This window comes from Topomyia yanbarensis, chromosome 3, assembly GCF_030247195.1.
Source record: "Topomyia yanbarensis strain Yona2022 chromosome 3, ASM3024719v1, whole genome shotgun sequence".
Lineage (NCBI taxonomy): Eukaryota > Metazoa > Arthropoda > Insecta > Diptera > Culicidae > Topomyia > Topomyia yanbarensis.
In genome coordinates this window covers 172,319,028-172,439,024 of record NC_080672.1, presented here as the reverse complement: position 1 = coordinate 172,439,024, position 119,997 = coordinate 172,319,028, and the positions used below count along the sequence as shown (strand labels likewise).

The window sequence follows — 119,997 nt, the reverse complement described above, 5'->3', positions numbered from 1 at the left end:
TGGTTTTTTTCGATTGCTGACTGGAGCTACCTCCGTCTTGTGGTGAGCCAACTGCAACTTGTCATAAGTCATTTTGGTTTCCACGATGCCCATTGTCTCTGTTGCCAATATCTTACCTTGTCATCTGCAAAACCGACGATCTCGACTTCCCTGGCCTGTTGCAGTGCTAACTCTCCGTTGTGTATTATATTCCAGAGCATTTGGCCGAGTATGTAGCCCCGAGGTACGCCTTGACCCAAATCGACCTCTGTTCCATGTTAGACCAGTACCCGGTTCTGAAAGTAACTTTTCACAGCCTTGCACAAATCGTCCGGGATCCGCATTCTGTGCAGCACTACGGCAATAGCCAGCCAGCTGGAGCTGTTGAATGCATTCTTCACGTTGACTGCAACCACGGCGCAGTAGCGATTACTCGTTTTCTCTTGCTTCAATGCTTTCTCCGCGCTCGCGATGACTGTGTGGATGGATTCTACCGCAGAGATCCCCTTCCGGAATCCGAACTACCTCTGCGATAGTCCGCTCTCATTTTCAGAGTAGTTTGCCACCCTATTAAGGATGAACCTTTCCACAAGTTTACCAAGAGTATCCAGCAGGCATATATGCCGATACGATGCTGGATCTCCTGGTGCCTTTTCTGGTTTTGGTAGCAACACTACCCAAGTAACAATTGAAGTTTTATAGCATGCTACAAGTACAATTTAAGTTTTATGAGTGGCTATAAAACTACCATAAAACCTCGATTGTTACTAGGGTAGCTTCTGTATCTTCCATCTACCTGGGAAGTAGCCTTCGTCCAGGAGTTTCGGTGAACCTATCATAAACATGTCCGGAGACGCCAGGATCACGGTATTCAGTGCCACGTTCGGGATAACGTCCTGATCGGGAGCTTTCTTCATTTTCAGTCATTGCGCCACTATAAGGAGCTCGTCGTTGGAGACTCGATAGTCACCAGCATTTCCACCGTCTGCATCAACGTACGGTGTACGCCATGCAGTTGGGTCGTACTTTAGAAAAGACCCTCCACGATAATGTTCAATTTGTCAGCATATATTTCAGCTAGCGTCGTTGAACCTTTAGTCATGGCCATCATGACACAGTAAGCGTTGCCTCAGGGGTTAACGTCCATTTCTCCACACAGCTCCTTATAGCAGGTGGGCTTACTATGCATTATCTCGTGTTTAAATGCCGCCTGGAATGGCACCTTATATTCTTTTCTGACTACCTCAGATCATGCTCTCTGAACGCGTTTTCTGGCTTTTAGGCAGGTATCACGGTGGATGCTGAGCCTTTCGTCACACCAAAACGCGGGACGCCCGCTCCATTTTCCTCAGCATTGTTATGTCACACGCATTCGCTATTGTTTCTGACAGCTCATCGGTATTCGGAAGTGGAGCGAGGCTGTCAGTACGAAGTACTTCCACTAAAAGGTTCTCGAAATCCTTTATTTTCCAATTCTGCTCGGCAGTTCTCACTCTTTGCGTTACGGTGCAATTCCGATGTCCAATGGTGTAGTGGATCGCCTATTGGTCGCTATATGTGAACTGCTCACTAACTCGCCAATTAATTTTTCCATCAGCGACCGACTGCAGAATATTACGTCGATGATGGATTCCCGGCCCTCTTTATGGAATATGCTTGCAGAACCTTCGTTGCACAGTCTAATATCCAGCTTTACCGGGGCTTCCAACAAGCTGTAACCTCTTGCGTTGGTCAGCCTGTTACTCTACTCCACGGCCTAAGCGTTTAAATCTCCTCCTATAACAACTACCGTTCATCCGAGTTAGTGCGTCCAGATTATATTGCTCTGGTGTCAATCGTGGGAGAGCATAACAGTTACAGACTAATACACCATTGATCCTGGCGATCTCGAAGCCTTCGTGTGTGCTATCCACCTCTTGGACAAGGAATCCACCCATCACTTGGATTACCGGCATCCCTGCACTATCCACCAACCAACTACCGTTATCGGGAGGAACACGATACGGCTCTGCAATAATTGCAACGTCGCACTACGTTTCTGTTGTTGACTGCCACAACAGTTGCTGTGCAACATCGCACTGATTGAATTTAGAAAAAGATTTAAAATATCTAGGTTATCTCCATCATCATTGGGCTGCCTGTGCCATTTTGTTCCCTGAGAATAGGAAGCCCCCCGTCATATGGTCCTCTCCGCCTTCTTTTGTGCCGAGCAAACACTTCGGTTGCTTTGGGAAATCTCTAGTAATGTTTCCCTTCTCCCCACATTTTCTACGCAGATGAGATCTGTCTGGGCCTCTAGAGTTTCTTGCCTGATGGCCGAAACCCAGGCACCTGAAGCACTTTTACCTCCGTTTGTATAGTGGCTCTAGGGATCAATCGTAACGAGCCGGCGAGTTTGATCTTACCGGTCGACATAAGCGTATCGCTGCTGTCTGTGTTCCACTATTCGTTTCTCAACCTGATTGACATCTGCTCCTACTCCAGGTTACACCTTCACTCGTATTCATGTGCATGCGTAAGTGACTCGTGTTCTAAAAATTGTGCTCGTGGAACTTATTCCAATTTGCTTCATATTACAGCGAGCATCTAATGTAAAAATTGTATCGTTGGGTGATATTTATATTAAAAACCGGGCATTGCCTCAAACTTAAATGTAACAGCGGTTCGTAGGTTGTTAAGAGAGAATTATCATATAAACCATCAGAATCATATTGAATCTTTGAGCGTGGTTAATAAAAAAGTTTCCTTGAAAAATGTTCAAAAAATTATTAATTCTCAAGATATAATAGAAGTGCTTTTCAATGTATCGATTACAAATCGAAAAGGAATATTTTATTTTTTACCCCTCCTAAAACCCTTTCAGAAAAACTAAACAGAATTAGAATCAAGTTAAAACAGAGTTAGAAAGTTTTAAATATTCCAACCTATTTGTTCAGACCAATTTTAATGCCCATTTCACACCACTTTCCGTCAAATTAGGAATCTTATATTTGACCGAAGTCAATTTCACATATACACAAACAAGCGCGCAAATTTTCATAAAAATCGGAGAACATCAATACGACCAGTAACAAACATTTTTGAAAAACTGGCTCTTAAATATGTTTATTTCTGGAATTCATTCTAAAGAAAGAGAATCTCTTTCGTGAGTATCTCGTCAATACAAGGGACCAGGCCTGTGTGCAAGGGGAGGGTTTTGGGGATTCAAGCCCTTCCCATATGGAATAAACCAATCCGACACTACCACGTGACAGCAGGCAGCAATGTGTGTTGTAAATTCCTTCTCGATAACAGACATTCACTCAATTTGTTGAGCCGAGTCGATTGGTATACAAGACTCGGACCTTCAGGCCTCGCCAAAGATCTTGAAAGTTTGATCGTTTCTATAGCTTTCTTTTATGAGAACGCAACGTAAACAAATCAAAACCCTCCCCTTTGAGAATTATTTGCGCACGGGGCTGCAAGGGGTATTTATTTTGATCAATCCCCTGAAAATTTTCGAAAATTTGCTTGTCAAAGTCAAAATGCCTGTGTTTTGAAACTGAAATATAATGACAAGTGTAGATTAATATACAGTTTTATTGAAAATACATTCAGCACGCTCCATAAGGACTGCTGAAGTAATTAAATTTTCTTGACTAGATCCCATCATTGTAGTTCAAAGGTGGATCACAATGCATTAATCAAATATACTAGAAAGTTACGTAGTTTTATCTAAACATAAATTTCGTTAACACGAAAAAAAGAAATTTGACATGTGTAACCGAATTTTTACGGATTTAAAAAAAATCTCAGAAGAAGTGAAGATTTATTTTCAAAATTTTCAAACTTTCATACAATTGATATAATCACCCACTGCATACTATATTTTTGTATGCGGAATTACAGGAGAATGTCAATTGTATGAATATGTCATGATTGAGCTGATTTTTTTGTTCAACTATATGTTGACTAAAGTTTTCTGAAATAGATGATATGGGTCCACTTGATCTCTTCAAATTCGTGGAGATTTGATCACCTTCGCCATGCTTCACACCACACCACACCACTGAAAATAACCAAATTCACGCCAGAAGATTTGAATTCATTGTTGCCATAAAATAACAAAAAAATGTCAAAAATGAACGCTTCATCGTACAGATACTTAACTGTAATTGTTTACTACAGTATACGTAGCAACCATGCATCCCACATTTGACGTTCCTCAGCCATAATAAAGACAGCCTTCAAATAATTGCACGGAGATTTGGGGAATTCACAACATTTTGATCAATGACGAATTTCGCTCCAAATCGTATTCAGAGTTGGCAGCACCCTCTCAATGAAACTTTCTGTACATGATGACTTTGTCACAAAAGCCACTTTTCATATTTTGTTTTCCCAAAAAGGATCTAGACTGTCTTTTGAAAAGGGCCAAACTATTTTACCAAATTTTTTCAAATGACTTTAGTCTAAAAATGACAAATCATACAAAAAAATGTTTTTGGAGTGGTTTTTACAAAATTAGTCATATTTTCTAAAAAAATATTGAAAAAATTCTTCATTGACTCCTACACTGCAAAAATCGATTTTAAAAATTTAAAGTCGATTTACAAAAAAAACCATTTTTGATTTGGATAAATTTTTGTTTCAAGATTGATAATTATGTGCCCTACCTACCGTCAAAAATTCAAGTTGGGCACTTTTAAGGAAAAAAAGTTATTTGAAAAAAACTTTTCCTTGTCCAAACTGAATTTTTTTCTTCAGTGTATTTTTATCGAAAACTAAACCAATGAAAGTCATAATCATCTCAAAATCCAATAAAACGCAGTTTGTGAGAAGATATTGTCTTATTTGCAACTAAACATATTTTTATTAAGGGGTTAACTACTTTTTCATTTTCCATGAAATTGAATTTTTTTTATTACTTTATCTGAAGGTACAACTCCTTAAGAATGATTTCCCAAATTTATATAAGGATCCGAGAAATAGATCTAAAGTTACAGCGCTTCCAATCGCGATTCGTCTAGCAAGAGCAGTAGTAACTTGAAATTTTAAACTCGATTATCTCGAAATGTCGTTTTACTAAAAATGGTTTTTCCGTGATCACGATTGCCGAAAAACTACTCAATAGATTTATTAATTTTTTCAATTGATCATAATTATTTTTCTCGTACTTTAACGCTTATTTGTTTATTCATAAATTTTTGTTCATTGATAAGATTTTTTAATACAATTTTTAGAGTTTAAAACAGCGATTTTTTACTAAAAACGTTCTCGAATGCAGGAAAAATTATTATTTATTCAACTCGTTAAGGTATGAGGAATACTCATAGACCAATTGAATTTTTTGAGTTTTGGGATTTTGGATGTCTTAGACCCGATTTAGATGACCAATAGATGTCTCCAATCGTGATCACCGCAAACCTCTTAAATAACAAAGGGTTTCGGGGAAAAAGCCATAACTCCGCCAATTATCAATTTATTTTTATAAGCTTATGCTTGTTTATTTTACTGAAAAATGTATTATAAAACTGATGTAATGAAATCATTGCTTTAATCTTTTACGTAATTCAAACTTTCTTGGCATTTTTATCACTAAAAGGTACGTAACCCCTTAATCAAGAATCCTATTGAAAAGAGTTGATGTCGTTAAACAAATATTCCATTATTACTTTTTTATTTTCTTGCTTAGTGCTGAGGAAGAATCAGAGAAAGAAATAACCACCACAACATTATGTATTGAATTCTACATAATTATTTATTTATTTTTACATTTCTTACAAAAGAAATGTATAGGATTCGCTCAAACTTTGAAAACTTTGTCCGAGGCCCGGAGGGCCGAGTCTCATATACCAATCGACTCAGCTCGACAAATTGAGACAATGTCTGTATGTGTGTGTGTGTGTATGTGTGTATGTATGTATGTACAAAATGTCATGTAATTATCTCAGCAATGGCTGAACCGATCTTAATGAAACTAGTTTCAAATGAAAGGCCTAACGTTGCCATTTGACACTATTATTTTTGATTTTCGATATGTTGTTTACTTTCTGAGATATGGACGATTTTGTCAAAACACAGCAGTTTTTTCGCAAATAATTTCCGAACAACATAATATTGTCCCACAAACTGCACATAAACAGAAAGCTTGTAAAAATACCTTTCTAACAAGCTACAGATTGTCAAAATCCGTGCTCGAGCGGCGGAGATATTAAATATTTTGTATTTTTAGTCCTCGCTTACCAATTTCCACTAACTAAAAATGAGATTGTTTCATACAGAGTATTGCTTTACTGGTGTTTTAGGGGCAAATCTAAACCGATTTTGAATATCGGGGTATGAAAACACATCTACGTGATTCAAGAAATTCGATGTTGGGAACATTTTGTGAATTACCTTTATAATAAATTAACTATTTCTTAAAAATCAATATATAAGTTCATTTCAATGACAAAATAATGTGTTGATAAAGAAACAGTGAGTTCTAGTATTTATTCCTTGGATTAGGCATTGCGTTCAATCATGAGGTAAATGTTGGATGGTATATCAATACACAGATCAACAAGTAATTCACCTAATAGTGAGATAAAAGATTTCTCATATAATTATACTCGTGGCGTCACCGAAAGTAAAGTAGTAAGTGTGTTTGAAGCCCAAAAATCTAGCAAAAATTTAGCTCTTTTGCAAGACTTAGGTTATACTGGTTATGGCGCAAAAATTACTACTTACATTATTTATGACAAGAATATAAGAAATCAATATATCATAATAATATACCTATAAAAATAATGTCACTGCATTAACCAACATTTGCCATTCCTCACACGCCCCCCCCCCCATCTCTCTCTCTCTCTCTCTCTCTCTGTTTCTCTTCTATCGCATCTACCTAGCTATTTCTGTATCCATTTCTAAGTTGTGTGATAAGATCTTCTGCCAATCTGAAATATTTATTAATTGTAATTGCGAAGGTTTGAGAAAACAAAACTATTTTTTGACTGCTGCTACATAAACTCAACTTTAATTCAATTGTATTCAAAGCCTTTATCTACACTATAATTAAGGAAATTCATGGCTATATCAGAAAAATATTTGGCTTAACTGGGTAATATGAAAGTTTGACATGAAAATTTTCAAAAGAGACATTCCACGTGCGATATTTAAACTATTCGTATCTCTATTGAATTTTGAATGAAATATATGCTCAAAGACTGAAAGCTGAAACCAGGAGGATTGGACTTGCTATCAACGTTTCGAAGGCAAAATACATGAGAGGAAGAGGTTCTAGAGACGACAATGTGAACCTCCCACCCGAGTGCGGATTGACGGTGACGAAATCGAGATGGTCGACGAATTCATGTATTTGGGCTCACTGATAACCGACGACAATGATAACAGCAGAGAAATTCAGAGACGGATCTTGGCGGGAAATCGTGCCTACTTTGGACTTCGGAGGACGCTCCGGTCGAACAAAATTCGCCGCCGCACTAAGTTGATTATCTACAAGACGCTGATTAGATCGGTGGTCCTCTGCGGCCACGAGACCTGGACTATGTTCGTTGAGGAACAACGCGCCCTTGGAGTTTTCGAACGAAAGGTGTTGCGTACCATCTATGGTGGAGTTGAGATGGAAGACGGAACGTGGCACAGGCGAATAAACCATGCATTGTATCAGCTGCACATTCGTTATATTGGTACGAACTTTCATGAGAAATAACGGATCAAAGACCAAAAATATCCACAAATTAGATACATTTGTTTCATTTGAATCAATTGATTCATTTGACATATTTGATTCATTTGATTCATTTGATTCATTTGATTCATTTGATTCATTTGATTCATTTGATTCATTTGATTCATTTGATTCATTTGATTCATTTGATTCATTTGATTCATTTGATTCATTTGATATATTTGATTCATTTGATTCATTTGATTCATTTGATTCATCTGATTCATTTGATTCATTTGATTCATTTGATTCATTTGATTCATTTGATTCATTTGACTCATTTGATTCATTTGATTCCTTTGATTCATTTGATTCATTTGATTCATTTGATTCATTTGATTCATTTGATTCATTTGATTCATTTGATTCATTTGATTCATTTGATTCATTTGATTCATTTGATTCATTTGATTCATTTGATTCATTTGATTCATTTGATTTATTTGATTTATTTGATTTATTTGATTCATTTGATTCATTTGATTCATTTGATTCATTTGATTCATTTGATTCATTTGATTCATTTGATTCATTTGATTCATTTGATTCATTTGATTCATTTGATTCATTTGATTCATTTGATTCATTTGATTCATTTGATTCATTTGATTCATTTGATTCATTTGATTCATTTGATTCATTTGATTCATTTGATTCATTTGATTCATTTGATTCATTTGATTCATTTGATTCATTTGATTCATTTGATTCATTTGATTCATTTGATTCATTTGATTCATTTGATTCATTTGATTCATTTGATTCATTTGATTCATTTGATTCATTTGATTCATTTGATTCATTTGATTCATTTGATTCATTTGATTCATTTGATTCATTTGAATCATTTGATTCATTTGATTCATTTGATTCATTTGATTCATTTGATTCATTTGATTCATTTGATTCATTTGATTCATTTGATTCATTTGATTCATTTGATTCATTTGATTCATTTGATTCATTTGATTCATTTGATTCATTTGATTCATTTGATTCATTTGATTCATTTGATTCATTTGATTCATTTGATTCATTTGATTCATTTGATTCATTTGATTCATTTGATTCATTTGATTCATTTGATTCATTTGATTCATTTGATTCATTTGATTCATTTGATTCATTTGATTCATTTGATTCATTTGATTCATTTGATTCATTTGATTCATTTGATTCATTTGATTCATTTGATTCATTTGATTCATTTGATTCATTTGATTCATTTGATTCATTTGATTCATTTGATTCATTTGATTCATTTGATTCATTTGATTCATTTGATTCATTTGATTCATTTGATTCATTTGATTCATTTGATTCATTTGATTCATTTGATTCATTTGATTCATTTGATTCATTTGATTCATTTGATTCATTTGATTCATTTGATTCATTTGATTCATTTGATTCATTTGATTCATTTGATTCATTTGATTCATTTGATTCATTTGATTCATTTGATTCATTTGATTCATTTGATTCATTTGATTCATTTGATTCATTTGATTCATTTGATTCATTTGATTCATTTGATTCATTTGATTCATTTGATTCATTTGATTCATTTGATTCATTTGATTCATTTGATTCATTTGATTCATTTGATTCATTTGATTCATTTGATTCATTTGATTCATTTGATTCATTTGATTCATTTGATTCATTTGATTCATTTGATTCATTTGATTCATTTGATTCATTTGATTCATTTGATTCATTTGATTCATTTGATTCATTTAATTCATTTGATTCATTTGATTCATTTGATTCATTTGATTCATTTGATTCATTTGATTCATTTGATTCATTTGATTCATTTGATTCATTTGATTCATTTGATTCATTTGATTCATTTGATTCATTTGATTCATTTGATTCATTTTATTCATTTTATTCATTTTATTCATTTTATTCATTTTATTCATTTTATTCATTTTATTCATTTTATTCATTTTATTCATTTGATTCATTTGATTCATTTGATTCATTTGATTCATTTGATTCATTTGATTCATTTGATTCATTTGATTCATTTGATTCATTTGATTCATTTGATTCATTTGATTCATTTGATTCATTTGATTCATTTGATTCATTTGATTCATTTGATTCATTTGATTCATTTGATTCATTTGATTCATTTGATTCATTTGATTCATTTGATTCATTTGATTCATTTGATTCATTTGATTCATTTGATTCGTTTGATTCGTTTGATTCATTTGATTCATTTGATTCATTTGATTCATTTAATTCATTTAATTCATTTGATTCATTTGATTCATTTGATTCATTTGATTCATTTGATTCATTTGATTCATTTGATTCATTTGATTCATTTGATTCATTTGATTCATTTGATTCATTTGATTCATTTGATTCATTTGATTCATTTGATTCATTTGATTCATTTGATTCATTTGATTCATTTGATTCATTTGATTCATTTGATTCATTTGATTCATTTGATTCATTTGATTCATTTGATTCATTTGATTCATTTGATTCATTTGATTCATTTGATTCATTTGATTCATTTGATTCATTTGATTCATTTGATTCATTTGATTCATTTGATTCATTTGATTCATTTGATTCATTTGATTCCTTTGATTCATTTGATTCATTTGATTCATTTGATTCATTTGATTCATTTGATTCATTTGATTCATTTGATTCATTTGATTCATTTGATTCATTTGATTCATTTGATTCATTTGATTCATTTGATTCATTTGATTCATTTGATTCATTTGATTCATTTGATTCATTTGATTCATTTGATTCATTTGATTCATTTGATTCATTTGATTCATTTGATTCATTTGATTCATTTGATTCATTTGATTCATTTGATTCATTTGATTCATTTGATTCATTTGATTCATTTGATTCATTTGATTCATTTGATTCATTTGATTCATTTGATTCATTTGATTCATTTGATTCATTTGATTCATTTGATTCATTTGATTCATTTGATTCATTTGATTCATTTGATTCATTTGATTCATTTGATTCTTTTGATTCATTTTATTCATATCTTTAATTTTATGCATTTCATGTTCAGTCATTCGTTATATTTCATTCAATTTGTTAGTGTGAGTCAATTTATTTTATTAATCTTATAACTATTTCTAAATATAATCTTAATTTTTATTTAGTAACCTAATCTAATTTGATTCGTGTATTTTATAATTTTGATTTATATTAACTTTTCTACTTATTTTATGAATTTAAAAACCTATTATTTCATTTTTTGCTCTACTTTTTTATTTCGGTCGTTTTGTTGATTTCTATAATTTATTCAGTTTATTCGAAATTTTATTCGTGCAAGACTAGAAACTGTTTTCATCCCATCTCTAGTTGGGTGCCTACTTCTCGTGAGTTCTGCAAACTAATCCAATAGTGAAATGTGTAAGAAATGTCTAATCTCACTGCTAGGGGGATTAAATCGGTTTTATATATTACATTTGTCTTAAAACTATCTTCGTGAATGCTATTTTGTATTACTTCTATACAAGGAAAATATTTTTGGGTAAGCTTCTGAATTAGAATACCTTTTCTTCTCTACTTTGCCACCAGGAATAAGCACAAAACTGTGAAATTTTTGAGTTCCAGATATTGTTTTGGCGTTATTATACAGCTCTTTGAGTTCTTCTGACATTTTGTTGTACTGTTCAGTGAATATGTAGCAGTAAATTAATTTTGTTAAATTTTTAATCAGTTTGTTCAACTGCGCAGTTATATAACTCGGGGAGTTATTATGGTATTTCCATAGTTGCGAGTTTTTGCCATTCACTTGAGAGTGCCACCAATGGCGTCACAGGGTCCTTTTCCATGGCATGCTGCGAGAAAATGCAACTTTGCGCTTAACTCATACTTTGACTGGAATCTACACAAGCTTGCATTTTTTTCCTTATTTTTTTATTGTACTGCTGCTCCATCAGACATAAAATAAATTTTAGAAAAGTTTGTCAATTGTTTCATAAATTTTTAACAGTTTTGAGAGAAACAAATGAACTGCAGTCTTCAAGTCTTCCAGTCTTCTTGTCTTCCAGTCTTCCAGTCTTCCAATCTTCCAGTCTTCCGATCTTCCAGTCTTCCAGTCTTCATTTCAGTTATGAATATATACCAAATTCGTTACTTATATTTGCATGTATCAGGCAACTAGCAGCTGGGAAAATGGATTCTAAGATGATAATGACATTCATTGGTTCAGTTTACGATAAAAATACACTGAAGAAAAAAAATCAGGTTGGACAAGGAAAAGTATTTTTCAAATAACTTTTTTTCCTTGAAAGTGCCCAACTTTAATTTTTGACGGTAGGTAGGGAACATAATTACCTATCTTGGAACAAAATTTCATCCCAATCAAAAATGTCATTTTTAGACTATAGCTACTTGAAAAAACAAAGTATACAAAGTGGCTTTTTGTGACAAACTTCTCATGCACAGAAAGTTTCATTAGAATCAGAGAGGGTGCTGCCAACATTTGTTCGAGTTGGCGCGAAATTCGTCTTATAACATTAAATGGGATAAGGTACCAATTTTTGCCCTATTAGGGAGGGTACCACATTATTTCATTATTAATTTTATTATTTCGGCTTCTTTGCTTTGTTATTAAGAATCAATTATTTTTTCTTCCGATTATAGAGGATTTAACCTTAAGGTCATTCGCCTCTTATTAAGAGCCAATATAATAACAAAATTGTCTTGAGAATGGTGAAAATCTTCTGTTTGAGCGCAGCAAAAACTTTAATCGAGCACCCCAATTATCGCAATACAATTTGAGCCAATGCGTTGAGCAAAGATGGCAGACGCTGCTCTAACCAAAGGTTTCAGATGGGTAGCGTGGAAATAAAACGGTAAAATAGGCTTATTACCCTACATGCTCTTTTAAACACGTATTGAAAAAGAAATCAAGTATCCCCAAATTAGGGATCGACTCTCCACTAATCTAAGAATTTTCCATTTTTTTGTTGTTGTCCAGAAATGCTCATAGCTCATGTCCAGTATAATGTTTCCAAGTAATTTTTTATGATTACACTAGTTTACAGCACTTCTGAACTAAATAAGCTGGTGGTCATTTTCAATGCAAAATCGTGTGATGTATCCGAAAATGAAGTCCAAAAAATTCACAGTAGAACAGTTTTCGAATTACAGTAAAAAACTGAATTTCACCTATAAAATTAAAAATGCATTCAGTAAAATGCAAATATTTCCGGTTGTAGTGCATCGACATGAAATATTATAATGTTGAATTAAAGGTAATTGAAGTCACTTTCGATCGTTAGAACATTTTGTTTTAGTACGACTACTGGTTCTGGCGTTATTTACGAATCTATTGAACTTTTTCTTGATTTTTCGTCATTTTTTTGAAGAAAAATGAGCAGAGGTTAAAAAATTCACTCATTCTCACCACAAGCTGTTTATCGCACAGCGTTTTCATCCTTAGTAGGCACATACCCAACTTTTCACCTTTCAAGAAATTGCGAGAATTTGCTGACAATGCAGCATGGAAGCGTGATAATTTCGCAGCTTCGAACCTCGTGATAAATTAAGTTCAAGAAAAACCATTAATATATTACCCTATAGGATTTATTTCCCCACATTATGGCAGTATTTTCATTCTAAGGATCTGTATCTACTCATTTTTGTGATTTTTTGCGAAACCATTAGTTGTTCGGCAGTTTTACATTAGGCGCGAAAATATCATCTCATATTATACCGCGCAAAGATGAGATCCAATGCTGTCTTGTCCAGAAAAGTTGGAGAGCAAACAATGTTACATCGTATGTTTGCTTCTTTATTGCTGGTCGAAGTAGGTGAAATATCGCCTCATTCTGTTCACGAAGGCGAAAATTGTAAACTCTGAAAATGAGCGTTTGGTCAATATTTTGGAAAAGATAATGCAATCTTAAAAAATATATTTTTATGGGAAATTAAAGCCTACTAATAACCAATGAAAATAAGCACTTATTAGTTTAAATCGGATGGAAATTGTGAAAGTTATTCAATTTTTGTAGAATCTCCATTTTTGAATTTTTCTGGGTCAACTTATTGAACCGTCTCGATTCCAATTTTTTCTAGGCTTTGTTTCATAATATATGAGAGACTCTCTGTCAGAATTCTGTTAAACAAGTAATTGGAAGAATATTGAATGATTTTAATGTGGGGTAATATTCGAACTCGTTTATCCAAATGATTCAAGACTTCTTAAAACAATAAGTTCAGGCTCAGTGGAGTAATGTCATAAAAAATTTGGCATTAAAAAATACGCATAATGTGCAAAATGTTAAATTCGGACACTAGCTTCACGAATGATGACTTATCCACCTATTTCGTCACGTTTTGTTCTACTAACATTTTATTTTACGTTATTGAAACGTCTTGAAGTTTATAATTTGAAATTATATGGGATTCACATTGGCTTCTACGATATACCGATTTTACTGTGCTGGTTCACAAAATTTCAATATACTACAATATATTACGTAAAACATCCATGTGCAATTACAAAATATTCTACGTTCTTCAAATCATTCTGAAGTTCAGATTTTGAGATTTTTAACCTAAAATAAGTCTTATTCGATGTCCTACATAATTTCAAAACACGAACTGCTAGATGTTCTACGAAGGATAACAAATTAAAAGCTTTACAAATTATTAATTTTATAATACTTGACGTATGTAGTATCACATATTTCTACGGATTCGTATAGTTTGTATTAACATTGTACAAAGTCCAGTTGAGCAGCTAGCATTTCAAAAAACGAATTTTATGACGTGTGAGGATTTAGTTTATAACGAGTTTTGTATCATAAGAGTGTTATTTTATGTAATACACTTGTAAATATTACACGCAGTATTGCATACCAATCATTCGATGACATAATTTCATTGAGCATGAAGTTATTGTTATCAGAAGTCTTGAATCATTTAGATAAACGAGCTCGAATATTACCCCACATTGAAATCACTCAATATTCTTCCGCTTACTTGTTTGGCAGAATTCTGACAGAGAGTCTCTCATATATTATGAAACAAAGCCTAGAAAAAATTGGAATCGAGACGGTTCAATAAGTTGACCCAGAGAAACTCAAAAATCTCCATTCTACAAACATTGAAAAACTTTCACAATTTCCATCCGATTTAAACTAATAAGTGCTTATTTTCATTGGTTATTAGTAATTTAATTTCCCATAAAATATATTTTTTAGGATTGCATTATCTTTCCCAAAATATTGACCAAACGCTCATTTTTCTTCAAAAAATGATGAAAAATCAAGAAAAAGTTCAATAGATTCGTAAATAACGCCAGAACCAGCAGTCGCACTAAAACAAAATGTTCTAACGATCGAAAGTGCATTCAATTACCTTTAATTCAACATTATAATATTTCATATCGATGCACTACAACCGAAGGTATTTGGATTTTTCGGAACGCACTTTTAATTTTAAAGGCGAAATTCAGTGTTTTACTGTAACTCGAAAACTGTTCTACTGTAGATTTTTTGCACCTCATTTTCGGATTCAGCACGAAATTTTACATCAGAAATGATGTTCGATAAATAAAGTTCAAATTTTTATTTTTATTTTGTAAACTAGTGTTATCAATCATCCCTAGAAACAATATAAATCTTCAAAAAATACATAGTTTTTGTATCATTCCACGGAGTTGGCTTGAAAAATAAAAAAGGGGTCAAGTCTCCAACAAAAAACAAGTCTCCTCAGTCTCCCCTACCGCTAATTCACCCCGAGGCCAGGCTAAGTTGGCGGGATTTCCGCGTCACATATTTATGTCTATAAAAATTAAGCATCAAACATTTTTATAAAATTCAGAGATGTTACCAAGAGTCTATTGTAAATCCAACAACTGTCAAGAGTGATTAACCTGATGCTAAAGGATGATGAGGAAATGAAGTGCTCGAAAGAAAGGTGAAATCTCTCGATAAGCAGCATAGATAAGTCGAGAAACTCGTAAAAATATAAGAAAATTCAACTACATTTATTAAATTTTAAACAACCGCTATAAGGGGTTTTCCTAATCCAACGCTTCATTGAGACTAAATGAAATGTTTCTCATATAAAGATATCAACCGGTCAAAACTGAGAGGATTTTTTGTTACATGTACAGTCGAGTCTCCTACTGCGCGGATTCCTACAACGCGGCTTCCTACTGCGCGGATTCCTACTGCGCGGTACCCGCGTTGTAGGATACCCATAGCTTATGGGATTTCGACTAATTGGGGCTGTGGCCGATTATTTCGTCCGCGTCAACATGTAGCGCCATACTTTCTTTAACAAAGTTGTTGTACTCACTTGGGCCTACAACTTAGAGTAATTGGGTATCAAATTAGTTGAGAACTGTGCCGCCAGGGGTGTTATGAAGAAAGAGTAAATAAATCGAACTTCTCGTCGTAAATTCGACTATCATCAAATGGATTCAATGTCAAATATATCAAGACCCTGATTATTTTGAAAGGTTGTGTCTTCGGAGGATTTGTAAAAGAAGTTCAGACCTTCTAGATGGCAGAAAAAATAACTCGCAATTGCCCCACCAGGCGGCGCTAGTGAAAATGCAAATATTCAACACATGTTAAAATAATTCTATATCTCAACATCGTGATTAGATGGAGTAGTACTGTCTTCAGCAAAGTTGCTTGAGAGGGCGAGGACCACCCAACGGTAACAGATTAGTTAGGATTACTCTCACTATGTGGCGCTAGTGAGCGTTGAAGCTTTCAGCACATTGTAGATTATGATATATCTCAAAAGTCTAATAACTTGGAACAATGGTGTTTTCGGCAAAGTGCTTGAGGAGGTCAAAGGCTACTCGATTATGGATAGATTAAATGAATGGACCCGCCAGGCGGCGCTAGTGAGCATTTTTTTACACAGCATGTATCTCGAGATCATGATCATTTGGAATGGTGGTGTCTTTGGCAATATTCATAGGCAGGTTGAGCTCTGTCCTACGGTGAACAAATTAGTTCAGAACTCGCCCACTAGATGGCGCTAATGAGAATGAAACTTTCTCTACATTATAGATATATTTCTAAAGTCTGATAATTTAGGTAAACGCTGGTTTTGGTAAAGTTCTTCAGGGGAACAAGTGCTGTTTGCAAATGTATAGAAAAATTTCGATTTTACTCGCTAGGTGACGCTAGTGAGCACGAATTTTTCCTTTCAATTTCTGCATCTCGATATAAAGGCATTTTAGAAGGATGATGTCTTCAACAAAGTTGCTCGAGAGGTCGAGGACTACCCAACGGTAACAGATTAGTTTATAATAATCTCACTATGCGGCGCTAGTGAGCGTAGATGCTTTCAGCATGTAGTAGATAATGATATATCTCAAAAGTCGAATACCTTGGAAAGATGATGTTTTCGGCAAAGTTCTTGAGGAGGTCAAAGGCTACTCGATTATGGATAGATTAAAGTTGAATGATCCCGCTAGTTGGCGCTAGTGCGCATTATTTTTCATATCCAGTATCTCGAGATTATGATCATTTGGGAGGGTGGTGTATTTGGCAATATTCATAGACAGGTCGAGCTCTGTCTTAAGGCGAACAAATTAGTTCAGTACTCGCCAACTAGATGGCGCTAATGCGAATGAGACTTTCTCAACATTATAGATATATTTCTAAAGTCTGGTAATTTAGGAAAACGCTGGTTTTGGTAAAGTTCTCCAGGGGGACAAGTGCTGTTTGATATGTATGGGAAAATTTTTATTTTTTCCGTTAAGTGACACTAGTGAGCACGCATTTTTCTTTTCAATTTCTGCATCTCAACATAAAGGCAGTTTATAATGGTAGTATCTTCAACAAAGTTGCTTGAGAGGTCGAGGACTATCCAACGGTAACAGATTAATTTAGAATACTGTCACTATGCTGCGCTAGTGAGCGCAGAAACTTTTGGGACCTGGTAAATTATGATACATCTCTAACTTAGAAAGATTGTATTTTCGGCAAAGTTCTTGAGGAAATCAAGGGCTGTTCGATTATAGGCAGACTGAATTGGAGTGGCGGCGCTAGTGAGCAAGCATTTTTTTTCCAATTCTTATTTCTCGGGATCAGGATAATTTGGATGAGTAGTATCTTTGGCAAAATTCATCGACAGGTTGAGTTTTATCTTACGGTGATCAGATTTGTTCAGAACTCACTCATTGCAATGGAGAATACAACTTCTACTGTAGATTAAGTCAAATTAAGTCAAAAGTTTGATAATTCATGAAAATGGTTGTTGTTGTTGTTTATTTATGACACTTTACACTGAAGAGCGGTGCATTCGTGTCGATGAAAATGGTGTTATCAGATTAACGTGAAAAAAAGAAGAAAGGGGAGGAGAAAGTGGTGTTATCAGATTAACGTGGATTTTAGTTTACAAATTTCACTACCTCAAAATCATGACAGTTTAGAAGAAGACTTTCTTAGGTGAAATTCATCGGTAGATCTAGAGCTGTCTGATGATGGCAGATTGGTTTTGAATACTCTCATTATGTGCCAGAGAATGGGTTGATGAATTTATCCTCTTATCCGTTTCGAGACTACTTCAGAAATTTAGATGAAATTAACAAGAATCAGAGCAGTAAATAATCTATTCATAATCGAGTAGCCCTTATTCTTCCTCAAAAACTTTTCCGACAACACCACCTGTCTAATTTATTTGTCTTCTGAGATAAATCATAATCTACCATGTGCTGAAAGCTTCCACACCCACTAACGCCGCATAGTGAGAGTATACCAAACTAATCGGTCACCATTGGGTAGTCCTTGACCTATCAAACAATTTTGTTGAAGATACCGCCTTTCAAAACTGCCCTAATATTGAAATGCTGAAATTGAAAAAATGCGTGCTCACGCAGAAAACGTGCTTACTAGCGTCACCTACAGTCACCTGAATTACCAGACTTTAAAAATGGATCTACAATATTCTGAAAGTTTTATCCTCCTTTGCGCCGCCTAATGGGTGAGTTCTAAACTAATCTGTTCACCATACCAAAGACATCACCGTTGCAAACTATCATGATCTCGAGATACAGAATTTAAAATATATACTTGCTCACTACCGTAACCTTGCGAGTCCATTTCAATTTCTTCTATCCATAATCAAGTAGTCTTTGAGCCATTTTAAAACTTTGCTGAAAGCGCCCTCATTGGACGTTTGAAATATATCACAATCTACCACATGCTGAAAGCATGTACGCTCACTATCGCAGCATAGTGAGAGTATTCTAAACTAATCTGTTACCGTTGGGTAATCCTCAACCACTCGAGCAACTTTGTTGAAGACACAACCCTTCTAAGCTGCCTTAATGTTGTGATACAGAAATTGAAAAGAAAAATGCGTGCTCACTAGTGTCACCTAGGGGGTAAAATAAAAAATTTTGCTATACATTGTCAAACAGCAACTTGTCATTCTTATAAGCGACGCCTAGTAGACAAGTTCCATAATCGAGTAGCCTTTGACCTCTTCAAAAACTTTACCGAAAACATCATCTATCCAAGTTATTAGACTTTTGAGATATATCATTATCTACTACATGCTGAAATCCTCTACGCTCACTAGCGCCGCATAGTGAGAGTATTCTAAACTAATCTGTTACCGTTGGGTAGTCTTCGACCTCTCGAGCAACTTTGTTGAAGACACCATCCTTCAAAATTGTCTTTATATCGAGATGCAGAAATTTAAGGGAAAAATTCGTGCTCACTAGCGTCACCTAGCGGGTAAAATCGAAATTTTTCTATACATTGTCAAACAGCACTTGTCCCCCTGAAGAACTTTACCAAAAACAGCGTTTACCTACATTATCAGACTTTAGAAATATATCTATAATCTTTTTTCCCCTTTTTTTATTTCGACTATGTTAGTCACATTTTCTTTTTTACGTTTTAACGACATTCAATTAGCTAGAGATTACTGGGTAGGGAAAGTTATGAAACTTAGAGCCATAGTACTCAAGTGAGAGCAAGGATGTGAAGTAAACAGATCGGAAAACTAGAAGTGGCAGGGTCATTAGAACAGGCTTAATATCGTGCGGGCTTAATTTTTGCCTTCTGATAATGAGGGTCGAGCTTAGGCAGAATAACTACGAATCACTCGAGTTCACTATCATGTGTCCTTGGTAAAGGTAGACGTATCTATCTTTACCGTGACAACCGGCAAAAATTAAGCCACGCAAGATCACCACTGAAAACCTGTCGACGATTAGCATCAATCTGAATGATGATTGCTGCTGTTCATCTCTGTATGCCTTTTGAATGCCGGGATAGATTTTTATTAGACTATTGTCACTGTTCTCACAGTCGTGGCGGGTTTGCTACATTGTGTAAGGCAGTGGCTGTGTCTACAGCGGCTACCCACCGCTGCCGATGGAATCCCATCAGTTTCTTTTTCTTTTTTCCCCTTTTTTTTATTTCGACTATGTTAGTCACATTTTCTTTTTTACGTTTTAACGACATTCAATTAGCTAGAGATTACTGGGTAGGGAAAGTTATGAAACTTAGAGCCATAGTACTCAAGTGAGAGCAAGGATGTGAAGTAAACAGATCGGAAAACTAGAAGTGGCAGGGTCATTAGAACAGGCTTAATATCGTGCGGGCTTAATTTTTGCCTTCTGATAATGAGGGTCGAGCTTAGGCAGAATAACTACGAATCACTCGAGTTCACTATCATGTGTCCTTGGTAAAGGTAGACGTATCTATCTTTACCGTGACAACCGGCAAAAATTAAGCCACGACTGTGAGAACAGTGACAATAGTCTAATAAAAATCTATCCCGGCATTCAAAAGGCATACAGAGATGAACAGCAGCAATCATCATTCAGATTGATACTAATCGTCGACAGGTTTTCAGTGGTGATCTTGCGTGGCTTAATTTTTGCCGGTTGTCACGGTAAAGATAGATACGTCTACCTTTACCAAGGACACATGATAGTGAACTCGAGTGATTCGTAGTTATTCTGCCTAAGCTCGACCCTCATTATCAGAAGGCAAAAATTAAGCCCGCACGATATTAAGCCTGTTCTAATGACCCTGCCACTTCTAGTTTTCCGATCTGTTTACTTCACATCCTTGCTCTCACTTGAGTACTATGGCTCTAAGTTTCATAACTTTCCCTACCCAGTAATCTCTAGCTAATTGAATGTCGTTAAAACGTAAAAAAGAAAATGTGACTAACATAGTCGAAATAAAAAAAGGGGAAAAAAGAAAAAGAAACTGATGGGATTCCATCGGCAGCGGTGGGTAGCCGCTGTAGACACAGCCACTGCCTTACACAATGTAGCAAACCCGCCACGACTGTGAGAACAGTGACAATAGTCTAATAAAAATCTATCCCGGCATTCAAAAGGCATACAGAGATGAACAGCAGCAATCATCATTCAGATTGATGCTAATCGTCGACAGGTTTTCAGTGGTGATCTTGCGTGGCTTAATTTTTGCCGGTTGTCACGGTAAAGATAGATACGTCTACCTTTACCAAGGACACATGATAGTGAACTCGAGTGATTCGTAGTTATTCTGCCTAAGCTCGACCCTCATTATCAGAAGGCAAAAATTAAGCCCGCACGATATTAAGCCTGTTCTAATGACCCTGCCACTTCTAGTTTTCCGATCTGTTTACTTCACATCCTTGCTCTCACTTGAGTACTATGGCTCTAAGTTTCATAACTTTCCCTACCCAGTAATCTCTAGCTAATTGAATGTCGTTAAAACGTATATCTATAATGTTAAGAAAATTTCATTCGCATTCATGGCGCTCCATCTTGTGAGCGAGTTCTGAACTAATTTGTTCGCTGTAGGACAGAGCTCGACCTGCCTATGAATATTGCCAAAGACACCACCCTTCCAAATGATCAAGATCTCGAGATATATGCTTTGAAAAATAATGCTCACTAGCGCCGCCTGGCGGGTCCATTCCAGTTTAATCTATCCATAATCGAGTAGCCCTTGACCTCCTTGAGAACTTTGCCGAAAGCACAATTTCTCCAAGTTGTTGGACTTTTGAGATATATCATAATCTACCATGTGCTGAAAGCTTCTACGCTCACTAGCGCCGCATAGTGAGAGTATTCCAAACTAATCTGTTACCGTTGGGTAGTCCTCGACCTCTCGAGCAACTTTGCTGAAGACAGTACTACTCTATCTAATCACGATGTTGAGATATAGAATTATTTTAACATGTGTTGAATATTTGCATTTTCACTAGCGCCGCCTGGTGGGACAATTGCGAGTTATACTTTCTGCCATCTAGAAGGTCTGGACTTCTTTTACAAATTTCCCGAAGTTACCACCTTTCAAAATAATCGGGGTCTTGATATATTTGAGATTGAATCCATTTGATGATAGTCGAATTTACGACGAGAAGTTCGATTTATTTACTCTTTCTTCATAACACCCCTGGCGGCACAGTTCTCAACTAATTTGATACCCAATTACTCTAAGTTGTAGGCCCAAGTGAGTACAACAACTTTGTTAAAGAAAGTATGGCGCTACATGTTGACGCGGACGAAATAATCGGCCACAGCCCCAATTAGTCGAAATCCCATAAGCTTTGGGTATCCTACAACGCGGATTCCTTTTTCACGCCCCCAGTTAACCGCGTAGTAGGAGACTCGACTGTATAACAAGGCCAAATAATGCACAAAATGTTTGTCAAGCACATGTTTTTGAAGATGCCAATGGGCAGATCGCCAAATATGCCAACTATGCAAAACATAGATGTTTTCATACGATAAATAGCATGTCACTACTCATTGAACAAACACGGGTCAATCAACTTACTAGCAAGAACTCACAATTAGGGAAGGGGGTGCAGTGAAATCGCTACGTCTTCTTCGTACGCGTTGCATTAGGTCTCATTAACCTCGGTAGCGATTTGATGGTCTATTTGCAGTGATTTATCTGGCTGACTATTAAATATCTGACTATTATGTAGGCTGCGTCTGCTGCTCGGTCATTTGGTTTTATTTTTTGAACAAAGAGGCTAGGAGACTATAACGATTAAGCTAGTGTTCAACATAAAAAATGATATTTGTCTTTTCTACTATGTGGTTGGATTCGCCATCTTCAGAAAACGCGTATTTTCATCGTTTCGTACTCATTTTTCTTACTACATCAAATCTGCTGCCGCAGCTGTTCTGTCTCCATATGGAGGTGAACTAACGCTTACAGTTTTAACCGCATAAAAATAAATTTCCGGAGTTAAAAGCAAACAGGTGCAATTATCGCCATTTTTCTGTAAATATACATCATACTGTTATTGATTCAAGACAAGGCCATCTACGCCTACAGCCGGAAAGACATTAAATATTTTCATCTTTGCCTTCCGATATTCAATGAAGCAGTGAAAACCTGGCTGTCATAAATTACGTTTTGCATGACATGTTAATTGGATTTTAGTCACACTCTATGCTCGATAATCGTATACGTACGTAACATAAAACTAATGTATATTAGGGTGGGGCATTGTTATATGGAAAAACGTAATCATAACCGAATCAACCGAGCACAGCACTTTTTTGATTCCATTTGGGGTCCCAAACATCTGTGCAAAATTTGGGGTCGATTGGATTTGACCCGGCGTAGCGCATTGCGTTTGAAATTTGTATGGAAATTAGCATGGGAAAACCGACTTTTTTGCATTTTCAATTTTACAGAATACAATTCTACCTGCAGTATACCAACAATTAGATAGAAGTGTAGTCCAGGATATACTGAACAACTTTGCCGAAGGATGCATGGTGCTAGAATGTCTCCACAACAAGTTATAGCTGTTCAAAGTTCGATAGATCGAATTAATTGCCAAAAATCATTTTTTTGCCAACACTGCAGGTGTACCAATGATATTTCATATAGCATACCAAAAGAACATCATATACTTTAGATTTCCACATTGGTATGTTTGGATGAATTATTTAAAAGCCTTAGCTCAATTTCATGGGTGTAGGTAATTTTGCAATAGGGCGTAGTGAGGTAAGAGGGAGGGGGGGGGTGTAGGCTCCAACATATAGAAATTCTAACTGAAATAACAAATCTTGTCGAGTTGAAATGTTCAGATGAATTATTTTAAAACATTTGCCCAATATCCTATGCATAATAGTAACGATGAAACCAAACATACTGCATCCCTCTGCATTGACTTTATATCAATGTAAGTAAAGTTGCAGATTGAATCAACTGATGCCGAGTTGATATGTCAGAGGAATGCATTGATCATATTTCAATTTAATACACACTAAGATTTGATAGGATGCTCTTTTCGATGTTGTTCTATCACCTGCAGTAATAATTGCTGTTGAACTGGGGCTCTTGTGGATTGTGTAAATGTTGTAAAATAATTCATCTGAATATTCCAACTCGATAAGATTTCAGTTATTTCAGTTCGAATTTCCATATTTAAAAGTCTCCCCCCCCCCCTCTCCCCTCACTACGCCCTATTGATAAACTACTTATGCCCATGAAATTGAGCTAAGGCTTTTGAATAATTCATGAAAACATACCAATGTGGTAAATCTAAAGTATATGATGTTATTTTGGTATTCTTTATGAAATATTATTGGTACACCTGCAGTGTTGGCAAAAAAAATGATTGTTGGCAATTAATTCGATCTATCGAACTTTGAACAGCTATAACTTGTTGTAGAGACATTCTAGCACCATGCATCCTTCGGCAAAGTTGTTCAGTATATCCTGGACTACACTTCTATCTAATTGTTGGTATACTGCAGGAAGAATTGTAGTCTGTAAAATTGAAAATACAAAAAAGTAGGCTTCCCCATACTAATTTCCATACAAATTTCAAACGCAATGCGCTACGCCGGGTCAAATCCAATCCACCCCAAATTTTGCACAGTTATTTGGAACCCCAAATGGAACCAAAAAAGTGCTGTGCTGAAAAAGCGATCATTTTGCCCCACCCTAATGTATATGTATGTATTATAAGGGGTATTTACAGAAATTTTTAATCGAAAAATTCTCACAATCAACGGAGATATGAACTTTGTCTCAAAACCCTGCTTTTTGTCCGTTGGTCCTTGTAGCTAATTGATTCCCTGACCGTAATGTATCTTCTAAAAACAAAAATATCACTGTAGGAAAAATGACAAATTCATACGATTATGATGCGCAAAAACAAATCAAATGTATTACATTTCTTTTCGGAAAGTTGTATAATGTTTTTGAGTTTAAAATTCATTTAAAAGACCTCTACACAATTTTGAAACGGTTGTGAGAACTCATCGAAATGATTGTGTATGAATATTTACAACTACAATAACTTCATAAGGGCTCCTTCCCGGGAAAAAAATTTTTTCGAATGAAAAAATTTTTTTTTTTAAATTTTGCTTACCTCATACAATAGTGATCTATGATCTCTGTAACATTGATTCTTCTTGATCTTCATTATTTTCTATCGTACACACTTTCGAAATGTATATGAATAGAAAAAGATCACTTCTTGTAAGGTCTGACACTATTCGTTGATTACAAATGTTTAGTTCGTGAACGAATTGTGATATAAGTTTTTGAATATGGGATAGGGGAGACCAGGGCTGGTTGGCCAAGTTTTGCTTTCGGAATTTCTGCACTCATTCTGGTTAGGCTTTTTCAAAAACGGTTTGCGCTATCATGAAGGTACAACCCTTGAGTACAAAAGCATTTTTTTCATTCATAAAAAAATCAGAGAAAAAGTAATTAGCAAACAAATGCGTAAAGAAAAATCGGCTAACCAACCCCAGGGCTGGGGTAGGTTGGCCGAGTTTGCTAAAATAAGTGAAACACCTCAAATGTATCAGTGGAAAACCTTTATTAATAAAAAAACATTTTTCGAATAAACGTAAAGAAAATAAAATCCACTCTTCACTTTTTAGTCTTTTTAACCTTTGTAGACTTAGTTTCGGCAACTTTAGTTAACTTTTTAGGAGCTGTCGCTGCTTTTTTTTCCTCCGCCAGCGAACGCTTACGTTTGCTTTCATTTTTCTCCTCCTCCAACGCTGCTTTGATTGGAGAATCGGTCAAAATTTGAGTCGATCGGCGTTTACGACCTTGCCGCTTCTTCGAATCAGATAGTGCACTTGCCTTGTCTTCTGGGAGGCTTACATATACAGCAGATTCTGTGCTAATGGACGAGTTTTGTTAGGGTTTGGGTCGACCTGTGACGAATCCTGCCAGAAACTCCTCAGGAGGAAAATTTTCAGAATTGAAGGGGCAGACGTTAATTGGGACGAGGTCGTAACAAATGAAATACAAAAAGTTTTTATGGCTTTTAATTCATAAAATATTAGGATCATCTTTTTGTTAAACAATTTCCAACTTTTAATAATTATAATCTATTATTTCTATTTCATAATAACTTTAAACTATTTTTATTAATTATTTCTCGTGTATATTTTTCCTTATTGCCATTAATATTAGCAAAATATCAAATTTCGCTCTGAGAAAGGTTGGCATTTCACAAATATCAAAGTGCATATTGCTCTACGCTAAATTTACAACTCGGCCAACCAGCCCGCACATAACTCGGCCAACCTACCCCAATGCATATTTTTGAAAACAATCACGATTTACACAAACAAATATAAGGTTACACTGGTACTAAGTTTTTGGAAATCGGATGTAAATTGATTCGCATTACACATATTACTTTACAGAAACAGAAATTTACTCATCAGCGTCAGAAAAAGAACAAACGTGCTCCTGTACAAACGACACCACCAAAACACCTGAAATTACGTCGGAACATGGGTGACCTAATACCCCACCAAAATCACTATAGATGTCGCTACTGCGCATTACAGCCTTATCATAAAGGATACTCGGCCAACCTGCCCCTTCGGCCAACCAGCCCCTGTCACCCCTAAGTCAGCCAAACGACATTCGTAAATAACTGTCTTGACTTTCTGCTGTGGCTGTTTGTTATGTCTCGTACATAGTTTATTTAGTTAATTTGTCTGGATAGGTTATTAGCTGAACTTTCGCATCTATTGTGTTACATTTACCCATGTACCATAAAGTTAAAATAAAAAATTTGAATTCCAAATTTGTGTATAGGAGATAGGGAGAGAGAAAATCAATTACGGTAAGCAACCGCCGTTTCAAATATCGAGTGTCGCTACCAAAGGCAAAAAAACGCATTTTGCCAGTGATTCCCTTACATATACGTTTTGAGTTTAGCTCCATCTGCTCCAATTGGTAGCGACCAAGCCGTGTGGTGTCCGGCGGGCTGAAATCTTTTTGCACTATTTCAGCCAAGAATAGAACCTCTGGGGACTGCTCCCATGTCGAAAGAGGCGACTAACAACGTGCTAGGAGTTCCTAGGTCGAGGTATTGCTCCGTACCGAAGACTTAACATGGACGGACCTTAAGGTTTTACATCATAACCATTATCCATTCTGTATTTAGTAAATCACTGATATATAGTCAGCTTTTCTGATTCGCTATTCTCGATTGTGTACCAACGTTTTAAGTTTCTTCTGGCGGTTGTATAATAGCCGTAAAGGGCAAAATCTAATTCTACACTAAGTAATAGCATATATTAATATACCGGCTCTTCCACGCCAAGGTTTAACTTCCAGCTTTGGTTTAAAAACCGTTTTTTAACAAAAGTAAACTTTCATGTAGGAAATTTATTGAATTGGTCTTAGATGGAGCTGTTAAATTGCACAAAAAGTTTTTTATGTTGCAAGCGATCTGTAGATGTGTTAAATTAGTTTTTTTTAATTAAATCTGGAACCGTCTACCGACAAATCTACATTAACGAATATCTCCAAAAGTGACTTCTTAAGGTCTCATGAAGGCCTGACACTAGCCTTATGATACTTTTGCTTTCCTAAACAGTGATAAAAATCTCAACATTCCTGAACTTCACTTTGTCAGAAAATGTAGGGCCATCGGAAGCTAAAAACACCGGCTACCCGGTGTAGTGCACTGTCAGGGGCGAAAGCGACATGGGAGAGGTGCGAGTCGAGATTTTTGATGGCTTGCAAGTCATCTGGTCTGGTGTTGTGTTGGGTGTTCCGCGGGTGAAAGTAGACATAAACGTTGTACGAAATTCTTGGATTTAGTGATGTCCGATTTTGACAAATTGTTATCTGCTGGTCGAGTGATTTTCGAGAGCCCGATTGGTGTATTCGATTAGTAGACCGTAACAACCGATTACTGCGTACAGGTATGAGTGGCTTGGTGTTTTTGGAGAGTCTTCCCGTTTTGTTCCGCGATTTTCAAACTTGGATGGTGGCCTCTTTGTGGTATTTTGTGGTGCTTAACGGATATTAGTTGGTTGAGTTGGATATTCGGAAAACTGACAGCCGATTATTGTTTTTTTTATTGTTATAATGATTAATCGATTATCTGCGTGAATCGTGTAAAAATCCATTACTACATGTATTACCTATGTATTTTCTTGTTAACGGTTTTCTGCGGATATGATTTTCTTTAGACTCTTTGCGCCCGGTCTTGCGAAGTGTCGGGGATTACGTCCAGAAGGACTGTCAAAACGTTTTTTTCCTTTTTGGTTGCGTTTTTTACGATTCGCGGGTCTGTATAAAGAGTCCAAAATTTTGTAAGTCGATGGGATGTAGTTTGCTTCCATTGAGAGTAACGTTGGGAATATTGGATTGAGAAGGGATTCTCTGCATCGGTCTATATCAGCGGTTCTGAAGCATTTTCGTGCCTCGGGCCCCTTAGAAATCACCCTGCGATGTTGTGGACCCCCACGGTTAAACATTGCTGTCAATATATAATTTTCAGTCTGTTGGGAAGCAAGACTTGATTTTTTATATCCACTCGGAGGGGATATTTTGCTTCGCGGACCCCCAGCGGCGACTTCTCGGCCCCCTTTCAAGGTACCTTTCAATACTTAAAATTAGGGTTTTTCATTTGGGATGAACCATGAAAAATAAAAACAAACATTACCATACCCCAGCGCGAATTCATCGTGAGATAGCATAACATCGCGCGTGAATAATAGTTACAAAAGCCGGCTTGTTCCTCATGACTGTATAAAGAAAGTATATATGCTTATATCGCGATTTAACCTCGATAATTATACTAAGATAGTAAGATAGTAATATTCAGTCAAGTAACAACTTTTCCATTACGACGGGTATCTCCGGAGAGTTAAGACAATCGTATCATATTCTATGTTATTGTTCTAAGATTTTCGATCTTCGTCGGAGTAAAGAAACTTGAAAGTTCCCTTGTCTTATAAAAATATTTGTTCAATCAAAGAAAAGCAATACTCCCGATGGCCGGCTGTCCGGAGTTTAAGTTGCATATCTTTAAGCCTAGAATTCCCAAAATTATACAACAAACGATAAATCTTCTTGAAATTCTCGGCAGCCGGCTGCCCAGAGCAATTATTAACTTATAACGCTTCTGAGAGTCGCATAGATTGTATCACATACCAAGGTGAATCCAGATTTATGTAACTATGTATCCCATCCCACTAACAAAACCTCCTTTCCGTGGTAACCGTGGAGATGCAGAGGTATACACGGTCTCCATAACAACGGTTATCACACTAACATTCCCTTCCTTCCCCGATGACTGTAAGGACGTGGCCGGCGCCGTTATTGACACTTCAAAATTTGAAACTCTCGAAACGTGCACACTGAGGATGGGAAGCTACTCCCAGGCTCCATTCGTTGGTTCTTTGTGCAATTTCGCTTGTTCTGGTCAATCACGGAGTAGCAACTACGAATTGTACGGTCATCATGCTCATGCTCATGCTCATGCTCATGCTCATGCTCATGCTCATGCTCATGCTCATCTGCTCCAATTGGTAGCGACCAGGTCTAGAAAGGGCTCATCGTAGGCCGAAAAGGGGAACTCGCTCTCTTACATTTTGGCTGCTGTGCAGTTCAGACGATTTTTGGTCGAGGAAGAACAATAAAAGGTCGCGTATGTAGCAGAAGGGCTAATGCTAAAAAGTTTTCAAAATGAAGTCAAACATAAATTTATGGCACCTACTCGTAAAGTCCATTCCACAAATACACATATTGTTGAGGTGCGGGCCGTAAGGAGTCTTCCAGATCAGTCTCTTCTATCTTTCCGAAAATCTTCTAAGTCTTTTGCATTCAAAAGGACCAAAAATATTCTTCTTTCTCAGTCTTTTGCTGAGGTTTTTTACGCGGATTTTCGAATTAACGCGGTTTTTACGCGGATTCGAATTAACGCTGTTTTTTCACGCGGAATTTTCAATTAACGCGTTTAAAAACTGCGCAAAAAAACGCGTACAATACCTGAGTGTATTCTGATATTACTTTATATGAAAAGTCTCTTCTGTTGTCGATAAACTATAAAATTTACATTTTTTTCAATAAATGAGATTCTGAAGTTTAAAGTAATTAGTTAATTTCAAGCAAACTTGATTTAAGAAAATAAAAAAATATCGTTCTATAGGATGATATGCTGCATACTTCAACCTTCAACAAGACTGTTTGTTGATAGTCACAAAAACTTTGCCAAAGACTCGAAGTCTCTAACTGTGTTTTCTATATAATCCTTCCTAGGAGAATTAATTACTAAAATTATTATATCAGAATACACGCTGTTTTATGTTGGGAAACTCCTTCAACGTTTTTAAATCTCCAAGGATGACGGCTTGAAATTATGTCATTTTATCCGCTAAAATAAAGTTTTCGAGCATTTATTGCACTTTAAAAGTGTATACCAATTCTTTAATTTTTAAAACTTGTCATAAAATAAAGCTATCTATGGAGGTGTGAAAGCGGTTCTATACTATTTTTTTATATTTATGAACTATTTTATCAAAGTTACATAAAATTCTAACATTTTCGAAAAATCATCGGTTTTCACCAAAGCCCCCACAAAACCAAATTTTTGGCTACGCCACTGATTGGAGACGATGTTTGATGTACGAATCCAATCGAAAAATGGTAATGTCGATTGGCCGCCGCGCTCTTATAATTTAACGCCCTTGAACTTTTTTATATGGGGTTACGACAAAGCCTCTCGTCTATGCCAACAAACCACAAACAACTGATAAGCTGGAAGCCAACATTGAACGCGTTATTGACAATATTTCTCCAGCAATTCTTGAAAAAGTGACCAAAAATTGGACCCACCGAATGCGATATGTAAGTCAGTGGCGGTGGATATTTGTCAGAAATAATTTTAAACATTAAATGGCATGCCATATGCTACCAAAATAAACAAACAGCAATTATTATTACTTTGTGTTTTATTTCAATTTAAAAAACACCCTTTATAATGTATACAAAAGTACAACTTTTCAAACGAAATCAAAATAATCCGTATATGAGATATACATATAATAAATGGGCGTATTTTTCCTTTTGAGATATCCATATAAGAAATGGGCGCATTTTTCAGTGAAAACCAAGTATAGATTTTGAGCAAGACAAGATACAAACTAAATTGAAGTCCGCCAAAGTTGCCCCTAATTACGCTCTTGCAGTACTCAGAATAAGAAAATTTTTATGAAAAAATCACATTAAAAATTGTGCTGAAAAACTGACCCTAAACCCACTCACTTTAAAATGAACGGTTAAAAAATCAGAATCTTCTTTATGTTATTAATAAAGTATAGTTTTTTATGTTATTAATAAGTATAGTTTTTTAATAACGTATAGTTTTTTTTGAATATTTAAACCTTTTATTACATCGTTAGCAGATGTGTATTCTGCAGAGCCACGCTAATAGAATGCAAAATGTTTATAAAAATCCTTGTGGAACCGAGTTTCCCTCTGTCGCAGGAAATGTTTCAAACTTGGTTTTTGGCGGAAAAAATACTGTTCGCCTCGCGTGAATTGTACAGGACTGTTTATGTCGGCGTAGAGAGCAAATGTGTCGATAATTCTTTGAAGAATGACAATAATTGCTTCGGGCACGGGATGTTGTTAGCAAATTTGCAAACATTCGAAAGATGCAAGTTGGTGCACATCGTAGTCAGACTCGACTGCCGGAATTATTTAATGTTACGTAAATGATTCGGCCAAAACATTCAATGATTTAGTATAAAAATACTGTTCACCGACTCAACAAACTGCCACACTGCTGTGTTGAATGTCGTCAGTGGGTTGAATTATAAAATATAGCCTGAGAGGTCTAGTGTCGAGAACATGTTACCACATGAATGTTATATGAATTTATATTATTCTACAATGAAAACCTTGCGATAAATTTGAAACTTTTTCTGCTGATGAACGGAAGGGCAATGACACTGCTTAGTATGCTAACGGTAAACAGTACTGGGAACTGTGAAGTCCAAAAAAACGTATATCACCGAGCTCACTGACTTATGGGTTGTATTAATTTATTGCGAGCATGGTGTGGGGAGAAATGCTGCAAAATAATTAAAGATACAAGCTTCCGCTAACGCGAAGCCGAAATTATGGCATATTATGGAAACAAATTGGATAGCTAGAATGGATAAGAATTGTTCAGTTATTTTTACTTTTGAATGGTACATTCACTTATTGATATTAGTCGCCACATAACGTTGATAAAAATACGTCAAAGTATTAATAAAGTCACGATTCCATAAGAAAAAGAGTACAATGGTTCAATATGCATATGCTGTATATCTTATTGCGATAGTATAGCTTTAGATATTAATTGAAGCTACATTCCAACGATTGGCAGGTCTTTTATCTAATGTTTCGCGTCGGTTACATAAGCCACACTCGTACAGTACGATTTCGGCCGTTACCCAACGAATAAATTCCGTATATTTATACAACACAATCCTTTCCTGCAGCCGCTGTAAACGTCTCGTTGAAAGATTTTCCCGTCACTTTGGGTTTAGTGGCCACGGTCAAAATGAGATGTGGCCATTTCGGAGCGGTTTGCTAACTAGATCGATGGTCGGTGTTGAAAACTAGCCGTCCTATTAAATTAAACACTCAGAAGAAAGTGTAAGCTCTCAATAAAAATGTAAATAAAATACAAAATTACTCGCGTAGATCGGCGATAGTCAACAAGATGAGCGAAGACACGGTTTGCGGACAAGTAACATCCCTTTGATTATATTCACACCGCCCAGTTTGTGCTTCCAAGAGTGTGCGATGCGAAAATGGGCGGACAATCAGACTGACTGAGGGTGAGCAGGTGAAACAAAGTGCTCTTCCGTAGAATTTATAACGTTTCATTGCGTGTTTTGCCTGCTTTCATCAATAAACGGTCTGCGAAAACTGGTACTGTCTCTCAGCATCCTGCGCAACAAGTGTGGATTGTACATTAAGGTCACGTTTATGTATTGTTAACAGTAGTACACGGATTTTGAATGTTGTCAACTACGATATCGTATGTGTATCATACCATTAATTAATTATGTGGGAAATAATACACAGCTTATTGTTTTTGGGTTATTTTTTATTCAGTCTGATTATTTGAACAGGATCGGTACTATTACAGCTTGAAGAAGCCAATTTTTTAATTTAACATATTAAATTTCTTAAAACTAGGGGATTACAATATGAGATTATATTTAGAAAATTAAGAAGCAATTGTTAGAATAGATATCTTAAAATAAGGGACACTTTTAGACTACCTTGAGCTAGGAATACAGTTCAATGTACATGGGGATCAATTATTAAGACTATAGGGGAGACCGGGGTTAGTTGGCGGTGTTTTCAGTTTTCATTTGTTACCGCTTTGATTTTGGTAGATCTTGCAAAATAGAACACGTTGCATGAAAGGGCAGACTGTTGGGAACATCTCTTAATTTTCTGAAAATATTTGATACATTGTCTTCATTTCTAGAGATAAAAATATGTGACGCGGAAAAGCCGCCAACTTACTCCAGCCCCGGGGTAAGATGGTGGTATGTATGGGGTAAGTTGGCGGAATTCAAGAAAATAAGCAATCAAAGGGAAATTCGATTACATCAGTGCTCCGTATGAAATGTGCCGATTGTCTTTTCAATAAAATTGTATATTATTCGACACTTTTCATTATATTTTAGTCTCAATACCCCGTTATTTTGACTGCGACGTGTACTATATATTCGAAAGCAAATTTTCGAAATTCTTCAGACAATTGGTCGAAATAATCGTCCCCTGCATTGACGAGAGACACAAGAAAAAATTTCTCTTACTTTGGAGAGAATTCCAGAAATAAAAAGATTTGGTGACTATTTTTGCACTGTAAATAGTATCGCCAACTTACCCCGTGTGCGTCACCGCCAACTTACCTATTTTATAAAAACGGATTTAAAAAATTACTTTGTGTATGGATAGGTGTAATATCTATACGAATACTGAAAGCTCTTTGCACGCACTATCGAAAAATAAAATAAAATAAATTGCACAAAATGTTTAAAATTAAGAAAATTACAAAGTATGCTCAAAAACATAATATCGCCCACAACTGCAACAAAAACACATTGGATAATGCGTTTCATATTACTTGAGGTTCACAACGAGAAACAGCGCTTTATGTCTAATAGAAATGGAGAAAATGGAATTCCGCCAACTTACCCCAACCGCCAACTAGCCCCGGGCTCCCCTAGTTTGGGTAATTGAGTATAAATACTATAAATATATGTTGTTTTTGAGAGATTGCAATTTAAAGAAAGGGAAACAGATTCAAATTCGCTTTTTTATGACAAAGGCCTATTTGCTTGAGGTAGACATTTTCAGGGGAAGGGGAGTTGATTTCAGCATTGGAGTAACTGCAATATCAGATACAGGGGAAAGAGAGAGTGGGCATCGATGGCAGAGAAGAGAATACCATCAAGCTTGTACTTTGTTGAAAATCGTCGACGGTTATGACAGTCTTAGGCCCATAACACGCAGCGGGACTTCGAGTGATCCTCGTCGGACCCACAGGAAATCTTCCAATATGGGTCAGACCTTGGGTCGTCTTCAGCTTCAATTTTGGTTTATGCAAACACAGTGATGAGAATGATGATGATCACGTAATAGCGTTCTGGTGCGAGTCGGCACCATATCAGGGGACTTCTGTGAACGAGAGACAGGAAACGAGAGGGGCAAAATTCTTATGTTGATTGATTTTTGGAAGAGATAGATGAGAGACATATAAAGGAGATTGCGGCTCGCCATTACATCTCGAATCGGGACTTTGAGGGGTCTGCCTTAGATCAATAGATGAGACCTGGCGAGACTATAGCCATCCGCGAGCGTAGATATACTACCTACGAGTCCAATACATCGGAGGTTTGCGTCCAACGTGTAATGGTTTGATATAAAACGGGACATAACATGAATGAAGTCCGACCCACATCTATCCCCTTGAACCAAGGTTTTGTCGTTACCATCGGGACTGTCGAATGTAGTCACCTTCCTAGTTCCTCTTTGCTCCACGAACTTTCAGGAGTTCTCTTCTAAGTAATACTGAAAAATTCTTTGAAGCAAATTGATGTCACCTTCTAAAGCACCTAGCTTAGCTAAAGTGTCCACCTAGCTTAGCTAAAGTCCCTTGTCAGATATACCACTCAGTTGCTCTGGTATTTCCCCAAAAAATACAAGGAGTGTTTTCCAGGTGTCATTGAGCGAATAATCTCAATGGAACTGAAACTGAAACAGCGAATTTTGCGGTATAAACTGAACCAGGGTCACTGAGTTTTGTAGAAAGCGGTGGATTTTTAATTGAAGATGCCGAAGCAAGTGGACTGTTTAGGTTTGATCCAGTAGTATAAACCATCTTACAGCAGTTGACTTCTTGGGTTTTATTATAAGAAATATTAGGGACCACATGCGGGAATATATGTTCGGTTATTGCATGCATCTCATCTTTAATGCATGTGTCGAATAAAACAGTAGATACAGAAGAATCAATGAAATGAGACCGGTTGGGATTGTATGAAGAGGGGTAATATTCTGCACCTTGCAGTAAGTACAAGGACATAAAATGGGTCTGAATTGAGCTCGACAAGCCTCTCGAAATTTTCAATTTCCATTGGGTTCTAGATAACGCAACGAATGAATCTTTGAGATTCATCGTATGGGTCTAGTGCTGGCACCCTAAGGCAATACGCAAACAATGATACTGAACTCTGTCGGGTTTGGTTAAGGGGAGCGTCTGTCAATTTATCTTTTGTGTAATGTTAAGATCTATTTATACATTCATTGTATTTTCAGTCACGACGAGCCACACATACGAGCGTTCCAAGAGTAGACGTCCAACCATTTCCACGTCTAGGAGCGTCTAGGAGGGGCGAACACGATAACTCTGATAAAATTGCCTGACACAGGAAATTCAATAGGATTTGTAACGCATAGACTAGTAGTTCCTCGATAAACCAAAAAAAATAGAAAAAAGTTCGAGTTTCGGAAAAAGGCGTCATAAAAACTGAAAAATTTCATATTTTACTGTAAAATTCGCTCACTTTTCTTCAATATAATGGGGGGAAAAATTGTTCTTCAGTTTTCTGTAGTTCACCGACAGGCTACACATATCGTGCATTCTCATAAAAAATCAAGTCAATTCATTGATTAGTTTTTTAGTTATCCTGTTCGCCAATTTGAAAAACGCATTTTCGAGAAAAACCCTATTAAAGGGTGTCCGACACCAAATTGCATCACGGAAAAAACTGAAAATAAACCATTGGGTATTTTCTCTTGGAAATTTGGGTAGAAGTAGCTTAGATTATATTGTTTACACTGTATTTTTATCGCGGTCAGCTTTTGAAGATTGTTGCCAATAGATTGAAATCTGCGTGTGTTATAGCAAATACGCGCCAAGAATGCATAATTGTTTAAAACAAAAGAAGTTCAGGACACCGAGATTGCGAGAGACTTTCCTAGCGGCACAATACTAAAAATTAAGCGGATAAAAAAGAAGACGATTTTTTGAACACTACACCATACGCCCACTTAAATGTATATTCGCAGCGGAGTGAAAGCAGAAGCATTCGTATTCCATTACAGATAGTATCGTTGTTTGATACATCCTAATCATCATCCGAGATATTTTACTATGAAGACCTGAGGGATAGTTTGTCCCACTAATAGAAACTGTAATTGTGATGGTTCACGCTTCCTAGAAAATACAACTAGCTTAGTTTTCTCCGGGGGAATTCGATACCCAGCCGAACAGCCCAAACAGACAAATTGTCCAAGGTATTCTGTAATGGTTCTTGTAGGTCGACAGCTATGGGTTCCATAACATAAACCACACCATCATCTGCAAGTTGCCTTAACATACAGAAATTGTCAATGTAGTTGATATACAAATTGACATGAACCCTGGGAGAGACCTATATAGATAAATCGGTGAAAAACCATACTGGTGCAGCTTCTCAGAAAAAAACATTGACAGGAGCTGAGTCAAAAGCTCCCTTAACCTCCAGAAAAACTGATGCCATCTGCTCTTTGATAGCATAAGCCATTTGAATTTCCGTTGAGAGCAACGCAATGCATTGTTCGTTCCTTTGTCTTTAAGGAAGCCAATTTGTGTATCTGACAGTAAGTCGTTTGTTGTGACCCAATTGTCGAGGTAGAACATGATCATTTACTCGAACAGCTTCCGGATACATGAGAACATTTCAATCGGACGATACGAGTTGTGATCGGAGGCTGGTTTTAGAAAGGCGATGAAATCTTTCAAACAAACTCAACAAGAGTCTTTGGGTGGGGTCTGTCAGGTTTTTCAAGAAGCTGAATGTGATTTTGTCAATCCCAGGAGCTTTATTGTTGCATGACAAGAGAGCAAGTGAGAACTACACCATCGGAAATAGTGTTTCGCTCGCGATATCGCGAGTGGAGGCAGCGCGATAGGTCTTCTGTGCCGGGTGGAATCCGGACAAACCTTCTTGGCGAAATCGAATACGGTTTGAATATTCCACGCTCTCGTAATTGCGGCTTCGGTTTTGTATGCATCGGATAAGGCCCCAAAGGGTGCTCATCGATGTTTCTCTTGTTAATCCGTCAACGAACCACGTTTCTTGGCGTAGATCAGACTCTTCATTCGTGTTTCTAACATCGCGTAGTTACTGTCGATAGCTAGCAGGTAACGCGTCGCCCGGAAAAATGTTGTCATTTTTCAAAAAATAAAAATTTATGTTAAAAATTTAAATCGCAAAAAAAAATTTTTTTTATATTATGTCAACAAAAACCTAAAGAGAAAAGAAACATTTTGAGTGTAATTGCATGATGAAGAACATATCGATAAAAAAAATTTCTAACAATAGCTTTAACCCTCAAAAAGGCAACCGGGTCTAAGAGGCCCGGCACATAACAATTTTTTAGTTACAAAAAAATGTGTATGCAGTATAAGCTTGGGCATGGAAATTTTGATAAGTAGCTTTGAAATCTATAACAAAAATAAAGAATTGTGAAATTTTCATCTATGGAGTGATGCGCAGCTATGTTTGAATTTTTTACATGCACAAAAAGGCAAGCCGGGTCTGGCAGGCCCGGTGTGCATGCAATACTAGGCTACTACTACTACTAGGAATACCACGGGTTTTATACATTAATATTTATCTGAAAAAAACATTTGGATGAGTTCATCGTCATATTAGCAGGAATTTTTTCATGTTTTGATTGATTTTATCTTTTTACCTTTTCTTTTAAGAAAAAAATCTTGAAAGTTTGAGCGAATTCTATACATTTCTTTTATAAGAAATGTAGAAATAGCATACGATAATGACGTGTGTCATATTTTTTTGGGTAAATACTTTTATTTCACTCACTGTGGTCTACTTGACAATTATTTGGATACAACATAACCTAACTCTGTCGTTATTGTCTATTTGTTGTCTATTCTTTCTGTTATAGTTTTCGTAATAATTCAAATTGTAGGATCTAAAAACAACAAAAAATTGAAATGGCTATAAGACGATATGCCCATGTTTTCAATCGTCTCAAAGAATCTGAAGTAATGGAAGAAATTCGAGCAAATTCAACAGCAGACGATTCCGAAACTGATTTGCAAAGCGAGGAAGAAGATGTGAATGATATTGCTTCCGATGATGAATCTGATGTAGAAAAATATGAATATGTACTCCGGTTATGCATCAGAAGAAATTGATAGCAACCCAGAAACATTTATTGGTCGTGTTCAAACGAAATGGAGCTTAGAACCAATCGACAGTCGACGTGATCTTCCGAGTACTACCCTTTTGGAAAAAAAATTGAGCTTTTTACATTCATCGCCTTATACGCTGAAATCGGGATTTACTGCGTGTTCGTACTCATCATCCTGTAATTCCGGAACCGGAAGTCGGATCAATTAGAAATTCAACAGCAGCCAATGGGAATGCTGTACCTTTCATTTGAAACCAAGTTTGTAAAAATCGGAAAAGAATTCGCTGAGAGATAGGTATGACTTTATCTTAGGAACTTGGTAAGTTCCCCCGGGGCATCAAAAACCGCCATAGCTGGCCAATGTGGTCGAAGTACCCTCGGTGGGTCATTAATGATCTAGACATGCAAAGCCAAGTAATGTTGCACATATTTTAATATATATTGCATCATTTGGACATCATGGTGGTATCAGTTTCTATGGAAATTTGCTGTGTGATTGTACTCTTCAACACCTAACTCCAGAACCAAAAGTCGGATCAATAAAAAAAAATCAATAGCGACCGATGGGAAGGCTGCACCTTTCATTTGAGACTAAATTTGTACAAATCGGTCCAGCTACCTCAGAGAAAAATCGGTGAGATTGTTTGCCACATACATACATCCATACATACATACATACATACACACACATACAGACATTTTACGATCTCGATGAACTGAGTCGAATGGTATAAGAGATTTGGCCCTGCGGGTCTCGGTTAAAAAGTCGAAATTTCGACCGATTGCATAACCTTTCTATATGAGAACGGCAAAAAAGGAGCTTGAATTTAGACGGGCCTTAGAGGCCCGGCTTGCCCTTTAATGTTAGGATTTTAGCTTGCCTTCACAAGGGTTAAACATGTTTTTAAATGTCATACTAATTGACATACAAAACTGTAATTTTATTACAGAATATAAATCTAAGTACCATTTCAAATAAAAATAATGCAGTTAATAAAAATCTTCCAGAATGCAACAGTTATCGAGATATTTGGAATTTTTCTCCAACAAAAACATTTAATTCGAGGAATTATGCCCTTTTTAAAAGCTATTCGCGTTACCTCATCACAAAAAGTTAACAATCTAATGGTTATCGTTTTAAAGACGCAAAGGAAACTTTTTCAGTGTATTTGGATCATAAAGAAGCTTTCAATAAAAAATTATTCATGTCAACAACTTTTGACATAATTTTATAATTCATACTATTTGCAGTCAAAAATACAATTTTCTTTTTGAATATGATTTCTAAATTTCATTTTAAATCAAAATAATCATAACAATTTTTTTAAATATTGTAGTTTTCGAGATATTTTGAATTTTGTTCTAACAACACAATTATTTTATCATATTACGACCTTTTCATAAATTATTCGCGTTTCTTCAACAACAGGTTTTTTAAAAGGCCCATAAAATGTCCTGTAACTTTCCCTTTGACATCAAGGCGATATTGTAAAAATATTGTGTAATTGTAAGTTTTGATCAATTCGCTTTACCTACATTGCAACAACAAAAATCGCAAGAAAGTGAACCTTTTTTCACGCTGAAGCCCTGACACCCCCTAAGCTTACGCATATTGATAAGCACAAAACTGATTTTCGGTTCGTTCGTTGGAATCGCCTCATGGATCTTAAACGCTCTTGAAAAAAAAACTTGTCATAATTTATTCGTAATTTATGAGCCTTATTATCAAAGTCACGTAACCTAATGACTAGAAGAAAAATTCATTCTAGTCACTAAGTGACGTGACTGTGAGAATATGACCCTATTTCTGCCTTAACTACGTCAAAATACACCTTATTCGAATCATCAGAAATAACCTTTGGATTTTTTTCCATCTCCAGGTTTGATAAGAGTTTTTTAAACTTTTCCAGAGCCTCTTGGAGTATCCTATCCCTTACATCCCCGAGGTACCAACCGGGGTACGAGTCACTTTTGCTTGGACCCGGGCTTGGGTTGGGTCCTGACCCCAACCGCTGTCAGTTCGTACATTTTAACAGCGGTTGGGGTTGGAGCCTGGCTCAGTTTTGCTTCGGGCAGGAGATGCATTAGTGAAGATCTGTGGGTCGTATGCTGACAGGGAAGGGAAACAAACGGCGCGCGTTGACCTGTTAATGTATCTGTCATACAAAGAAAGTAATGCTTTCGGTATAGTTATCGCTCATTTTAGACCGCTCAAATCACAAATAAAATCGAGCTTACTGTTGTAGCGGTTTGTCTACTACTTTTAATAAATGTTTTCCAAACTACACACTTTCCTACAACATGATTACTTGTCACGTGCAAATGTCTATCAACCGGAAAATGAAGCACGCGTTATCATTAATAAGTCTAGATAGCCAGCTGTTTGCATGTATTATTTTTTCCGCAAAATAGATTAATAAATACTTCAATTATATTTTCTGATGGTCCGGTGCCATGCGTATATCAGAATCTGTGTCCCACGCGTACATTTTACAAAATCTATAGCTTTATTGTTTTATGTAACGCTCCATGGAAGATTTTTTTTTAAATGCCTATTCGAATCGAACGGCATTCATATTTCTACTGAGAGTCGCACACTTGAAAACTTTTATTTTACATGAAAGGATTAAGTTTGCAAGTACTTAGCTAAATCACAATATCTTCCGTAAAACGGGGTATCTTTGATCACCGGGGAACTTTGATCTAATAAGATTTTTTTCAGTAAGTTTGGATAAGATGATTCCCTCTAACAAAATCATTAAAACAAAAAGCAAACCATATTCTTAACATGTTCAGCATCCATCGGAGACGATTATTTCGTCATTTAATGTATCATTTATTAATAGACATTTAAATTGAAAATATCACCACTCTGCTGCGTCATTTCAATCTGTTCAAGCAATCCCTTGTATATCAATTAAGTCAATCAGCTTCAACTGAACTGATCAGTTCTTTAGAAACCGAAACAATCTTTGTCAAATAGTTCATTTAAAAATCGGTGGTTTTTGTTGTTAACTATTTAAATTCGACTATTTTCCTGAAAAAGTTCGATAAAAGACAGTTGTATCCTTCTAGGCAATTTCGTTTTCTTCGAGATGTCACAATATCGGGCCTTGAAACTGCCTACAGATATGCTATTTACACAACATTTAGAGCATTATTTCTCTTTTCGATACACATTATACATATTTTGCTGATCAAAGTTACCCCGAATACAACGAATGAAAATTTACACCAAAATAATTTTATTTTTATAGTAAAACAGAATAACATACCCAACAATTTGCACGGTTTCAATCCATGGGAGCCAGTACTTTTTTTAAAAATGCAATCAGTTACATATACTTGATTTGAAGAAAGTAGTTCGAACAACTTTAGAAAAAGTAATCAATTAATCAAGATACCGTGCAGGCACATAATTCCGCGCATCTAAGGCATAAGTGAACCTAAATTCGCAATGAAAAATCAATCAAAATTGATAAAGTTATGCAATTTGTCCCACTGGCTAGTAATTTTATCATATTTCTGTTCAACATAATAAGAGGATTTAAACTAAATTATACAAAAATTGCAAGAATGAAAGATGTATTGTAGGAATCCAACAAATGTGTAAACTCATCTACATCTATTGGATTTTTTTCTGAGCGTATCGTTCAAGAATACGAAAAACTACCTGAAATTGAATTTTTACTCAATTTTAGGGTAACGTCTGAATAAGGTAAATTTAGGAGCCGCGGGGAAGATCATTTCCATTGAACTACGGGAACAAAACCTATTCTTTTGATTATTTTTTTGCTATAAGTACGCATTGTGGATTAATTCATTACATTTACATCAGCTTTAGATTGGGTTGGTTTTTGCAAAAACAACCCAATCTAAAGCTGATGCAAATGATTTAGATTGGGTTGGTTTTTACATAGCAGTTCCATTTCTTTCTATTCTTCGTCAATTTTTTTCACTAGCTTTTTTATCTGTTCTTCTTTAACTCGCTTTTCATTCAATCCCACTTCTCTTTTTTTTATAAATTTTTCAAGAATTTTTTCTTCATTGTAACCTTTTCGAAATATAGCTGATAGGCTACTCGCAATAAACGATAATTATCCGTTTGTATTGCCTTGGGATTTACGTTTGCTAGTTTGTGAACTTTTATCAAAAAGGATTTTGGTATGTTGTCGATTCAGCAGGTTCTGTAATTGAATCATATTAAGTTGACATCAACTCACAATTAAATTGTTCCATTTGTAACCTTTTGTTTATCTGACCACGAATTGAAATGTTGCTTTTAAATCGCAGATTACCGATGAGAGAAGAACCACGTCTTTTCTTGGATACTGGGAGGATTATTGTCTCATCTATATTGTTAATTCCAGGAGGCTCAGAAATGGCTTCCAATAACCGTTGGAAGCAGGAGTTTTGGAAGATTCGAACTAAACCAAGAAGATAAAAGAGTACATGGCTCGATGTTTGAAGACAGGCTTGATATTCTTCCAGATTTTTTTGGATGGCGCTGAGAGAAAGGTTTTATCCATTACCTTCATGGAATTTAGGTGGAATAGTAATGCTTTTTGACGTTTTATAGAGTGTATTATATGTTTTTCTTATTAGCCGTGACTACAATATATATATATATATATATATATATATATATATATATATATATATATATATATATATATATATATATATATATATATATATATATATATATATATATATATATATATATATATATATATATATATATATATATATATATATTAGCGGAATTAGGTTCGCCTAAATTTAGTGCAACTTTTTCCTATTCTGTAATTTCTGCGATAATACGTAATATGTAATAATACACGTGCGCGGACCGTTTTGGTCTTATGAATTGTTATTCAATACACTCTTTTTATTTTGGTGTTTACAAGTTTGAAAATGAAAATCAATCGTATGATTTAAAATTATACTGTCTATACTGCATTATCATCTACATTATGGTCTTAACGCAATCGTTAAGAAAATATACAAACATGCCGGATACAAGGGCGAGCGTTCTATTTTATTATTTTGCAGGTATATGAGCCACCAGAAAAAAAGCTATTTTTTTCTCAGTTGGTGTGGATAAACATAAGCAGCATATGTGTATTATATGTGCAATTATTTTATCAAGTCTGCTTCTTCAATTTGACAAATAAGTCAGAGTGTGCGGAATTATGTGTTTTCACGGTATATCCTGATTAATTTGCCTACCTACTAACACCAAACCTTTCCTGCGACACTTGTGGATGATGCAGAGAATTCCTTGATCATAATAGTCACAAGTAGTCATTCCCATCCCGAAATTGACCTGTATGAACGTGGCCATCTACGTCATTGAGCATACTATAATCTTAGTCTCTTTAGGTTGCACGTTGAGTATGATATACTACTCCCAAGTATCATACAATTGGGCCAATATACAATTTCAACAAGTTTTGATCAATCACGGGAAATTCACGGGCGGTGAACTAAGCTAAGCTAAGCTTTTCCAGAGTCTCTAGAAGTCACCAGCACATTCATTTATTTCTAGCTGAACTGATAGGTTTTTTTTGCTAAACGAAGTTCATGCACATAGTTGTTTACACATTCGCATTTACGCAATTTATAGACATTCCATTGATTGTACACCGTGTAATTAATGAAATTATGCGGCACCTTTCCTAATGGGACCAAACTAGGATCTCTATCTACTCTGCTGCCTATGATTGCATATTTGTCCCGTCTTCTATGGAATTTCCTATCTTTAAGGGGTGATGATGATTTGCGATCATGGGCAGTCTATCCATTTAAAATCACGCGCATAAAAATGACATTTTAAAAACGCTACGGGTATGGCCAACATCCCAAAGGGGCAAGAGCCTTTTAACTTTCTTTTTATCCAATTTTTTTCATTAAAAATGTGTTGTGTATAGGGTGTGGAGACTATTTTCGCTCTATTTCTATTATCGCCCTACCCATTTGAAGCCGTTAGTTAGAGCAGTGTCTGCCATCGTTGTTCAACGCATTGGCCCATATGGTAGTGCGAAAATAGGAGCATTCGATTCGAGTTTTCGTGGCGCTCAAACAGAAGTATTTCCCCATTCTCAGGACATTTTTGGTATTAAATTGGTTCTTGGGAACGAAGCAAGGATACTGATGCCAATTTATGTGCATTTCATCGACTGTAGACTGCGTAATTAATAGAATAGTGTGGCACCCTCCCTAATGGGGCGAAAATTAAGTCTTTACCCTATGTGATATAGTGTAATTATGTGTATACACTCAGGTTTTTTTACGCGGGGGATACAGGCCGCGTAAATGAAAACCGCGTAAATTTCAAAATCCGCGTAAATGAAAACCGCGTTAATTTCAAAATCCGCGTAAATGAAAACCGCGTAAATTTCGAAATCCGCGTAAATGAAAACCGCGTAGATTTCAGAATCCGCGTAAATGAAGACCACTTAAATTTAAGAATCCGCGTTAAAGGGAACCTCGTTGATGGATACCGCGTAAATTCCAAAATTCGCGTAAATGAAAACCGCGTACATTTCGAAAACCGCGTAAATGAAAACCGCGTAAATTTAAAAATCCGCGTAAATGAAAACCGCGTAACTTTCAAAATCCGCGTAAATGAAAACCGCGTAAATTTCAAAATCCGCGTAAAAAAAACCGCGTAAAAAAATCCTGCGCAAAAAAACGCGTAAAAAAACTTGAGTGTATAAGCATGTGTGGTTCAAATGCTTGCTTTCTGGAGTTTCATCGCGTAGCAAGAGGAAAAGCAGTCAAATGAGTTATGTTATAAATAAATACTGTTTAACGTTTGGTTTATAAAAAGTTATGGATTTTCTCAAGCAATCTTTTCGAGATTTATAACCACTTGTAAAGATATTCTAAGGTGTAAGACCAGTTCTGCAAGTATAATATATCCCCTGTTACTAGGATTCAATCACTTAGCAGTAATATACGCTTCGTAGTTATGATTTTCGGAACTTTGTTTATCAAAAATCCGACGGTCGATGAAAATTGTGCTTGAATATCTTTTCAGAATCTTACATTAGATTTTACTTCTTAATTTCGTTTTATAATATAACTATGAATCACACACTATTTGGTCGGCTTGAGACAATACTGACAAAAAATAAATGCGAAAAACAGAGTTTCAGTGTATTTCAATTATTACCATGACGCAATTATGGTATAATTGAACACAACAAACATTCCCAGTCGTTGGTATCAAATAGAAAATGAACTCAACCATCTAAACACCGCGGTGCACCGTGTCGGTCTTACCCCACCCAAAAACGGTTGGTTTCACATTTTTTTTAAATGATCAGTTAGCAGTATTGAAATACTCAAACTTATCTTCAACGTACACAAATAATGATATAGAGAGTAGATTAGAATATGCGACAAAAAAGTGGTGCTTTTATTGCTTTTGTGCTGTTAGAACCTTAGAATGAATCAAAAAAAAATAACATCCATGTGCGCATCACCTTTACTTTCATATGTTTTGATTATTTTGTTGACGTTTAAAGAACTTATGCTATATCCATGGGTCTCGAAATGCTCAAAATAATCGTACTACCAATACCCTGTCATTATTGTAGGATTTAAAATTTGATATCATTGAAAAGTCGTGGAGTATCAGGTTTACCCACAGTGTCGGGCTTACCACCAGTTCCCCTTTAGAATTCGCTCAAATTATGTAGAACTTTTTTCAATTTCCGACCACATTTGTGGACCCTTAACAAAAAATTTGCCGGCGAGAAAATGCAACATAGTCGGTCGGTATCGTTGGATAAACTTTCTTTAAAAAAACCTTTGTGCATTTTAGATCCCACTCTACAGGATCTCGATTAATCTCTTCATTGCGTCAAGAAAAATTCCTATGACCAAATGCAAAGCCGTAACTAATTAAATGAGCTTCAATTACCACTCTATTGGAAATGCTTGGTATTACCCGCCTAAAACTTTGAGAATCGATTATTAAGGTTTGCATCGCTATGCCGCAGATAATAACACTAACGAAATTAGATTTTTTTTCCCCGAGCACTTGATAGTGCTGTACCAAATAAAACTATCCCTAACCTTGTTGGCTCTTCGAGTGGAATTTTGATTGAAGCATGAAGGAATTTCCTAATGGCTCTTGCTGAATCTTAGATCGCGCATGTGAACAAAAAACATATTAGTGTATCGTTGTCATGTTTATGTGTCTCAAGGGTACTGCGACTATGATGTCTACACATAATTATTGAGAGTAGACAAAAACAAACAACGCTCTCAAAAGATGTTGCACTTTATACAACATGATTAAACTTTTTGTGGAAAATGTTCCCTAATCTCATAATAGCTTTTTCTCACTCTCGAAAAGCTGCCTGGGATTTTCTCTTTACTGCTATCTATGTAGCCTACGTGATTGCAGCATCGCGCTACCAAGGCAGAACAAACTTATAAACACGCGGTTTGCGTGTGAATGTTGAGATCGCCACTGAAACTCCTCAGTTTGCTACAACAGAGATTTACGCAAATCAGCGTCAGGACAGAGCGAGTTTCGCGCCGCTTTAAGTAGCATTTGAGAAAAAAATCCTGTATAAATAGGACTTGGCTCGTACTCACTGAACCATTTCACTGTTGTTAGTCCTGACCGTACCGTGGGGTCAGTAGCAGATAGATAGTGTCTCGATTGGAGCGGTACCCCTTCGTGGCACTTGTACATCATAAATTATCCAAGATACAGCATGTGAGTCTAAGTGGTGAAAGTAAAAGCTAGGAGGATAAAGGTTGAATATAAATAGTTCAAATAATGTTGTACCTTTTACAAAAGTGGTAAAAAAGCTAGTAAAGAATTGAATGCAGTGTGATGGATACAAGTGTGGCAATTGCTAGTGTATTTTGTATTCCAAAGCAATACCCTTAGTAGAGAGATGAAAGCGGTTAAGTGCAATGCAAACGGCGGGAGACTGTAATTTTGTGATGATTCGTGATACATCTAATTTGTGACACAATTCATTTTAAAATGTTTTAAGCAGCAGAAAACTCACAGAGTCCTAATTTTTTTTTTTTTTTCAAAAGATGCATATCTTGTGTAATAGTCATTTCTGAATAGTTTATCGCCGTAAACTGGACATTTGCAATCGAAAGTGTTGATGTTGTGTTATATTAGTGAATTGTTCCAGCAACTTTACCTGTCGGTTTAAACATCCTTTTTACAAGCGCCTTGTAACGTTCGATGGGCCGAAGCTGAGAGAAATTTAGTGGATTGATATTGTTCTCAACGAAATATTTACTGTTTCCAGTGAGCCGACGGAAGCCTGTTTCGGCATAGTTCGCCTACGCTAAATCCACCTAAAACACTGGAACGGTATTATACTTCTCATGCTAAGGCAGCAATCTCTTCAGATCAATAGATTTCCGCAATATTAGTATCTGTGGGTTAAAAAATTATGGACTTCAAACTGCAGGAATATAATGCATGTCATATATAGAAAAATAGAATGACAGTTAACACCGTAAATCGTGTATTTCCAGAGACATTCTACAAAAAGCTTCGTCACAGAGTCGCATGTCGATATTTTTGCATATACAAATTACATAAATCTATTGAAATGATACATTATAAGCTACAAAAGTTTTGATCAATTCGCTTCACTAAAATTGATTAAAAAAATCACAAATAAAGTGTTTTTTTTCACGCGGAAACTCTTACCTGCCTCCCCAAAACGCCTAATTAATACATTTTTCCCGTTTAATCTTAAACATTTGTCAAAGCACTGAAACGAATCACTGAATCGATCAAAAGAGTCGATTCCGTTTAGTGAGTGAATCGAACACGATTCACTCTCCAAACTGAATTGTTTTGCCTATCTCTATTACGGAGAAGCTTGTCCGCTTGGTACTATTTAATCGACTAGGGACACCACTTGCGGAAGGGTTAAGCTGGAAAGAATGAAGAAGGATTTGAGATGAGCTTGGAACCGGCGTCCTCGTGATTACTTCACAGTTTTCAGGTCAGCTAGTAGTACATATAAGGAATGTCTTAGATCTGCAGAGTTGGCTGGCTGGTAAAACCTATACACTAATGTCTCTAGTCTGAATGAGGCTAGCAGGTTAAATAAATTCTCTCAAAATTGAAAGATTTTCAGATGAACTCCATAAAAACCAGATATGGTGTTAATGTGACGGACGAGAAAGATGTTGTTACGGGGAGCGTCTGGTGTAAAGTGCTCGAACCGAAAGTTTTTTTGTTTTACGATTTTGAAGGCAAGGCAACAATAGATCTTTTGTGTAATGTTAAAATTTATTTATGCATTTATTGTGTACGAAAAATACATACGAGCGTTCCAAGAGTAGACGTCCAACCATTCCTACGCCGAGGAGCGCCGCGGCGAACACGTGATAAAACTTGTCGAACACAGGAAATTCAATAAGATTTGCAAAGATGAACCAAAAAAATGGAAAAATGTTCGAGTTTCGGAAGTCGGCCTCATGAAAATCGAAAAATCTCATATTTCACTGTAAAATTCGCTCTATTTTCATCAAAATTCATTCATTTATTTAGTTCAACATCAATTTCATGATAACACTGAATCAACAATTTGCCTTCACAATACTCGATTTGTAGCTGCAGCTCACCAACGTCGGTTACGCCCAACACTCGCCAAATTACGTTCCACCTGGTCCGCCCATCGTACTCTCTGCGCTCCTCTCCTTCTTGTACCAACCGGATCATTAGCGAATACCATTTTTGCAGGTGTGTTGTCCGGCATTCTTGCAACATGCCCTGCCCACCGTATCCTTCCAGTTTGGGCCACCTTTTGGATACTGGGTTCGCCATAGAGTGCAGCGAGCTCGTGGTTCATCCTTCGCCGCCACACACCGTTCTCCTGCACACAGCCGAAGATCGTCCTTAGCACCCGTCGCTCGAAAACTCCTCTAGCGCTTGCAGGTCCTCCTCGAGCATGGCCCAAGTCTCGTGCCCGAAGAGAACCACCGGTCTTATAAGCGTTTTGTACATGGTACATTTGATGCGGAGATGAATCTTTGTTGACCGCAGTTTCTTCTGGAACCCATAATAGGCCCGACTTCCACTGAAGATGCGTCTTCGGATTTCACGGCTCACGTTATTGTCAGCCGTTAATAAGGATCCTAGGTAGACAAAATCCTCCATTATTTAGAAGGTATCCTCGTTGATCGTAACACTGTTTCCTAGCCGGATCCTGTCGTTTTCGGTTCCGCCTACCAGCATATACTTTGTTTTGGACGCATTTACCACCAGTCCGACCTTCGCTGCTTCGCGTTTCAGGCGGGTGCACAGGTCTGCCACCGTTCCAAATGTTCTGGCGATAATGTCCATGCCGTCCGCGAAGCATACAAATTGGCTGGATTTCGTGAAGATCGTGCCCCGCCTGTTGAGCCCGGCTCGTCGCATCACACCTTTCAGAGTGATGTTGAATAGTAGACACGAGAGTCTATCACCTTGTCTCAGTCCTCGTCGAGACTCGAAAGGAAAGTTCACCCGAAATCCATACGCTGTTTTATACACCGTCCATCGTTGCTTTGATCGGTCGAGTCAGCTTCCCGGGAAAGCTGTTTTCGTCCATGATTTTCCATAGCTCTACGCGGTCGATACTGTCGTATGCCGCCTTGAAGTCGATGAACAGGTGATGCGTTGGGACCTGGTACTCACGGCATTTCTGGAGGATTTGCCGTACGGTGAAGATCTAGTCCGTTGTCGACCAGCCATCGATGAAACCGGCTTGATAACTTCCCACGAACTCATTTACTTTAGGTGATAGATGACGGAAGATGATCTGGGATAGCACTTTGTAGGCGGCATTCAAAATGGTGATCGCTCGGAAGTTCGCACACTTCAAATGGTCGCCTTTCTTGTGAGTGGGACAGATCACCCCTTCTTTCCACTCCTCCGGTAGCTGTTCGGTTTCCCAGATCCTGACTACTAACCGGTGCAGACAAGTGATCAACTTTTCCGGGCCCAACTTGATGAGTTCTGCTGAGATACCATCTTTGCCAGCTGCTTTGTTGAGCTGTTGTATGGAATCCTTAACTTCCCTCAATGTTGGAGTTGGTTCATTCCCGTCCTCAACTACACTGACGTAGTCAAATCCTCTGTTGCCTTGGTCATCTGTACCTACATTCTCCACGCCGTTCAGGTGCTCGTCGAAGTGCTGCTTCTACCTTTCGATCACCTCATGGTTGTCCGTCAGCAGGCTCCCGTCCTTATCCCTACATATTTCGGCTTGCGGCATGAAGCCTTTGCGGGATGCGTTGAGCTTATGGTGGAACTTCCGTGTATCTTCGTGTATCTTGAGAACAGCACAGCAGTTCCATTTCCTCGCACTCCGCTTCTTCCAGGCTGCGTTATTTTCTCCCGGAGGAGGCGTATCTGCTGCCTCCGCTTCTGTGTGTATCGTTCCACATTCTGTCGGGTTCCATGCTGCAGCATGACCGCTCGCGCTGCATTCTTCTCCTCCAAAACCGCTCAGCACTCCTCGTGGAACCAATCGTTCCGTCGTCTCCGTTCCTCGTACCCGACAATGTCCTCAGCTATAAGAAAAATTTTGTCAGAAAGGAGTGCCCCTCCTTTGCCAGCCGGCTGGAGCCGCCTATTTACAGGAGTGGTTGCCTGACTATATGTAGAGACAACAACAAACGCAAGTGGCCTATTACACTGACGGCTCTCTGATGGACTGTGGTTACAAGTGAGTTGCTGTTGCTGATGTCTATTGTCGTGAAATGGGGTTCGAACAGTTTATCCGGCCAAGTTACAAACTTCTGCTCCGATAATAGTCAGGATGCAATTAAGGCCCTTAGCTCGGATACATCAGGGTCCAAGCTAGTGATCACGTGCCGAAACCAAATCGAAGAACTAAGCATTGTCAAAACTATCTACCTTGTCTGAATGCTGAATGCTAATTGATTGGAGAAATCTACAAACGTGTCGCCAAGCGAAAGTGTTTCTATAACAACCGTGCCCACTGATTTCGAAACATCTCATACATTTTTCAAAACTCCGTTGCGAAATGCTGACCGGGGCTTTAACTGACCACTGTATACTAAATGACATGGGATCTATTCAGTGGTTCCGGCTGGAGCGTAGCTTTCGGTTCACTGGCACCCCAACGACCCACTGCTGGTTTTTCGACGCGGTCTACTCGATCTAGTCCCCGACGACGGATGATCTAGCCTACTCACGAGCTACTCGGTAGGTCCGATTCGCTAGCGCCCGAAACCCAGAGCTGCATTGCGTACTATTCAACTGGTCCCCGCTAGATCTTGTCTGCTCCGACTGAGAGTTCCCCGGCCGCAGAATTTTTCCCGACACATTTGGGATGACACACCTACACATTTGGGATGAGTCGGTGGGTTCATCTTCTTGTCTCCACGTTGTCCCACTCTTGCTGCCACTTATCCAACGAGTCCGCTCGGACCAGTCCTTCTGAATTTCATGTATTCTTCCACTGGTAACATTCCATGTCTTCAGCCAGAGTGATGCAGATGGAAATCATCCCGGCAATGATGCATACCGCCTCCGACGATTTCGCTCTGTACGCATTGGCGAGCCGAGCAGCCATTATGCAAAACGTGCTTGACAACTTCGTCCGGTTCCGCTTTGAATTCAGCGCAGCAGCTCGCCGTACCTCAATATTGAGGATGAGACACCTACCAGGAGACTTCGTTTTGCATGTTGCTCCTTCAATACGTTAGTTGTCCTCGCAGTCTTCTTGCCAGTGGCATAGTAGCGGGGGGGAGGGGGTGGAGACAACCTCCCCCCCCCCAAATATCAAATAATTTGGAGAATTTTGAAAAAATTCAATATGTTAAACAAAAATATGCCTAATATTTTAAATGAAATTCTCAAAGTTTCATTTGCAAAAGTTATTTCCTTGTAGTGAAAATTGGCTGCAGACTCGACACCTACCTGACGGCACGTTGTGGAGGCTAGCTCAGCGAAGCGAGGAGCTGGGAGCTTATTGGTTCACGAAACGGATATCGGTACCGAGAGAAATTTCGCCACATTCTGCAGTCCTTGACTGACGGTGAACATGGACTGGAGAGTGTGAGAGAAGTGTCCCCATAGAGACCACCAGGCGATTCGCTACCGCATCGGCCAATGGAACCCTGCTTCAGCACGAAGAATTACGAGCCGCAAGCTAAAGTGGAAGACGAAAGCCTTTAACGAAAACCTCTTTGTTGAGTGACTTCGGCGAACAACGGAATCAAGTACGTTGAAGCGGCTGATCTAACAAGAAGGATTGTGACGTTACAATGTCACGAAAACTAGGGTCAAGCAGTAGACGGCGTGCAGCTTACGGGGTAACTGAGTAACTCAGTACGCTATACGCTGCTTGTCTTAGATCCAGAAGGCGGGCTCAGAGCGTAAGATCGGAGAGTAAGAGAGGAGCGCAAGCAAAGTTTCGACTCTTTAAAACGGGAGATCAAGCTTAGCAAGCCAATTGCCATAAGTAGCTGTGCTGAGAAATAAACGCCAATCCCTGGGGGACGCGTACTGAGTCGTCATGACGAAGACGAGGGTCCGTCGACACCAGCTGAAATATACCCGGGTAAGCTAAAGATAATCGTTGAGGGTCTCTTCCCGAATCACAATTCAACTACCTGGTCACCGACACCGTACGGCGAATAAGAAGGAGGTAACACAGCCGAGTGGTAAGTGACTAACGACGAGCTGAAAGAAGCGTCGATGTGACTAAAATCAAAGAAAACCCCCGGTCCGGATGGAATCGACCAATGCCACAGCGAGGCATAAAAGAATGAGCCAGATCTTGAAGAGCTACTTCCACAGTAGAGCACTGCTGTACCAGACGAACAAACGGCAATAGGCAATGCGAGTCACAGCGGGCTTTCCTCATGGCTCCATTCTCTGTCCAACACTTTGGAATGGGATGTACGATGGGGTCGTAACACTGCGGCTTCCCAGGAAAGTGAAAATCGTTGGTTTCGTAGACGATGTGTCACTAACGGTAAGACACTTGAAGAAATGGAGGTGTCGGTGACGGAGACAATGAAACCGCGAAAAGCTGAACAGGACGCTTCAACTGCTGGTCGTACGAGTTGCGATTGCATACCGGAGGCAGTATGCCTTGTCGCCGAGATGATCCCTATCTGCATTACCCTGACGGAGGATATGACCCCTAGGGGGCCGCGAAGTCATTGCTGGGAGTCCGCAAAGAAAGATATATTTTCCGAGTGCATATTGAAATTTCAAGTCATGTTTCCTAACAAATTGAAAATAACATATTGATAGCATAAAAAATTGATGTTTATCTATGGGGGTCTGCAGCAACCCAGTGTGATATCTAAGGAGTCCGTGGTACGAAAAAGGTTGAGAGCCGCTGATGTAGATCATGACCGTCTTACAACGGAATGGACATCGAACAACGGTTTCGGGAGAGCAATCACCGCCAGGGAACTCTCCGCAGGAATAAGCTAGATTCACCGCCGAGAACTAGTCGAGTAGACTGCAACAGAGCAGCGAGTATGAGTCGTCGAAACGCCAGCGAACCGGACGTCACGCTCCATGCGGATTCGTCGGACCGACCACGGCACCCTACCGGTTGTTCCGATAAAAAAATAGCGAAAACCAAAGAAGAATCGATATTGGGAGAACTTTTTTTGCCAGGGAAGCCTCCGTTAGCGTAGCTAGATTCGTCGCTGGGGACAAGACTGAGTAGACAGCGATGAGACACCACTAGTCGCGGGTCATCGGCGCACCAGTGCACCGGACACTCTGCTTCACCAGAATCGCCGAACTGACTTCGGCACCTAGCTGATTATCTCGATCTCGGGAGAACTTCCGGGAGAACGCCGAGGAATTCTCTGTCGGAGTAGGCGAGGTCCATCGTCGGGGAATAGACCGAGTTGTTCGCGAACAAGTCGAGGAGCTGAATGGATCATCAAAGAAGAAGTGATAAATGGCCCAAGAAGAGAACTAAAGGGCTTAACGGAGTTGCGGTGCTAAATGGTACCGGTCACGGAGCCAAAGGGCTCAAGAAGTTGTAGTACTGAAACCAAATAAGAATCGGTATCGGGAGAACTTCTTTCGTCTGGGACCACTCCGTCCGCGTACAGTCAGATTCACCGCCGGGAACGAGACCACGTAGATCGCGACGATACACCACCAGCCGCGCCGGGGCTCCAGCAAACCGGATGCTCTACTCTACCGGAATCGCCGAATTGACCGCAGTACCTGGCTGATTGGCTCGCTTTCGAACTTCTCTCGCCAGGGAACTTTTCATTGGAGTAGGCTAGATCTATCGTCGGGGACTAGACCGAGTAGTTCGCGAACCAGTCGGAAGCTCAACGAGGAAGTGGTACTGAATTGCACAAGGGAACTGAAGGGCTCAGTAAATTAAACAGTCTGAAGTTTGCCGCCCAGATTGTCATCGTAGGGGAAGAGCATTAATTCTATGCCAACAGCTAGCTTTCCTACCTTGAATACCCACACACGTTCCCTGAGTTGTTGGTTTTGAACATTTTTTCCTGCTCAGAATGTTTTTGAACATTTTTTCATATATATACAAAAAAAAATTCATATCCCCCCCACCGCCGAAAAATTTTCTTACTACGCCACTGCTTCTTGCATAAATAGTCGACATGGCTGGTGTAATTTAACCGTTTATCGACTATCACACTGAGGTGCCTCAGCGCACATATCGATGGAATTGAGTATCCACCGACGCCGATCACGACACGCTGGATTTTTTTCGGTTGTTGGCCAGTACTACATCCGTCTTGTGGTGAGCCAGCTACAACTTGACATCAGCCATACAGGTTTCCACTATGCCAATTGTCTCAACATCTCCACTTGCTAGAGGGTCTCGCCTGTTGTCGTCATCTGCAAAGCCGATGATCTTGACTCTCCTTTCCAGATCATTGGACCGAGTATGGAGCCCTAAGGTACTTCAGCCGTGACCCCAATCGACATCGACCCTGTTTGTCCCATAGACCAGTACTCGGTTCTGAAAGTAACTTTTTAGAACCATGCACAAATAGTCCGGGACCGGCTTCCTCTGCAGCACTAAGGCGATAACCACCCATCTGTCGCTATTGAACGCGTGCTTCACGTTGATCGTACTACGGCACAGTAGCGATTACCCCTTCTGCTTTACTTCAATGCTTTCTCCACGCTCGTGATGACGGTGCGGATAGCGTCCGCCGCCGAGATCCCTTTTCGGAATCCAAACTGCCTCTGCGATATTCCGTTCTCACTTTTAGAGTAGTTCGTCAGCCTGTTAAGGTTGACCCTTTCCAGAAGTTTACCAAGAGTATTCAGAAGACATATAGGCCGATACGATGCTGGATCTCCTGCTGGTTTCCATGGTTTGGCAGCACCACCAGCTTCTGGATTTTTCAACTATCCGGGAAGTAATCAGGCATTTCTGTAGAACTATACTGAACATGTCCGGAAACACCAGGATCGTGATCTTCAGTGCCGGGTTGAGAATACCGTCCAGACCGGGAGTTTTTCTTGCTTTCAGCCCTTTCGTCACTATAAGGAGCTCGTCGCTGGAAACTCGATTGTCAACAGCATTTCTACCGTTTGCTTCTACGTATAGCTTAGGCGACCATGCGGTTCGATCGTGCTTCGGTAAAAGACCTTCCACGATAATTTTCAATTTGTCAGCTGGCGTCGTTGGTGCTTTGATCTTGGACCGATACGGTAAGCGTTGCGCCCCAGGGATTGGCGTTTACTTCTCTGCGTACCTCCTTGTAGCAGGTGGACTTACTAAACACTATCTCGCATTTAAAAAGCGCCCTAGCTGCCTGCAATGCCATCTTACACTCTTCTTGGACTACCTCGGATCTTGCTCTCTGAACGCATGTTATGGATTTTAGGCAGGCACCACGAAGGATGCTGAGCCTTCCGTCCCACCAATACGCTGGACGCCGGCTCTATTTACCTCGACATTGTTACGTCACCCGCCCTCGCTAATGTATCCTACAAATCATCGGCGTTCGAAAGTGGAGCGAGGCCGTCAGCACGAAGTGCTTCCACAAAACAGTCCTTGTCGAAGTCCTTCATTTTCTTTTTCCGCTCGGTAGTCCTCACTCTTCGCGTTACAGTGCAACTACGACGTTCAACCAGTCGATCGTCTGGTGGTCGCTATGTGCGTACTGTTCACTAACTCGCCAATTCAGCGACGGACTGAAGAATATTATGTCGGTGATGGATTACGGAATGTTCTACCGAAACCTTCGTGGCACAGCCTTATATCCTCTGCTGATGTTACTCTTTTCACAGAGTTACCACTTCGGCTTCTCATAGGCTTCTACTTTCGCTATCTCCATGGTCTTTGGTGTCTTTTCGGCTCTCTCCAGTAACGCCATCTGTTCGCATTCGGGGGCTGTTACGACGGATTTCATGCTAATCATTAGATCCAAGCGAAAAAAAAATCCCCCGCAGGGCAGCTTTCGAACCTGTAACCCTTGGGATTCCGGCCCAATGCACAAACCTGGGCTATGCTAACGTCCCAGGAAAAAACACATAATTATCGCATTGGCGACAGTGATCGTACCCTGCCTCTAAAGTGAAATCACACACGACCCCAGCTGCCATCCAACACATTTGATCTATTTAATTTCCCCGCTGGATATGGAGATCGAGGTTTTTTATTATCGTCTAGAGTCTAATTTTCGCTCATTACCGATCGGACTTTCACATAATTGTTTTCGTTTCACTCACCATTTTTATCTGTTTTCCCCGTTGGGTACCATCAAAAGTCTTAAATAAGGTATTGGCACTTACGCGAAGAACCAAAAAATTCAGTATTTGTCTATAGAAGTTTTTGTTTTGTCCATGATAACTATCCGTCGCATAAAACGATGGTGGTATAGAAATGGTTGCTGTACAACGATATATCATCGCTTCTTTCCCAACAAAAGCTGAGCAAGCCTTTATTATTATTTTGGCGTACGTTTTATGTATTTTTGACAAAGTTTTCTTCCAGTACACAGTCAAAAGAACAAGTAAAGATGAACTTTGAATTTAAATGCAAAAAATTTATACGTTTTCTAGAATCTGATTCTTAAGCCATTCCCTCTACGAACAAACTAAGCATTGTGTTATGTGCCATTACTGATATGAATTTCGACGTTATAATTTGAAGGAATACAAATCATTTAGACGGTGAATTCAGAAGCCAACAAACAGCCGACAGGGAGGACGGATTAGTAAAAAAGAGACACTCGGAAAAGTGTATTTTTAACGATATATATTTCAATACTCTGGTTAAACCCATTATAGCAAGACTAGTTAACAAATTTGCCAACTATGATCAATGTATTTGGGCTCAATCGCTAATCCTATTTCTCTTCTAAAGAGGTGAACAACCTACAAAATTAAACATGAAATCAAAACCCGCCTTGAAAATGGAAATAAACTATTTTTTCTGCATACCATTGACAAATTCTTTTTGAAAATCAAGCAGTAGTATTTCAACAATTCCCGGAATGCATTGAATGATTTTCATGAAGGTCATTTAAGGGTAGCGATAAAAACTGCTCTTTTCATTTTCAAAGGTGGCCGCTTTTTGGGGCTTTTTTAGTTTAACCTTAACAATTCAAAAGAGATCTGATTAGCTCGAGTAGTCTTGCCATTTTTTTTTACTCGTGTAAAAAATGTGTCAGCACCAGACCGAAGTGAAATAATTTGTAAACCCGTGACGTTTCTCATATAGATTGCCAACGAGTAGTTCTTATTCTTTTTTCAAATATCATTCAACTCTGATACGTATCACGACAATAAACAATTTGGAAATTCAGTTGTTTTGACAAATATCGTGTTTTGTCAAGTTGCCCATTTTGCAATAATCTGTCTTTTATTTATTTTTGTACAATCGCTGTTGTATTAGTAGACACGGCGATTTTTTGAACATCGATAATTTTTTACATATTGTGTTGCGATGTGTTGCACACTGATTTCATGTTGTTAAACTGCTGATTATTTAATTACAGTTGTTTAGGTAAATCGGAATTCATATCAATCCGACCCATATTAAAACCTCAGTAACATGGTAGCCACCATTGCCGGCCGCACCCATCTCCATCATTCACGGGGAAGGATAAAGGATAAGATAGACGGGAAGAGTTGATGTCTCACGTACTACTCCTACTTCATCAGACTCTTCCATAGGTATCGCAGAGTTGGTGGTTTGAAAGGGTATAATGTGTAGGATTCGCTTCAAACAAGCGATGCGACCTGTAAAGCATATTTCATTAAGTAATTTTTCAGTTAAACTTCGAGTACACGATCACTCGAAAAAGAAAAGATTTTATTTAGTTTTTGAAGTTTTTAAACTCTGAGTACCAAGCTACCGAGAGTATCCTATGTTTTCTAAACAAAGGCAATTTGAATTCCAAATATCCGGCCGTAGGAATATTGCCTTAAAAACTAATCTTCTCTGCGTAATTGACAGGATCACTATTTATTGCAACAGTATTCAAACCGATTTCGTTATTTCTTCTAGACGATATTTTTATTTCGTTGAAAATCACCGAGTGATAATATAGATATGGACTAATCGTTATGATAGCACGAAATGTTCTTAATCAAGAAAAAAGGTTCTTTTCTTCATATCAGATTGTTCATAAAATACGCGTACATGAACGATAATAACGACCACTGAAGGGAACTACAATATATCGAATAAATACTATACATAGAGTTCAAAAACAGAAAGGCTTGCAAAACACTAATTGAACAATTATACCTAGATGCAGTCAATTGGGATGACTGTGACGAAATAAAGGTAACAAAATAACAAACCCCTGTTCTTTGTTTCCTTTTCAGTAATCCGATCATGAATATAGCCGAACGAATGAAACGATGGGAAGGCAAGGTTGCCGTAGTAACGGGTGCTAGTGGTGCCATCGGCGCAGCTATTTCAAAAGAACTAGTCAAAGCAGGAATGATCGTTTGCGCATTAGCTCGGAGAAGGGACAAGGTGGAAAAACTGCGTGCCAGCCTGTTCGACGTGGCTGGAAACCTAAACTGCGTTGAGTGTGATATTACGGAAGAGTCCGACGTGAAGCATGCCTTCGGATGGATTGAAGGAACCTACGGAGGAGTTGATTTACTGGTGAACAACGCTGGCGTAATCACAAAGTGCCTATTGACAGAGAAAAATAATACAAAAGATTTGTACACGACTATGGAGACCAACATCATAGGTCTTTGTCTGTGCACCCGTGAGGCGGTCAAGTCGATGAAGGAGCGGGATGTCCATGGTCACATAATCAATATCAACAGTATATTTGGACATAAAGTTCATCAGGCTGTGCCCGGAACAAGGCCACTCAATGGCATGTATCCGGCTTCAAAATATGCAGTTACTGCTATTACCGAATGCATTCGACAGGAGCTAGTCTTTTTGGAAAGCCAAATCAAAGTATCGGTGAGTATTAGGTTTTAAATATGCCTAAACCCGAGTGGTTGTATCAAGTGGTATACCTTAAATTTCAGAGTATCAGTCCAGGGCTGGTGGAAGGAGACATCGTTGCTAATCATACCTCTAACGATAATGAACTCGTAAAATACATGCCAAAACTTAAGCCCGAAGACGTCGCGGAGGCTGTATTGTATGCCATAACGACGCCAGATCATGTTCAAGTATAGGACGACATCAACATTAAACTGAAATCAAATCATTTATCATGTTTCCTTTGCCTATTACAGATACACGAACTGCTCATCAAACCGATGGGAGAGTTTCTTTAATTTAAAGAAACCACATTCATTAAACTATGACAAAATTCGTTTTGTACGATTCTAACATTCATCACAAAAAGCATCACCGGAGGAGTATGGTTTCGAATGCCATTTATATTTATTTTATATTTTATTTTTATACTGCAATAAAAGAAAAATCACTCTGCTAAAAGTAATGACGTGTTTCATGTGCGAAGATATTCGTGCAACTGAACCGTAGATCGGCAGAAGCTCGGAAGTCGAAACAGTTGTTATAAATATTCTGCTCGTGATTAGAAGCTACACGGTTAGGGTAGTAATCTAATGAAAACTGCTCAAATAAAAATAGAGCGAAATGGGTCACTATGAAAGTAAAGAAAGTGTATGATATGTGAGATACAGCCCATTAGACATATAAAGTGTTTTTCTAGTGTTAAAAATTTAATGTTTCCGATTGGCTGAAAGAACGTGCACTGTGTTTAAAAAATGAAAACTGGTCAATTCATCAGCTATTCTTGAATAAGTTAATGTCCTGGAATCGAGTGTAACATACTACACTTACTACATTTCCGTCTCCTAATCTACTAGAGTGCTAGACATCAAAGACTCGAACAAATCTTAATTATTTTTCGTGATTTGAAATTTGAAATTCATGAATTCGTGTGAATGATAACTCAAAACAAACTTTCTTGCTCATTCGCAAACACTTAACTGACCCGGGTGTTCGCATTCTTCCGGTATATGCAACTAATGACTAACGTGTGAATCACATTGCACATTTGGCAGTAAAAACTAATTAATATGTTATTCGTTAAACAGAGAATCTAGGTTAAAATAATTTTTGGCTTTTGACAAAGTCGTATCATGCCACACAGTCTGTTTTCTTGAGGAACTGTATTAGCTTGTGCAAAAAATTCCTTTGCCTCTTACGATTGTTTGAAGATGTCAATTCTATTTGTTTCACATTTCAAAATTCTTGAAGCTAGTTAATTTCGAATTGTTTAATATTAAATTAAGCTCGAAGCCAGAAAAAATCGGGAGGGGTGCAAAAGTTTAAAGATAAAATATCGGCTTTCCAAACATCTGCTAGAAACAAAGTTCCAATACATACTGAAATCTTTTGTATACGATTTTTATGAAGATTTCCAAATCATGCCGTTATTTATGCGGATCCATCATTTGTAGCTAGTTATTTGAATACGACAAAGCTCTTAATAAGCAATAGCCAAAGGATTTTGGTTTGTTTGCCTCACAAAATACCTAACCTCAACCGGTTTTTGCAGTGCAAAATATTTTGTTTTCCTCACGAAATAATTAGGCGCCATTTTTTTTAACGGGAATAGAAAGGACAATTGTTTCCATGTTGGTAGCAAACTGCATTTAAATGTACAGGATTTAACAGAATTAAATAAAAAATATGCCCAATGAATTCCTGTAGATAAAAATTATTAAGCCAAATATTCGATTGTGTTGCCAAAAAACAAGCTACGGCAGCCGCTAACTGTTGATCTCAAAATAGTCCATAGTGTGCTCACTGATAAAGGCCCATTTACACCCTCGGTGAAATAAACATAAACTTGATGCGCGTCAAATTATTTTTTTCTTATATCTCACTTTTTAGCGCATAGAAATTGATGAAAATGGAACTACATATACGATTTAAATGATATACCTTGAGAATATCCATGCACAATTATTAGATATAACTGAATCAATGCAATAATATTCATATTCCCCAATCATTTTAAATATTCCACAGTGAAATATGTTCGCTGTGGATATTTCACTTGTTCACCAGGATTGTAAACGCGAAGATGGATGGAATCGATGCGGAGTGGTGAATACAAATGTCAACGCTGTTCACGGTAAACGTTCGCCTCCGAATACCAGATTGTACTCTGAGAAAAGCACTATTTAGACTCCCCGTGGAAATGAACGTGAACAAGTGTTGAATACCTTCCATTGTTCATGGTGGACGACGTCGTGAACAGTTTCAGCAGCAAAAAATGTTTTTACACTCAACTGGCAGTTTAAAGTTTCTCAGAATACAATCTGGTATTCGAAGGTGAAGGTTCTCCGCATCAATTCCGTCGATCGTCGCTTTTACACTCCCAGTGAACAAGTGAAATATCCACTGCGAACATATTTCACCGTAGAATATTTAAAATGATCGGAGAATATTGTATTGATTCAATTATATCGAATAATTGTGCCTGTATTCGCTAAGTATATTAATGTACTATCGTGTAGTTCAATTTGCATCAATTTCTATACACTGAGATATTGAAAAAAAAAACAATTTGGCGCGCATCGAGTTCACGTTCATTTTCACCGAGAGTGTAAATCGGCCTAATCTTTGCTCGCGAACGTACTTCTAATGGCAACGTTTGTGAGAATTTTTATTAGCGAAGAGCATTGGTAAAGCTCATATTAGGAATTGGTTGAATGTCTAATGTTTGAATAATTCTGTTAACAACGCTGACATACAATAAACCTACTTAAACCAACTAATAGTAAGATGAGACATTTCTAACACATATCACTTTTGGGTCATTCATTAGTTTGCAGAACTCCTGCGAAGTAGGCATCCAAATAGAGAACTCCTGCGAAGTAGGCATCCGAACACAGTTTCTAATAATACTTCGAATAACCTGAATAAGTTATAGAAAATCAACAAAACAAATGAAATTTAAAAATTATTAAAGCAATAAATTGATGAAAAGTTATTCATAATTCATAAAATTAGTAGAATGATTAATTTAAATCAAATCAATAGAATAAATAAATCAAATTAGTTTAGCTCACTGAGTAAAAGTTAGTCAAAATAAAAATATAAAATTAATAAAATACATTAAATTGATTCAAACCAACAAATTGGATGAAATATATAAAAGGAATTCAATAATCAATAAAATTATTAAAACTGAATAAAACGTGTGAACAGGAAAAAGGAATAAATTTAACAAAGGCAGTTAAATTAATAGAATGAATAAAACAAATGAAATGAACAAAGCTTAAAAAAATAAATAAAATGAATAAAATAAATGAAATCAATAATATTAATAGAATGAATGAAAAGAAATAATCGAATAAAATGAATGAATTCACTAAAATGAAATAAATCAAGTAGATCAAAAATGAATCAAACAAAACATGATATAAAAATAAGAATAAATTAAATCAACAAAACGAATAAAATAAGCAAAATACAATACAATAAACAATACAATACAATTAATAAAATAAATTACAAGAAAACAAAGCTTAACTAAAATGACACAGGGTTTTTGACATGTAATATTTGAACCGATACTTTAAAGTTTGGCTTCAGTTTACCTTTTGTTCTAGCTGTTATCGCTATCGCTATCATCTATCCGCTATCCGCCATCCGCTAACCGCTATCCGGAATCTGCTATTCGTTATCCGTTATCCGTATCCGCTATGTGATATCCGCTACCCGCTATCCGCTATCCGCTACTCGCTACCCGCTGTCCGCTATCCACATTCGACTATCCGCTATACGCTATCCAGTATCCGCTATCTGCTATCCGTATCCGCTATATCCTATCCGCTATCGCTGTTGCTATCTGCTATCGGCTATCCATTTTATGCTATCCGCTATATGCTATCCGCTATCTGCTATCCACTTTCGACTATCGGCTTTCCGCTCTCCGCTATCCTCTATCCGTTATCCGCTATCCGCTTTATCTGCTGTCGCTATCTGCTATCGGCTATCCGCTTTATGCTATCCGCTTTCCGCTATCCGCTTTCCGCCATCCGCCTTCCGCTATAGGCTATCCGCCATCTACTACCCGCCATCCGCTATCCGCTATCCGCTATCTGCTATCCACTATCCACTATTGGTATCCGCTATCCACTATCGACTATCAGCTAACTGCTATTCGCCATCCACTATCAAGTATCCGCTATCCACTTACACTCGTAAAGACAAAATACTCACTTTTGAGCCACCCTAATAAGAAATAAAATAAAATTCTAACATATTTTTAGACCCAAAAAAGAATTCATCACACAAAAATTACTTTAAAAAAATAACGTAAGGTTTTTTCTAACAGTTGTAATTTGAACCGATACGGCAAAGTTTTGACTTCAGTTCCCTTTTTGTTCTAGCCGCCATCCGCTATCCACTATACGCTCTCCGCTATCGCTATCGCTATCTGCTATCCGCTATTAGCTATCCGCTAGCTGCTATCTGCTATCTGCTATCTTTTGACATTAAAAATGTCTTACTCCACTATCTGGGGCTGCGTGTCATTCAAAATTTTGAAAATCTCCTATGTAACGAAACTATGTAAGGTTCGTACAGTTATAACTTCGCAATTAGTTGATGGATTTCAATAATTTATACACCAATCGATTCAGAAACACCTGACTTGAATATAGTTGCTAATAAGTTTGATGTACTATATAAGTATTCTATTGAAAATCGGTTGAATTGAAATTGAAAAAATTCACGAAAAAGGGGGAAATGTGCAAACACGAGGCTGCTATTCCGAGCAGAGCCGTCAATACAGAGAATTAAGAGGTCAATCAAGCAAGGAAAAGTTATAAATATATGTGCTGCATTTCCTTTTTGCCTTATCATTCGATACTTGATGGTCGACGAGTAGTGTACGGACGATTCTCATAAACAAACGGCCAATAATTGCCGCTGTACTGTACGGAATAAACAGCTTCTTGCGTGGTTTGGGAAATAATCATAACAATTGTGTAGCAGATTCCGTAGAGGATACGATTACCGTAAATTTTGATAGAAATGATTTTGTAAAAGCATTAATTAGCCGTGCTTTGATTGGTGGTTTACTTGTTAGCATCGCCTTTTTGACGATGAACCACATCTGAGATAGGTAAATCGAATTGTCTATAGGAAAATGTTTTCAGTTTCAGTTGTACGATAAAACAAATAAACTGACCAATTGGACCAGTGGCGGATCCAGGGAGAGGGTCCTGGGGGTTTGGACCACCCCCCCCCCCAATATTTTTAAGTTCTTGAGAAATTTTAAAATAGTTTCTATTTTAAATTCGTTTTAAATTCAAAATCATTCCAAACCAGATTCGACTACCAAAACTGATTTTAGTTCAATAAGGGTATCACATATTACGTATTGTACAATGAACATTTCAAATTCGAAATTTCAGACCCCCTCCGAAATTTGTTTCTGGATCCGCTCCTGAATTGGACGGAAGCCAAATGCTTCGATCGTTTCTAAGTGTTTGCCAACAGAAGTTGCCGATTTGTTTTCCAACGTCAATTATTTGCGCGGTGCTGTACAGAACAAACAGATTTTTGCGCGATTTGTTGGGAAATAATCAAAACAATTGTGTAGTAGATTCCGTAGAGGATACAGGATGTATCCACGAATAATATGGCTGCCTCACAAAAATGATCGCATTTTTAATGTCATCGTGGTCGTGTCTTGTACACAACCCTTTAATTCTTTTTTCCAATAGAGAATACATTTACGTACTAGCCCAGTACACGTGTTATTAGTAGACTACCTATGATCGCATATCAGTCCCATTAAGATAGGAAATCCCATAGAAAACGGGACAAGTATGCGATCATGGGCAGTAGATGCCAAGCTACCACACAGGGTGTACTGGGGGTGTGTCGGGCTCTAATGGTGACGCAGCCATTAATACCGACTAAACTCCATTAGGCTCCGCCATTATTCCCCCAGGAACTACCTCTCGGTATTACTTCTGGGGGGATGGCTGTACTTGATGTACTCATTCACACTCGCTCACGCGTTCATAGGTCCTGTATGAGGCTTACTTACTCTCTATCGCACCTTGATTCACTCTCTAACACTCCACATGAGGCTGATTTTTGTGCTCACCTTTTTCATTCCTTGCTAGGCTTACTTTTGTGCTAGCCTCTAACATACCATGTGGCTGACTTGGATGCTCACCCTATCACCTGGTTCACCCTCAATACTATCTGATATCCGCTATCAGCTATCCGCCATCCGATATCCGATATCCGCTATACGCTATATGCTATCCGCTATCGCTGTCGCTATATGCTATCCACTATTCGCTATTCACCATCCGCTATCTGCTCTCCGCTATTTGCTATATGCTATCCGCTATAGCTGTCGCTATCTGCTATCCGCTATCCGCTATTCGCCATTCGCTATCTACTGTCCTCTGTCCGCTAATTATTTAAAAAAAATACTCAGGGTTTTTTGACCGGTATTATTTTAACCGATACGGCAAAGATTTAACTTCAATTCACCTTTTGATCTAGCCGCTATCACTATCCGCTATCCGTTATCCGCTAATTTAAATGAATGATATGAATAAAATGCAGTAAATGAACTAATCAGATTGAATCCGAAGAATGAGATGAATATAAAATGGTTCAGGAGGCTCATGAATCTTTAATTTGGAAAAATTGCCTCAGTTTTTCATATGTATTAATAGCAGGTGTCCTTACGAGTACACTCATATAATTCTCAAACCTCAATTAAAACCAAATTAAATTCAACCAACAAACTGACAGTTGTCCTACTAAATGACGTATCTGCAAATATCTCGTTCGCCTCATTGTTAACCGGGACATCACCCCACACAGCATGATCTGGTACTTTTGCAATCCGCTAGCAACCTGCCATCCCAAGTTTCATATGCAAACTATGGTAGATCTGATAAGGCAACCTATAGAGTCGTGCAAGTCGAATGGGTTTGGATGTGTTATTGTCCTAAAAGAAAACAAACTAAAAATGTTTTTTTTTTTCAATAGTTTCGGGCCTAAAAATTAAAAAAGGACTGAGATATTAACTCACGGTACTAATCTGCATCAGAATATGCCTTAACCCGCACACCCCTAAAGATCCCTATTGTTTGTGAAAATCTCATTATTTGAACAATGGCTAGTAAATATACAATGTACTTTTTGCACCTATTCGTTTTCGTTCTTTCTTTTTTACAGAGTCGTTTAAGCTTATTTGGTGTTTCTACTTTATTGGTGGATCTTAACTAGTTATCAGAAAACTGGAACGTTCAATTTGTTCTGTAATGCAAAGATGTCTTTTTGGTAACAGATTTCGAAAGAAATGATTTAAACTATCAAAAGTATTGAAATTCTTGGAAAAGCAAGTGGCCATTGAAAGTGTCCCTATACATAAAAACTACCTTTGAAATATGAACTTTCTTGAAATTACAAGGCTTAATTTATTACAAATAAAAATGTTTTATTCACATTGATCATGGAAAAGGTGCATTTGAGTTTTCAGTACAAATCTGTGTCATTTGTCGCTACATAGTAGTGCGTATTAGAGGAATTCCACGAAGATCCGTCCGAAAATCTTTAAAATCGTGACCGACCATCTTAGATTCCAATGAAACTTTACACGTTTCACCGTCATGCAAGACTAAATATTTTCCACAGGTAATAAGATTATTTTGACTCAAGAGCAACTTTTCAAAAGGGCGTAAACGTTTCTACGTGTATGAATTTCAAAAATTTTTTGTTCGATTACAGTATTTTATACAGCAAAACTATCTGAGAACGAGTTACAGGGTATAAATACTTCTATCCCAAAAAATATACACTGAAAAAAATGTTGTGTCATTTTTCAAAAAAAACAAAAATTTATGATAAAAATTTAAATTGCGAAAAAAACCCTTTTTTTAAATTTTTTATATTTTGTTACCAAAAACCTAAAGAGAAAAGAAACATTTTGATTGTGATTGCATGATGGAGAAAAAATCGGTAAAAAAGTTTTTCTAACAATAACTTCGTACATGTTTTTAAATTTCATTCTAAAAGACATACAAAATTGTAATTCTATTACAGAATATAATTCTAAGCACCATTTATGCGATAGTTTTCGAGATATTTGAAATTTTGCTCCTTCAAAAACAATTATTTCGTGTAATTATGCTCTTTTTAAAAGTTATTCGCGTTACCCCATCAAAAAATGTCAAAAAATTAATGTTTGTCGTTTTAAAGACGTAAAAGCAACTTTTTTAGTCTATCTGGATCCTGGAGAAGCTTTCAATAAAAAAGTTTTCGTAACAACAACTTTTGACATTTTTTTATAATTCTTACTATTTGCAGTCAAAAATACAATTTTCTTTTTGAATATGATTCTAAACACCATTTTGAATGGAAATGCTCTTAACAAAAATTTTCTAAAATGTAGTAGTTCTCGAGATATTTTAACTTTTGTTTTAACAACACAATTATTTTGTTTTATTACGACCTTTTCATAAGTTAGTCGCGTTTTTCCATCAACAATAATAGGTTTTTCAAAAGGCCCGTAAACTTTCCTGCAACTTTCTCTTTGACATCAAGGCGATATTGTGAAACATTTTAAAGTTACATGAAAACAACCAACATATGATTCAGCTATATAGTTTAATCAACAGACCCTATGGTTGAAATATATTTTGGTTGCTTTCAAGTAACTTTCAAATGGTTTACAATATCACCTTGATGTCAAAGAGAAAGTTGCACGAAAGTTTACGGGCCTTTTGAAAAACCTATTATTGTTAATGGAAAAACGCGACTAACTTATGAAAAGGTCGTAATAAAACAAAATAATTGTATTGTTAAAACAAAAGTTAAAATATCTCGAGAACTACTACATTTTGGAAAATTTTTGTTAAGAGCATTTCGATTTAAAATGGCGTTTAGAATCATATTCAAAAAGAAAATTGTATTTTTGACTGCAAATAGTAAGAATTATAAAAAAATGTCAAAAGTTGTTGTTAGGAAAACTTTTTTACTGAAAGCTTCTCCATGATCCAAATACACCAAAAAGGTTGCTTTTACGTCTTTAAAACGATAAACATTAATTTTTTGACATTTTTTGATGGGGTAACGCGAATAACTTTTAAAAAGAGCATAATTACACGAATTAATTGTTTTTGAAGTAGCAAAATTTCAAATATCTCGAAAACTATCGCATTTTGGAAAATTTTCGTTAAATGCATTTTGATTTTAAATGGTGCTTAGAATTATATTCTGTAATAAAATTACAATTTTGTATGTCAATTAGTATGAAATTTAAAAACATGTACGAAGTTATTGTTAGAAAAAAAAATTTACCGATTTTTTCTCCATCATGCAATCACAATCAAAATGTTTCTTTTCTCTTTAGGTTTTTGGTAACAAAATATAAAAAAATTAAAAAAATGGGTTTTATCGCAATTTAAATTTTTATCATAAATTTTTGTTTTTTTGAAAAATGACAACATTTTTTTCAGTGTATATTTTTTTCGGACAGAGATATTCATTCCCTGTAACTTGTTCTCAGATAGTTTTGCTATATAAAATACAGTAATCGAACAAAAAAAAATTTGAAATTCATACACGTAGAAACGTTTACGCCCTTTTGAAAAATTACTCTTGTATCAAAATATTCCAATTGCCAGAGAATATCATGGAGATTCATACAGCGAACACACCTGCAAAGTTTCGTTCGAATCGACGATGGTCATATTTTGCGGTCGGCCGGTTTCTCATGGAATCCCTCTATAACAAAAATATATGTATCTTTCTGTTCAATGCATAAACTCTGATTGTAATCCTTGCTAATTCACTTGTAGAATACAGAGCACTGAAATGAAACGTGTACTGACTTATCTACACCAATTCTGACTACCATTGAAACTCCACTTGAAGCATTATCAGCATAGGACAAATATGGCCAACTGAAACCTTCGCAATAAGTTAGAAGGAACATTATAGTTGCATCCCCCATCGAGAGTTCAGGGTGCCTTTGGCATACATTTTTCCCGGACCTAATTTGTGAATATTTTTGGGCTTTGGTCCGAAAGTTTTTATAAAAGTTCACATATATGGTCTGTCCGTCACGTTACATTTTTACGCATATTTCATAAGAAAAGTCAGCAAAAACGATAAAACCAAGTTCTATTACAACTACACATTATTAAGGTCACTAATCCGCACAGTTTTCTACAGCAAGTTATTTTCTACCATGAACCGTTCTCACTTTATTGTTATTTTGATACGTCTGTCACGTTACACAATTTTCGCAGACGGTGCCAATGGTTGAATGGTGAGCGTGACCGCAACTCATTCCAATTTGCCTGGGTTCAATTCCAGCCGAGGTCGTTGAGATTTTTCTGAGGTGAAAATATCTGTGGTCACGTCTTCCTTCGGAAGGGAAGTAAAGCCGTTGGTCCCCGGTCTATGAGTTTGGTGGATCGATATCTAGTCCAGATAGTGAAGTCACCTCTCTGGCGTCGGTAAAGAAGAAGTGATCCAATTTCTATACTCTCTTATTAACAAAAATATCCTCCTCCTGTGATACTTATGGGGTGCGCAGTAGTATATACGGCCTCTAGCAAAAGCAAGTATCTACTAATTCTCTGTGCAACTTCAGCTAGTCCAGATCGATAACGGAGTAGCAGCCAGGGGTGGTCGTACAAGCTCAAGCTCTGTCACGTTACACAATTTTCGCAGTGAGTTTGGAGGTTACCCGTCTTAATTAAAAAAGTCTGTTCCATTGGCTCCCAAATTTGCATGAACACAGTTTTAAGTTGAAGCTTCGACAACAAGGAAGAGAATATAGTTTTCCTGATGAAAATCTTTGTTTTCGATTTTATTTATTTATTTCTTTTCGCCAAGCATATGTAGACTACATAGAATGGTATTACAATATTTGCTTATATACTATACATTATTTCTACGATTAAGTTCAAATTTAATTTGTTTTCTGGACATGGAAAGGTCGATTATTGCACAATTTTCATTATAATGACACATCATTCTATTGATGGAGCTATTTTCAGCATAGTTTGTCCTAAAATATTGTTCTTGGAATAAATTACGAGTTCTTAGTTGACGGCTAGGTACATAAAATTTGATTTGCGAGAGTAATGATGCGGATTGTACATGTTGAAAAATAATGTCGGTGATAAAGCAAAGCATGGCAAATTCGCAGCGTTCTTTAAGTGTTTGTATGTTAATGAGCATACAACGTGCTTTATACGATGGAAGTGGAAATGTGGTGACCACCGAACTAGAATTAAACGGGAGTCTCGACAAACGATAACATGCCTTCCGGTCTGGTCGGTGTACTAACACGTACTTTGTGGAGTTCGAGAGGTCATTACCCGACCGTGACGAGCACTGTCTGATAGCGTCATTAGACTTGACCAAGGCGTACGACACCCAGGGATGTAATGCACCTCAGAGCAAATAAAGAGAAGAACAAAAAACGCTCTTTGCACTTTTCATGCGAACCACCGCTCTTCTCTTTCACAATAAACCTCTTCACTGCGATGTGTGTTGCTCCTACACGTGTATTCTACTCTATGGCTGCACACCACAAAGAGTAGAAATAAAGAGGCTCTTTAGTGTGAATCTTAGTCCCACGCGCATGGAAGCAGAGAAGGCAACCAAAAACATTTTATAAACGTTCTTCCGATCAAACTTTATTTGAATTGTAGTCTTTTTCGTTTTCAAGTTTCTCTTTGTGCGGTCGTTCTGCACAACGCAGTGTTTTTGTGCTCTCTATTTTTTATCGGTGTATTTCGCTCTTTGTGGCACATTGTGTGAGCAAATAACAAGCCTGACGACACCACTTGGAGATATGGCATTCTACGAACACTGCAGAAATGGCAAATACGCGGAAGGATGATAAACATTGTCAACAGTTTTCTGGCAGAGAGAACGTTCCAGGTCAACGTAGAGGGGCATTTGTCGCCAGCACATCCGCTGGAAAACGGTGTGCCGCAAGGCTCAGTGCTCTCTGTTACACTATTTCTCGTGGCTATCCAACCCATCTTTCGCGTGGTTGCGAACTCCGTACAAGAGCTGCTGTACGCCGATGATTTACGGCTTCTTGTGTGGGGGAAGAATGATCAGTCACTGCTCCAAAAACTTCAGGCCGCAGTAAAAGCCGTCGATAAATGATCGAGAATTGTTGGATTTACGTTATCTGTAACGAAATCTTCTATTGCAGCCCTAACGTACGCTGTGAACCCATACTGGCGATAAAGGTAGATGGTGTAGCCGTTTCGAAACAAACGCTGCTGAGAACTCTCGGTGTCACTCTCAACCGATCGCTCAACTTTATAGCGCATTGTAAATTGACGAAGAAGACGTGTGAATCCAGGCTGCGTATCTTGAAGATGATAGGTGCCAAGTTGCCCCGTGGTCGACGCACTTCAAATCGGGTCCGCAATTGTTACCTCGCAACTCCTCTACGGCATGGGACTTTTAAGCAGAAGAGGAGATGCCGTCATCCAAACGCTCGCTCCTACATACAATAGGATGATAAGGTTCGCATCTGGTGCATACGGCACGAGTCCAATTCTAGCAATTATGGCAGAAGCAGGAATCCTACCATTCGACCTACTCGTTCTTCAAAAGTTCTTCAAAGCCCGGTTGGCCATACATACATTGGGAAAAAGCAAGGATAATGCCGATATCCCCCTGGTACATCGAGCATCCGAACGTCTGACAGAGGTGATCGGAATCCCTCTTCCAGATGTTTGACTTGTGCGCGTTTAGCTGCACGAAGATGGAACCCAAGCCCCAGATCGTGTGGGACATAAAGAGACGCGTGAAAGCTGGAGATCCCGCAGAAATTGTTCGGCCTGCTTTTCAACCGTTCAAACTACACGGATGGCTCGAAAGATAACAATGCAGTAGGTGCGCGAGTGTATGGAGAGTACTTCCAACAATCGGTTGGTCTTCCATCGTCATGCAGCGTCTTCTCGCAGAAGCATTTGCAATCAAAACAGCACTAGCAACACATAACACGGTCAGCAATTTGGTGATTATGTCTGACTCGGCCAGTTGCTTATCGGCATTAGAAGCTGGCACATCGCAACACCCGTGTATTCAGCAGATTGCAAACATGTTACGAGGCCTTCCAGTCAAGCTGTGCTGTGCTCCTTTTGCAAATAGCCGTCCCGGGAGCAGACGCGAACAACCAAATGAAAACAGCTATCCGAAATCAGTGGTTCTGTCGATGGTCTGCGTTCACTGAAGTAAAACTTCGTGAAGTTAAATTCGACACAGTGAAGTGGACTGACCGCGAGAATTCGGCCGAACAGCGAGTGCTTACCCGACTTCGAATAGGGCATATCCGGCTAACACACGACTTTCTGCTAAAGAAAACTTCACCATCAATATGCGACTGCTGTGGAATCATTTGCAGATGTCCGCCATGTGATACTCCACTGCAGAAAATACGACGACGTTAGAAGGAAGCACGATATCGAGTAGACTCTGCGCAACGACAGAAAAAATGAGGATAGTAAGATAAAATTTCTCAGGGAAACTAACTTTTTTTTATTAATTTCGTTTATTTGATAGGCACAAATGCTTTAGCTTGGCGGTGCCAAATTCTTTTGTTTTTTATATTTTGGATATTTAAGAACCAGGAGGTTACAACGTTGAAATATTTTTTTTTATAAAAGAAAAAAAATTTACAGCTATAAGAGTCTATATACAAGAGAGGGGACAAAAGATTTTTTTTATGAAAAAAATTAAAACAAGGAATTTAATAGTAATAGTTTTTTAGGAAATATTTACAGTTATCTTAAAACTAACAATATAGTTTGGTACACAAAAGGGGGAACAAATATTTATGAAAAATTTTACAAGTGTTTTAAAACAAGGGATACAATTTCTATTTACAAAGAGTAAAAATTACAACTATCTTAAAACTAGGAATACTAAAATATAAAAATGTGATTTTTATCGGAGACTTATGCTTGGTCATTTCTAAAATCGGTGTAGAAGTAGTTGTATCAAGGACAGGGGAGAGAAGGCGTAGATGGTGACCGGGAGAGAAGCGCAAAACTTGCAACTTTCGGGCAAACGGGAGATCAGCGAAACAAATTAGCGCCTCAGTCTAGTAGGTCGGATTGGTGGATGGTATTCTTCGGACCCGCTGGGAATCCTTCAAGTCATCGGACCTCGAGTCGCTCTCGCTTCAGTTTCCGTAGTGGTAAGGGCGACGACGGTTACATATTGGCACTCTGGAGCTGATCGGTTCCACAAGGCAAGAGGAAATTTCTAAAAACGAAAAATAAAAGAGAGGGGCTAAAGGGAAACTAACTTGTTTAAAATGTTGAAACTTTGTACTTTGAATTGTAACTGATAACTGACAACTGCATTGTAAAATTTTTCAGGTGTAAAATTTTTCTTTCGGCATGAATGCACTACTTCATGGTGTAAAGTGTCAATAATAAACAACAACTAAAATTTAGGGCTCAAAAATACAGTTGCTAATGCCCATCGCGCGTTGCTGCGAATTTCAACGAAAAAGCATCAGGCTTGTTATTTTCTCACACAATGCGCACAAAGAGCGAAATACACCGATGAAAAGTAGAGCAGCACAAAAATACTGCGATGTGCAGAACACCCGCACAAAGAGAAACTAGTAAACGAAAAAGAGAAAGATCTGTGCCCCAAGAGCTGCACAATTTCACACAAAGAGTCACCTTGGAGAGCCACTTTTTTGTGTCTACCCTCACTGGCAAACAGGGAGGAAGGCGATTCGTACTACAATTCAGGTAAGGATTGATCGGAAGAACGATTTTAAAATGTTTTTTGGTTGCCTTCTCTGCTTCCGGGCGCGTAAACACCAGTAAAGCATTGGGTCATCAAATGGTGAGATAACATAGTTCTCACAAGTCACAAGTTGGCGGCAATGGTGGTAAAACACTTGTAAAACAATGCTCTCTATGTAACTCATTTTTAGTTATTGAAAATTGGTAATAAGTAAGGAACAGGCAAGTAAGGAATAAAAATGATAAACGGACAGTTCGTGAACGGATATTGACAATCTATAGCTTGTTAGAAAGATACATTTACAAAAAATTCTATTTATATACACACAATGTGCCTAAATTGCTTTGTGTCAAAGTTATATGCTTAAAATCTATTGCATTTAAAAAAAATCGTGTATCTTAGAAATTAAATAACATATCCAACAACGAAAATAATAGCGCCAAATTATGACGTTACGGCGTTTGTTTGAAGCTAATTACGACAAGACCAGTTCAGCCATTGCTGAGATAATTACATGACATTTATGTACATACATACAGACACACGAACACATATAGACATTGACAAAATTGGACGAGTTGAGTTGATTGGCACATGAGGCTTAGGGTTCGCAGTACTGAGCCTTTCTGGCGAGAACCGGTACTACGATACTGAAGCCATCAGTACCGGTAGTACCGGTAAAGTACCGGTACTCGAATAGTTTATTTTTATATTCGAAAAAAGCTTCAAAGTGAAAGTGAATGCTCAAACTGATAACCTTATTCTCAGATGATTGATTTGTACTGATCAAAAAAACATGTTTATTGCTTTTAATTGATTCGGAATGGCATGACTCATGTCAGCAGAAAATATTTTTTTTTATTTCGAAATCTAGGCAACTTTGAAATCAATAATTGCTATGCGGTGCGACTTTTGTCGACTTCAACAAATGGTAAATGTAAGAAACACTATTAACAACAGTAAATCAAAGCGAGAATGGCAGTAAATCCGAGCAGGTTGCTCGCATTTCCTCTCTTGATTTTCTATAAATTGGTTTCGACCTGCATACCAAGGCTCCTTGCTTTCCTATAAACTATGGAGTTTTGCTGAGTTTTCCGATAACCAATAATTACAAATCACCCCATTTGGAGTAGTTCACCAAGTCTAAAATTGTTAGCTACTAAATCGCTGTTCGTTTTTTTTATAAATAAAGGTTTAATAGCAAACCAACGACATAACTTAGACCATAGTCTTATTACGCGCCACCCATTGAATAATGGAAACCAATCAGAATGTCGTTAATAAAAAAAAATCATACCAATTATTACGTCTCTTACGTTAGATGTGAATATTTTGAAATTTATTACAAGATCGTTAAAATTTAATTTCGACAGAATAAAGCAGGAATTTAAACATACCGTTCAGTACAACGGGAGCTAGTAATGTTTAACTTATAGAAGGTAATTAATTTATTTAAATGTCATCTTGCAGACAGAAAAATTTAATTTCCTCGTTCAAGTTTATAGTTCTGAAGTTCTGAATATGACGCGATAGGAAGTTTAATATCGCTACGGAATTGTAGCTAGCATTTGTAATGAGCATCTTTTCAATCCATATTATTACATTTATTAATAGTTTTTTAGGTAATTTGTCATCGGAGAGTAAACAGAAATGTTTTATGGTGATCATAAAAGTATAAAAGTCTGCAAAGGCAGGTTTAAATAGGACAGTTAATTTGCAATCCCTGGCGTCAGTTGCCAATTCTCGCTTCAGTTTAATAGCGAAAGCGATTAGTCCGCGGGACGACAAGTTGTGAACCATTAAACCATTTGAGTAGTAGCGTTTTTAGCTCACTTAACTTCAACAACAGAAGCACACTACTAATTAAAGCTAATGATCGAACGTAAATCATCTAAATTTTCTACAAAATAAATGCTTGGCATTAGATGTATACAAAAAAATGAAATGTGGATAGTCACGCACAGTTAAGCATGAGGTAGTGAAACAGAAAACGCACTGCCGCCCTCTAGGAACTGCATGCAAATCAAGTTTATCGTTCCAAATCTTTGGATCGATCCATCCTGCTATTAGTTTAATTGATTCAGCCAATTGGCATAAATTTGTCGTTAAATATGGATGAACACATAGACTGATTTTATGGTTAACTAAATCGATTTAACGAGTTGTTTTAGAACGTTATGGTACTGCGCCTGTAATTATTATTATCAGAATACTGGAATCATCTGGTTAAACGAGGTCGAATATCAGATCAAATTTTCTCAAATTCTTCATTTTAGTTGTTCAACATAGTTGTAACAGAGAATCCCTAACATTTTATGAAATAAGCACTAAAACTGAGTTTGGTACGGTTCAAAAAGTTAATTTAGAGAAACTCAAAAATACTCATTCTACAAAAAATTAAATAACTTTCACAATTTTCATCCGATGTAAACTGATAATAGCCTATTTTTATTCGTTATTAGCAGACTATAAGTCTCATTAAAATATAATTTTCAAAATTGATTTATTTTGCTCAAAATTACCAAACATTAAATTTTTTTTAAATGAGGAAAAATTAAGAAAAAAATCAACAAACTCCTAAAGAACGTCAGAACCATTAGTCGCATTAAAACAAAATGTTGGGACGACCAAAAGTACATGCATTTACCTTTAATATACCATAATTATATTTCATATCGATGCGCTTTAACCGAAGATAGATTTTACTAAACGTACTTTTTGCTGTAAAGGTAAAATCCACTTTTTCATTCTAACTCGAAAACTATTCTACTGTAAATTTTTTGGACCTCATTTTCAGATTCAGCCCACAATTTTACATCGAAAATAGAGGTCACTTATTGAAGTTCAGACTTTTATTTTTATTTAGTAAACTAGTGCAATTGTAATATTTCAGAAAAATCTGTGATTCAAAAATATTAAGTGAACGAAAAGTGAAAACTGATAATGATTAAGTGAAAATACGTATAACTTTCTCGCACCCTACTTCAAAAAACACATAAATCATATTTCTCAAAGTTAGAACAATTCGAATCTTGACATAGATTGGTTTGTTCCGATCACATTTTCTACCCCCTTATTAGAGGTTTTCCTTTACATTACTGTAGTGAATACGACGACTATGAATAATAAAAAGTAACAGGAACTTTGACGTTTATGTATTATCTTTACAACGCTCAGACACCCATGGAGCAAACGCATTGAAACGGTACACTGTTATCAGAGTTTGATCACATCGAGTTGAAAATAAAATATTGTGAAATAATCTAGGTACGATATATTAAAATATATATTTAAAAAAAGAAGACTTCGTGAAAAGATAATATGCATAACAAGTAATATCAATCCTTAGAAATAAAATAATTGATATTAACTTTTATAGCGTAATTAGTATTGATAATGTTGATTAATTGATTGTCTAGAAAAATTCGGAGTGTGTAATCAAGGAATTGAAACGCAAACTAATAAAAAAAGAAGAAAACAAAACGCAATTTGAAGTAGGATTGCAGACCGGACGTTGGAGGTGTTTTAGCGGATGCGAAAAAAAGAATGCGTTCAGGCCTCATTCTGTGATCTATTACCGTAGAAGATAGTCGCATTTTCTGTGGACGAAAAATTCTGAACACGACAATTACCTATTGAAATCACACGCTGCACTCTTTGGGAAAAGCACCGCTAGAGCTAATTTGATCGATTTAAATAAACAATAAACCTGACAAATTAACTGGAATGGTAATGTGGTATACAGTATATATTCCTAAAAAGAGGTACCCAATCACATGAAGCCGCCATGTGGTGTAAACGCCTCAAAACAAAAACAAAAGTCTTAGCGAGAGAGATCATGCGTACAGTTTTAATTTTGCGAAAATTGCATCACATTTCTTCTATGAATTATTGCGCAAAAGCAAAGACAGACAAATTAAAAACAATATATTACATTTAATTCAGTTATTCTTTATTACTGCCCTAATGATATTAAATAAGTAACTCTTTTTCGTTGTTTCTTTTGCTCTTCGTTGGACATGAATTCCATATCAACATTTGAATAGGGCTAATAAGATTTGTAAATAAACTTTTGTTTTGCTGATTTCTCTTAATTTGTTATCATTTCAACACAGAAAGCATTTGAAATTGATTCTACCAAGGGCAAAGATGTTGATTCATGTGTATTTTTCATAAAACTCAACTCTGTAGCGGAAAAATGAGCGAAATAAGTTTGTTTACAAAAGTCTCATTAGCCCTTTTGAAGAATTACTATTGAATTTTCAACAACACCAACCGAACCGTCATCGTGATCATCATCAAGTTTTGCGAATGTTTTTATTGCCCATCATCGGTCAGGCCCTCCCTGCCTGCCTGTCGGTCAGTCTGATACTGTACCAGTGGTTGTGTGAAGTGGCTGTGGAGATTATTGTTTTGGAAACCGTTTTGCGTGAGCCTTGTCTTGGCAACTGAAAGAGCCACCAGTCATCGTTTCGGAGTTCTTTCGCGCGTATTACTTTTTAACGCTTCTAAACGCGCTTCATAAGTCTTGTTCGCATCGATGCGCAGATAGGGCCAAAGGCGCTCATTCTGAACTGGCCGAGACCCGGTGAAAGAACAACCAGTGTAGCACTAATAACAACAACAGACATTATCAACGAGCCTTCTCTGGTGGACGGATTGCTCTGCTGACCAAGACCATGAAACTCGCACCATCTTCGTCATTATGCTGAGCAAGAACAAGACGTTGCAGAATCAATATGTGTACTATATAAAACTAAAATGTTAAGAAGAGTTTTAATTCACTACGGTTTGGTGTATCGTGGCGGTAACACGTACGCGTGGCATTGAATTTAAGCGAACCAAGAATCAAGTACCTGCTCCGGGTTGAGATCGATGGACACTGTTCGGCTATTAGAGTGGACCATTCAAGTGACTACGAGGACAGTTGAAAAGTGAGTTGTGTTACTAGTGTCCGAGATCTGTATTTCTGGTGCTTTTGGAAGGAGTTCATTATAACCAGTGAAAAATGTGGCACCTAAAGTGAGTTCAATGTTTGTATTTTATGCGTTGTAAAACGAGTTCGGAATTTAATTCATAAAAATAATAACTGGTCACAAGACCAGAAAAAATATCTATCACGATAATAATCGCTCATCGATGCAACGAGCATTTCTCCATGTAACAATGAGTTATAGCCATAAAACTGCTAAGGAAGAGAGAAAGACGTAACCGAGCCATCGTCTTCACCCGCCATGCATTTACCTTAATAGCGTCCAGTTATCCACGCTGCCTCACGTCACGTTAAATGTGTATGCGGCGTGGCCCGGAACCGATAATTGCCGTAATTATTAATGTCATGATGATGAAGATGCCAGAGTAAATATAGAACAAGAACTGTGAACCACTGCACTGCTGATGATGTTGGGCACGCATAATTGGCATCGCGAACAGACTAGGCAAGTTTGACGAGTCGTGACCGATAGGTTTTTTGCTCTTCCAAAGTGGTCAGAACCACAGAACATTTCTGCCAGTGCCAATCAACTGTAAAAGAGTGACTTGGGAATCCTCTTAAGTGCCATGGATTATTTTAATAAGGGTGATAAACGGATGAAGCGTTAAATTCCGCGATAAGTTTGTTGAACTTGATCGTAACTATTACAATGTTCACTAGCTATAGAACCTACTAAGTCGCTCGATAATATGCTAATCGATTAAATACCTTTGAAGCAGTGGGAACAATTTATTATTGATCGCAATTGCAATTAATATGCAATAAACTGTATATGAAATATATACATTTTAAACCCGTAGGTTGTTCTAAAAAAGAAACATAAGTTATTGTATAAAATAAGTTAGTACACGGACGGTGACTTTCGATATCTGTGGTACGATGCTTTTGCTGCATAAAAATTCACACGAGACCGTGATGTAAAAAGCATGGGTATTAGAAATAACTGTAAAGTTCAAATCTACACTTGTCACTATGCTATACTTACCACTGCTCATCACGGTTTTACATTTCTTATAAAAGAAATGTATAGAATTCGCTCAAACTTTCAAGATTTTTTCCGAGGCCCGGAGGGCCGAGTCTTATATACCAATCGACTCAGCTCGACGATTTGGGACAATGTCTGTGTGTGTGTCTGTGTGTGTGTATGTAACGGACAAATTCTCATTCGTGTTTCTCAGCAATGGCTGAACCGATCTTATCCAAACCAATTTTAAATGAAAGAACTAAAAAACAGTATGAACGCTATTAATTTGTTTTTGACTCTGATGTTTATGATATGAATGTTTGAATGCGTAAAAATGGCGTTTTTTGCAGTTTTTTTTTAAATTATCTGCCGAAATTTACAATGTAGACTAATAATTTATATGTTTTTAGACAGCTTTAACGAATACCTTTCGAACAAGCTATAGATTGTTGAAATCGGACTATTATCAAAAGAGATATTTAACATTAAATGCGGACGAAAGATTTTTATCATTTCCCATTGCCAGAAATATGACCATAAACATGTAATCTATTATTAACACCAAAACGGCTTATTTTAGGTCAATAGTATCTTCGGAGAATTTAATGGAGGTAATATGCCCTTTCTTTTGGTATTGTGCTTTTGCTGATTAATCCCCCTATGAGTGAGATATTTTCACAAATTTTCTTGGAAGTGATTATATCGAAATGATGCCTTCAGCAATTTTGTAGCTTTTACTTTTGCGAATAACTTTACTGAAGACTTCAAATATCTATTTTGAATACTTTAAAAGTTATGGCTTGTTCTTTGTGGTTTACTCTTTGTCGCCTATTTATTGTTCAATATAGTAATAATCAATTGAAATAAGCCAAACATAATTTCGATAAATCGAATTTTGTATTTCATTTTTCTATCTACAACCGCTAGAAATAATCACCGAACACTTCCAAGTTGTCTGGAAGGAACTTGATAACTTATCAGTGCAAAAATGTTCATTTGTGCGAACCTTCTGACTGCAATTTTTCTAACTTATGACCATCGGATCGATCTGAAACATATCGGAAAATGGAAAGCGAAATAAATAACTTCAAGCAACGGCGTAGCCAAGAGAAGGTTTTGGGGTTTAACACCATACAACCCCCCCCCCCCCCACCAAACCCAAAAAATATATTGGATTGAAGTTGAAAATTTATTGATGCAGACTGATTTAATTCAATTTTACAATAACAATTATCTGATCCGTAGATTGATAACCTGTTGTTGTAAACATCATGAGGATTTTTGATAAATTGTCGGAATGGGGTCCTGATATGTAACTGATCTATTGGTCTTGATTTCACAGTTGTCTAATAGCATCAATATCAAATTCCTGCCTGAAAACATTCCAATAGAAAATTACAGAGTTCTGAAATCAATCATAATCCTCAGATTTCTTTTCAAATTGAGCTCGTTTTTGTAGAAATGTACTGTAATAAGGGTCTTTATTTAATAGGAAGCGAAGTAAAAATTGATTTAATGTCTATGAAACATAGAACTGCTCACCAAAAAAATGCATTACTTTCAACATTTGCTAAAAATGTTTTTGCCTTTCTCATTCACTCTAAAATTCGTCAATCTAATCCCGACCCGGAGAGCCGAGTGTCATATGCCAATCGACTGAGTTCGTCGAAATCGGAAAATGTTTGTGTGTATGTATGTGTGTATGTGGAAAAAAATGTGACCTCTGTTTCTCAGAGATGGCCGGACCGATTTGCACAAAGTTAGTCTCAAATGAAAGGTACAATCTTCCCATCAGCTGCTATTGAATTTTTTATTGATTGGACTTCCGGTTCCGGAGTTACGAGTTGAAGAGTGCAATCACACAGCAAATTTCCATATAAACTGAAATGAAAAATTTTCAAAATCAAATTTATATTTTTGATGCCAAATGACTTTAAAATGCATGAAACATTGAGATGTTTGACAAAAATTGACTTCTTTGGACTTTGGTACATTTTTGCCTTTCTCATATAGAAAGCATATGCAATCACTCTAAAAATAGTCAATCATACCGGCCCGGAGGGAGTATGCAGTGAGGGGTTACTACTTTAAAATTAAAACAAGTTTAAAATTTCCTAACAAGTTGAAAATTTTTGGCAGGACCTGGACCTCCCGGATCTTTCTCCATGATCCGCCGCTGGTTTCAAGCGATGTTTCAGTATCACATAGTATCTCAAGATCGTGGCTGTCGATCCATTGTATGTATGTGCAAATCGTACTGAACATGTAATATTCATTTCCACCATTGTATTGAACATAACCAGCCATGGAATCGTAGTCTGGACAAATGAGACAAGCACAATTGCACCACTAGGTGGATTAAGACAGGTTTTTTTGGGAATGCGTCGAGTTGAGACGAAAACGTAATATGATTAATAACGAGGATAACACTTTCCGAATGTAGAGCGAAATTTATGAAAAATGACGATTTTCATTCGACTCTATCAGGTTCTGATCGATTTTGATGAGCATTTGATTTTTGTTGTATGACCAATTATATGTATAGGTAAAATATTCAAAAACAGTAATTTAGCATCATTTCGAAACCGCCAATTTCGGAGGTTTAGTATCTTCGATGAGTTTTACAAACGTTAAACAGCGCTTCTTTTGATAAAATAATTTTGACGGTATATCGTCCAAGTGAATTTTCTCAGGTTAATATTCATGACTACAATAAAGTCTCAACAAATTCGCTAAAGACACAAACTCTGTTACTATTTTCTGAAAAATTAGTTCTGCATAATTTTAAAACTTCAAAAATTACGGTTTCGGAATTATGCCGTTTGGACAGTATGATCGATTTTCACCAAACCCCCACCAAACCGAATTTCTGGCTACGCCGCTGATTTCAAATAAGTAGAAACAAAGTTGTTTTACACTCGTTCACAAGAAACTTCTTCGAATGCTGAATATCTATTATAATACATTGAAACCCCGATTTTACCAGCCAAATATGAACATATGTTTGATGGGCTCTAGCAGACGAACAAGACTGAATTCGAGTAAATCCTTTCTTGAACATGTTTTCCTTATCATGAAGATGGAAATATGTAAAAATGAAAAATTCAACATATTCAGAAATAGTTATCAGACTACATCAAGGGACGGGAAGAATATTTTAACAGCTTCAATTTATTATAAAGAAAAAAAATGCCCGATTTAGTCAATGTCCCCATTTTGTCAGCCTAAAATACACCATGAGACTGATAAAAATGGGTCTTTATTGTATGTATTATTCACTGTGTTTCACATTAATAGGTACATTTCATTTTTGGAGATTTTTTATTGAATCGAACTACAACAATTTTAGGTAGTTTTCAAGGGGTTATTTTATAGACTTCTTCCAAAATTTGGCGAACCTATTCCAATTCGTATACCAATTAATTGGTATACTTAAGGGTTTATACGTTGCAGATAGAGAAAATACTGAAATTTTCAGCGTTTTTCCTACACAATATTACGAAAGCTTATTAAACAATTTTTTCTATAACTTTGTGAAAATTATAAACTATTTGAAATTTTTTAATAGTTTTATTTATTATTTAACCGTGATTTTTTAATAAATAGTGACCATCGCTTCACAACGTAGCCTAATAACTTTGTGAAAATTATAAACTATTTGAAATTTTTTAATAGTTTTATTTATTATTTAACCGTGATTTTTTTTAATAAATAGTGACCATCGCTTCACAATGTAGCCTATTTTTCATGGCTTGCGGTGAGCACGATCTCTCGAATTGCTGAACTGAAAATTATGGAATAGAAATTAATTTTTAGTATTCTTTACAGACCCGCTGGTGCCCTAAGACGATTTCGCTAGATTTTCAGAGCACTGTGCACCCAGTGCATTAACGCAAGTGACGGAAGGTTATCGAAAAGTTTCGTGAAAATGAAAATTCCAGTAATGATGATGATTTTCCCAAACGGTTCGTTTTCGAGAGGTTTTTATTTGTTCTTTGGCATTAGGATTAGCGATAATAATTCAAATCAAGGATACTACTGGGAAGTCACCTTTAGAAAAAGTCGATGTCGAAGTAAAATTTGGAACTATGCACGCATGCACTTCAGAGATAGTGTGATATCAGAAGCTGCGATTTCATTTCAACGCTTTTTTTTGTGAAAAGGGCGATACTTACAAATGTAAACATAAGGCTTTTTTCATACTTGCGAATGAGGGCTTTGAAACGCAACAAATTAACCTAAAAAATTGGATACTACGATATTGCTTTCTTAAACTACAGCAAAAAATACAACGCGCGAAACTGTATTTTTGTTTGTTTATTTAAAGTTTCGCCCTCCACGCTCCATGCAAACAAACAGGGCGATACTTTTTTTGCTAGCAGTTTAGAGGCGAAACTGTTATTTTCGTATTTTTAGGATTATCAAACTGATACCAGCTGTAAATAGTAACAATGATCTCTATTGAAAAAACCCGGACGAAATCGGTGGTGTAAAACGGTAGTTATTGTAAAAAAAACGTAAGGGCGATACTTCAATGCTGATAGATGGGACCGAAAAAGTAAACAATCGCCAAAAAGACGATTCTATCATTTTGTCAATTTCACAAGTAAAAACAAATTTTAATTTAATAATTTCAAATACTTTATGAAGTTTTGGGTTTCGATCACTGAATCATGCAATCTAGGATGTAAAAACACAATAGTTCTTAAATAGGAAATAAAACCAAGAATGGAAATATTCATTGTTGGTTTTCTTTGAATGGTATCACTGCTAGTATCGCCCTTTTCAAGAAAAAGCGTTGATTTCTTAGTTCTCAGTCGCGTTGGAAATTTGAGTAAAGTATAAACTTCAAATCGATTCAAAAAAAAAAAAATTTCGATTTTTTTGGTTCAGGAAAATTCAGTTTTCCCACCACAATTTAGATATTTTATTAATAGAGCATTAACAATAATTCGTTTGTATGTCTATTTTATTGGCCATTTTTTCGCTTTCCCATTGATTTGGTTTGAAATTTCTGGCACTGATGTTGTCCTATGCTGATTTGAGCGATTCTCTGAGTCCTGCCACTATCCCATGTAGTATGTGTATTCAAAAACATCGCGAAGCACCAAGTTCTAAATGTTCTCAAACGATATAATATTAGAAGAGAGTGATAAGAGTTAGAAGAAATGTCTCATCACACTGTTAGGTGGATTAAAAACGTTTTTACTAATGAAAATTTGCAATTCATCAACCATCAGAAGGATTAGAAAGATACGAAGAGATTAATGATGTGCTAAATAAGCGAAAGAAATACGAAAGCATGGAATGTAATGAACTAGATTACACATATAAGATATTTTGTATTTGGTGTTGTGTCCATATTTGGAAATGATTAGATTCTATTGTAGCTATAGTCTTTGTTCGATTCGTTTTAGTTCTGCTTATTTAGCTTTTAGCAGTATATCAGTTTTCAATTTCCACTCATTCTTTTTGTTAGATGTTTTACGAAACCGTGTAACATACAAAAGAAACGAAACCAAAGGAAACTGAATTTGCGCAAATAAGCATATATATATATATATATATATATATATATATATATATATATATATATATATATATATATATATATATATATATATATATATATATATATATATATATATATATATATATATATATATATATATATATATATATATATATATATATATATATATATATATATATATATATATATATGGAGCTTTAATTTCAGTTCTTAGTTCTCAGTCACCTGGAAAATTTGAGTGAACACTAATTTTTTTAACGATCTTTTCCCTATATAATGCAGTGATAGAAGAACTTAGATATTTTATTGACAAAGTATTAGTAATAATTCGTTTGTCTGTCTATTTTGTAGGCCAATTTCGCTTTACCATTGATTTGGATGGCCTTTGAGATTTCTCGCACTGATATTGTCCCATACCGATATGAGCGTTTCTGCGAATCCTGCCGCTGTCCCATGTAATATGAGTCGTCAAAAACATTGCGAAGTGATATATTAACCGAAGAGAGTAATAAGAGTTATAAAAAATGTCTCATCACAATGATAGGTGAATTAAACTCGTTCTTTTAACACTAAGGGCGTTTATAACATCGTAAAATAAGTAATTTTTTATATACTTTTTTTAGTTGACAATGTGCGCAAATAAATTAAAATGCTTTGCTTGTATTCATAGCATTTATCGTTTTTTGTAGTTGTGCACGGAATTTGGAAAAAACATGGTTTTCATTAAACGGGTTTTACAGTTTTTAGAAGAAAAAAAATCAAATTAAAGGAAACTTAAAAGCATTAGTTTTTAATCAGCTGTATTCTAAAACTTCGCAAGAATAGTCTCTGATAATAATTCTAGCAATTGATGAAAAAAAAGAAATCAATTTTTTGAAGCTGACTGAACGGGATATCTCCATAACCCATAATATGGCAACAGTTTTGCCAGATCTAGGATATGCACGGTGCTCACCGCATATGTTATTCATTTGAAAAGTCGTTTACTTTTGTTGCAGCTTTTACAAGAAAATTGATATTGTATACGAGCATGGCTTTCGTGAAGTACAGGCCGTCAAGGAAGCGGTCATTGAAGATATTACCAATTGTTCAGGAGTGGAGCAAGCGAAAAATTTCCATGCTTTAAGAGCTCCTCTGAATTACGCTGAGGAGAAAGAAGGGTGGGAACATTTGATACTTTTGAGTGTATCAGTTTTATGCTTCTAAAGTTAAACATGGCGTCCAGTCCATTGAATGTAAACATAAACATCCGGACGAGCATCTTGCTTCTTTGGTGCACAATGAAAAGAAAGAAAATGCCGAGCTTTACCTCGGTTCTTCCTATTCAAACACTTAAGGACACTTTTTATCTTGAAACTACCGATAAAAATTATGACCGAACCGAAATAAAACTTATGGTACCAGAAAAGCTCATTACGTTATTGGTTTATGCTTTTCTTCTTCATATCTTTCTGTGTTATCGGCTTTATCGAAGAAAAATGATAAGAGCCACGCCCGTGTGCAAAGGGGGGGGGGGGTTTGGGATTCAAACCCTTCATGAAAGGTTTGAATTACTTTTAAAAATTTACAAACTTCCTGTTCAGGAAAAAAATATACTGCAAACCATTTTGACAAATAAAATGTCATTTGAGTTCGGTCACTCTAGAAACAATCCAATGAAGAAACCAAGGACGAAACTTTGCGAGGGTGGCTGGAAAGAGATGTATGTCAAGTTGGACAGCTTCTCTGAAGGATCGGTTCACGTTTCGACAAGTTTCGATATTAGCAACAGTAGTGAGTAGACAGCAGATGTCGGTCAGCGGGCTAGCAACGGCAGCTAAGGAGGAAAAACACGAAGTTGGAGAAAATCGGGATATCGTTGTCTAGAGAAATTTTACCGCCGATGATTATTCCGTTGGAATTGCAGCGAAATGGATCGCGAAAATGGGCATCGGTATAGGCTGAAATACCGCCGCCGAGAACTTCTCAGCACCAGCTAGCAGATAGGAACGACTAGCACCAAGAAGGGTAAGAAGCCCGGCGAAGGTGGCTGTAAACAGATGTAAATCCTTTTGATCGACTCCTCCGGATCGGTTCATATCTCAACAGGTGACGATATTTGCAGCAGACCTTAGCAGGTCAGATTATCGCGATAGTTGGACACTAAGTAAGGAAAACTGGCTATGGATAAAAATATGACGATTAACACAAAACAAAATAAGTAAGAACACAAAACAGTACTTGACGGTTGCCTCGGATGGATGAGGTTTGCGAGATACAAGAGGTTTAAGTTTAGTCGGTTGGCTTAACAACTACTACAAACCAATCCAAGTCCATCACGAGCCACCAGGTAGCGCACAGTGGTCGGAAATACCAAAAACGTTCACTAGAGGCCAAACCATCGAATATATTCACAGGTTGTCTTTGGAGGAATTGTTCGTATGAATATTCTCCACAATCTGATAAAAAATTAATTGAGGCATGGCTTACTATGATTGAACTAGAAAAATTAACTTTTTATACTGACGAGGTAGAAATTTGGTGTCTTCGACAAAGTTGTAGAAATGCTCGTAATGAAGAATTCTATTGAACAACTTGAACTTGTAGGACTTAATGTTACCGATTTAGAAAGCGTTTTCTAAGGCCCTCCACATTTGTTTGGAACATGGTTTGCACGAAAAGTCCCAGTGGAAAAAGTTATACTAAAAAAACTAAATTTAAGGGTGTTGCTATAGAAAACGCTTCATAAATCGATAGCTTTATGTCCTACAAGTTCAAGTTGTTCAACAAAATTCTTCATTACGAGCATTTCTAAAACATTGTCGAAGACACCAACTTTCTACCCCTTCAGTATAAAAAGTTTTTTTTTAGTTTGATCGTAGTAAGCCGTGCCTAATTTTGATTTTTATCAGTTTGTGGGGAATATTCTGACAAACAATTCGTCAAAAAATACCCTGTGAATATATTCGATGGTTTGACCTTGTAAGTAGCGGTTTGCCCACTACTCGGATTCTGATTGCCCGGCGAACCCTTCTTTTCAGGGCGGCTTAGGTGGGTAACCAGTTACCTACGGAAATTGGAGAGCACCTACCACGTGATGTGCCTCAGAGTGATATCTGCCCACCGCACGGTATCACACGATGCATCCTGCGTGATAGCGAGCATGATGCTAGTCGGGCTGGTCATCCGGGAAGATGAGGAGTGCTTCGAGCTACTTGGAAATAGAGGAGCCCGCGAGCGCACCGGGGTGACCTCGGTCACCAGATGGCAGCGTGGCACTCCTCGAAAGGTAGGTGGACCCACCGGCTGATACCTAACATATCGAGCTGGGTGGGCAGACCCCATGGGGAAGTTCACTTTCATCTGACACAATTCCTGTCATGCCATGGCTGCTTCCGACAGTACCTCCACAGGTTCGGGCACGCGGAGGTCCCCGCCTGCCCTGACTGCCCAAGTGTAGACGAAACTGCCGAACAGATACTGTTCGTATGTCCTCGTTTCGTCGTCGAAAGAAGAGCAATGCTTGACGTCTGCGGCTGGGACACAACCCCTGATACCCTTATTCAGCGGATGTGTCAAACGGTGGAGAAGTGGAACGCAGTCTCGACTGCAACAACCAAATTGCCTGTAGGCTATAGGGAATTTGGCGAACCGAGCAACAGACGACGGGCACGACTAACTAGTGATTGGTTAGTTGGAGCGAAAAAGGCCGAGCGCAGAAAAGTGAGTGAATGGTCTGTCCATGCTGAGGCAGGTTTGGCGCAGCGACTGGCAACCGCGTAAGGGGTAAACCCAGCCACCCCGAAGCAAGGCAGAAGAGCGAGTGTATACGCGTAGATGTGGACTGCCTCATGCCAAGATGGGAGGGTCGTAGCGTAGTATGTTGGGACTTAGCTATCGATGCCTCGTGGCGTGGCAGAGGAGCGGAAGGGTGAGCATCCATGTCAGTCTTACACGGTATGTTAAGGGTGAGTACAAAAGTCAGCCTCACATGGAATGTTAGAGGAGAACACAAAAGTCAGCCTCACAAGGTATGAAAACGGTGAGCACCCAAGTAAGCCTCACATGGTATGTCAGAAGTGGGGCCTAAGAAAAATGTCCCACATGGGATGCCAGAAGGAGCGGCAGGGGTGTAATAGAGTGGTACGATTGAGAGTGAACCAGGTGATAGGGTGAGCATCTAAGTCAGCCTCACATGGTATGTTAGAGGCGAGCACAAAAGTAAGCCTAGCAAGGAATGAAAAAGGTGAGCATACATGTCAGCCTCGCAAGGAACGAAAAAGGTGAGCACAAAAGTAAGCCTCATGTGGAGTGTTAGAGAGTGAATCAAGGTGTGACAGAGAGAGCACCCAAGTAATCCTCATACAGGACGTATAAACGCGTGAGCGAGTGTGAATGAGTACATCAAGTACAGCCATCCCCCCAGAAGTAATACCGAGAGGTAGTCCCTGGGGGGAACAATGGCGGAGCCCAATGGAGTTTAGTCGGTATTAATGGCTGCGTCACCATTAGAGCCCGACACACCCCCAGTACACCCTGTGTGGTAGCTTGGCATCTACTAATAGCACGTGTACTGGGCTAGTACGTAAATGTATTCTCCAATGTAAAAAAAGGGCGGCTTAGGTGCCTTTACAGAATTTCGGATTTTCGTAACAACAAAAAAAGAGAACAAATAAATAAATTACTTTTACCGAGTATTCTACCTCAACACTTTACTGGTCGTTTTTTTACGGTCCGCTGCTGCTGATGATAGCGGGAAGACGGAGGGTTGCTTCCGACCGGGCGGGACAACAACGTTCGCGTTCTCCTGTGGTCCTTAACAATTAGCCAGAGAGGTGAGCTTTGCTCCTTTGTCGGCACCTCCCTAGCGACGGTGGTGACGAATCACCGGATTCTTTGCTCCCCGCAAAGAATCCCGGAAGACACCGCAGTGTTCTTCCCAGGGGGAGCCGGTATCCACCCTGCTTCGCCCTCCTTGGCTATTAGCTAGGAGCAAGGCTCGTCCGGTTTATCCTTCCCAGCAAGGGCGGAATTGTGCGTCCGAATCCTTTGCGGTTAGCCGGGGAAGCGAAAACTCCTTTATAATTAGCTTCCCCCGACGGCGATCCAGCACCACACACAATATGAGTGCCCAAACCACGTGCCGGCACTTTCCGACGGATATCTTCCGTCACACACGCGCACTTCGCACAATTGCTGTTGTGGCTGTTAACTGTCCTGGAACGGTTTATCGAGGACGTCTTGGATATACCGTGGTCTGTCACTAACTAAACTATCACCGTGATGGCCGCCTTCCACCCGACCAAAACAAAACCGACAAACCGCCTCGGTGCATAGCTGTCATCGCCCTTGCAGTATATCCAGCAACCAATTGAACAGCAAAAGGTCAACGGTGACCTAACTAATCCCTATGTTATTTATATACAAACATAAAACAAAAATTAACTAACCTAGCTGCACGAACAAAACCGTTCACATACGCGAAAATGAACAAAATTTACATGAAAAAGTGAACGGTTTTGAACAGCGGTGAGCATAATTTTACATGTCAACAAATACACTTTACGGAGTGTATACCCACAAATAGGTATATTTCCACCCAATGCTAAATTGTTACCATGACGGGTTACAACCTCTAGTGAATTAAGTTCACGTTTTGGGGCTTCTGACCACTATGCAGCGGTGTCTTTTGATGACTCCTTCTCGATAACAAACATTTACCCAAGGCCTCTGAAAAAATCTTCAAAATTTGAGGGTTTCTGTACGTTTCTTTTAAAATAAACGTTAAAAAATCAACCCCCCCTCCTCCCTTGACAATTTTCTGCGCACGGGCCTGATGCCCACACTCACACATAGAAACAAATGTGCCCATCTGTACCCGTCTTGCCTCTGTATATCTCGCATCGTATACTTATTTAACCAAATGCAAATATAGCAGGTATTTCAAAATTTTGCTAAAACTAAATTACTTAGCCTTATTATGTCTTTGGAATTTTTTTCGTCGTTTGTGAGCCTCTTTTTTGTTAAAACAACAGTTGGGGTGGTTCAAATTTTACCAGGATCACAAAATTAACTTTTTAATCGTTCCAGATAGACCCTTGCGACCTTCGACTTCACGTTTGCTGAAGACGTGTAAGCTCTATTTGTCATTTTTAAATCTTACATTTACATCTTAAATTTAACCCTTAAAGGCGCAAGTCAATTTCTATCAATTTTTGTGAAAATCGTGTCACAGTTTTAATACGCCACTACGATAATTTTGAGATGGTATTTGCAATGTTCTTTTAAAACAACATTGCGCATTTAAGGGTTAAACTCAAAGGTAGGATTGTTTCTTAGTGGTTCTTAGAAAAACTTAGAATTTGAAACTGAAGTAGTTTTCAGACAACTTTAAGATTGCTTTAAGGCGAATAATTTTTTTAATGGCTGTTATCTAACTATTTTCGTTGAAAAGTTATGAGCACTTTTTCGCCAAAAAATGGAGTCCTTTGGGACTTTCACCAACGGGTTAGTCACTTAGTACAAATCGAGTTGTGGTTGCAAACAAACAGCGTGATAGCCTGTGTCGCAATGTGCGCAATGTGCCACGATGTACCTTGGTGTTCAGCAAAACAAAAAAAAGGGTTGCTGTGATCATTTAGTTACACTTTGTTGATTGTTTTCTCGTTTACAGAAGTGTGCCTCAATGTGCCACACATGTGATAACGAGTGAAATGATTGTGTACTACTGTGGATCGTATTCTTATATCGTGTTTTCGTTGCTAATATAGTGTGTATGGCACATTGTTCTAAGCGACTCAACCCTTGACTTTCACTCATTGTGGCAAACAGAAGATACTTATTTTTCAACTAAACATAAAGTTTTAATATAATATAATAATCATTTGAAAGGGTGGGGGCGGTTGGTTTTTTTAGAACTTTGCGTGAAACGAACTGATCGAAACTTTTGTACATTATAGTGTATCATTTTAATTTCATTGAGGGTTTTTTTTGCCATTTTTCACGAAAAATTCCGTCTTTTTATGAGTAAAAAAACCCTTAATTGGAAAATTATCTCGAAAACTCAACGTAAGGGTTAGGTATTTTTTACATTGGCTTAGCAAGCCTGTAAGAGACATTAGGCTACTTTTCTCCTTAACAAAGAAAATTAAGGTAAAACTATTTTTTTCTGCACTAAGGAAAAAAATTCTTCGATTTCATTACTTCTCATTAGCTTTACATGAGAGCTCCTTTTCCCGTGGGACATCACGCAGAACTAGGGGTTTTCTCAGAAATACAAACCGTGGTTTTTGGAACTAACGTCAATCCAGCGCTAGCTTAGTCCTGTCACAAGTTAATGTCGGATTCTGATGAGAAGAAATCGAAACGCAAATTCCATAACTAATTTCAAATTGCTGCTAAATTTACATTCTGAACCACTGTGCATTGTACTTAACAGTATGGAAACATGTACCCAAAAATTTGGGCGACCTAAAGTATCTGTGTTTCGACACATTTGGCTAAGTTTGTAATTGAGATGCTGATCGATATAGTGCGTGCGGGTTGTAAAAGTTTGGAAAAGCATTTACGCTTTTCGGATCCGGGAACTAGGCCGAAATTTTTTGAAATGGTTCAAAATTTCGGTTATTTTCACGAAAAATACTACCCACGCTTTCCGCCGGCCCTGATCAAAACCTCACTTCCTCATTCAAACTCAATGATTCATTTTACGTTGCAGAACTTGCTGCTAGGGTGGGTGCTCCTATAGTTGAGGTGTACCTATAGTTGCAGTAGTGGGTTATACGCCTATCTAAGGTACTATCTAAGGTATCGTTTCATCGTACTAAAATTATGCGACAATAAAACTGTTATTCTTGAAATTTGCTCAAATAACTATTGAAAAAAATTATTTTCTTTGAATTTTGAGCTCCCTTGCATCTATAGTTGATCTAGTGTACCTATAGTTGCAAGTCCCATAAGAAATAAATGGGATTTGCAACAATAGGAACCGAAGTTAGCGATTGCACCACTATTTGTACATGTGTTCCCATTGTGGTACAAGCGATTTTGAATTCATAATTTGGTTATTAAACAATCTTTATATTTTTCCTATGAAGTAGGGATTGAGAGCTTTCATTTAATATATTATTATTGCCCAAAGGTCTATTCATCGATTTTATAGCAAAAATTTTCCTTAAGTATGCGATTATTGGTACATCCACCCTATTCAGTATCCCCTTGGGATAATTGACACTTCACGCACCGATCATTACATTATTATTTCAAACAGCCTCTGCTCAATAGAGTCTCTTCGTTCAATGAATCCTAGAAAGTTCATTCCATATTGGCACTTATCATGGATGGCTGATACAGTGAAATCTTTTTATACAATAGTATAGTTCACTGCACACCTAGCCTTACGATCGCCAAAGGGAAGGAAATGTTAATTGAATACCTAATTTAGAGGGGGGGGGGAGAATCCAATATATTCTGATTCCTGAAGGAGGGGGGCGGTGTAATGGTTTAAGAGTGAAAAAAATCCTTTTTTTGTGATTTTTTTAGAACTTTGCGCAAAGCGAATTTATCAAAACTTTTCTACATTATAATTTACCATTTCAATTACATTCTGTTATTTTTATATGCAAAAATAATACCCCCTTCAATGAAAAATTATCTCAAAATCCCAATGTAAGGTGGTTAGGTATTTTTTACATAGAATGTGTACACAGATAAAAATATTTTGTAATTTTAAATTTATTTTCATGCACATATTTGGAGCATGAATATAAATGAAAAATTAAGTTCCACCACAAATACACACAACTTATCGTGCTTTCTTCAGAGAATTTTATTAAAATTTTACACGTTGATTGAAGATTACAGTTTCATTAAACGGAATACCAATGCACTTTAATGTATTTTTAAACCAATATTGCTGTAAAATAAATGACATGTAATATTACACGAACGAAAGTGTAAAATCATATGCTTTTTGATGCTTCCATTGCGTGCATCGAATTGAACTTAATTTTCAATCAAATTTTTGATTCAAGCTTTGTATGTTTACATTCGTATTGATTTACATGTCCTTTAAATTTCATTATTTTTTGTGTGTATGGAAAGATTGAAAGAAATCGGTTAAGTAGTTTTTGAATACCAGGTAACACCGCAAATCAGGTTTTTTTCTAGAGACATTCTACAAAAAGCTTCGTCACCGAGTCGTTTGTTGATATTTTTGCATAGAAAAATTACAGAATGTTATAGAAATGATGCACTATAATGCACGAAAATTTTGAACAATTCGCTTCACTCAAAGTTCTAAAAAATTCACAAAAAGTGTTTTTTTAACGCTGAAACCCATACCCGGGATTTTATTCGTGTGCTATCTCGGCTCACTACACGTTAGATGCGCTTCTTCGGCGTATTAGGCTCGCGAATAGTGGTATCTGCGCTTGTAGCGATGGCTATCACGACATTGCTTGGGCATGCGCCGATTGCTGCTCCGCTAGAACTCAGCTATTGGATTCCCAGCGGGCCTAAGGAAGTCCACCCACTGTCCCGGTTCGGAATGTAATGGCATGCCGCGATCTCCCTTATATATCCCTCGTATAGACCTTCTTAAAAACCATCAATGTACAGTTTTAGTTCTCCTTTATCTTTTTCTTCTCATTCTCAGAAGTGGTCTTCCACCTAGTTTGATGCGACTTCAAGGCAACACAATATATCTCTGTTATCGTAGTCAACATACACGGGACCTACAGCACGAACATCACACCCGTAACTCGTTGTGTTGTCGATCCGCAGCTAAGCCAGCCGTACTAAGAAATCGTCTGGATGAATCCTCTACTCGTTCGATATACCAACTGCACTATGCTCGTTCTCCTTGTCCAGCGTCTCTCTCCTGTCGCTGATATGATTGCTGCTACCCCGATGTTGGAACTTATTCCCCTCCAGAATATCTTTCCCAATTATAAAGCCCCCCCCCCCCTCTGTGTTTTCCCTGCTTTAATAGGTAAATTCAATAATCTTATATAAAAATGCCCAACTGTACCACTACTCATACAACATAGATCTAGGGTCCTCCTTGAACATAAAAAAACTCAACTATTCCTTCTAGTAAATCGAAATGCATTCGAGGTTTAAGATTAATACAAAGTTTTTTACTCTTAGTTTAATATAATTAATTGTTTCTATCATCTTTTTGGCTATACAATGCCAAACTAAATAAATACGTAAACTAATAAAAATAGCTCCCCTCTTCTCATCAAAAAATTGTATATCGATATGTATTTCTTAATTTCTTAAGACTTAGTCGTAGTAGTCGTAGTCGTAAAATTTTCCTCTTGAAAATCAATATAAAATTCATATAGTTTTAAGAAATTTAAAATGTGGAACAAAGAAATAGGCACCTTCTAGCTAAAGCAAACATGCCTTATCAAATAAACGAACTAAATAAAAAAAAACATTTTCCACTATGTTCATAAACTCAACGCTCAAATTAAAATGCAATATAAATCCTGCATTACGCAACATAATTATATACGAGTTTGTACAAACTTCAATAGCATGATGTTTCACAAAACTGAGAAATCACCTTTCGTTGATAATCAGCTGTCACGCTCAACGCGCTTCACGTAATCCCGCAATATTTCTCACTATGTGCCGATTTTCTGTAACGCTTTCGGAAGTTGAACCAAAAATTATGAGAGCACAGGAATTCTCGCAATGCCGAAAGTGTTTCCTGACGCGCCGCTTTATTTTATATCACGCCGTTTCTCCGCCAGCACCACCGATGCTGTCACATGGCTTGAGTTGACGGCCTAACCAAAATTTAAACGCGACCGCGATTAACTACACCTACAGTTGGATCGGGAGTGTAAAAGTGACAAACGAATTCTTAATTAGACTTGTTTATTGCGTCCAATCTGATGTCGGTCGATCGTACATTATTCAAACAAACCAGAAAAACGCAAAAAAATGCTGAAGATCAAGGTTGGAATTTTCTCATGGCTACAAACTAGAAGAACCTAAACGTTTAGCTGGTGCAAAAATAACTGAACTAAACCAGCGTGATGCTGGGCTGCGAAGGTCAGAAGGTACAATTGTGCTTTGGTACATTTTTGTTTGACAGGAAACTGGGCGGGAAGCCGTTTTAATTGTGATAACTCACGGTCGGTAGATGTGTTGGTGGAGATGAAATTGATCGCGGGGAGTAGTACTCACACTTTTCCTACCGTGAATTTGGGGAAATGATTGGCGACCATCAAGAGAAAAACGGCACACGGTGGCAGGAAAATGTAAAAACGTGGCATAAATTATTATCTTTCGGTTTAGAGTGACGATATATTTAGAAAAGTTTCTGTATATCACTTAACGCTTCATTTGATTACATCAAACTAGTTCGAAATTCAGTCGCTAGAGCGGCACTGTTATCAACTTTCCAATAAACCTAGCTACGAATATGGTATCTTCTAAAATGTTGTTGGTCTTATCACAATAAATATAGCTTCTTAAGATCCAAACTTTGTAGGTTTTACACATTTCGATATAAAGTGCTTTTTTGAAAATATGATCTTTAAATATGCTAATTTTTACCCATATTTTTATCTAATTGTGTACAGTATGTATTCAGCATATTTTCCACTAGATCTTGAAATACAAATTACAATTATATCAGAACAGCTTAGATAAAGAAACAAAATCATAAAAAGGTGAACAAATTCGATTTTTTTAACTCCAGCTGAGATGCCTTGTGCATAAAAATTGTAAAGTTTCTTAGCAACTATCTAATGCATATTTGGTTGCAGGAATGTGCCGAAATTCATTTACGGTACTCAGTCAATTTAGTGAAGTTCAAACAATATTTTTGTCGAAGTAAAGAAATATGCTGAAAAATGCTATACGATTAGATTAATAATTAGCAAGTTTTGGGTAAAAACTAAACTGGATGAACATGTTTGAGAAAAATGTGTCCTTTAAGCTGTAAATGAAGATGTGTACTATATATCAATATATACATAATGATAACAGATATACGATGATAAGAAAAATAGCGCAAGCTGAAACCTGGCGATAAAGAATGTGACACGTCAAAAGGTGCATGTGTGCTAAGGCGCAACCCAAGGCTATGATAATTTCTTTATATCTCATATATTACTCACTGTTTGTTTTATAACATATCAAATCGCATCCCATTCTTCATATTGAAAATATGTATGATAGCACTAGTTTACAGCATTTCTGAACTCAGTAAGCGGGTGGTCATTTTCAATGTCCAAAAAATTTACAGTAGAACAGTTTTCAAGTTAGACTAAAAAAAATAATTTCACCTTTAAAATAATATGTACTTTTAGCAAAATTCATATATCTCCGGTTATATGGCATCGATACGAAACATAATTATGTTAAATTAAAGGTGAATGAATGTATTTTTAGTCGTCTGAACATTTAGTGTTTTAGTGTAACCAATGGTTCTGACGTTAGTTACGAGTTTGCTGATCTTTTTTTTTTTTGATTTTTCCTCATATAGAAAGGCTATGCAATCACTCTGAAAATTGTGAACCTAATCCAGACCCAGAGGGCCGAGTGTCATATCCCATTCGACTCAGTTCGTCGAGTTCGGAAAAAGTATGTATGTGTGTGTGTGTGTCTGTGTGTGTATGTATGTATGTGCGTATGTGTCAAAAATGTCACTCCTTTTTCTCGGAGATGGCTGGACCTATTTTCCCAAACTTAGTCTCAAATGAAAGGTACAACTTTCCCATCGGCTGCTATTGAATTTTGTGTCGATCGTAATTCCGGTTCCGGAGTTACGGGTATAAGAGTGCGGCCACACAGACATTTCCCATATAAACTATAGGAAAATTTAAAAATAGACTTTTTATTTTTGATGTCAAATGTCTTTAAGGTGCATGAAACGTGGAGATTTGACGCAAACTTGAAAAAAGGGGGCGAAAATTCACTTTTTTGGATTTTTGCACATTTTTGCCTTTCTCATATAGAAAGATTATGCAATCCCTCTAAAAACCGTCAACCTAATCCCGGCTAAAATTTTTTATCGACTGGCATAAGGTGTAACTCTTCTACTGTGTATCCCGGTAAAGCTCAGTAGCAAGAGCCCCCTCGAACTGGGTCTCAGGGTCGGCTTACTACTGGGTAATCGGAGGGGTTTCGCGGACAACTGTGCAGGGTACTATCACTTTACTAAAATGGGTTGTGAAATGAGCAAATTGAAAATGAAATCTAAACTTCGAAAACTTGTTTTATTTAAATGAATTTTACTTTTACTAAATCACTGTTTGTTTAAACTATTGCTTGTGTGTGAGTGTGTATGTGGGTTGTGGGTTTATACCGGTACGTACCGCTGCTGTTGCTGGAAGTTGCTGGTGGTTCGGGGCCGTCCTGCGAGCACCCGCGTGGCTGCTGCTGACGACGGTGGGGTTCGGGAACTGGTAACAATGGTGGCTACGCTATTTCTCTGGTGGGTTGGCGGGTTTTTGACGGCGTTGGTGGAGTCTAATGGCGGCTGCTGGCATCTTCCCTCATTGACGAGTATCGACAGGCCCAGGACGATACCGGAGTGACCGTGCCGAGAGGGGTAAGTCCTCCTTAGCGGCTATGGCCCAAGGCCAGAGGACGATCGCTGGTCTTTGACGGGTTAGACGTAGCGAGCATCCAGGGCTCGCTAGGCCGAATCGTGTGCTGCCGAGTGAGGATGATCGCGTCACCCAAGGCACGTAAAATTATATAAAATACAAAAAAAAAGGTCCTGTGAGGGTGTTCAGGAGACGGGTATTAGTGAAACCCTTGATTACTCGCATCAAGCTGTACTTCCACCTTTATATTACCTGAACAAATGTGTCACCTCTCACCGATAATTTTAACTTTATTTAAAACACTCCACTTCAAGGATGTTAAGCACACGAACGCGAGATTATGTCTGAACTTTGGTGGGCTCATCAAGTAGTCCAAAAGTCTTAGGTGGCGAAGCATTTTGGCGGTTTTCCACGGCTTTCTGGGAGCGATCTTTGGGAGTGTCGCGCTACCATTTTTCGCCTGCCTTATAACAGATTTCCTCCCCCTTTCATTATCTGTTATACGGTTTGGTGTTCGTTGGTTTTACCACCCACTTGTACCCACAGTGTTGTTTTAGTGTGTTGACAATTATTTGTGTTCATTCTTATCCTACTAATCCTAATTTTAACAAATAACTTTTAGTATTTACATTTTATTACTACTAACCCTACTAACAATTAACCCTTATATTATTTAGAAACGTGACAGTACATTAAACATTTAGGCATTTTAACACATTTTAACAGGGGCGTAGTTAGGGGTGTGCGGAGAGGGGTTACTCCCCCCCCCACCGCTCTTTATCCCCTTTAAACTCCTCTTAAATCACCCCTCAGCCCACCAACCCATCCAGCCCTCATACCTGCCCCCTCTCAACCCCATCATCTTTAAACCACCACTATATAACAAGGCATACCAAATTAAGCGGAGGAGTCGTTCGTTCGTGTGTTTTTCACCCTCCTCACACACCCATCCTCGCATGACAAAATTAGTTAGCAAGAACATAACATTGAACTAATGCTGATTAGTCTAATCAAGTATGATATTTTTTTTTTGATTCAAGTATTTCGTCGTCGACACGTGACTCTTCAAGTTCGTGGCTGGCGAGCCATTGTGTACTAAGAATGTGATAGACATTTCCACAATTATATTGAACATAACCAGCCACCGAGCCATAGGTTGGAGAAATGAAAAATGCACAATTACACTGTGCTCTTAATATAAACACAAGGCATTCACACTCGTGCACGCTCGGCAAAAGTCTATTTCAATGATTCCCCGGGCAAAATGAGGTCCCCTTTATAAGGCATCTTAAAAAATGTTTCGCCAGAGTATAAGTAAACATAGGGGTGACCGGGGCTGGTTGGCCGAAGGGGCAGGTTGGCCGAGTGCCTTTTATGAAAAGGCTAGTATGCGCAGAAGCGACATCTATAGTGATTTTGGTGGAGTATTAGGTCACCATTGTACCGACGTAATTTCAAGTGTTTTGGTGGTGTCGTTTGTACAGGAGCACGTTTATTCTTTTTTCGGCACTGGTGAGTAAATTTCTGTTTCTGAAAAATAATATGTGTAACGCGAATCAATTTACATCCGATTTCCAATAACTTGGTACTGCCGGAAAGGGTATTCAAAACCCAACAAAATGGTGTAACGGTTACCAGTGTAACCTTATATTTGTTCGTGTAAATCGTGATTGTTCTCGAGTATATACATTGGGGTAGGTTGGCCGAGTTCTTTGCGGGGCTGGTTGGCCGAGTTGTAAATTTAGTACAGAGTAATGTGCACTTTGATATTTGTGAAATGCCAACCTTTTTCAAAGCAAAATTTGATATTATGCTAATATTGGTGATTATAAGGAAAAATATACACGATAAATAAGTAATAAAAATAATTTAAAATTATTACCAAATAGAAATAAGAGATTAGAATCATTAAAAGTCGGAAATCGTTTATAAAAAAGTTGATTCCGATATTTTATGATTTAAATGCCAAGCTGGTTTCAGAGTCTTTGGCGTGGGCCCCTTCAATCCTGAAATTTTTCCTCCTGAGGAGTTTCTGGCAGGATTTGTCACAGATCGACCCAAACTCGCCCATTAGCATAGAATCTGCTGCAGATGTAAGCCTCTCTGAAGACGTGAGACCTCTTCCCAAGACGAGGGCACGATCTGATTCGAAGAAATGGCAAAGCCGTAAACGCCGATCGACTCCAATTTTGACCGATTCCACAATAAAAGCGGTATTGGAGGGACAGAAAAATGAAATCAAACGTAAGCGTACGCTGGCGGAGGGAAAAATCAGCGAGAGCTGGCAAAAAGTTTACTAAAGCTGCCAAAACTAAGTCCAAAAAGGTTAAAGTGACTAAAAAGTGAAGAGTGGATTTCATTTTCCTTATCTATATAGGGATCATCCATAAATGACGTAGCATTATATGGTAGAGGGGGAGTTTTGTATTTTGTGATGATGTGTGACGACAGGGGGATAGGAGGTCATGTCATGCTACTATCTGTTTTGAAGGGGAATAACTAACAGGTACCCGGGTACCCCGTCGGACACATGACGGTTAATTTTATTTCAAAATCATGGTCTCGAAGAGTTGCGTATCAATCAATTTTAATTGAAGGAAACTTAAAACATCGCAAAAGTGCGCTTCTTAATTCGCTATAAAGCATAAGCACTCTTTCCGGCCTAGATCATAAATTGACTCATAAAGTAGAAGGAAATGATTTTTTTCAAACGCGAGGTGGTTGAGACCGACCCATCTATGTACTTAAATATTGAGGAAGTTAAACTTGGATTTGTCGACGCGCGTAGCAAAAGATGTTGTATAATAATCCGTAAATAAGTACACCTCTCTTACCAGATAGATCTGTTTTTTTCACGTGATGAGTGATTTCCAGTCGAAAGCCAGTACTATGGCAACTAACACGAAAGGCACAAATCAGACAGCGATTCATTGCCCTAGAGAGGTTTCTATAACTACAGGTATCTTATCCTAACCATGAGGAAGCGATCTTAAACTTGAAAATGAAAGGTAAATTAGCGTCAAGAGGTATTCCATGAATGAAATTCGTACTTTTTGCTTCGATGATCGAGTCAAAGTTGTTTGTTTATTTTTTCAACTCTTCGGGGTGTGAACAAATGTTGCCACTGACTGGTTGAAAAGCAAAAGAGATCTGGTTTCGTTCAGCACATGTGTTGGCCCGGGATGATTAAGAGTGGTGAAAACTGAATAAAAATAGCTGATCTGCGATGATAAACTTAAATACAGCGCTTGTTCATTATAACATATTTCAATATTTAATTACTCAGCCTGATATGTTTATTGAGTGTAGCGAAACGGTTAGGAAGTGTGATGCAGCCAAGCGCCTGGAGTGATTTCAGAACAAGCTCGCTAATTACATTATTACACACACATACGACGAAGTTTTTTTTTAAATTTTCAACTTCGTGAAAATTCCTTGCAACAGTGGTAGTATCTCTAGCATTGTTTTTGTTTCCACTAGGGACAAGTTTTCCCATGATCGAGAATGCTAGAGACATCAATCTACATGCGAATCCTTGTCTCATTTATTTGCATCTTCCGCGAGTATCTAATTCGAATTTTTCATCCCGTGGATGTTTACAGTTAGAAAAACATGCGCCATGCTTATAACTCCTAGTGAATTTGATAGTCGTTTATTTAAAAACAACCTGCGCCTGAATGTAAAATAAGATGACAAGAATGTTGACTAAACATATACATATCTTTGAACAACTTTGCTACATGAGGTATTTCAGTGTTTGATTAATTGAACGACAGGATTAAAATAACGCCAGTCTTTGTTACGACCTCATCCACTATTCCAACCAAGCAAAGCAAGACGATGGCTAAAAGAAGTGTCGTCTTTATAAATATCGGTGCCTAGCTGTACTGAAGCATGTGATATTTTTGATTTTGCAATCTTTTACCTTTTTGCATTTTCTTCAATCAAAGATTTAGAAAACTGCTCGAAAAATAATGATTTTTACGTGGTCCTAAGAGCTCATATACCGATCAACTCATATCGTTTAATTATATGCGTGGCTTTGTGCATAAGGGGGCAACTTTACGCCAAATTTTTTTTTCAAAATCATGTTAACGTCTTGATTTATTGTTATACATTATGATCGTCATTTATGTGTGAATTCAAATGAATGTCGTGCTCGTAAAAATAAAAAGGGTATGTTCAAGAACTGCGTACCACGTATCCAATAAGCTTGTTTTGGAGAGTCAATAAGTCCTATAATTAAAAACAACAAGCCGAAAAAAACGCTCTTCATAATATACTTTTTCATTGAGCCTTATGAATTAGACAACTTTGTTTTATTATTTTTCTAAAAGTAGTTTTATTCCGGAGTAGTTGTATTCCGGAGTGCAAAGGTTTTTTCCAGCAAAAAATGCGAATGGTACTGTTATATTTAATGGTCAGGTCAGTTCATCCATCTTTAATGAGATATCCATTTCCAATATATTGATGACTTTTTTATTTAGTAAGGTTTTAACCATAAGTTCATTCGCATACACTGCAGAACTATTCCCCGCTGCTTATTCTGTCATTCCACGACAAATTGCTTCAATACACATAGTTTAAATACTTCTAGAAATGATAGCGTTTTTATATGTTTGCGCCATTGCAACTACACTACTCAACTTGCAAATTATCGATTGCTGTTATTTTTCAAAACGGTACGCTAATAAAAATCTGTTTTGAATTAGAATCAAATCCCAAAATAAGAGTAAATTTTCGTTCAAATATACAGATTGTGCAATATAGACTTAAGTAAAGCTTGGCGTAAAGTAGCCCAAATTTTAGATAAAATGGACATTTTGATTGATTGATTGATTTATTGATTTTCCATCTGACCTACATGGTCTACATGAAATATGAAATATGGAATGAGGAAAAGCCCATTTGCAGTTAGTGTGACACCCTCCAAATGGGCGTAAAAACCTCATTATCTTTTCACACATACACATTAAACAATATTGCACGTTAAATTACATTACATTACTTAATTAATAATACATCTAACAAATCAAAATCTAATGCACTAAGTCAACCGCTTAAGCCTATTTCTAAAAATATCACATGAAACAGAGAAGTCAAAAAATTCATACACACTATTAAAAACACTACACATCGCCCTTACGGGTTCGTTCTGTCCATAATTAGTACTTTGATAGTCGAGTCTTAGAAAATCCCACGATCTTAAGCTTCTAGGGGGGGCGTTTACATTTATCTGTGAAAGTATATTTGGGGCATCTATTTCACCTGTTAGAACTTTTCCTACAAACACTGCTCTGGAGATATTTCGTCTTTTTGAAAGGGTGTCCATGTCAAGCAAACGACAACGATCAATGTAAGGTGGCAGCTCTATCGGGTTGCGCCATGGCAGAGATTTAAGAGCAAATCGGAGAAATCTAGCTTGTATAGATTCAATCCTGTTAATCCAGATACTCGCATACGGACACCAGATGATAGCTGAAGCTTCCAGGACAGAGCGAACGAGAGAGAAATACAGTGCTCTCAGGCAATATGGATCAGTAAACTCTTTGGCTATTCTGATGATAAAACCAAGGTTCCTGTTGGCTTTCGCAATGATGTGGGAATAGTGATCTCTGAACGTCAATTTAGAATCCAGCAGTATTCCAAGGTAACACCACAAGATTGGATTTTTTTTACGCGTGAAAGAAATTACTGAGCATTTAGATACACTGAGAGTCAACCGGTTTCGAGCACACCAGTTGCAAAACTCATCTAGTTGTCGCTGCAGTTCGATGCAGTCCAATTCAGATCGCACAATGAGGAACAGTTTAAGGTCATCTGCATAGATAAGTTTGCATCCTGGTGGAAGGATATAACAAACGTCATTGAAGAATAAGGAGAACAGCAAGGGTCCGAGATTACTACCCTGGGGTACACCTGATAAATTTATGAAGTTGTGTGATTCGATATTTCCTAGTTTGACAGATAGGGTACGGCCAACAAGGTATGACTCCAGCCACTTAGTGAAGTTGAGTGAGGCACCCAGCCTTTCTATTTTCGCCAGTAGAAGCGAGTGATCAACACGATCAAACGCTGCTTTAAGGTCAGTATAAATAGTATCTACTTGTGCTCCGCCTTCCATACTTTTAATACAATGTGAAGTGAACTGTGCTAAGTTCGTTGATGTTGATCTACCTGGGAAGAGCCCATGTTGATCCGTCGATATATGTTTTGGCTTCCCGGAACAACACATTGCTTACTAAAATTTCGAACAGCTTAGACCCCGCACAGAGAGAGGTTATGCCTCGATAATTTGCTATGTCCTGCTTATCACCTTTTTTAAAGACAGGAAACATAACTGACTTTTTCCAACACAGAGGAAACGTCCCTTGCGACAACGATTGATTAAAGATCAGTTTTAGAGGAGCAGAAAGGGCTCTAGCGCATCTTTTTAAAATAATAGCAGGAATCCCATCTGGACCAGCCGATGTCGAGGATTTCAATTTTTCAATGGCAGCAACAATATCTTCTTCGGAAAAACGGATGCTACCTAGATTCATCACGTCACTGGGAACATCGCGTAGTCCGATTTCAACCTGTACTGGAGTAGTCGGAACTGTTTCAAATGCACTCGAAAAATGTTTTGCAAACAGATTACAAATGCCACGAGTCGTATTAGAACTTTCATTAGCTAAAGTCATACTGGAAGGAAGTCCGCTCTCCTTGCGCTTCCCGTTAACAAAAGACCAGAAACGTTTGGGGTTTCGCTCAAGGTTAGATTGCATTTGTAGCACGTGCCGAGAATAGAGGAAGCGGTTATAAGCTTTGTAACTGTTGCTGGCGTAAATGAATTCACGTTTTGTATTGGGATTCCGTCGATTGGTATAGTGACGAAGCGCGGCTGCTCTCAGTCGTTTAAGTTCTCGAAGGCGTCGATTGGACCAAAGTGGTTTCTGTCTAGGACGCGGTGCTGGGACATATATTTCAAACAGTTGTATCAGTATCGACGAAAATATTTCTACTGCGTCATTTGCATCGGTTGCACTGTTAAGCGAGGTAAGTTTTTGAAAAGTTATATTTGAAATCTTCCAGCATCTCATCAAAAATAACCTGTCGTGGACAGGTCTGCTCAACTAAGAGGGGCGGATGATGGGAATCTATATTAACGAGTGGTTCATCTGCTTGGTACACATGACAGTTCATGTATGCGTCTGCGTTTATGAACAGAAGATCCAACGTGCGATTTCGTCCGTTCTTAATCGTACACATTTGCAGCATGTTCAGTAGAGACATCCCGTCTAGTAAAGCACTGCTGGATCTCGAAAGGGATGAGTCAGAGGGGTCGGCATAGGCGTAGCCGAAGGAAGTGCTTTTCCAGACAAGACCAGGCTGGTTGTAATCTCCGAATAACAAGTGAGAGGTTTGGGGTTCTAGCGAATTGGCGATGTCGAGTGCAGATTGAATGTGATTCTGAATAACGTTTATGTTATCTGCGGAGTCCGGAGGAAGATATACGACGCCCACACATGTGTTAGTACCCTGGCTATTAATGTTTACCCAGAGTTGTTCTAGACCTCTATTGTCATAACTCTTTTGTATAGATGCTAACCGATTGGAAACAGCTATAAGTACACCACCACCCTTTTTTTTTACCAGCAGCGATCGGCCATGTCACCAATTACCAAAAAATCAAAAATACGGACAAAAAGTACAAACACAAATAATTGTTTTACATTGCCAGGTTGATTTCACGTAATCTATATCCTCTTATCTAATAATTTGACTAGTATATCACACTTTCTTAAGAGAACTTTAATTACAATGCCTTTTGCGTATATTTTATGTTTCAGTTTCATCGCCTACTACGATTATTTGCAATCATTTTCTTAAACCTATTTCCATTTTTTTTATATTTGTGTTGAACCAGCGAATAATACTATGTTTTGTTTTTGTCAGAATATAACGTTAAATTTGAACTTGAAGCTCGTGTATCATTCTTCAATTGTGGCGTAAAGTAGCCATGTGGCGTAAAGTAACCCCCGATGACGGTATTTCGCTTTTTTTTATGTGAAAAAATCTCAGAAATCGAACGGAACCTTTTTGACCTTTGTCATTTTCTCGTGCATATATGGTCAAGGCTTCTGTCTGTAACGTTACAAGTTTACGCATATTTCATAAGATAAGTCTGCAAAAACGGATTCCATCAGAATTTCATATTATTAAGGTAACTAAACCGGACAGTTTTTCTACAGAAAGTAATTTTCTATCATGAACGGTTTTCGCATTATAGTCATTTTGATACGTCTGTAACGTTGCACAATTTTCGCAGTGAGTTTGGATGTTGCCCGACTAAATTGAAAAAGGTTGTTCCGTTGGCCCCCAAATTTGCGTGAACACAGATTTAACTTATATTTTGCACAATGGCGGATTACCCTAAAAACCTGGCCAAAAGTCGAAAATGGTTTTGATTGACTTCCAAAGGTATATACTACGGTTTTTTCGGGCGTAGATTGCGATTTTGACATTTATAATGCATCGATTTTTAAATGGTGTGTAGTTAAATAGTTTAGTTGAATTGTACTAATTAAGATGTTTGGGAGTCTAAATGATGTAGCTTTTATCAAAATTTTGTATTTTGAAATATTATACAACATAGTTACAAAACTTTTAAACTCTCTGTTCAATTAATTTTCACTCTGTGCGATTAATATTCAATTACTATCGATGCACGTATTTCTCAAAGAGCGGAAAATAGTATATTTCTAAATTATAGAAAATAAACAGAATATACGACGAAATGCATGGAGCAAAAATTGACAAGTTTGCTTGCAAATTGCAGTAACTAAAAAATGATTCATAGTTTTATCAAATACAAATTTTTTGGGCTTCGCGTTGCCAATTTTCAAGAAATTCCATCAAGGAACACTGTCACTTTGACACTATACCTTTCCATGTACAGGGTAGCTTAAAACGTGTCCTCGAAAAATCATCAGAGCATTCCGTATTAACATATTTGTATTTGGTTTTATTTAAATTGTTAGACCGGTATAGTTTTGAACAACCACGTTTGGTTGTCATGGTTGCTGACATACTACGACTGACAACCTTCTCACAAAAAAAAATCGCCAAGCTGGAGTGTACGCCAAAGTAAGCTTTTTGGCTAAAACACGGCCGGAGATTTCAGTATTCTTTTGCACTATTCAACTGATTTTCTCTCGTAGAATCCAGTCATATATTCCACCTCTTGATTTGTTTTGCTTTGCATGATAAAACGTCATAGTTTCCCGGTAACGTTTAACCATGGTACTCGTAATTGATTTTTGAAATTTGGAACCCTTGGCGATCACTTCTGGCGACCTCGTTGGTCTTCAATATAAACGACTAAAATTATGTACGTCTTTTGCGTTCCACTTTTAATAAATTTTGAAAATGTTTAGGTATCTCGATGAAATTTTCACCACTATATACACAATTCTTCCTGTTCAAAATGTAGTATTATGCGACTCACTAAGTCAACCGGCTGTGCAGCAGTAATTAAAAGTACGAGTCTAAACGGGTCTAACGGAGAATCCTTCCTTCGAAGAACATAAATTGCCTTGAAACATAGTGGACAAAAAAGTACTTCAATAATTGTAAAAAAGTGTGTTGAAACCGTCTGCTACAAAAGCGCGAAAGTTATTGACATTTTCTATAAACAAACAAAATAATATCTTTTGACATCAAAACATATAAATAAAGTACATACCGTCAGCATAACTTTCTATTATTCCTATTTCGAAATCGGCGTTTTTATAAAATCCAGTTACACTTGAATAATACTGATATTTCAAGCGCTGCACAGAGGAGTAACTAGAACAAATTCTTGGCCAAAAACCAAAATATTTTTTTCGATTTTTTTTTTTTGTTTCGTTATATTTTTTTACATACCTAAGCACCTACTGTATAACGTGGCAAAATTAGGAGTATATCAAAAATTGTTAAAGAATTTTTACATGTATGCCCAATGGTGATATTTTAAGGGATATTTTAATCGTTTTCGTTATATATTCAGCAAAATCGCTTTCTAGTTATGATGACTGTATTAAATAAGACAATAGTATTACAAAGATAGTTCAACACAACCTTTTGTTTAACATCAGCTTAAAACTAACTAAAAAAGTAGACTTGCTATGTATTGCACCAAAAATACCCTTTTTACACCTTTTATTCCAAATTTGAATGATAAAAAAGTTACATTATACGGCTAGATCCGGCAAAGTTGCTGAAGCAGTATTACAAAACAAGATTTCAGGTATACAAAAAATATTCGAACTCTTCCGATCTTGTCCGATCCACCAATCCCAAGCGATTTGAAAATATTGAATTTTTTACTAATTTGAGGTACACCGAAATGCTGTAGGGCCAAATATTATGTTTGCCAAAATGTATCTCTATGAAAATATGCACAGGCGTCCCGTTTCTTCTCCCTTTCCCACTGATCAAATGTTTATGCAACTGGAAAAAACAAATGTATTCACAAAGATCACCTAGAAATTACCAGTATTCGAAAGGATATAGAAAATTGGCCTCTGCACTGGTAGGTGGGTAGATGCCAAATTGTTCCAAAAACTAGTAAATGTCTATTTTTAGTTCATATTAAGGCATAATAACAACAATTGCAGCAGCAAATAATTTTGGCCAGGATTCGACCCCTATTACTCCTCTGTGTGATGGAAAAAAAATATAAGTAAAACGCGACGATTTAAACTGTTTGAGAGTGTCAACACCTCAAATATGGGAATTTTGGAGCGTTTCATTTTAAATATCATTTTAAATAGGACTCCAAATACTACCATGCAATTTTCGACTTTTGGTCAGGTTTTTAGGGAAATCCGCCACTGTGGGGCGTGGCCGACTTGTCGCTAGAATAGTAGCTGTCATTTCCTGAAATGTGGGTCTTCGAGAGCGGAAAGTTACTTTCGTCGTCCTGCACGACGGATGTCCCGCGGTAGTTCTTCGACATCCACCGGCACTGTGATTTCACGATCGCTATCTGCTCATCCGTGTACTCAGGGGAGCGAGTCTTCCTCCGACAGATGATGTCCTCCATCTTGAGGGTTCGATGAATCAAGGTATGGGAGCAGTGACATTTTCGGCCGGCGTCACGCAAACTCGTTCCGTCATTGTTGTCGAACAGCTTATTCAACGCTTCCTTCTTCTTCTTCTTCTTGGTCGTCATTATCTTCACCGGACGGCCGCTACCGGCTTTCCGCTCCACGCTCAGGGATGTCAAGATCCGCTAAACTGTACTCACGGGCACGTTTTCGTCTCGAAAGTGGTCTACCGTAAACTTTTTTCCACGATGACCATGCGTTTCGTAAAACCGTACAACACGTGCTTGCTGTTTCGACGCCATCTTCGATTGAACTGACAGCACCCGAACGAAAAGAAACGTGCGACCTATTTCTAGAGAGTCCAGAGAGCAACTCTCCTGGAGCGAAAAAAATTTAAGTAAAGGGCAACTTTAATTACAGGTATTGAAATTATTCTCATTTACCCGTTACCTACAGCATAAACAACAAATATAAATTCAGCATCACAGGGTGACTACTGGGAGGGGCGCCGTTACTGGCCTTTCAGACCCCATCAAATTGCCATACGGTCCCGTAACGATAAATATCAGATTTCTGAGACAGTTTTAAGATTTTTAATACCTGCCCATGATTGCAAATCAATCCCATAAAGATAGGAAATCCATTGGAAAATGGGGCAAATAGGTGATCATGGGCAGTATATTGCTAGGATTTTATTAAAATTTACCAAAACTTATCCTAGTACTGAAACATCCATGTGGAAATCCGGATTACAAGGGACCAAATGCATGCATCCAGTTCACATTCATAGATTCTGAAAATAGACGAGTTTCTTGATCGAAACCATCCTAATCGACTAAAAAATGCAATAGTTATGAACTTTTCAAATAGCGGGTAACTGGGTGCCCTTGTCGGCCAGTACCAATCGACCCAACTCGACAAATCGGAACAATGTCATGTAATTATCTAGGCAATGTTTGAACCGATCCCAAACACACTTAATTTTGTTCTACCGAATCCCAGCTTTTTACCGAGTTTTTCACAGCCGAACACTCAGCTAACAAAGCTTTTACCGAGATCTCAGTAGAAGTGACGTTTGTTTTGCTGGAACTCGGAAAATATATTGCTGAAAATTAGTAAATTGAAGCCAATTTGCTGAACTGTCGGTTGAAAAATCTTCAGTTCATCTGTGCGGAAATTACCGTACTGAATTGAGTGTGTATTTTCAAACGAAAGGCCCAATGTAGTAATTTACCGCTATTATTTTTGGATATGTTCATTAATTTCTGTGATATAGGTGATTTTTTTATCAAAAGATTTATTTGAAACGGCTCAATGCGTTAGCACAACTGAGCCGTCGGTCTTTCAATTTTTTACAATAAGTAAAAATAAAATAATAAAATGCTAAGAATGTCGGTCTTCCAGATCTTGTTGACGCAGCTTGCTGCTGCGTGTTGAGATCCTTTTCCTTGGCGGTGAAGCCGCTTGGGGGTCATTCAGTCTGCCTTCTCTCGCGTTCTCGTTCCCGTCTATCTCATCATCGGTACTGCTTTCTTGCTGTTCACGATCATAGGTTCTTATTTGTTTCTTGTTCTTACGGGTCGCTGTTGTAAATCCGTCTTCATCGCTATTTTCTTCTTTATTGGTGATGCTAGTCGTTGGTTTAGGAGGGGTTGTCGTGGTCGTTGTACCTGCATTATTGGTTAATTGGATCATTGTTTTTGATTTATCTGAAGGTGTTGGTGGCTGCTTATTAGAGTTGGCTGTAGTAGACGGCTTTTGACTAGTTGCTTCGGCGCATGTTTTTCCGTAGTGGGTTGTATGGTTACAGAATTGGCATGTTGGTGTCTGCCCGGGATATGTGATTAGCGTTGTTTGCTTATAGGTCACTCCATCCTTCGGAGATTTGCATTCAATAGTCTACATGACTATTGGTATTGGTTTAGTCACTCGCATCCTCACAATACGAACGCCGTTGGAAATGCCGGTGAAAAAAATTCTCCAGGTGTCATTCGTAATAGATTTTACTTCTCCATATTGCGACATGATTTGTTTGATGTAACCTTTCTTAGTGCACGGGGCCAAATCATGGATACGCACGTCCACCATGTCGTTTTCCATATGCACCGGGATCTTGATTCTGGTGTTATTAAACTCGGCCTCGTGTTGCATGTTGTTCTTTTCAATGAAGTTTTCTGCCTGTGTTAAATTTCTAAACGTGATCAAAACACAGTTTTTGACGTTATGTAGCTGAATGTACGTAACTTCAGCGAGATTAATCTCCATTTTCACTTTAACTAATTGCTCCACTTCCTGAACTGTGGGTCTAACACGAGTTTTATTAAAGTTGATCGAAATCGTGTTTTCCCGTAGGCCCGATTTTTGTTTCATTTGGCAAACTCATTTCACTCCGCAGCCGGGGGAATCAATACAATATTGTTTGTGCACTGATATGATATGGACTGCTTGTGCGATATGCACCGATCAGCTTGTAGGTAGAATTGACTGTTTCACTTGTGCGGGACGATTTTTAGCTTCTGCTCAGGGCGAGATATGAAGACAAACTGATATAGGTGATTTTGTCAAAACCCGACATGTTTTATATAAAAATCCCTTTCTAACAAGCTACAGCTTCGTCAAAATCCGTTCACGAACGGTGGAGCTATTAAACATTTTATATTTTTTTCCTCACTTAACAATTTTCAATCCAGTCATATATTCCACCTCTTGATTTGTTTTGCTTTGCATGATGAAACGCCATAGTTTCCCGGTAACGTTTAACCATGGTATTCGTAATCGATTCTTGAAATTTGGAACCTTTGGCGATCACTTCTGTTGACCTCGTTGGTTTTCAATATGAACGACCAAAATTATTTACGTCTTTTGCGTTCCACTTTTGATAAATTTTGAAAATCTTCAGGTATCTGAATGAAATTTTCACCACTAAATACACAATTCTTCCTGTTCAAAATGCAAATGTAATACGAGTCTAAATTTCAAACTGAAAATCTTATAATCCGTCTCCATCCCCCCTTAACCAAATATTACTCAAAAACGGGAAAATTCGGGCAAGAATTCTATATTGTTCCAAATGGTGAATCGTTCAAGGAACAAAAATTGTCTTGAAAGCCCCCCTCTGAATATCTTGATCAAGCATAAGTCTCCGGTAAAAAAGTTTAAATTTGTATTCCGTATTCCTAGTTTTAAGATAGTTGCAATTTTACCTCTTTGTTAAAATTATTGTCCCCCATCTTGTAAATAGAATTGTATCCCTAGTTTTAAAACACCTGTGAAATTTTTCATAAATATTTGTTTGTGTACCAAACTATATTTTTAGTTTTAAGATAACTGTAAATATTTCCTAAAAAACTATTACTATTGAATTCCTTGTTTTAAAATCTTTTGCATAAAAAAATCTTTTGCCCCCTCTCTTGTATATAGAATCTTATTTCTAGTCTTAAGATAGCTGTAAAATTTTTCTCTTTAAAAAAAATATTTCAACATTGTAACCTCCTAGTTTTAAAATATCCAAAATGAAAAAACAAAAGAATTTGGCACCGCCAAGCTAACGCATTTGTGCCTACCAAATAAACGAAATCAATAAAAAAAATTGTCTTGAAACATAGTGGACATACGTGCACAAAAAAGTATTTCAATAAAAGCAAAAAGCAAAAATGTGTGCTGAAACCGTCTGCTACTAAATCGTGAAAGTTATTGACATTTTCTATAAACAAACAAAATAATATCTTTTGACATCAATACATATAAATAAAAAACATACCTTCAGCATAAATTTCCATTATTCCATATTCAAAACCGGCAGTCTTATCAATTTCCAACTACATTTGAATAATACTGACATTTCGAGCACTCGATAAAAATATGAGTAAAACGTGATGGTTTAAACTGTTTGGATATGTCAACACCTCAAATATGGATATTTTGGAGCGCAATATAGCATGCGGCAGCACCATCTGAAGGACAATATATGTACTAGAACCTAAAATACTACCTTGCAATTTTCGACTTTTGGCCAGATTTTTAGGCAAATCCGCCACTGTGCGCTGTCGAAACATAGATTGCAAATCACCTTAAATGACACAAAATGATTAAAATTAAAAAAATGTGTATAGCACATATGCTCGAAAACACAATATCGCCTACAACTTCTACAAAACAAAAGGTTTTGCTACAAAAACACTTTGGATAATGTGTTTCACATTTCTTGAAGCACACATCGAGAGGCAGCGCTATATGAAAGGGGGAGAAAAGGTGATTCTGCTAACTAGCAATTGTGGAAAGTTTTTTTTCTTTATCTTCGAACTGAACCTACACATCATTTTTTAAGAAATCCCCATAATTATTATTAGTTAAATTCACAAGAATGTCATGCCATCAAATTTCTCGAGTTACGTCGATGTGCTTTCATATCACAATATCTGGAATCGGTATTGTTTTGTCGCTAAACACCATTAAATAAGTACAATTTTTGGAAAAATAGTCTCATTCTTAGCTATTGCAAAATGGTCAATGAAGAATAAAAATATTAGATGTTTATTGTATATCTCTGTACATTACAAACGAATATAACGGTGTAAGCCTCAAAAGCCCTGTAAAACAATTTTTTGCAAAATATGTTCTACTGTTAGATGGATTGAACATTTTTTATTATCTTTGAGCCTGCGTGTGTCTGAGATGTTCCGAGAAGCGCATGTTTGTGTTGAAGTACACCATAAAACACTAATTTTGCCATCGGAAGTGTTTCGTTCGAAGTTAGCGGGGTCGGAACGTGTGATGAGTATACAGCGCTAAACAAGTCATCGGGTAGATTAATTTTAATTTTTCAAGAGTTGTCTTGTTTTGCTTGATAAATCGTGTTCTAATTATCTGACACCAGTAAAATATATGGGCGTACATGACGGATATATCATGTTTTTTTCTCGCCACATATGACTTCGGAATTTTCGTGGCCTTCCATAGGCGATTCCGTAGTATGCTGGCAGACATTATTAAGAAATACAATAAAAGGATTTTTGCCGCAGTTTTACATTTCTATGAAATCCTAAAAATTTAAATCTTTTTGCATTATTCAAAATAATAGTTTAATTTAATCATTGGTTTAGATCACTACATAGACCATAACAGAAAGCAAAATACTCACCAGAGCCCATTACTTCGTTGATGAGTTGTTCGCTCTATGAAGTTCAAGCCCTTTACTTAAGCCAGTCAGTGCTAAGCCAAGGCGAAAATATCATTCCGATTGCTAATGCTATTTTCTTTTGCTTATCTTCTTCATTTTCAGATACTTCGTAATTAAAGCCGTTCTCATTCTACTGGCTCGACCGGGATTTGCGCAATTTAAAATACTCGGTATCTCATCTGGCCGTTCCAAGAGTGACGAAGGTGAAGTTGCGCTAGTACAAATTCGACCATTACAGCTAAACACAACGGAACCGGTCGAGTCGAGATCGTTTGGAGATGCCCCGATATCAATCGCAATTAGTACCAGCAAACCGGCAGCGACGACGACAGCGGAAACTATTGAGGCTCAAACGAGCAAAATCATCAAGCTCCAAATTATGGACTCTTCGGTAGCTCGTAACATCTCATCGAGAGAGGGGAAACTTCAATATAGCAACCACCTTACCGACAACGACATCATAAACATCGCCCCGCTGAGGCCAACCCCGGTACCGGCGAATCCCACTTCCACCCATCGTCGAAGGGCCATAGGGTCAATCAAACTCACCGGCGACTCTGAGCTATTTTACATCCACACACCTTCTTCGCCAGCGCCATTCAAAAAGCACTATCAAACAAAAGACAACGATATTACCGATTTCGTGCTACAGCGTTATAAGCGCCGTAAGTACAAAACCAAATGCCGCTGTGAACGAATCTGGAATTGCCCACGAATTCAACTGTCCGTGGCTAGATGTGATCCGGATTACTTCATGTGTTGCTTCTAACGATGGTTATGCATCCGTAGATATTTAAGAGTGATAAATTAGACGTAGTACCGTATTTATAGTAATTTATAAAATAAAGCCAATCTTATCGTAACCATACTACATACATGCTAATGTTCTCATTTAATTTAATTTAAAATACGATTCATGAACGGGCACCAGTCCACTGAGTTTCTAATTTCAATATATTACGAGTGGGATGAAAGCTGCTGAAATAAATGTTGAAAATGCCGCTAGGCGAATTTTCTACGGTTCAAGTTTATAAAAGCTTAAACAAAGCTTCACAAAGCAGATTTTGCGCCATCTACATTTCAGAAATATGTATTAAAATACTTACAAATTAAGAACTTGCATTTTACACTTCCACCCTGGTAGCGAGAATTCGGCTAACAGTGCTTTAACTTACAAGAACTATCGCAGCGTCAGTAGTGTCGAGTAGCGAAAACCAAGAATTCCTCCTGACCGCTAAATTGTAGAGGTTCCAACATTAACACCAGGTAAGCCGAAAACCATCGATTTGTTTTGTTTGTAGCCTTTTTGCAAAGATAGCAATCAGGAGAAAGATTTCAACACAGAGAACAGACGTCCAACTTCAGCATTCAACTTGTGTAAAATCTCTAACGGTTTCGAAGGTAGTTTGGATATCTAAACCAGGTGCGCTACTGTCGTCATGTTTTTTGTGGCTGAGTGCGACAGAATTGACAGCGGTTATTTCTCTACCCAGTCAAACTAGTCCAGAACCGATTCGGACTTCCAGCATGAATTCCAGCTCAAATGTAGGGTTGCCACCCCTCCGGGTTTGACCCGGAGACTCCGGTTTTCGGGAGCGATCTCCGGGTTTTACATCAATTTCTCCGGGTTTGGTGGGAAGAAGCATAGGTTCAATTTTTTTGGAATTAATTGATTCTTTTCAAAATATTTAAAAAGTCCAAATTAACTATTACTCTGGTTCAGATTTATTTTTCCCGACTAACCCTTCGTTTCAAGGTGGCGAAGAGTTCACCAAATATTGCTAATTTCTTTCACAAAGCAATGAAAACGAAAAACAAATAAAATTTACTACAAATTAACCTTCCGGAAGTCGCGCTAGTGCACTGAGTGCACGCTGCTCTGAAAATCTAGCGAAATCGTCTTAGGGGGCCAGCGACTGCTCGTTCGGTAAGCCATATGCGCGACTTCCAGAGGATTAAGGAAAGTAATATTTCGCTATGTGCTACAATTGAAATGTTGCATTACACAAATTCACTCAAAATGGTGTAAAAAAGTTATTTTACTGCAATTTTACCAAATTATTTCACTCTTAGTGGTGCTTATCACCAGCTGCATTAAGGTCTGGCAGATTTGTTCTAATCCAACTGACTAGGTCAACATCAAACGAGTTCTTGCGGTGTTGTTGCTACTCCAGCAGCGATCCTTAACTGGGCTAGGGAGATGAGTTTTGCCCCTTTGTTGCGAAATTAAAATTCGTTGGTGACGAATAACCGACACCACATAGTGTGATGTCGCAGCTCTGCCTCCTTTGCTCTCCTTCTTCTGTTAATTGTTAATTAATTGTTAATTGTGAAGGAGAGCAATGCTCGTTCGACCTCCACAGTGAGAGTAGCTGGTGCTTTTGTATTCTTGGCACTTAGTCGGGGAAGTGAAATACTACACCACATTAAACCGATAAAACCGTTCTCAAGCGTGAAAAATTTACAGTTTTACTTTATCATGGTAATAAAAAGCGATTAAAGTGCTCTAAAATGTCTAGCAATCGCTTTGATTCCAATTTCTGTCTCGTTCCACTCAAAATCCACCACCCCGCAGATCAGTGAATATCTCCGGGTCAAAGCCTCTCCAGAGGTGGCAACCCTACTCAAATGCGTCAACCGATAGAGTCGGTATCGGTTGTTTTCTTTGAGCTAGATTCCATGCTGAATCCATCCAGGATTTCGAACCGGTTCCGGAATCGATTTGACGGTTAGTTGGGATAGGTTGGTGTGGCGGCGCTAGTGTTTTTCGTATATTAATTCAAATGTTTACACATGTTTTTTAAATATTTTTGTTCGATCATGGATGTCTGTTCTCTGTGATTTCAACTTCGGCGAAAAACTGGAGACATCATTTTTTAGTTAGATTTTTGCTAAACGCAGCGCATATACATAAGCACTCGATTTGTTGCCAGGGCAAGGTGTAAATACCTCTGTCCCATCCCAAAGGACCAAAGGAGTGACATTAACCTCCTTAGCAAAGTCACTCGCAACGTTTTATTCTAACCCCCTATAAACTGAAACGGTTGGTACGGTTGTCCTCGTTTCTTCCTCATTCAAGTTTCAAAACGATTCGTTGGTTGAATTGTACATTAAATGAATAATTTAATTGCCGTATAATATTGAAACATCTTAAACCCCAACTCTGCACAATAGGCCTGGCCGTTTTAATATTTGCGACATATTATGATAAGCTTCAAATATTGATGTTGACATGAAAGACACTAAAGAATAACTTCAGTGTTTTCCAGGATGTTTTTCAATACTGGAATCATTGCGAGCGAATCATTGCTAGATAAACAACCCACTGGTAGAATTTTAACTCAACAGATGGTACTAATGGTAATAAAGGGATGCCTCCAAAAGGATGTATGAAAAATATCGAAGTTGGATTAATATCTTTGCTTTTTGGCAGTGGAGGTCAACTTGTACTATTGTATTGGTTATCACTTATCACTGGAAATTGCGAAAAACAAGATAACGATAAGATCGCAACAAAATTGCGAAACTGTCATTTTTAAGATTTAACCTTTTCAATTCCGCAACGTTATAAAACAGAAAAAATGATCGATATATGATCAGTTTTTGAACGACTATTGGACTTGAACCACAGACTAACAGACATAACATTATGAGGGAATTCCCTCAAAAAACATCGATCCGACAATTTTCCCAGAACACTAGCTCCACCTTTTATTCACAGTCCCAAACACTTATTTACTGGTGGGTTACCCCTCAGGTTTGGGAACAATTTT

General features: G+C 37.5%; 2 protein-coding genes across 4 annotated transcripts; both read left to right on the top strand.

The window, feature by feature from the left end:
• The first annotated feature begins 47,274 nt into the window (after positions 1–47,274).
• Positions 47,275–60,597, top strand: LOC131691581 (farnesol dehydrogenase-like). 2 transcript variants are annotated; one of them, XM_058978093.1, is made up of 4 exons: positions 47,275–47,416; positions 59,504–60,107; positions 60,176–60,322; positions 60,389–60,597. In XM_058978093.1, the coding sequence occupies exons 2-4, from the start codon at positions 59,514–59,516 to the stop codon at positions 60,428–60,430; spliced, it is 783 nt and encodes a 260-aa protein (XP_058834076.1). In that variant the 5' UTR covers positions 47,275–47,416; positions 59,504–59,513; the 3' UTR covers positions 60,431–60,597. The 2 variants fall into 2 exon arrangements, with proteins under 2 accessions (XP_058834076.1, XP_058834077.1); XM_058978094.1 differs by lacking the exon at positions 47,275–47,416 and adding an exon at positions 47,886–48,037.
• An 18,897-nt stretch (positions 60,598–79,494) lies between these two features.
• Positions 79,495–117,066, top strand: LOC131691819 (uncharacterized). Of its 2 annotated transcripts, none has more exons than XM_058978483.1 (2): positions 79,495–79,861; positions 116,327–117,066. In XM_058978483.1, exons 1-2 carry the CDS (start codon positions 79,803–79,805, stop codon positions 116,991–116,993), a joined length of 726 nt encoding a protein of 241 aa, XP_058834466.1. In that variant the 5' UTR covers positions 79,495–79,802; the 3' UTR covers positions 116,994–117,066. The 2 variants fall into 2 exon arrangements, with proteins under 2 accessions (XP_058834466.1, XP_058834467.1); XM_058978484.1 differs by having other exon boundaries at positions 79,495–79,949.
• Positions 117,067–119,997: the final 2,931 nt, after the last annotated feature.

Bases quoted from the DNA above. Each gene is read 5' to 3' on its own strand.
- LOC131691581 (XM_058978093.1), top strand. From the start codon at position 59,514: ATGAATATAGCCGAACGAATGAAACGATGGGAAGGCAAGGTTGCCGTA. The intron at 60,108-60,175 runs GTGAGTATTAGG...CTTAAATTTCAG, and splicing joins AAAGCCAAATCAAAGTATCG to AGTATCAGTCCAGGGCTGGT. The intron at 60,323-60,388 runs GTATAGGACGAC...TGCCTATTACAG, and splicing joins CGACGCCAGATCATGTTCAA to ATACACGAACTGCTCATCAA.
- LOC131691819 (XM_058978483.1), top strand. From the start codon at position 79,803: ATGGACACTGTTCGGCTATTAGAGTGGACCATTCAAGTGACTACGAGG. The intron at 79,862-116,326 runs GTGAGTTGTGTT...CTTCATTTTCAG, and splicing joins ACTACGAGGACAGTTGAAAA to ATACTTCGTAATTAAAGCCG.